At 49.5% G+C, this 121,694-nt stretch overlaps 27 protein-coding genes across 27 annotated transcripts; 10 read left to right on the top strand and 17 right to left on the bottom strand.

Annotated features, from left to right (window-relative positions):
• Positions 1 to 2,938: 2,938 nt before the first annotated feature.
• On the top strand, positions 2,939 to 3,472 carry STEHIDRAFT_116463 (uncharacterized protein; the record flags this gene model as incomplete). Its single annotated transcript, XM_007311295.1, has 2 exons — positions 2,939 to 3,149; positions 3,273 to 3,472. The coding sequence occupies 2 exons, from the start codon at positions 2,939 to 2,941 to the stop codon at positions 3,470 to 3,472; spliced, it is 411 nt and encodes a 136-aa protein (XP_007311357.1).
• A 238-nt stretch (positions 3,473 to 3,710) lies between these two features.
• Positions 3,711 to 4,470, bottom strand: STEHIDRAFT_116462 (uncharacterized protein; the record flags this gene model as incomplete). Its single annotated transcript, XM_007311294.1, has 4 exons — positions 3,711 to 3,776; positions 3,868 to 3,980; positions 4,002 to 4,267; positions 4,373 to 4,470. 4 exons carry the CDS (start codon positions 4,468 to 4,470, stop codon positions 3,711 to 3,713), a joined length of 543 nt encoding a protein of 180 aa, XP_007311356.1.
• A 2,165-nt stretch (positions 4,471 to 6,635) lies between these two features.
• On the top strand, positions 6,636 to 8,846 carry STEHIDRAFT_163594 (uncharacterized protein; the record flags this gene model as incomplete). Its single annotated transcript, XM_007311293.1, has 6 exons — positions 6,636 to 6,667; positions 7,365 to 7,527; positions 7,592 to 8,276; positions 8,359 to 8,436; positions 8,559 to 8,658; positions 8,714 to 8,846. The coding sequence occupies 6 exons, from the start codon at positions 6,636 to 6,638 to the stop codon at positions 8,844 to 8,846; spliced, it is 1,191 nt and encodes a 396-aa protein (XP_007311355.1).
• A 3,089-nt stretch (positions 8,847 to 11,935) lies between these two features.
• On the bottom strand, positions 11,936 to 13,972 carry STEHIDRAFT_126438 (uncharacterized protein). The gene is made up of 5 exons (XM_007311292.1): positions 13,623 to 13,972; positions 13,244 to 13,539; positions 13,126 to 13,178; positions 12,377 to 12,920; positions 11,936 to 12,213 (listed from the first exon to the last, which is right to left on the bottom strand). The coding sequence occupies exon 1, from the start codon at positions 13,900 to 13,902 to the stop codon at positions 13,654 to 13,656; it is 249 nt and encodes an 82-aa protein (XP_007311354.1). The 5' UTR covers positions 13,903 to 13,972; the 3' UTR covers positions 11,936 to 12,213; positions 12,377 to 12,920; positions 13,126 to 13,178; positions 13,244 to 13,539; positions 13,623 to 13,653.
• Positions 13,973 to 14,868: 896 nt separating this feature from the next.
• STEHIDRAFT_69353 (HET-E) lies at positions 14,869 to 16,572 on the bottom strand (the record flags this gene model as incomplete). Its single annotated transcript, XM_007311253.1, has 3 exons — positions 14,869 to 15,776; positions 15,921 to 16,226; positions 16,371 to 16,572. 3 exons carry the CDS (start codon positions 16,570 to 16,572, stop codon positions 14,869 to 14,871), a joined length of 1,416 nt encoding a protein of 471 aa, XP_007311315.1.
• Positions 16,573 to 16,928: 356 nt separating this feature from the next.
• STEHIDRAFT_69301 (uncharacterized protein) lies at positions 16,929 to 19,341 on the bottom strand (the record flags this gene model as incomplete). The annotated part of the gene is made up of 10 exons (XM_007311248.1): positions 16,929 to 17,349; positions 17,414 to 17,602; positions 17,693 to 17,950; positions 18,009 to 18,101; positions 18,637 to 18,654; positions 18,713 to 18,753; positions 18,808 to 18,860; positions 18,917 to 18,996; positions 19,054 to 19,211; positions 19,264 to 19,341. 10 exons carry the CDS (start codon positions 19,339 to 19,341, stop codon positions 16,929 to 16,931), a joined length of 1,389 nt encoding a protein of 462 aa, XP_007311310.1.
• Positions 19,342 to 25,177: 5,836 nt separating this feature from the next.
• On the top strand, positions 25,178 to 26,686 carry STEHIDRAFT_163592 (uncharacterized protein; the record flags this gene model as incomplete). The annotated part of the gene is made up of 8 exons (XM_007311291.1): positions 25,178 to 25,390; positions 25,464 to 25,624; positions 25,697 to 25,781; positions 25,831 to 25,854; positions 25,926 to 26,141; positions 26,216 to 26,376; positions 26,449 to 26,527; positions 26,618 to 26,686. 8 exons carry the CDS (start codon positions 25,178 to 25,180, stop codon positions 26,684 to 26,686), a joined length of 1,008 nt encoding a protein of 335 aa, XP_007311353.1.
• Positions 26,687 to 27,186: 500 nt separating this feature from the next.
• On the bottom strand, positions 27,187 to 30,254 carry STEHIDRAFT_116459 (uncharacterized protein; the record flags this gene model as incomplete). Its single annotated transcript, XM_007311290.1, has 6 exons — positions 27,187 to 28,326; positions 28,407 to 28,938; positions 29,004 to 29,480; positions 29,563 to 29,702; positions 29,771 to 29,874; positions 30,158 to 30,254. 6 exons carry the CDS (start codon positions 30,252 to 30,254, stop codon positions 27,187 to 27,189), a joined length of 2,490 nt encoding a protein of 829 aa, XP_007311352.1.
• A 1,081-nt stretch (positions 30,255 to 31,335) lies between these two features.
• STEHIDRAFT_116458 (uncharacterized protein) lies at positions 31,336 to 34,045 on the top strand (the record flags this gene model as incomplete). Its single annotated transcript, XM_007311289.1, has 7 exons — positions 31,336 to 31,505; positions 31,938 to 32,109; positions 32,329 to 32,352; positions 32,482 to 32,615; positions 32,878 to 32,988; positions 33,124 to 33,704; positions 33,930 to 34,045. 7 exons carry the CDS (start codon positions 31,336 to 31,338, stop codon positions 34,043 to 34,045), a joined length of 1,308 nt encoding a protein of 435 aa, XP_007311351.1.
• A 1,186-nt stretch (positions 34,046 to 35,231) lies between these two features.
• STEHIDRAFT_116457 (uncharacterized protein) lies at positions 35,232 to 36,674 on the bottom strand (the record flags this gene model as incomplete). Its single annotated transcript, XM_007311288.1, has 3 exons — positions 35,232 to 35,698; positions 35,764 to 36,560; positions 36,622 to 36,674. 3 exons carry the CDS (start codon positions 36,672 to 36,674, stop codon positions 35,232 to 35,234), a joined length of 1,317 nt encoding a protein of 438 aa, XP_007311350.1.
• A 2,571-nt stretch (positions 36,675 to 39,245) lies between these two features.
• STEHIDRAFT_126434 (uncharacterized protein) lies at positions 39,246 to 40,379 on the bottom strand (the record flags this gene model as incomplete). Its single annotated transcript, XM_007311287.1, has 4 exons — positions 39,718 to 40,379; positions 39,545 to 39,631; positions 39,397 to 39,501; positions 39,246 to 39,309 (listed from the first exon to the last, which is right to left on the bottom strand). Coding segments are annotated over exons 1-3 (225 nt in total), but the record flags the coding sequence as incomplete, so codon positions are not given.
• Positions 40,380 to 40,653: 274 nt separating this feature from the next.
• Positions 40,654 to 43,835, top strand: STEHIDRAFT_106162 (cytochrome P450). The gene is made up of 12 exons (XM_007311286.1): positions 40,654 to 41,311; positions 41,382 to 41,511; positions 41,585 to 41,776; positions 41,853 to 42,001; positions 42,089 to 42,204; positions 42,270 to 42,384; positions 42,443 to 42,456; positions 42,532 to 42,721; positions 42,778 to 42,859; positions 42,937 to 43,068; positions 43,134 to 43,265; positions 43,339 to 43,835. Exons 1-12 carry the CDS (start codon positions 41,119 to 41,121, stop codon positions 43,412 to 43,414), a joined length of 1,521 nt encoding a protein of 506 aa, XP_007311348.1. The 5' UTR covers positions 40,654 to 41,118; the 3' UTR covers positions 43,415 to 43,835.
• On the top strand, positions 43,832 to 45,148 carry STEHIDRAFT_126426 (uncharacterized protein). Its single transcript, XM_007311285.1, has 5 exons — positions 43,832 to 44,099; positions 44,196 to 44,318; positions 44,378 to 44,495; positions 44,601 to 44,700; positions 44,871 to 45,148. Exons 1-5 carry the CDS (start codon positions 43,880 to 43,882, stop codon positions 44,961 to 44,963), a joined length of 654 nt encoding a protein of 217 aa, XP_007311347.1. The 5' UTR covers positions 43,832 to 43,879; the 3' UTR covers positions 44,964 to 45,148.
• A 145-nt stretch (positions 45,149 to 45,293) lies between these two features.
• Positions 45,294 to 48,159, bottom strand: STEHIDRAFT_173064 (MFS general substrate transporter; the record flags this gene model as incomplete). The annotated part of the gene is made up of 11 exons (XM_007311284.1): positions 48,116 to 48,159; positions 47,825 to 48,029; positions 47,199 to 47,740; positions 47,033 to 47,134; positions 46,682 to 46,981; positions 46,499 to 46,625; positions 46,254 to 46,440; positions 45,858 to 46,192; positions 45,672 to 45,788; positions 45,476 to 45,598; positions 45,294 to 45,407 (listed from the first exon to the last, which is right to left on the bottom strand). Exons 3-11 carry the CDS (start codon positions 47,729 to 47,731, stop codon positions 45,294 to 45,296), a joined length of 1,938 nt encoding a protein of 645 aa, XP_007311346.1. The 5' UTR covers positions 47,732 to 47,740; positions 47,825 to 48,029; positions 48,116 to 48,159.
• A 1,266-nt stretch (positions 48,160 to 49,425) lies between these two features.
• On the top strand, positions 49,426 to 51,873 carry STEHIDRAFT_135698 (MFS general substrate transporter; the record flags this gene model as incomplete). Its single annotated transcript, XM_007311283.1, has 13 exons — positions 49,426 to 49,731; positions 49,789 to 49,967; positions 50,020 to 50,083; positions 50,137 to 50,207; positions 50,259 to 50,338; positions 50,407 to 50,644; positions 50,704 to 50,727; positions 50,794 to 50,921; positions 50,995 to 51,386; positions 51,446 to 51,479; positions 51,547 to 51,582; positions 51,643 to 51,734; positions 51,802 to 51,873. The coding sequence occupies 13 exons, from the start codon at positions 49,426 to 49,428 to the stop codon at positions 51,871 to 51,873; spliced, it is 1,716 nt and encodes a 571-aa protein (XP_007311345.1).
• A 10,371-nt stretch (positions 51,874 to 62,244) lies between these two features.
• STEHIDRAFT_116452 (uncharacterized protein) lies at positions 62,245 to 65,327 on the top strand (the record flags this gene model as incomplete). The annotated part of the gene is given in 17 exon segments (XM_007311282.1): positions 62,245 to 62,279; positions 62,332 to 62,363; positions 62,423 to 62,621; positions 62,712 to 62,773; positions 62,916 to 62,926; positions 63,065 to 63,074; positions 63,094 to 63,185; positions 63,381 to 63,396; positions 63,553 to 63,564; positions 63,597 to 63,696; positions 63,731 to 63,798; positions 63,865 to 63,934; positions 64,009 to 64,039; positions 64,103 to 64,252; positions 64,744 to 64,856; positions 64,921 to 64,988; positions 65,263 to 65,327. The coding sequence occupies 17 exon segments, from the start codon at positions 62,245 to 62,247 to the stop codon at positions 65,325 to 65,327; spliced, it is 1,134 nt and encodes a 377-aa protein (XP_007311344.1).
• Positions 65,328 to 66,735: 1,408 nt separating this feature from the next.
• Positions 66,736 to 68,398, bottom strand: STEHIDRAFT_69348 (DUF567-domain-containing protein; the record flags this gene model as incomplete). The annotated part of the gene is made up of 5 exons (XM_007311252.1): positions 66,736 to 66,828; positions 67,479 to 67,575; positions 67,772 to 67,880; positions 67,996 to 68,121; positions 68,179 to 68,398. The coding sequence occupies 5 exons, from the start codon at positions 68,396 to 68,398 to the stop codon at positions 66,736 to 66,738; spliced, it is 645 nt and encodes a 214-aa protein (XP_007311314.1).
• Positions 68,399 to 71,646: 3,248 nt separating this feature from the next.
• On the bottom strand, positions 71,647 to 73,351 carry STEHIDRAFT_116451 (uncharacterized protein; the record flags this gene model as incomplete). Its single annotated transcript, XM_007311281.1, has 5 exons — positions 71,647 to 71,951; positions 72,027 to 72,070; positions 72,159 to 72,609; positions 72,672 to 73,130; positions 73,186 to 73,351. The coding sequence occupies 5 exons, from the start codon at positions 73,349 to 73,351 to the stop codon at positions 71,647 to 71,649; spliced, it is 1,425 nt and encodes a 474-aa protein (XP_007311343.1).
• Positions 73,352 to 76,306: 2,955 nt separating this feature from the next.
• STEHIDRAFT_116450 (uncharacterized protein) lies at positions 76,307 to 78,174 on the bottom strand (the record flags this gene model as incomplete). The annotated part of the gene is made up of 7 exons (XM_007311280.1): positions 76,307 to 76,430; positions 76,496 to 76,647; positions 77,066 to 77,281; positions 77,350 to 77,385; positions 77,454 to 77,565; positions 77,892 to 77,971; positions 77,995 to 78,174. The coding sequence occupies 7 exons, from the start codon at positions 78,172 to 78,174 to the stop codon at positions 76,307 to 76,309; spliced, it is 900 nt and encodes a 299-aa protein (XP_007311342.1).
• Positions 78,175 to 80,378: 2,204 nt separating this feature from the next.
• STEHIDRAFT_163583 (uncharacterized protein) lies at positions 80,379 to 82,785 on the bottom strand (the record flags this gene model as incomplete). The annotated part of the gene is made up of 9 exons (XM_007311279.1): positions 80,379 to 80,389; positions 80,451 to 80,747; positions 80,834 to 81,561; positions 81,632 to 81,733; positions 81,811 to 81,989; positions 82,058 to 82,105; positions 82,177 to 82,570; positions 82,628 to 82,645; positions 82,697 to 82,785. 9 exons carry the CDS (start codon positions 82,783 to 82,785, stop codon positions 80,379 to 80,381), a joined length of 1,866 nt encoding a protein of 621 aa, XP_007311341.1.
• Positions 82,786 to 91,413: 8,628 nt separating this feature from the next.
• STEHIDRAFT_163582 (uncharacterized protein) lies at positions 91,414 to 93,857 on the bottom strand (the record flags this gene model as incomplete). Its single annotated transcript, XM_007311278.1, has 8 exons — positions 91,414 to 91,866; positions 91,918 to 92,035; positions 92,097 to 92,203; positions 92,291 to 92,755; positions 92,809 to 93,208; positions 93,280 to 93,508; positions 93,569 to 93,610; positions 93,680 to 93,857. The coding sequence occupies 8 exons, from the start codon at positions 93,855 to 93,857 to the stop codon at positions 91,414 to 91,416; spliced, it is 1,992 nt and encodes a 663-aa protein (XP_007311340.1).
• Positions 93,858 to 98,292: 4,435 nt separating this feature from the next.
• On the top strand, positions 98,293 to 99,208 carry STEHIDRAFT_135697 (uncharacterized protein; the record flags this gene model as incomplete). Its single annotated transcript, XM_007311277.1, has 5 exons — positions 98,293 to 98,458; positions 98,526 to 98,605; positions 98,671 to 98,704; positions 98,807 to 98,903; positions 99,076 to 99,208. The coding sequence occupies 5 exons, from the start codon at positions 98,293 to 98,295 to the stop codon at positions 99,206 to 99,208; spliced, it is 510 nt and encodes a 169-aa protein (XP_007311339.1).
• A 2,092-nt stretch (positions 99,209 to 101,300) lies between these two features.
• Positions 101,301 to 102,344, bottom strand: STEHIDRAFT_116446 (uncharacterized protein; the record flags this gene model as incomplete). Its single annotated transcript, XM_007311276.1, has 6 exons — positions 101,301 to 101,423; positions 101,489 to 101,533; positions 101,589 to 101,847; positions 101,879 to 102,056; positions 102,138 to 102,188; positions 102,260 to 102,344. The coding sequence occupies 6 exons, from the start codon at positions 102,342 to 102,344 to the stop codon at positions 101,301 to 101,303; spliced, it is 741 nt and encodes a 246-aa protein (XP_007311338.1).
• A 2,872-nt stretch (positions 102,345 to 105,216) lies between these two features.
• Positions 105,217 to 106,876, bottom strand: STEHIDRAFT_69289 (glycoside hydrolase; the record flags this gene model as incomplete). The annotated part of the gene is made up of 5 exons (XM_007311246.1): positions 105,217 to 105,605; positions 105,688 to 106,030; positions 106,100 to 106,154; positions 106,217 to 106,470; positions 106,535 to 106,876. 5 exons carry the CDS (start codon positions 106,874 to 106,876, stop codon positions 105,217 to 105,219), a joined length of 1,383 nt encoding a protein of 460 aa, XP_007311308.1.
• A 578-nt stretch (positions 106,877 to 107,454) lies between these two features.
• Positions 107,455 to 108,779, bottom strand: STEHIDRAFT_163578 (alpha/beta-hydrolase; the record flags this gene model as incomplete). Its single annotated transcript, XM_007311275.1, has 3 exons — positions 107,455 to 108,207; positions 108,270 to 108,283; positions 108,350 to 108,779. 3 exons carry the CDS (start codon positions 108,777 to 108,779, stop codon positions 107,455 to 107,457), a joined length of 1,197 nt encoding a protein of 398 aa, XP_007311337.1.
• A 1,899-nt stretch (positions 108,780 to 110,678) lies between these two features.
• STEHIDRAFT_150922 (S-adenosyl-L-methionine-dependent methyltransferase) lies at positions 110,679 to 112,572 on the bottom strand. Its single transcript, XM_007311274.1, has 6 exons — positions 112,099 to 112,572; positions 111,904 to 112,033; positions 111,660 to 111,802; positions 111,532 to 111,588; positions 111,249 to 111,456; positions 110,679 to 111,179 (listed from the first exon to the last, which is right to left on the bottom strand). Exons 1-6 carry the CDS (start codon positions 112,499 to 112,501, stop codon positions 110,744 to 110,746), a joined length of 1,377 nt encoding a protein of 458 aa, XP_007311336.1. The 5' UTR covers positions 112,502 to 112,572; the 3' UTR covers positions 110,679 to 110,743.
• Positions 112,573 to 113,893: 1,321 nt separating this feature from the next.
• STEHIDRAFT_116443 (uncharacterized protein) lies at positions 113,894 to 121,249 on the top strand (the record flags this gene model as incomplete). Its single annotated transcript, XM_007311273.1, has 18 exons — positions 113,894 to 114,020; positions 114,225 to 114,277; positions 114,359 to 114,532; positions 114,611 to 114,623; positions 114,817 to 114,850; positions 115,037 to 115,469; positions 115,543 to 115,593; positions 115,657 to 115,852; positions 117,218 to 117,349; positions 117,520 to 117,609; positions 117,669 to 117,842; positions 117,890 to 117,914; positions 117,973 to 118,569; positions 118,627 to 119,356; positions 120,524 to 120,550; positions 120,598 to 120,666; positions 120,757 to 120,879; positions 120,965 to 121,249. 18 exons carry the CDS (start codon positions 113,894 to 113,896, stop codon positions 121,247 to 121,249), a joined length of 3,333 nt encoding a protein of 1,110 aa, XP_007311335.1.
• Between the last annotated feature and the right edge of the window lie 445 nt (positions 121,250 to 121,694).

The raw sequence follows: 121,694 nt of genomic DNA, 5'->3' as shown, positions 1-121,694 counted from the left end.
TAGCGAAATGCCTGCATAAGGAAGAAAGGAGGACGAGTATGGTGGTAAGGTATGAGTAGCCGAGGCAGTAGCCGAGGCAGTAGCCGTGGAAAAGGAATGGTGAGAATCGGTACATACGGCTGGTCTATTCAAAAGAGGTCGACGGAGAAAGATGACGCAAAGAGTACGTGGTAAAGGTATTATCAAAACGTAACGCCAACGATGTGGGCAAGAGAGGATCGGGATGTCGTTCATTTGAATGCGGAATACGATGATGTGAGGGAAAAGGAATAGTGTATGCGATGAGCGCATGAAGCTGATGTTTCACAAATGAAAACCGAATGAAGAAAGAGAAAAAACGCACCGGTATCATTACACTGCGCATCGATGAGATCGCGTGGGAGGATGAAACGCTCGCGGAGGCGTGGTTGTGGAAGGGGCCAATTATGCGTGAGCATCCAGATACTGTGTTTGAGGAGAGAGTCAGCTGGCGATTGAAGCAAAAGAATGTGAGACGTGATGATGAAAGGTAGACGCAGAGGGATATGATAATGGAAAGACAAACTACAGGGAAGGCTGCGGAGGACAAGAGGACGTGGAGGGATGAGAAGAGTGCGTCTTCGGATACGAAACGATAGGGCAAGGATGCAGAGAGATGAAAGGATAAGAAGAGCATACCAGGGCATTTATTCGTCGTCGTGCAGAGATCGGCGGCGTCTATCCAGACCAAAGTCAGAACAGCATTGATTAAGGTGGGGATGGGCGCCATTTGCACAATCGTCGTTCAAACAAAGGTCTTGACTGACAAACGACAGCATAGATTCATGGGGCAGGAGTAGAATCCCAGGAACAGTGATGGGATAGAGGAGACAACGAGAGCCGTGAAACAAAGAGAAACGTACTGTTCCAACTATACGCTTATCCACCGCAGCTCGCCACATTCTGCTCCCCGGGTCAATCGCTAACGCAATTCTCCATCTTCACCTTCATGTTGAGGATGGGAGGTCGAAGGGTTCGAGGCAGACGGATTGACCGGTATGGTGGTGTCAGAAGACCCATAGTCGTTTGCGTAGGGAAAACGAGAGGCCGGGAGGTGCGGTGATGCTGTATTACATGCGAGAAGAGGGTCCATGTCATTTTTTACATCGCTGCTGAGAGCTGACGTCGAGCGAGAGGAGAACGGTGAGGTTGTGGAGGGGTCATACTACTCTTTTGCAAGTACGAACGGGGCTCGACACACCGTTCGTTGTGATATGCAGCGCGTCATGTATGCATTACGCTCGCCGTCTTAGACTCGATCGGCAGGTTGTGTGGCTACCATTGGTGAGGGGAGACTGAGCAATGGAAAGGGAGACGATGCGGTGTGGCGGAATGCTTGTGGCGATAAAGAAATTCATCTCGCGGAAGGGTCCGGAAGAGGCCCAACTCGGGACCGAGACCTGCCGACGGTAGCATTTTTTTCACCCGCTTCTCCTCTTCGTTGACCCTCACCACCACCCGTAGCTCTTTCACTGCTGACTCTCGACGGTTCTGTGAACGAACCACTTATCGTTGCTTTCGCTCGGGTGCTCAGTGCTCTTCTCCTTTGTGACTGATTCGCCCTCAAAGAGCTCTCAAACTCGCTGCTAGATTCGGGATCGTTGGCTCTGGGTTGCACTGTTGGTTTTGTGTCTGGGCATGGCTCTGGAATCTCGTCTGCCTGTCTCTCTGCATGGTTGACATCCTCGACATGTTTGGTATCACACTATCTCTCACTAGTCAGTCTCAAGCTTTTAATATCCGTCGAGGCTGGCGGTTTGTTCTTAACTGCTTCCGAATTCCCCGTCTAGCTCGTCGCTTGATGCAGCGTGTCTGCTCCTTTCCGAACCGTCTTCTCTTCAGCATTGAGAAATGTGTTCATGTAGTTCTGAGTGTGACGCTGACCAGGAACACATAAACGAGACCTGGGTTTCCTCAAAGTTGCTTTCCAAGCTGCTTTTCGTTACATCTGGCAGATACGCTCCTCATTTCCATATCCTCGCTATATGCTGAAGCCGTACTGGGTCTCTGTGGACCAGCTATGGGAAGCACGGATGAAAATCCTCGTACTCGAGATAGTACGTTTGCTCTTTGTGTAGCTGTATCGCATCTTCATGGTCACGCTTGTGGCCCACGACCCGGTATATTTAGCTAACTCAACGGATTCGAGCAATTCTACACATATGGATGCATTGTGCTCGACTATGGCGGAGCGACTGAGCACCAATCCGCTCTGTATGACTCCGAGGCTCTCCACCTCGAATTACTGTGTCTTGTCCTTTGTGATCTGTGAACTATGTGCTAACTGGGCCCACCACAATTGTGACCGCGGTAGTTCATGGGCTTTATGCTCTCAGGACTTGAGCACCTCAGTCAATAGCTTTGTGTATGTTCGTCCCTCGTGTCAATGTGCTTGAGACTTGTCACCGAGCGACATTAATTTTAGCTCTGTTGCGTGGTCATTCAAGCCTTCGGTATGTTTGCTTGTCCTCGTTCCTCCGTTGTGGCGCGCACACTAACCTAAAAGCTACCGTCACACGCTAATTTGCGCTGGCTCGTCTATTGTGTGCTGTTCATCAATACTTAGCGTGTTGCGGAAACATGCCTTACTTCCTCCAATCGTGGTCAGTGCATGGAAGCCGCCACAATAATTTAGATATATTTATGCGACTTCAAATACATTCTCCGAAGCCCTGGACGCCCTCGCCTCTCCCTCGAGGGCCTTTGACTTGGGACACGTTGTTCTTTCGGCGAAACCGTCACTATCGATGATGACGTGAATGTATGGACTGACGCCACCGAAATACGGAACAGCTACTTATAATCGCATTGTGCGCTCATACTCCATATTCTCTGTCTCATCTCATCACTCAAGCCACTGTTTGCAGTCTCATACTACTTCATGCTTTCACTGAAAGCTCTCCTTTTCGAGCTACTAAATATGACTCAGAGGACTCATGAGCACACTCTTCTTTCGGACGAGCCCACATTTACGCGGTGCGAATGTTCTGGCAGCCACCGAGTGTCGAGACAGGTAGTTATCGGAGGAGCTGTTATAATCATAGGAGCTGTTGTTGGTGCAACAGTGGCCCCTGCTGTTGCTCGAGGCGTAGTGGGATTGATAGGCTTTGGTGCCAACGGTGTCGTTGAAGGTAGGTATTCTATACTGGCGTCCCAGTTTCGGAGAATCTGAGACGAACTGAACTATGAAGGAACGAGGGCGGCCGAAATCCAAAGTTGCATAGGAAATGTCGTTTCCGGATCGTCTTTTTCAGTCGCACAGAAAATCGGTGCAGGCGGCACCTTACCGGCTTGGGCCTTTCTAGTGGGCGCTGTGGACGGAATTGTCAGCGCAGTCATCATTGGTGCGGTCGGTTACGGAATATATCAGCTCATTAAGGGCCGGTCGAAGGACAGGAAGCGGGAGACGTACATGTTATGCGAAAAATGTCGAGGGCTCAAGAAATATCCTTAAATGAAGGTTGGCTCGAAGCTGGGGACTTGCTTTTCTTCTGTGGTTCCAGTTTCATATGCGCTCGACTACTCTACTTCTGGTACTGTACTCGAGATTCTCGGTCTCAGAGATTGTTTCGTTAGGTACATGAAATGCTATAATTATCTTTTCCTCTTTGATACGTTAGTGTCCGCAATCTCATGCAATTTTCCATTTATTCACAAAGACACATATGTATCATGATGCACACAGCAAACTGCTAGGATTCCCTCAAGCCCAGTGTAAAGAGCCGGGAGCGGCGAAACCCATGGACACTTAGCTGAAGCTGTTATTAGTACATGTCAAGTGGTGATCGTACTCGCGGAACCTAACTTGTGGGCCGACGAGCAAGCATGTCTCGTTCGCGGTCTGCTCACCGGGGACTGAATCCGTGAAGCGACCATTGTAGTGCGGGTCTCTACCTCGGCCAGCTGGTTTAGCGGCTCGACCTTGGTAACATTATTGGATTCCATTAACCTTTGGACGTCATCTGATTGGAGAAACATCTAACCAATTCGAAAGGCGACAACGATGATCCTAGCGTAGGCGTTGAACTGGGTATACGTTATCAGAGCAGCCCTGGGAGCTCCACACCATCGTGGTGTAGCGCGTCGCGAATCGCCCTTGCCATCTATGTGCACAGCGACGTTCTCATCCACGGAGATCACTATCCACATGGAAACGTTGCGAAAGCGGTTTCCTAGTTGGGCTGCAGCTAGCGGACGAACAGACTCGACAGAGTAGGAAATGATAACCGGAAAGACCATCAATTTCCATCTAAGCATGGACGAGGAATATATCCACAAGTCTCAACTCTCAGGATGTGACGGTGTTAGTCTCCGAACATTTTAATCCCCATCCTGACGTGCCAAACCGACTTACATCCTCAGCGCTATCGATATATGATTTCGTCGGATTCCGTCTCTAAAGAGAGTCTGAGCGGCCAGTAGTTCCAGGGCAATACAGGCAGAAAGGGACATTAATGGACTATGCCACAGGTCTAGCTCGAGATGATCTCGCTCCAGAAACAACGTGCATAGTGATGAAAACAGGAAAGCGACTGCTCAACGGGAACACGGAAAGTAGAAACTACCTCACTCAGACTCGTGTTTACGCTTGAAATCCGCTGGACATTTGTTTCGGTACTTGAACGGTCATAATGAATGGTCTGGTGAGAATATGAAGGGTAGATGGTTAGTCACAGTATTCAGAAGAGTGGTATGGAAGTGTCGGGGGACACGAGCGAGTCGGGGACGGTAAAGAAATAACGAGATCTATTGATGATACTTTGATGTAAGATAACGATGTGGAGTCGGGTACAATGAGAGGTGATGATGTGATTGGAAATAATGTCGTTAGGAAGAACAGATGGTTAAAAGCACGCACAATAGGGGACATGTGTGATTGACAAAAGCCATGGAAAGAGGGAGAGATGACGATGACAATTGTTTTAAGTGGAACACCAGCAACGCGACGAAGAAAGCAGACTAGAGGGTTTCGAGTACTTGAGTGCCGCATACATATAACCGCGAGATTGATTGAAGGGATTTGTATCCTCTGGGCGCAGGATACCTGGCACAAAAGATAAAAAAGAGGAAGAAGAAAAGGCGCACCCATAACATCAATTTTGCTTCGAACTTGATGATGCCGTATCAGGAGCTAAGGCCTTCTTGAAAGCAAGGTGTTCGTGTGCGGCAATGCAGCGGTGGAAGAGAAGAGAGAGTCAGCCAACGGCTACGGTAGTGAGTGTTAACGCAAAATGTGTAAATTTGAAATATAGATAGTAGAATATAAGACGAACGGGGTGTACGGTGGGTAGTAGGCAGGAGAACGCGCCAATGGGACTGAAATCACGGAGCTTAAAACAGGGATAACAAGGATGACACGGGGGACGCACTGTTGGACGGATAAACTCAACTTATCTCGTTGAGCACGACCGTATTGTTTCCGAGCGCGAAAAGGTTCTGGGGTGTAGCACACAAGGCGGTCAAGTCGTCAGTGATTCTTATCGGCAGAGGGGAGAAGGAGGTAGAGGCAAGGAGTTGAAGCGTTCGACTTCTAAGAAACGAGAGGGGTGTTGAAGAATAGAAGTGGAGGACGGATGGCAGTAGCTGAGAGTAGAGCACTGGAATAAGAGCGCACATTTGTTCCTAATAAACGATCGTGTTGTCCTACTTAGTAGGGAGTCCTCGTCAAGATGGATATGAGATTGGCAAAACTATGAAAGGATTGTTTGTGCGGTGAAAAAGTAAAGGGGGGCCATTGACACAGCAAATGTAGAGCTGCGAGCCTGCGGTGGGTGCGAGTTGGATCGCCATGGATTAGACACTAGAGGGACGGAGGCCGACAACATCGAGAGGTTGGCTGGTGTCCGCTCACTATGCGCCTTGGAACGTGTTATTCTATATAGTCCGCAGGGGTATATGACCTCGGTACCCATTTACCGGTGCAAATCCGTGTAATCGAGCAACGGGTTATTCTGGAGTGCGGGATTGAGCTGAGTGGCGTCCTGTGGCGGGGGCCTACGATCCGTCCACCCAATGCGACACTGTGGGACACTGGCTCATCAGGAGGACGGTAGACTCATGTAGGGTGGAAGCATGGTTGTTCCCCGCGCGATTCGGCACAAGACGAGTACTCGCCTGATATTTTTGCGATCCGTATCGAAGTGTAAAGGATGATTAAGTATGGGTATGAGGATGAGGATGAGTGCGGGCACGTCTCCAGGACAGCACCATCTAATAAACATTTCACGAGGAAAGCAAGCATAAACAGACGAACCACCGAACCATCACTGCCAGACTCCCAGGCAAACTCCCAGATTTTCCTTTCGATGCTGACAAGGTACCGAGTACCAAATATCGAACGCTCAAGCACAAAGACGTAAGGCAAGAAGAAGTACAGTATATGCATATACGCATGGCGGATACACAAAGTACGAAAGACACATGAGATATTCGTCAAGGCCGAGGGCGGGGAAATACACATTTGTTAGGGCGCAGCGAGAGGTGCTTGATTCGCAGCGGGCGACTAGACGAACAAATAACGAAGAAACGCAAAGTCGAGAGGTATCGTGCGGACACCTCAGTAACAGTAACAGTTAGATTGTCGTCACCGTGATCCCGGGCACCCACAGTAGACAACAATGGCAACGAAGGGACCACTTACGGAGGACAAGTAGGAGGGCAGTAGCAAGTACGAGTCACAGAAGAGCTAGAGCTGGAATCTGCTTGATATTCAATTGCGTACAGCATGAATGGACCATAGATGAAGGACGAGCGAGGAAACGGAGAACTTTAAAGCACTAGCGAGCGGATGACGAGTAGACCCAGGATCAAAAGACAAACAGTTCGCAGAAACGACGACCAACAGTCCTGGCAAACACCCAGCTATGAGGGTCCAAGAAGTGAAGTCACCAAAAGTTAGAGATTGCGCAGTGGTCTCGTACCTAGCGCGGGGGCTAATGTCAGTCTTCCGAGGCGTGGTAGTGAAGGAGTTTGCGGTGATTCGAAACCGGAGGGAGAAATAATCTAGGCCTAGACAATCCAGGAGGGAAGGACGACGACATTACACCACTCACGAGGGAGAAGGACGAGCTCGAGGAGGGAGACGAGTAAGAGTTACGGAAGAGCTGCACCTGAGATACAAAGCGCACATTTCTGGACCTCATGATCCCGTCAAGCACCCAGCCCACGCACACAGCACAAGTAGGCCATAGAAAGAGGTCGGGCGAAGGTCGAGGAGAGCTTCCATAGGCCAGTGCGGATGACGACTCGGACGAGCTGAGTCAATAGCGTACAGTGCGTAGAGAAACGCGACCAACAAACCCGGTACGAGTCAACGCCCTTCGTGCTGAATTTCCTGACCTTACCAGCCAATTCACGACACTCTTGACCAACGGCACTCTCACGCTCGAATATATCGCCAATCGTCTCGCTGCTGAACAACAATCCATGTCCTCCTCATTATCCACACCCACAGTCCTGGCCGCGACTAGCTCGACGAATCCTTTCCAGAGGAAACCCCGTGCCGTAGAGGTCTGCACAAATAAGACGAACTGTGGCGAGACGGGCCACGGGAAGCTGAGAGTAGATGTGCTAGCTGTATCCTGCTCAGCGCGAGCATCTTCGAGGCGGGATGTGTGGTGGTCGTGGAGAGGTTCGAGCGATGTTCGTCTTCGTCGAGGAAGAGAGAAAAATCGCCCTCTCGGGCCACGGCGGAACCGGATCGGAGCTCCGGAACCTCTCCGCCACCTCAATCCAAAGCGCTCATCGCCTCGCCACATCGCGTCGTCCCAACCTCCGACCATCTTTCTTCGCCTTCGCTCGCTGCTGCTCTCCTCCCCCAAATCAATCAACACCACCACCATGCACGCCAAAACAATGCGCACACCAAACGCTCAGAGTCAGTTTGCACGACGTCCGACCCTGTTTCGATTGGCACTCGAGGCGTAGGTCGAACGCTTTGTGCATCGCCCCCTTCCTCCTCTCTGGGACCTCGCCATCTATCCTCCCATACTTTCCTGCACGCCCACCCCCAACCGAACCGCAATGTTACGAAACAACGCTAGGTCTCTCCGGCCACTTAACCCCCCGGTCCGTCCACCTCGAGCCCTTCCATCCGCCCATCGGCCTCAATGCCGCCTTCTGCGCCCCCCACGTCGGGACGCTCATCATGAAGGAGAACATATGGAGCTTTAGTGGGGACGATTTTAGTATTCAGAAGTCGGTGGGGCAGGATGTGGTGAGGTGTCATGGTCAGGCTTTTAGTTGGCGGGATCGTAAGGGTGCGTGTTTTCTCCTCTTTTGTTGCGGGGCTAGTTGATGGATGTTGTGTTTGGTATGATAGGTTCACCGCTCGCAACAAAGTGGTCGCGTTCCATAATACACAGTTGATCGACGCTACGGACGGCACTGATCTTTGTACGGTCAAGAAGAAGTTCTCTAGTGCGTTGCCCTCTCCTCTCCTCTTTCTCCGTCTTCCTCGTCCCCATTCTCCGTCTCTTCACCCTCCTTCGCACCCCCATCGACGTTTGACTGGCTGACTGACTACCACTGCCCCGAAACAGTCGGCTCCTTTCGCATGATCGGCTTCTTCGATAACCCCGCCTCCGCGAACGCGTCCTCCTCCTCGCACGACCTCATCGGGCTCGAATGTGAAGGAGACTGGTTCGATCGGTGCACTCTTTCTCTTATTTCTTCATTTATTCATTTCTTCTGCCAGCACTGCCATATCCGCCGTTCCTGCACGACCCTTCGATTTTGTTTCCGAGATATATGCACCATTCTTTGTTATTACCCCTCGCTATCGTCTTTCATCCTTCGCACCTTCATCCTTCATCCTTCATCCTTCGTAGTCTTCGTCTTTCATCCCTCTACTGCCCATTTAGCAACTCCACTAACATATCACGCATTCCCCTTCCCATCCCATCCCTCGCCCCTCGCCCCTCGCCTCTCGTCCGCAGATCCGCAATAATCACCCTCCCTGGCATCGAACGCGTCGTCGGCCAGATACACGCAAGATCTTGAATCTGACAGAGGTCATTGGGGTGCAGCAGACTGCGCATTTTCTTTCTTTGCTTTCCTTTTTTTTCTTGGGGCATTTTCGGTGGTAGGAGTTTCTTAAAGGGTCGTTTTCAGAGGGGTTGAGGTGGTTACTCCTTGCGTTTCTTTTCCCTTGAGTGCTTGGTCGTTAGGCTGGTCGGGCCTTGGTTCTGCGAATAGAACCATTTTCCGTGAAGACTACCTCCCCCGAGGCCATCTCGATGCATCGTCATTGTCATCGTCCCGATACATCGCTTTTGGTGAACGGTTAGCTGTCTCGGGCGAACGGCTATCGTCTCCAGTGATCGCCTGGCTCGCAGGCTGGTTCGTTGGTTCGTTGGTTGGCTGGTTGGCTGGCTGGTTGGGCTATGTGGGCTTGCACTCGTGTTCGCGTTTAGGCGTTCATATTCGTCTTTGGGCGGTCGTATTCGCGTTCGGGCGTTCGTTCGAGGCCTGCAGTTCGAAGCTCGAACGAAGCTCGGAGGAAGCAAGAGCATTTGCTCTATACGTTCGAGATTTTGGTCCGTGTCATACTTCGCGCGTGTGTCGATGTATAGACATCGAGCGGTTGCGACATGTAATACTTCGGGTGTTTGCCCCCTATGAGACATGGAGGCTTTGCTATGTGTATGACATCGAGCCTTTGCTCTGTAAAGACATCGAAACGTTTGTTCCTTTTCGTATTTCGAGCCTTTCCGATGTATAGGCATGGAGAACTGACTCGGTATCAGAGTTCGAGCCTTGAGCACATCATGGTCGAGCTTTTCCTCCGTGTCGCGCTTCGAGAAGATTGGCTCTTCATCGCATACACGGATACATACATACATATATGCATACATGCGACTTTTTGTCCTTGTGATAGTAAGGCCTTCGATCAGCCATCAGTCACGCCCGTCAAGTTCTTCATTCAGTTATGTCACTCGAGCTGTTCGATGGCACCCTCCATACGCACACATCTACGCATACACCCATGCATAGACTGTTCATAGCTTCCTGATGGCGTGATGATGGAGTGCATGACAGCGACGCGTCGTGGGTCCTCGTGAAAAATGGTACTTGATTACTGACGTACTTCTTTCTTCTCCCTTGATTCTATTTTTTTCGGCATCTTGTTTTTTGACATTCTTTTTCTCGTCCCAGCTCTGACTTCGCCTTCGACTGGGAGATGTCCAGCGGTTGACTCTGTGGATTAAACCGTTGCTGACGACTCCCTCTGCCTCGTTCGTTCGAATCAGCTCCGCACTGAAACCTACGTTCCTATTCTGTGAGTGTCCGTAGACACGAGCTATCTTATCTTTGCCAGCTCGTCGCACCTCTCGCCACCGATATTCCCCCTCCGATGATCCCACCTTGGCTAGCCTACTGAAGCCGTCATATAACTCTGTGAGTTTCACGCTTCAGCGTCACCTTCGTGCTTCCTCGATGCTTTACGAGATCAATTTCGCAGGGTGTTGTGAGGTCTTTGGAAGTTACGCGGTGGTTGCCCATGAATTTAGTATTAGTCGGAGGGCTAGCGTGGTAACTTTGACGGATAGTATGGCACTCGCAATCTAATACTTGGTCAAACCATCTCCATCAAATATCAGGGTGAGGGCCGATGAGCATGATACATACACAGCTTATGCAGGCCAGCGCTGCTGAAAAAACACGATTCAGAGCATGACTATTGATTGGAAAAATGAATCCAGCTGGAGGCTCGTAGCTCGAGACCGAGCAGAGACATATACTTGAGATGCCTAGGAGCTCGAGGATGTACAGTCCCGACGGATAGGAATGAAATAGCAGCGAGCGTGACGATGGCCAGATGACACGAGATACAAGTATGGTGCTGGTATCGAAGTCGAGGATGGAAACGCGACGGAGTGTAAGGAGCGACAGACTGCATCGAAGACGACAATATATTTCTTAGAACACGCGGACTAGATGTCACCATTGAAGGCACTGCCTTACAAAATATAACAGACAGTATCGGCACTCAGAGCGTTGGAACGGTGCAAGTAATAGGGCTGCAAAGCAGATGGAAGAGAAAAGGTTTGTAGAGTCGTAAGGCATAAACCACGGTAATCCACGAACGGGTCGAAAAGCCATACTTCGACGAAAATATGCAGTATGAGATGTGTAGGCTCATCAAGTCGACGAGGGGAGTTCAGAAGTCCTATGGTTTACATATAAACTGGGAGTGACAGACAAGACGATAAGGGGTGTTCCGTCTTATACTAAGAAACCGAGAGATCAGAAGGCCAGGGACAAGGGACAAACTGAAGTTCCAAAGCTGCGTCCGGTGTGCTAGTATGGGCATGATCCCGAGTATGCTGCTGAGATATCGTGGTAGATTCGAGCAAGATATCGCCAAGATATCGAAAACAACTAACAGCAGATCGTCCATCAGAGGAATAACAAGGGAGCCGGGCAAAGATGCGGCTTAGATGGATAGCTTCTTCACGAGGACCCGAAATTGAACAGGGTCAGTTGCGTCCAGTACCAAGCTGATAGCTTGAGTCCTAGATAATGTAGTTACCTCAGTGACATTGATGAGAAGAGCTTGGGTGAAAGTCGATCTGACTGAGATGCGAGGCATCTCTAGCACTGAAGTTCACGAGCGAAGAACAAGTCACGAAGAGCAGAAAGAACGCAGGTTGTACGAGGGCCAGCCGTACAAGAAAGCTGACATCTCCCCAGCATCGGTATCCGCGTGGTGACTTAGAGGCGGAGGTCTGTCGTGGTGGTCAACCGTCACAGAGGCGAAGAGGGGAAGAGTAGAGAGAAGGAGAAAAAACGAACATGACGTCATCAATTGAAGAACTCACTGGCATCGCCACAATTGGCGCCACATCGTCTCGTCCTCCCTCCCTCCATCTTCTCCAATTCGTCAACCGCATCCTCTGCTACGATACTATATGAACCGAAGATAACCTCTGTTTACATCAACAGCTAGAAAACCATTGCATCCGGAGCCTTTGTCGCCACCAATCATGCCGTACCGCCCATTTTGTGCACATCTCAATCAATATCCACACCACGACAAAGCGGCGCAGTATTCAGACGGAAAGGCTAGGCTACGTGGTCGTTGTTGTTGACACTTAGGGCTGGAGCTGGTTGGATGCCGGACGTTTCACTGGAGTAGACGGATGGAGCAGTCGCCCAATCGTGCATGCGCTGCCGGCGTAGGTGAAGACGGAGGTTTGTAGGTACGCCCGCATTGTTTTTTCTACAACCTCCGTCTCGGATTCATCGAATACGCATACAGTCTCTCACCTCATCTGCATTCCGTGCTATCCGACCTCGTAGCTCCGTCACTCACCTCCCTTCTCAACCCCTATCCGCCCCTCGCCATCATGCGTAGGTTCTACTCGCCGCTCCGAGCTCCACTACTCTCGTCCTCGCTCGAACACTCGCAGGACCCGGCCTTCACCCGACTACTCCGTACTCGTACCTCCGCATCCACCTACGACACACATTGGTTGACGATCGACACTGATCAATCGCCACACAACCTCACGCTACGAAGGAAGGCCGTGATGATAGAGGTGGTATGAGGCGAAGATTCCTCAAGATGTCGGTCTGAAGGCTTGCCCGATTGTTTTCTTCCTCAATTGCTCCGCACAATACTAAACCTTCCTTGTATTCCTAGCATACATAATGCGCCCCTTCTAGCTGGACCTACTCTTGTTACTGCGCGCATCGCGAACGATGTCGATCTTCTACACGGTCCGACTATTTCTTCCTCAACACTTTCACATCAACTTCATCCTCGCCCAACCCCTGGAATATCAACACACAGGGAACTACCTGGACTGAGAGGCAGCCTTCGCAGGCGCTCTCTGGGTGATGTAACGGGGGAGGAGGCCATAGAGAAGTGGCTCGATGAAGGGTATGGCAGCAGCGTGGTACGTACGGAGGTTTCATTGCATCTAGCCAAGTAGTTTCCTTTCGGTAGATATCACAGTCCACCTTCATTGTCCAATCCTTCTGCGTTTCGTGCCGTGTGAACGGTACGAAGGTCCACATCCCTCTCATTCGGCCCCAACATTTTCGTTCTTCCTACCACCAGATCGTTGTGATCCCCAGTACTGACCAGTATTGTCGTCTCAGAGTAGCCACCACGAGATCCCTCAATCTCGAGCTCTCCATGAAATTATTAGCTCGTAAGAACACAATTTCGACGAACACCATGCCCCACACTCCACCCGGATTTATCCTTCATATCCAGAGTCGAGTCCGAAGTCGTCCTCCAGCTCGATATCTATCGCATCCACCTGTATGTCGATATCCGCGTCTGTCACATCACCCATCGTTCGCTCTCTCCAATGCCTACCGCGCGCTAAAGCTCTCCTTCACCCTCGCTATGCCACCCATGAACCATTGGCCCGAACATGTCATTCGGGTGAAGATGACCTTTACGAGCGAGGTTGGTAGTATAGCGGGACGAGAGATGCTAGAAGGTCGTTCGTTAACGCATATATTCATCGGGATGGACGACCTCAATTTTCGACCTCGGACTCAGATGTAAGTGCTTCATTGCCCTAGTCCAACCGTATGCTGGTGTCCATTACATGTTTTTGACTGTTGGCCCTCGTCTTTTCATGCAGGTCTTCGACTCTCGTGTACAGTCACGCACACTCACAGGCCACGATCGCCACCGCCACACATCTCACCTCCTTTCACCTGAGGGGAATGTTCACGTTGGACTCTATATGATCTTCGCAGTATGTTCAAATGAAACGATGGGATCATGAATTCGTGGGATGAATTTGACAGCCGTGAGGAAGATGGGTTCGTACACTGCAGGAGCTGCTGCTCGCGAGAAATTTCCGCGTCGGCGTCGAATCCCAGGTTTATTTTTATTCTGTTCACTTTGCAGCCTCCCATATTTTTGACCCGGTCAACGGAACACGGTGATTATCACGAACCGTATCCTCATTCTTCACCTCCCTCTCCCTCTCCCCTTTTTCGAATGATCTCTGCATACTTTTCCCATTTATTTTGTTCCCATACCATCGATTTCTACGTTATATTTGGACCCTTCGCTATGTTACTTGTAGGATGCCTCGGAAACAATGGGATCAAATTGTTTGATCAAATTCATACGGGTCGACTTTGATTTCGTCAGCCTTTGTTCCATTAATACTCCCTGCGGTACCACGATGTGTCAATTATTGTGCACTCCGCTTTTTGATCTTGCTTGATTTCCGACTCATTTTTCTCGTGTGCAAACTGGGGAGCCTGATGGTAAGTATGTACAGAGTGGAAGTGAGCATATATCCACCGTAAATTGTAGGAAGGCATAAGAGACGATGAGATGACTTTCCCCTCGTATCCAAACCATCAGCACGTCGTTCGTGTGGCAGACATTATACCGACAACGTATCATGTCGGAGGACCACTGAGAAATTTGTGCGGCAGAAATAGTGGATTTACGTGTGGGTACCGTAGCGTAACAACGGAGACATGCTAGGAAGAGCAGGCATAGAGTGAGGGTACACGGGATGACGGATATCTGGTTATGGATGTCCTATGGATGGTACGGAGAACAGATACTCGATCAAATGAAGACACGACCACGCAACGTACAAAGATCAGTCGATGGAGAATAGGACATGGCTATAAAGCGTGAATGCAACTAGAAAACGAGAGAAGAGGGAAAAGTCATCGGAATATTTACTCATGCAATGACATGGATGAATCTCATTCAGCGTACTGGATCACGAAGTGAATAACGCTCGAACATCCTGAAAATCAGAAAGCCAGCACGGTAAGGAAACGATGACGCTTCTAAACAATGAACCGTACCAGCACCCTTTTGTCGAAATAATACCCCCTCGCTCGAACACCACCCTAAAGCCTGATCGGATCCCCCGTATTCGCATTCCAAATCCGAATCGTGTTGTCATACGAAGCCGATGCAATGAGCTGACCATCTGGCGACCATGCGACAGACCACACGCCGCCGGTATGGCCTCCCAGAGGCTCGAAAACCTCCTTCCCCGTCTCCGCGTCCCAGACACGGACGGTCTTATCCCAAGAGCCAGAAACGATCCGCTTTCCATCAGGAGAGTATGCGACTGACTCGACCGAGTTGGTATGACCTCTCAAGGGCTCTCCCACCGCCTTCCCCGTCTTCGTATCCCAGATGCGGATGGTTTTATCGAAGGAGCCGGAGACGATGCGTGTGCCATCGGGTGAGAATGCGACGGAAGTGACAGGACTGGCATGACCACTGAATGGCTCCCCTACTGCCTTCCCCGTATTTGCATCCCAAAGACGTACTGTCCCATCATAGGAGCCAGAGACGATGTATCGCCCATCTGGCGAGTACTGTACGGACTGAACAAAATCTATATGCCCTTCGAGTGGCTTGTGAGCCTCGGACCTCGTTTCGACGTTCCATACACGGACAGTGCGATCATTAGAACCTGAAACGAGGTGTTTCCCATCCGGCGAGAATCCGACAGATCTGACCCCGCTGGTATGGCCTGGCAGTGGTTCGCCTTTCTGGTTTCCAGTCACCGCATCCCAAATCCGAACCATTCTGTCGAAAGAACCGGAGGCAATGAGCGAACCGTCCGGGGAGAATTGAACGGATTGAACGGGGTCTGTATGGCCTTCGAGTGGGCGAAGAGCCTCTGTTCCGGTCTGTACGTCCCAGACACGGATCGTGCTATCGCCAGAGCATGAGACGAGTTGTTTGCTATCGGGCGAGAATGCGACAGCGCCTACCCAAGACGTGTGGCCATAGAGGCACTCTTGATGGGTCTCGGAGATGTCAATTCTCGTGGATGTGACGATGCCGTCAATGGAGCAAGCGACAATGCTCGTACCATCCGGTGAGACGTTGACGGAGGAGACCCAATCGTCGAAAGGCTCGATTGGAAGATTAATAGGCCGACCTGTTTGAGAATCCCACAAGTGACACGTCGAATCAGTCGACCCAGAGATGATGTGCTCTCCGTCCGGGGAGAAAGCAAGCGATGTGATCCAGCCGGTGTGGCCATACAGGACTCGAACGTGGGTATCACTACTTTGCAGGTCCCATATTCGCACGGTGCAGTCGTAAGAACCAGAGACGAGCTTATGATTGTCGGTAGAGAATGCGAGGCAGATGATAGCTCCGGTATGGCCCTCCAAGCTATGAGGAGGCGTGGAAAGCTCGCGATGAGAGAGATCACAAATGCGAATGGCATTGTCGGAGGAGCCTGAAGCAAGAAGGGAACCATCTGAGGAAAACGAGAGTGCAGTGATGGATTTCGCGCGACCTGTGAAAACATGAGGCGAGTTATTATTGGGCTTCCATGACCATGGCCAGATACGCCAGATCATGACGATTCCGTCGACCGAACCAGAGGCCATGAACTTCCCATTCGGAGAGAAGGCGACTGAACCAACTGCTGCAGCATGATCTTGAAGAACTACGCTCTCTACATTGGTGCTATCACCAACATTCCAGACACGAACAGTATAATCGCAGGAGCCAGACACGACAATCTTCCCATCGGGGGAGAATGCGAGAGTGATGATCGCATCAGTGTGCCCGTTGAGCATCTGTATGGCCTTGAGCGGCCTTTGGTCCGGTGACACCTCGCAGAGATCAATCGTGTCACCCAGAGATCTGACGACTGCAGCATGCCTATGGTTGGGCATGTATGCGATGGAAGAAACCGTGTTGCGTTGATCTGATCACCAAGTGAATATATTTCTCAGTCATTGGACACAAAGAATAGCGAGCATGAGATAAACGCACATTTCGGATTTTGCTTTTGGACCCACTCCTCCGTGATGCACCATATATGATTGCGAGCATCAATGGGCAGTACACTGTCGTTCACATTCAGTGGAAAATATTTAAAGAAGTCGGTAGAGTCTCGCAGAGCTCGTGCACCATCAACTAATGTACCTAGTCAGTTTATACATAAGATTGGGTTGAGGAGAGCAGACGCACCGGATGACGCCAGGAATACAAACTGTCTAAGAAGAGAGGGGGTATCGAAAGGCCTAGCTGCTCGAATGCCATGGACCAGTTCAGAAGCAAGGTCATTCAGATCACGTTCTACGAGTGCGGGCAGGGTTGCAGACCCCGCAGCAGTGTAGAAATCACCCCACGTCCGGAGGTCATCCTGACCCAAGCGTTTCAGAGAGGCCTTGGGAACATAATTCTTGGTTGAAGAGTCGTTCTTCCGGAGGGCCAAAGTGACCCGTTTCCAAAACGACTGGGGTGATCGAGAACCATCGACAGCCTCCTCCCGTTTGTTCGAGTCATGCAAGAGAGAGCTATGGATCATTTGGCCCTCGTGTATATGGCGCGGCATCCCTTGGTGTGGACTAGTAAGAGTGATGCGGTCAATCGCTACTGATATCGTATGAGTAGCAACAGAATAAGACTAACCGCATCGTTGAATTCTTCGCACCATGATAAGTCAGTCTTACCCAAGGCACCATCTCAAACGGCCACCATGACCGTGTCAGAGATTCGTGGATCGTGATTGGCGCTGCGAAATCCCACTTCCCTGTGACAGGCTGCACCCGAAGCCCAGCGGCAGTAGCTTGATAGGACATCCACCTCAAGGATGGTGCGCTAAGATCCATGTTTACGTTTGGAACGTTGCCACCGCCACTGTAGAAAGCATTGGTTCAAGTCAGACGAAGCGGCACGTAGAAAACTCACATATCTGAATGAGTGCCTGCAAACCAGACCTCTTTTGTATGCGCCAAGATATTAGAGTGGTCTCTGCTTTTGAGCTCTCGTCTTCTTTCGTCTTCGTCGGTAGGTAGCGAGCAACCCTCATAGGCGTATTCAGGGAGGAACTTGACTCGTCGTTCATCTAACGCCAAAGCGTGACGGAAGAAATTGGCGTGCTTCATTCCTTCCGTCGTTCCGGGAAGAGTCTTGTCACGAATAACCCCCACAGATGATACGGTGTCCCTGACAGTATTGTCAGTCAGCGTGCATATGGAAAGATCTAGCCGAATGATATACATACCATGCTCCTACGAAATGTACTTTGACCTCTCGGGAAAAAGTCTCCTTGAATCGCTCCGCCATGTATGACGGATTTTCGAGAGTTCGTTCATTTCTTGGCTACAATAAACATGGTGTTAGCGTGACCCAAAAAGTGGAAAGGAATAGAGGAGTATGAAACAAACTGTTTTAGCATTGGTGGGACTGGGGCCGTCACTCTATGAAGCATCAAGTAGGATATATAAGCCCTTGTATAACAAACTGGCAGATGCAACAAACCGTAACAATATCCGCGTTGCTTTCTGGCATGGCTCCAGAATCATTATTCTCTTGAGGCTTAGAAAGAGCCGGCATCATGTTAACGCAACGTTCCAGAGTCAGAGTATATCTTAAATCCTGACCTTCTCAACATTAGTAACAGATCCATGCAAACTAGCGGACAGAAGATGAGCATAGTACATACATATGTGAGTAACCGTGAGATGAAGATTTGATAAAGGAAACTCACAACGACGGCCAATCGAACTTGAAGGCGTTACGAAAGCGTTTCTTGAGCCCTTTCCCATCTTGCGCCTTCGTGAGCGTATGAGTTCCGTAAGTATAGCGGAACTGGAGCAGCAATAATGAAACACGGCACCTTTCCCGTAGACGCATACAATTGGTATGCACTTCATAAAAGAAACGTCAGTGGGAGACCTACAAGTACAGTCCCAGATACTGGCTTACAATGCAATCTGCGCTTCGTTTCCGCGGTGTATCAAGCCAACCTTTGTAGAGATCGTCAGCTTTTGATTACATCGGGAATGAACAACCGTACATACCGTATGGATCATAGCAGACAGGCAGCGCACTTGATACGCGCCACGAGAGAACCCTTGGTGCGAGGAGACTCTGAGCTGTCATCAGGATACATGCAACTGTTACACGCACCAAATAAAAATATCTTGTCCCCGTCGCGATATTGTTCTGAAAGCCATTGATATGCGATCTGCACGATCCTCTCGAAGTTCCTGAGCATGCCGAGGTTAGCGTTGGACATGATGCTGAAGGGAACTGAGACAACGCACCACGCAATGGCAAGATCAAGCTTATGGTATAGCTGCTGCCTTCGATATGCCAACGACTTCCATGACGGTGTCGCATATGTTCCGATACCGCTATTGTAGAACGTGATTTGATTCTCGTCTTTGGCTAGAAGACGATAGAGTTCGATGACATTCGTATTCTTTGGAAATAATGATATGAGAATCGGTGTAGCGTGGAGCAATGTGACGCACCTTAAGGCCAAACTGGTTTGAGGTTCCATCAATACAGACTACGAGATTTCTTGGGTCGATTTTCTGAGGTTTACCCATAGCTTCATCAACAGCGACCTTGACTTTCTCCTCCATCCTGATCTTTGCTTCATCCTGGGCAGTAGTCAGCTCATCGATTTTGTTCTTTGCTTGCTCCAGAGAGGCAGTCATTTTCTCTACTGCGGCTTGCAGCTGAGCGATATCGTTCCTTTCCTCTCGCCCATCTCCTGCTGCTTCCGTGCTTGTCGTCGCTCGTTTGGTAGATACGACAGCTTCACCGTCGGCGCCTGTGTTCTGCGATTCCATTGCAGATGTGCTCTGCTCGCCGTTGGTGACCTGAGCTTGCTCCATGCGATAGGCTTTGGGGCGAGAAGGGATTAGAAGGGTTTGTGGAGGAGATCAACTGGTACCAAGGTACAGTCCGTGCAGTAAAGGAGTGGTCGATGCAGGTACGCAGCGAGGGAAGACGTCGCGTGGCTGTCGATTTTAGGGTCTGTGGGAACATTTCTAGCTTTTCCCCCCTCACAATCACCGACATACGCCCAAATGTGCTAAAATAAGTCAAATGGACCGGGCACTCGCTGCCTGAGCTATGTTTGCACCAGAAAAGAAGAGGTAAGGCCGCAGCAAGGTTGTGTGGTGTAGGGCACGACGGGAACGAGGCGATCCGGCTCTCTGGTGATCCTATTTCGACGAGGTAGTGTTCTCACAGAAAGAGTGGACAAAAGCCACCTGATTCGTCACCCAGATACCAGATGACCTGTTCTTCAACACCATCCATTATATCAAGGAGCTTAAACATGAGATACATAGATGCGGGTCGAGGAGTACCGCGTATTGTCAACATTTCACGAAGGCGACCAACAGCGACGACGTTGCGTGTTAGTCCAAGAGAGCCTCCGAGTAACACGCCATGAAAGACACCCGATAAGACCATGCATAGCCTTCAGTTCCGGGCACGATCATCAAAGGGTTCTGCTACTGGTCTTTTGTTGACATGTCGGGTGAAGTGTGCATCAACGTAAGTATTGAAGTTGACATCGCGGCTGGTCTGAACTTCGACCTTGAGTCGATCGAGTTGAGGTGAGGAGGCAGGGGATACATGAGGAGAAGTGCGGAAGAAGGGAAGTCATCAGCATCGAGTTCCCCACGACATACGAGATAGCGCGACAAAAATAAACGCCCACACTCAGTCATGACAGCTGATGCACGACGAAAGCACACCGTGAATACGACTATTCTGGCTTCTATGGAACGACACCATCTCCTGCAACCTCGGCCTCGGATAAGACACAATGCGTGTATGGACGACAGCGGGAAGAGAGATCTTCCACTCATCCTTTTGACCGTCATCTTTATCGTCGAATGATCAGGTCTCACATTGACTAAACCAAAAATCCAGGTCAAAGGTGCACCCGTGTATGCAAGCATGTCAACCATCAAGAAGTTCGCACGATAATAACAGACGAGCAGTCAAGCTTCGATGCAAGCGCGTAGCCATCACCGACGGCCCAAAAACCTGAACATACGCGTTCGACAATCTAGCCGCCCAGCATGCACTCGAAGTCCCCGTCCCTCTTCCACAACTTTGCCTCACGGCATCGAGCAGTCCCGAGCTGCGCTCAATCCTGCCTTCCGTCTAAGTGAACCACTGATGAGCAAAAGATAAAACCTTGTTCAGGCGCCAACTCGACCCGCAGACGGAGAAGAGGGAATGATGCACGAAAAGCCGGAAGAACCTCACAAAGCGCCTAAGTACCTCTAAGCATCTTATTCTACGCCATTCGGACGACCCGTTCGGTGCCCGTGGAGGTTCGGCGTACTGATCATTACACTATAACAACGAATGGTAGATGTCAGTACGGAGCAATAAAAAAATGAGACAAGATGAAATAGACGGAGTGGGTGAGAAGGCGAAGGCATAATACGAGGGTGGCGTATCGGAGGGCGATAATACATATGTCATAGTTATTACAATAAAAAGACATGACGAAAAGAAAAGGAGAGAGTGGAATACGATAGGCGTTGCAAGTAAAGGACGGGTGGCGAAGAAAGGGAAGGTGGACTCTAGGATGACGAATACGATTAGAGCGGGGGAATACGGCCGAAGACAAAGGATATATGTGTTATGAGGTAGTAGTAAAAAGGGTTATGTGAGGAGGAGGACGACGAGCCGAACAACGAAAAAGGTGGGATGAGGGTGAAAGGGGGAGAAGAGGATGAGGAAGATTCAATGTATCGATAGACAAAAGATGCAATGGTGCATGCACGCACGGCGAGATCATGCGGTAAAACATGCAAAGAAGACGGGAAGAATGGGAGGGTCGGAGAGAATGCGTGGGACGGTTGACATTGGACTGGAGTTGTACATGATGACAAGATCGTGATATGAATGTAGAAGATGAACGAAAAGCAAAAGGGAAAATGACGCAGTAAAACGATGGTAAAATTGAGCACGCACCCATCGACCTAACGACCCTCCACATACCGTTCTAAAATGTCTTGCGGCGAAGGCGAAGCGTTTACGGAAGACAGGGTTTCGAAGGAGTCATCGCTCATGGGCTTCGAGCTAGCTGTTGAAGTAGGATGTCAGACAACGGGCGAAGAGGGGAAGTAAGATGGCCGAAGGTGAAAGGCACCAAGAATATCATGGGAACACCAAGTGACGGTGTGAGAGGAAAATGAAGGGGAGGGAGAGGACAGATGCGTAAATCGGGTTAATTGTAAGGCATGAACGTACTGAGAAAGAACAACGTAGGGAAAAAGCCCTGATAACTGCATGTCATAGAGGCCGAACCGTCCGCTCGGTGAACCGTGAGTTGTACATAGAAGGGGCGGTAATTACTGTGAGCGGTGACGAGGGTTATTATCCTTGCGTCTGTGAGGGCTGTAGTCAACAAGCAAGCGAGGTGAGTAGGATGTACTCGCTGGAGAGGAACAAGGGAGGAAACGGAACGAGGGTAATGGTTGCGCAAGTGGCCAAGGTTCAAACAGGGCGAATGATCCACAAGCAACGGAAGAGAGGTCGTGGAGGAGATGTAGACGACGAAGGATATTACAGTAGCTGAAAAGACGCGACAATACCAGCCGGTTGCGAGAGAGAAACGCACCCAACTTATCACGCAACAAAGCACCTGCTGATGACACTTTGCCGCATACCAGCCTTCTGCATTCTGGGTACGAAATCCATTAGAGATCCACCTCCTCTCCTTCACAGCCAGCTTCTCGACGAGCGAGCGGTGGAATGCAGTGCGAAGACCAAGTCCGGGATAGAATTCTAGAAAGAGTGTTCGAGAGGCGAATGGGACGAAGAAACCTTCGCGTGTAGAGGTGAGGGCGTTGGGTGACTGGGCGAACCATGCGGTAATGGTGTGTCCGTGGAGGGAAAGGGTCGAGCTCGGTGTTGTAGATGAAACATTTTCGTGGTTTTGCCATGCGTTGGGAGGCGAGCGAGAGGAAGAGATGAAGTTGGACAACGTCGTCGACTGTGGCGTGCAGGGAATTGATGTGGCGGAGTCGGTGGACTTCGGACCTCGCACCGGGATAGTCCGGCGGTTTGTTTTCTCGAGCTCTCTCTCCCCTCCTTCCTTGTCAACGACGACTGTAACGGTCGCATCCTCTCCACGACCACGACTGACATCATCTCCACTCTTTCATATAGAGGAAGATGTTGTGTGCATACGCGACCTCGCTTTCAACTCAACTACTGTCCTGTGGACTGCCGTGCTTGCTTCGCATCTGATTGAACATTATTTGCTCGTTGTTGCTGCTTGATTATGACCATCTCTGGTACTGGACGATTGCAGTCAGGGTGTGTCGTAAAAATCGCTTAAATCCATCTTTTCGTGCACTATATCAATGTTTCTCGCGGTATTCAAAGTGTCTGGCGCCGTTCGGTATCACGATCTTCATTTTCCACGGTCATCAGGACACCCCCTGTCCTCGTATTACTGTCGCCAGTACTGTCTCTTCATACCTCATTCCTCTCGAAGACAAATTAGTCTTCCCCCAATTCTAAGCGAGTCTTTTGCGGCCCACTGGAAGACCACCCTACGCCCCCTTCTATTCAACAGAGATCTTAAACCACTGACTAATCCCTGGTGATTTTTCCTCGCGAGTAATGCTTGCCCTCGCTGTATCTCTCCGAGTAGAAAATATGTTTCACAATCCCTGTCTCGGCGTGGATATAACGTTCGGTCCTGTTGACTCCGGTACTAGCTCGACCTTGCTTATCTTGGCACCATAGCCAAAGTACCATCAATATACTCTGTGTTTGCTCTCGTCTCCGCTGGCTTCAACGATTACATCTCCTGAGCCCCATTTCCACCTTATTTCCATGCTCTCCACAGAAAAGTTTCGTCTATACTGACCAGCCCGATTCTCTAGGTTTCGATGAGAAATCTTACGACGTTGACTGCCATAACCCGGTAGTTCAACCCTTCATGCACTTCCGACCCTCACACTCTGCTGATCACGCCGAAATGAATTTTGGTTTGTACTTTCAGCTCTTCTCCATCTTGAAGGTTGATAATGCGGATGGTAGCGTCGTTGTCGACTCCTTGTAAGCTATACGCCACATATCTCGAACGTCCGTTGCATTTTTTCCACGACAGACACCATGCTCTGACAATTGCACCTTGACGGTGCCGAGAATTCGACCCAGCCACGCAATCACTTTCAAACAGGCCAGTGTCATATGACGGGACGGCGAGTCTGTCTCCGGCTCTGCATTCTTTGGGTCGTTGTCCGAGGCGGCTTACAATTATGGTTTTTATTAGGAACTGTCGCGGATTGCGTGTCTGCTAATGGCATATTTTCGATAACTTGTGTACCAAATATTACTAGTACTCGCCAGGATCGATATCTGTGTCGTGCTTGCCGTCGATGCACTCTCTCGTTCGGTCTCGTTGACCTCTTCGAATACTTAGCACTCAGGCGAGGAGTCTAGTGTCTTCGGCTGTCGGTCGTTATCTAGCTCCCAGTATCAACGCTATTGAGCAGCCGCTGCTCAGCGCTTTATCTTAGCCTCCTGTGCTCTGTTATTCTCGCGTTACTTTTCCAACGCGAGTTCGAGGCTCACTGGGCGATGATGGTTATTCTTCCCATGTATGGAAGAACGCGTTAATCGAGTTCACGACGTGGATTTGTGCATCATGCGACAGCTCCACAGCTGTGCACGTAATGTCTGCAGGCTCATGGCTGGTTGATCGGATGGTACTGAAGGAACCCTGCCTAGGCTAGGGAAACCCAACGTGGTACTGAAGTCAGACATCCCGTTCTCATTACTCGCCACAGTTTCTAATCTCTGAGGAACATATTCTGTCCAAGGCTGTAGCATCACCACCGCGCGGAGTAGGGTAGGCAATGTCTGGATTCTCGATCTTGCAAAAATAAACGGCACATCCGTCTGATCCCTGCCATCGTGCACGAAGGAAAATATGCTAAATTTCTTAACGTTGATGACGATGTTTGGGTTGATCCTGAGAGAATATATCCAGAAGCACTTTCCAAATGGGCGCGTCGAGGCTTGTGCGAATGACCGAGAAGGGCCAAGGGCATCGCTGTCATCCATCGTTCTCCATCGATTGCAACACGCTGACCAGGCAGTTGATGGACGCCTCTTGCTTCTCTGGCTATGGAAAGGTCTGGCAAGGAGTCATGACCGAGCAGCATTGTAAGAGAAGCTACCACAATTTCTGAATCGATGCCTCGATGATCCAGCATGCTTGCCAAAGAAATTATTTTAATGTGTTCTATTCATAGTGAATTCCTCCTTCCTCACTCCCGCTGCACGAATCTCCACGAGTTTGACTCTTGCCAGTGACCTTCACCCTGCATCGTATCGACGAGTTATTCTCCGCAAACTCCAGACTTAGGACGGACGCACTTTCGCATCATGTCAAACAACTACGGCAGAGGTGATGCATTCGTGAAACCGACTCCGGTTACTGCACAACCTCCTATCCCAAACGGGATATACTTCATACGCACCAGCCGTCGTTCCACCAACTACGTCTATCTCTGTTGTAAGCTTACAGAAGACGACAACGACGACGAAGTCGGCATCGTGACTACTGCCAAAGAGGACTTCACGGATCCGGCTCACATGGTACGTTCCTACGTGCTTTAACTTGAACGATTTATATGAAGGGTTCTGAAGGAGTACATCCGTTTCCTTACAGTGGAATTTTACGTTTGAATGGAAGGACCGCGACTATTCCATCATTAATGTCAAGCACAAGTTTCACCTGAACATCATGCAGGAACCTGGTGGACCGGCGACGCTCATTGCTGGTCTGAAGAGGATGGACTGGTCGATCGTTCCGTCGGGAGATTCTTTCCTGTACGTCCAAAATTCCTTTTCTGGCCACTCCTGTACTTAAATCTCCGCATACTCGATGACGTACCAATGCAGCATCAGTACCGGGGACCATAAGGTTAAGGGAGCCGAAAATATTCTTCGCTTTGCCACCTGCCACGATTCCGATAAATGCGCTTCTGTATGTTTAACTCCTCACGGCTTGCTAGTTCTCTAACGGCGTCTTCTAGATCTCTCTTTACGTTCACGATCCAGTACGTCATCTCGAGTGGTTCAATACTTTGGGTCTCATCCTTGCCTACACCTATGACATCCAAAACCACAGGTGAAATACGATCATCAACACTGGATCCTCGAGCGATCTGATCACACTGGAAACGAATCGCATGATCTTTCATCGGAGCATGATCAGCTCTCGCAGTTGACGCCTGGAGCTTTTTACAGGATCGTCAATATCGAAACCGGCGAGTATATATATCGAAGAGATGCCGCGCTTAAGATGTGGGACCTAAAAGGATATGAAAGCGATAATAGCTATGCAGTGAGTGTCTCACGTATGCTACTTAGACACACGCGACGCACATATCTCACTGCATTTATGTTCAACCTACTTAGTTTCAACTCGCATTCACTCGTCACGGCGGGGTGATCCTAATGAACTTCCGTGATGTTCCAACTATGGGCGACCCCTTCTATGTCGACGAAAATGGCACCGCCACCAAACTGTACTCGGCCGTCGATCTCGCCCCGACTCGTGGACGTGACCATACATTCCAGTGAGTCGGTTAGCAAATCTTGATGCATGAACTTGCCCAATCTGACGAAAATTTCTCTAATACACCTCAAAGTATCCTCTTCCACAACAGCGGTGGCTCCGGTACCAAAGCACTCACCGATCGCGGTCCTGAGGGAGCTAGTGGAAGACTGGTATGAACACCTGTTGGCCGTCACTTTTTGCGCATTTCTTTGCATGCTGAACGCAATACTTTTGTTTGTCGATGGAAATCTTCTACGTAGACTTCGGTGGAGGCCTTTGAAAAGAGCACCCAAAATCAGATGTGGAAATTCGAGGCTATCCGTTACTAATATTGTCTTTGTATGTGTATCGTTGAGCAGTTGCTCCACCATTGGCCATGTACGAGTATCAGTTTTACTCTCACCTGTGTTATTGTTTCTTAAATGACATCAGTTTTTATCCATACGTCAATGTATTAGGCACATCGCAGAGATTCGCGATACTTATGCCGTGGAAGATTAGGGTAGGCCAACTGCCTCCAATTTAGCCATTGTAGGTCATACCAAAATGTATGGTTGAGATTGGGTTATCGCGAATAGATAATCACATCGTATTCACTACCTACTTCCCCACGCCATAACCCGACTACCCCGACTACAAAGCGATCAATGTTCTCTCTACCAACCCCGACCAATGGCAATCAATTCTTGATTCTATACCTGTTCTTGAAACGAAAACATGATCTTAAACATTATGAACTATTCCTTAGGAAGGCGCTCGGTCAAGGAAAGACAGATTAGTAGTGCAAGTAAACCAAGAACGTACCACATCAACTTATCGTAAGTTTCAGCTACATTCCCAACGGCGACAGAAGGACTATCGAGCTCATCGCCTCCGCATAATATATCCACCCGTTGCATGTCCTAGGAGCGGGCGGCGGTGTCGTTTCTGGCATGGTGCCTCCAGCGGGCGGCACGGAATTGGCGTGTGCAATAATAACACTGGTATGTCCCCCTAAGCTCTGTCTCATCGCGGCACGTATATTCTCTCTACCAACACGTACCCCCACAGGGACGATAACGTGGAAAATCGGGCTCTCCAACCACTGGCCGATGACATTCACCACACGCTGACCCGGCGCAGTCCCATATGGCCTCTGAACGTCGATGCGGATCCATCCGGAGACTTCGGACTGTCTGCGAAGAGCAGTAGGGATTGGAATGCCGAACTCTCGTTCGACTTCGCTCCTATTCGTAGCCACTCTGGCTGCAGTGCGTGCTGTGATGTGAATGGTATCCTCTTCCCATTGATTGATGACTCGATGGAAGATGGTGCGAATGATAGGAGCGAAGATAGTCAAACGTCGAGGAGATTGAGGAATATGACCATGCTTCTCTTTCCCTTTCTTCTCTCTCCCTGGGGCTCTCTTTTTCAGGAGAGACTCCTGCGCGTCAGAAACATGCGTGGCTTCCATATACTTCAAGGTCAAACGAAGAACATCATCGTCCACGATGATGCTGTCGAATCCTTCGTATCGAGCAGAGATGAGCTCCCAGCATTGTGATCTGTGTGCGTCTGTAACAGGGTAGGGTATTGGACTGGACACGCCCGCGTTCGGAGCCCCGGTGAACTGCTCTTCGAGGTGACATCCCGTGTGTTGATTGACGATATGGAAATACATCTCCCCGCAGTGACACGGAACAAGTCGCCAACGATGGTGATCCATTTTTGTATCGTCACTGCCGGCTGCAAGGCGGTACCCACCGTAATGATCGAGGACATTTCCAGACAGTTTGCTGATGATGGCGAAGACGGGTAGTTTCGAATCGTTGGCACTGACGATCTCGAAAAGCCACTGGTTGGAAAAATCATCGAGTTTGTGTTCGGCAGTGATGATGTTTCCTTCCGGCTGACTTGTCTTGGCGTATGTCAGAGATCGCCCTGTGCGTGAATTGACTAGCGCGAACGAGGGAAGACGGCCGGAAAGAACCTATGCAGGTCATGTTATCAGTAACAGTCATACCGTAAAATTGAGGACAAAATGAGTAGAAGCGAGATATGTAGACGCACTTGCACAATGACCCATTGATGGTGCAGATCTTTCGTTCCGTTGTTGGGATGTGCCTGGATCGTGGCACCCCCATCCCATTGATCCAGCGCACCATTCGTGACCGTGTTCACGATGCCAAACCCCCTCGCACCTCGATCCCTTTCCATTGCCCAGAGATTTCCATCTTCCCTTCCACCACTCTCCAAGAGTGTGACGTGTGGGGTTCCAATTCCACCTATGACGATCAAGCCAGAGGCGCGATTAACAATCGAGAAATGGTGTGGTGCGTCAGAACCAGGTAAGAAGCGCCACTGTATGGTTTTGTCCAACGTATAACGTGAGCCCCTAGACGCAGCAACCAGAGCACCATTCTGTCTGATAAACATTCCGGTATACGTGTTCTGGATGGTGGCCCAGAAAAGAGGGGGGAAAGGATAGGGTACGATTCTCCATTGCTGCGAAGCCGCCGGGTCTTGCTCTCCGAAAACTTGGATAGAACCTCCTGCCCCGATTTGGGCCATCGTGTCCGTCCGAGCATTGACAAGATTGTATCTGTTGTTGAAAACGTTGTAACCGTCAGCCATGACGAATATCGATGTGAAATCAGAAGAGCATACACGGTACTTTCGGCGTCGTAAGGAGCAGATAAGTCGTCCGTCAATCCAACCCTCTCAATATTCCAGCTCTGGCTTCGTCCACCGTTATAGGCACAGACAAGAACTAAGGTTCCGTCTGCGAGGTCACCGTCCAAAACGTCCAAGGCTTTGGTGTCATCCTCGAGGCTGCGAATGACGAAGCTCCTATCAACACCTTGAGGCTCCAGAAACCATAACTGGGCTCGCGAAGTGTTGGTCGAGGGAATCTTGTCACGGGCGACGGCGCCGTGGTTCGCATTGCTCGCGTCATATTGCAAGTACCAACCAGTTCGTACGTGCTCGAGCCAGACCACTGTCGGCAAAAAAGCAGGCTCCAGAAACCAACGTTGGTTGGGACGGCCGTGATATGGGTATGATTTGATTGGCTGCCCACGTGCGAGGATTCCTTGGTCGAGAACTGTACCGTTATGCGCATTGACAATACGATAGGTCACGTTCCTAACATGCGAGGTATTGAGCGCCTATCAAAGCATCACACAAGAGCGGCATCAGGTATTCAAAAACAAACAATAAAGCGCACCTCTCATAGTCATCGATCCATTCGATCCTCCACTGTTGGCCTCTATCGTCTTCTATCGCTTCCGCAAGGACGATTGAAGAACCGGAATCGACGTCCGGTGCCTTGAGACCCATGACGCCACCTGAACTCGCATTCCGAATCTGAAAGTGTACGCCATCGGAGAGAATCTCGAATAGCCACATCTGGCTGCGGTCGGAGAGTCTCTGACGAGGGAGTGGGGTTCTTGTTTTTCAGCGATTTTCTCAAGGTTCGAAGTGCCAAGACCAATAAACGTTCGTAACTGCTGATTGCGGATCCAGTACGTCCCCTCAGCTATTAGGAAAATATCGCGAGTCAGTGAATGCCGAAAACGATGAAGAATTCAACATAACACAGACGCCTTCTGGGGTATACGGAACGATTCGTCTGAAAACTTACGGATGGAAGGAGTACAGGACATTGACACAATGATCACGACGATGGGAAGGGCTGACAGTGTATTTTCTTTGGTGGTGGTGGAAGGGAAGTAAGCGTCCTGTAGCAGTTACGGTACGAGCTCATTAAAGAACTAACCTGATGATTGCTTTCCTTGCCATGAATGGCTGTGAGTACTCACGGAAGTGCGTCATAACTCCAGAGATTTCGAAGTTGTCTTCAAGAATCCTCTCGCATACGGCGCAAATGGACGTTCGAAGAAGGGCGACTTGAATCATGATAGCACGATGGATCACATGTAACACTGTATCCACCAATCGTGAGTTTATGAGATGAGCGAGCTAGGTCCATCCGAATTCAGATCCAGAAATCGATTGATTTTGAACGATGACGTGAAGGACGAGATAACGTGCCCGTAGATGCAGCGTAAGATTGCACAGCCTACGCAGTCTTGAAAGACTCAACCCAACCCAAAAGACGCAATGGTGAGATCGTGACCGCGACAAGTACCGGTAATTTCGAGCACGAAGGCATGGAGCGAGTAGAAAAGATAAAACAAATTACAACAAGAACTCTCACTCCGATTCAGACAAACCACGTATTCAACAGGGAACCAGAGAGAAAATCGCAGCAGCGAGGTTGTGATCAATCACAACATCCGAGCTAAAGCTAGGCCACACTGATCAATAGGAGCATCTTCAGCCGTATGATTCTCGTAGTTTTCATGCGATGGACGACGTAGAGAGAAGAGAGAAAATAAAACGGCCGAAAAATGTCTCGAACTCGCCACATGAATGTCACCCCCGCCACAATCGCCTCGTCTCCCTTTCCGCTGCGTTGCTCGCTCGCCTATCCCTTATACTCCAAACCTACCTGACTGGCATATGCACTGAGGACAAAGCTAGGACAGCAATGCCTCCGTGGGGTAATCATCACTAGAGCGCATGGTCCTGAGATAGATATAGGGCTGTAGTTTGAACGGACAATGGCCTCTCGGTTGACATTAGTATCCGTTATCGTTATGAAGCTCGTTATCAACACGTGTTACCGCCTCTCGAACCAATCAATGACACACCACCATAGTGGAACCGTCCACTAACACAACCGACACCCTCACCTCCAGACAAAAAGCGACTAAGAGTCCTTTGGACTACTCCACCCCGCAAACCGCCGTCCTCCGTCTCCGGAACGTCTTATCCGCCTCAATGAAGTCTTCTATATATAATACTCAGCGACAAGGGCACGAGGAATACAAAACAGAATCACCTACAGTGGTTGCAAACCGTGACAGACACTGAAAAAAATACATCGACGACGATGTAGAGTACGTCACGGTGATGCGTCGGCATTGGATTGAAGATGATCAATCCTCCGCCAGTAGCAGTACATACTAAGGAAATTATAGCAGGCTCAAGCGAGAATACTTCCTCTTTACAGAGTGGTGATGAAGCTCGGCAGGAATCGCGAATAACAAAGTTACCGAGCATGACTCGAGAAAAGAAGACATACACGGCCAAGCGAGAACTGTGGTAGAGCACCAAGAAAAAAGACGACTAGCAATTGTTTCAGGACGTCCTTTCCGAGAGCTACCTCAGACTGAAGCTTTGAGGAACTTGGAAAGCAGGTATCGATAATTATTAAGCGAAGGGAGCAAGGTGGAAAAGAAGAAGGTATCGCTGTCCGAACGAAGGGTACCGGAGAAGGTGACGAAGGAGAGCAGATATTGAAATCCCGCCCTTAGCAGAGCGATAAGGCCAAGGACATAGACGGTATGCAGCGAGCAGAAGGACGGATGCAAGTAATCAGAGGAGTATGTCCGGATTCCTTATTTGATCCAGGACCAAGCGCTCGCCAAAATCAGAGCGAGCTCGAGGAGGAACAACGAGGAAGTAGACTGGAGTACCCTGTCTAAAGCGAAGCAGAGTTGAGTATAACAGCACCTTTGCTTTATGGCCTTGAAGTGGGTGTGGTCGTGGTCGTGGAGAGCATACGATCGTCATCGTCGTCGAAGGAGTGAAAGGAGAGAAAAAAATGCCGACAGACGATCCCGGCGCAGGCCCAGAACACTCCCGCCACACTTGCCTTGCCACAATTTCTCTTCTTCGCGTTCACCGGCCTTCCTCTGTTTCTCTCGTAAGTCTGTCTCTTCTCGAAAGCCTGCATAGGCGACCTGCGTTTCGAAGCCAAAGCTAGGATTTTCATCCACGCTTCCTGCAGCTGGTACACCCACTTTCAGTACAGGTTCAGCATGCAGCTAGAACTTGGAGATGAGGGGCCTACCCGAAAGATGTAACGAAAGGCAGCTTCAGGAAGAACTGTGGCGGAACCCAGATATCGTCTATATCTCTGCAGTGGGTAACAAACTCTGAGCTAGACGTATGTTTTTGTTGCAGACGAGAAAGCGCTTCGAAAGCAAAAGCTAGCAAAGCATTTATGTAACCTTCGCCGTGGCTGTTTGAAGCACCGCTCGTAAGCGAAGTAGGCACTGCACGACTTGTGTACCAGCATTGGACCGTGTCTGCGAACGAATTTTTGACCGTGCTGAAGCCCAATGGGGCCCTGCGATGGGGCCGATCACCGGTATTGAGTCGCTTGGAAGGGTTGCAGATACGGTCTATTTACGAAGAGCAGATAACGATGTACGTCCATAGGATTATAGCACTAGGCCAGGGTTTGACGGATGATTGTTCAAGATTGAGACTTGCGTCATCGTCTCAATGAGTGAGCCGAGTGTACCATCGCTAGAGTGTGGTATATCCTTGGATAGACACTCAGAGTTTAGGATCATGCATGAGGTCGAAGGTGAAAGCTACGAATGTTGAACGATCAGCAATAGAGCAGATAAAAGATGAGACGGGGAAGTACTAGAGAACGGGCCATCAATGTCGACGGATATGACAGACCACTGACGGAGGCCGTGTATACCAAGCATGTCGAGGTCGTGCACAGTGTACCGGAAGAGAGACGGACACACGAGATTCCAGAGTTATGTGCGGACACAAATCGAACACTGTAAGTCTGTAACCCAGAACCGAGCTAGCCAGAATCCATCAGCGAGTTTGAGAGCTATTCGAGGGCGAACCAGTCACAAAGGAGAAGAGTAGTAAGCACCGAGATAAAGCAATGATAAGGTGGTCATTCAAAGAGCCATCGAGAGGCAGCAGTGAAGGAGCTATGGCTAGTGGTGAGGGTCAACGAAGAGGAGAAGAGGTTGAAAAAAATGGCACCGTCAGCTGATCCCGGTTCCGAGTGGGGCCGTTTCCGGACTCCCCCGCAATGTGAATTTCTTTATCGCCACAATCATGTCGCCACATTGTCGCCACACCGCATCGTCTCACAGGACCTCGTCCCACCTTCCTTTGCTCCGCCTCTCCTCCTCCAATGTAACCACACAACCTGCATACCGAAAGTAAAGCAGCACGCTCAATACATACACGAAACGCTATACATCACAGTCCACGGTGCCAAAGCTCGTTCGCACTTGCAAGAGAGTCGTAGATCAATAGGACTGTCGCGCATCGCGCCCTCTACGCCCTCTCCGTTGTCCCCTCGATGGACATCAGCCCTCATCAGCGCTGCAGAGTTTGGCATAGACCCTCTAGTTGCCTCTAACACACCATCTCCCGTCCTCTCATCTTATCTCAACGCGCAAAACGACTATGGGGCCTCTGCCATCACTCTACCCGGGCCGGTCATGATCGATGTGGCACTGATTGTGGCGATGGCAAGTCAGTCCATGAAATGATGACGTCATGTTCGTTTTTTCTACTTTTCGCTACTCTTCCTCTCATCCTCTCTGTGACGGTCGACCCCCACGACAGGCCTCCGCCTCGAAGTCTCCACAACGATACCGATGCTGTAAAGACAATGTCAACTTCTCTGTACGGCTGGCTCATTCACATCCTGCTCTCTTTCTGGTGCTTTGTGACTTATTCTGCGCTCGTGGACTTCAGTGCTAGAGATGCCTCGTATCTCAGTCGGGTCGACTTTCACGAAAGCTCTTCTCAACACTATCACTGAGGGAACTACATCTTCTGGCTTAAAGCTACCAGCTTGTTATCGGAAATGAGCGATACTAGTTAAGTTCGGGTCCTCGTGAAAAGCTATCCATCTGAGGCGCGTCCTTGCCCGGCTTTCTTCTTATCTGTCTTATGAACGATTTATTGTTGTGGGTTGTTCGTGTCTACCACGGTATCTCAGCAGAATATATCTCGGAATTGTGCCCATAACAGTGCACCGGATACAGCTTGGACGCAGCTTTGGAACTTCAGTTTGCCCCTCGTTCCTAGCCTTCCGATCTCTCGTCTTATCATCTCACTCATGAGACGGAATACCGCACATTGTCATGTCCGTCACTCTCAGCCTATACTACTTTGAATTTCCCTTGTCGCTGACTTGATGAGCCTTTACACCTCATCCTGCATGTTTTCACGGAATTATGGCGTCTCGATCCGTTCAAGGAGATTACCACAATTTCCGCCTCACGGCCCTAAACACTTTCTCCCTTCTGTTTCCTTTGCTGCTCTATTCATCGTGTCCTACAAAATGGTCTGAACCTCGGGACTGAGTTTTATATGGGGAGTCAAAGCCTTCAACGGCGGTGCCTGATCCTCGCCAGCTAAGAACCTATTGTCATTCGCGAGGCAGCCTGACGTGTTGTGTACACTCCGTCGTACATCCATCCTCGAGTTCGGTACCAGGCTATCATCCCCGCTCACTTCTACTGACTGTGTGTTTCCATCAGTCCATTGAACTCACAACATCCCCCTCGAGCTCCTAGCTTCGCTTTTATTTATGCCATGGTAGGGGGCGAGCGGTGATTGCTCGAAATTGGGACTTCCGTCCTCGCTCGCTCGCTGTTTGACGACATACAGGACTGCTTCAGACCGGTTTCTCATATGAAGTTCTAGTACAAACATGAGTCATCTCATGTTCTTCTGCTCTTAACAGTTGCTGTGGTTCTCATCATCCATAGCAGTGAATCACAACTCACACTATGTCGCCTACAACTCAAGGCAAACATTTCTTTTCACTTGACAGTCCTGATATGAAGTATCTGCGAGAGTGAGACTAGGTCGTGAAATATATCATACATCCTGTATCGGTGTCAATAGACAATAAAATCAACTTAACCTGTAAGTTCTCGATTCTTCAAACGTAATATGGAAAACAACTGGATGGTTCAAGTACACGGCGTACAGCAGGAGTCGCTACGAAATTGACAGACAACACAATGATATTTCAGCACCGACTCATCACTTCGGCCCATATTCTACCACGAGCTCGCAGCCTTGGGGAAGCTCACCCACTCGGTCATCCACAAATCTCGTAAACGTGCTCCTCGCTAACACCAAGTCACCCTCCAACTTATTATCATCATCAGCACGATCTTTAGCATCATCTATATCCATCTCAATCATGTTACGAATTACGAGCCTTCTGACGTTCTGAGCTCGAGCGAGTATTCCGAGATTCACGAAGCTGCTCTCCACAGCCCACGCTGTCCACTCGTTGATGCCGTCTTTTTCGACTTTAATATCCGTGAGGAGCGTAATTTCGTCCATCCGAGCAAGTTCATCCTGAGCTCCCGAAGGCGGCCTGCTTATTATATTCATGGCGGTGTCGGAAAGAGCTGAATAGTATAAACGGCTACTATCGGCTTCGATTAGTTTGGCATTAACGATGATTGTTTTGAGCGAGGGTACCCAGAGAGGAGCTGGAGCTACACGTAACGAATGCGGAATTTGTTAGCATATGAACGTGCTTAGAAAAAGGGGCTATAAATACGGTGAGACTCTTCCTCTGAATATTCTCCGACATCGAACTCGATGTTCTCAAGGGTGTTGCTGAATAAACACAAGAGGTTCCACAAACTTATCCCGTCTGCAGACATTGTCTCCCACGGTGGTCGTTTGATGGGGGAGATAGAGATCCGAGTTATGCCGGACAATATATGGGAAAGGGAACGTAGAGCTATAGGCGCAGAATCGTCACAGGCCAGCATCGCGACCTCGCACTGGGTGGGAACCCTAGCAGGATTATCGTGCAAAGCGGTGCAACGGTGTCCTCTAGCAGGAATGTCGTTGCAGTGGTAAATCTCTATGCTAGAGAGGTCCGTCCGTCTACGCAAAATCTCTGGGAGCGCGTCCGGTGAAAGAGAGCACCGAAGAATTGTTAGAGCAGTCAAGGACGGAAAGCCTGCCTGGAAGATAGAGATAGTACGACCCAGTTCCACCTCGGATAGGCATACAGACGTGACTTGATTCATCCGACAAATAATATCACTTGCTCCTTGGAATGTGCCCTTGAGGAACGTTCTGCCCATGGACGCCTCCTTGACATATCGGAGCGGATCATTGACGCCGATGCTCATGTCTTGCAGGTCTTGAAGGCGCTGAGAGTGATGTATATTGACTTTCTTGAAGAGTCGTGCCTGTGCGCGATCCCTCCATCGTTTTCCGACACGTGAGGCAGCTGAAAGAGTTTTGCGATCCTTTTCGTCCAGGTCGTCGATTACTTCGTCGATGATCTCTTGTGGTATGTGTGCCATTGGACTCTCTCCGGGGGTTAGCACTGTATAGGGCCTGGAATCGCATACATCAATCCAGTTATTGGAGTCAAACGCATCAGCAAGGAGGGACGTACATTGGCGAGGCAGGTCCTTCTCCGTCACCGAGCTCGCCTACTAAGTTGGCCATACTTTGACTTCGATAGTCGACAGTAGATTTCGGAGGCGTCAAACGAGGCGGGTTGAATGAACAATAAAACAGATAGGAAATTGTGGTGAATGCAAGAGAATGCTGAGCTTATGGAAAGCCGTCGAAGGTGGAGAGAAGAAAGTGGTAAGGTTTCAGTTTCGTTGCGAGCATTCGGACTCAGACACGGATGTCACGTGTGTCATGTGTCTACGCCACGCTACTGTGGCCACACAGTGGACGAGAATTTTTGGTTCACATGCTCTACGATACCAACCTGAAGATATATTTCCGTTGTTACAGATCGGGTCGCGCCACTCTTGTTACAAAAGTAACCATCGTCGAGGGCTGGGGTCCAGGGTATCCGACCCCAATACGGGCGCCACAACTTGACATAAAATTAAAATCCCGCACGAGCTGAACCTCCGTACAGCCCCTCAATCGCTGAGTCGCTCGACTCAAGCCGAGAACTTGAAGAAGAAAAATGAAGAAGAACAATCAAACAGGACCACACTTTGTTTCAAGTTATGATCTTCACCCTTGGAGACTCCCCACTCGTTCTGCATGTACTAATCGGGCTCACTGCCGTCAAAATGTAACAACTCACTATGCCCATTCTCGGAGTTGTTCGTATGTCTTCCAATACGAGTAAACGGCCACTTGTACTTCTCCGGAGGATCGCCGTATATGAGGCCCATAGGCTGACGCCGCTTCTAACAGAGCTCGGCGCAGTGAGACGTATCATCACTGCCCCGTTCCGCATTGCATTCCTTCTACTCCGTAGCGTGAAAGATTGAGAATGTATCAGTTCTGAAGTGAAACCCTTGGCGAATCAGCTGGTGCTCATGGTAAGGTGGAGCTCGGAGAATATTACTTATCGTATCGTATCCAACTCTTGCTCCTGAGTGACCATGTCTTTCCAATTAAATGTGGATGCGACGGCGATCTTGATCGACCTACTATAGTATACTTCGCCGAAGACATCCTTCGATTAAGAGCGGGTGTATGCTGGGACCAGAATCGTTTCGAGGATAATCGATGTACCAGGTGGCACGGTCTTTGTTGCTAACCGCGGTGTTGCCTTTGCTGTGCCGTAGATCTATGGCGCAAATGAGATCCGTGCTCTGGCATTGATGGTGGTTGAATATCTAGAACTTGCTGTCGCAAATTTGACGACGATGGAGTGAACTAGGAACACAAATGTTGGGATACTCATACCTTAGATAGACATGTCACATCAGATCTAGAGCGCAGCGCGTGTATATTGGGATGGTAAGTCGTATAAAAAGCAGCCACTTCCACACAGCTGAGCCTCGTCCTCTACCTTTAAAGTTACTCTCTGGACGCAAGTTCGAAGAAAGAGCATTGAGCTCTCCCTGTGAAACATCAAGTATCACGAAGCATCCCAAGTCGCGACCACAGCATACCCGTAACGGTGCTCAGAGTCTGCAGAGCTTTGGAGTTATAATCCAGGTGAGGTACGATAAAGGTGTAATGAGATGCTTTTGAAATATGCACATGTACCAAACGCTCCGTGAGTTCATATGCCACACGAGCTAGGGAAGGCACACAAAGGCAGACTTGCACGAAAGATATCCTTGGACGGTGAATGTATGCTGGGACACTTGTCCGTCGAGCAGCAGGGAGGCCTATGGAATATTTTTGATGCCTTCACAGTTTACACCCGCTCGACTTAATCCCAGAGACGAAGTGGCCAAAAACGCAGCAAGCCTGAACGCCAAAAGTTCAAATTCGGCCAGAAAGCAGCCAAGAACTTGAAGCGGAAGCCAATTTTCGAAACATAGGCGTGAGAGCAAAGATCAACATTGTGGAACGATTAAGTCAGTGACGATCCTGGTCGACGGTCTTAGATGTGAGAGGAAAAGGATCCAGTCGTTGTCGTTCAGGGAGAAGAGGCGAAGCGGCAGGATGTGAGTACCGGCATTCCCACCAAGCGCCATGTCCATTGCAAATTGGCGGACTTTGAAAGTTGCCGGGCAAGCCGCATGCCATTTCGACGCGGGCCACAGTGAGATTCACCGATTTGGCTGGGTGGCACCTATGTACGAGACCATTGCACTTCTAGGGCAAGGTACACCCCACCTGTAAATCTAATAAAATCTAGGATATTATTGTACATACATAAATTTTATTTGGTCGCGACAGAATGTTTTCACTCTCTTCGAGTGATTTGATATGAGCGTGTGGTCCGTCGTGCAGTTCGTTCACGCAGAAATTAGAAAATTCTGTCGCAACCAAATGAAAGGGAAGCATTTTAGATGATTTTATGCGTAGTTTTATGGAGTATCACTATGCTCGTTGTTGCCTTTAAATCTGCGTTCGTAGGTGACAGCCTGCAGCCACTCGGCTACGGAAGTAAGCGAGACGCGGCACAGCGGACTTTGAACCAGCCCGCAATAGGTGAGTGCCGGTACTCACAGGATGAAATCAAATCGGACCACCCGGCTCCGGGTTCGACCGAACGCGCCACATCATTTTTCACTCTCGCCACACCGCCTCGTCTTCCACGTCGATGTCTGCCTCTAACCTTGACTTGCTCGCCTCGGTGCCCCCAATGTTTCTACTCTGCCTCGAAATGCACCACAAGTGGGCGTGGGTCTAGAGAATGATTCCCAATGTACGATTTACCTCTTCTTCGCCATTCCACTGGCAGCTCTACGTACATCACAAAGCAAGACAGGTCTCCTCTGATATCCCATCTCACTTTGTTAAAGCCCTCGCATCCGCTGCTAGCCATCAATGCGGCTTCTATCGCTCTGCCTCTCGAGATACTGGCCATGACGGAGAATATGAGGAGTTGGATAGTGTACTCAGCATGCATACGGTCGAGTGAGATGGTTTTTCCTGGGGACACATTTAGTTGGGAGATATACGTGCACTTCCACCTTTCTTTCAGCAATCTTTCCCTCTTCTACTACGCATCTTTCACTCTTTCTCCCCTGAGGTGAGCACTCTGCTGCACCGCCGATCATCTGTGCGACGATCTCCTATCTCTCTCCTCGAACTGACCTTGTTCTCTGCCCACTACAGAGCTCGCAAACACCAGACGCAGCTTCATATGCTCCGAAACACAGTAATCGCTTTTCACCACAGGCAGCTTATCGAGGATATGGACGGGATTTGTCTGTAAGTCCTCCGTTTGTCTTGCACCCCTTATTCCTGTACTTTGAGCACTTTGTTCAAGCCCACTGGACTAGCGTTGTCGATTGAGGCAAGAGAGGACGCGGTTATTTGAAGGTTCGCACACGCCCGCATCCTAGACGATATTTCTGACAGCCCTCTTCAATACACACAACAGCAGTTTTATCAATCGTTTTATATCGCTGCTACTGTCCACCCTTTGGCATTTATCGCTCCTCATCCAACGTCTGTTCGGACCGGGTCAACGTCCTTCTCATCTCCCAAACGGCGGTCGGCGACCTCACCAGAGTCCTTGCTTGGGTTCCTCTGGACACATACTTAGGCCTCAGCTGCGTTGGCTGCTAATACAGACGCTCTATGGCCACTCAACATCACATTAGACGATGGACCGCCGTGGATCTGAGATGGGGTGCAAGGCTGGATATGGACCAGTTTCTGGAGACGAGATTCGCCACCTTGTGGTCGGGACCTCACCGGGCTTTGCCGTTTGTCTCAAGCATTTTCGTCCGCACCGCACGGTCAAGCCCTGCCCCCTGGAAGGCGAATTTTCTGATAATATCCGTCATCATTCGCGATACACTTCTCACGTTTTCCTGTTTCCCACACGAACCAACCTCGGATGGCTTTATCGAAGGACGCACAATCGCGCCCAAACTCTGACTTCTCATAGATGATGTCGTATGTTTTTCACATTTCGGCTCTTTCGGATTGCAAACTCCAACGTGCATGGAAGGGTATCATGCCGGTGGTGAGTTAGGCCTGCCTGCGCTTGGATCGCTGAATCCTGATGGTCTGGGGAACCTTGCGTGACCAATGATAGGAAGTCAGGAACAGACCTCGGCGTGTTCTCGACGTTCGATTGATGATGGTCTTTCTGATTGTCTTTTTTAATCTTCTATCTCAACCGTACATGAGGAATTATGGGGAGATTTTTCCCTTTTTTGTTACAGCAGAGCGCGCGATTGTTACGCTAGTGCAAGTACCGCATGACGAATGGTTCGTTTGAAGGACTCTTCTGTGCGCGGTATCAGGTCTTGATGTGTGGTACCCTCCATGGCGTTACAGCTCTCCGCGACCACTTGAGCACAGTAACATGACCAGGCTATACCCCGGTATCTTTAGTACTTGTTCTAGTGATTCGCTTGTTTGCCGTCGGAACGACTACTCTTCCTGGCTGTGAAAATCAAGGCGATAGACGCTGGCCTATAAGTGCGAAGGATGAAGTGCCTTTCCCACAACCCGTCTTCCCTTTCATCCACTTCCTGCAATCATCGGGATTGTCGTGATGTGGTTTGAGCTCACACCGTCGTTTGCTCTTCTGCTTTGTATAATCCTCTTTGTTCTTTACTCCCTTCTACAGTTTCCTTCCCGCCATGCGCTTCCACCTGGACCAAAGCCATGGCCTCTCATTGGCAACATCCTGGATATGCCTCGCAAAGATGAATCGGCGACGTTTTCTCAATGGGGGCGGACATATGGTGTGTCCTCTCATTTATCGTCAAGTAAATAGAGGATCATGCTCAACGATCGCCACTCGTGCATGGACAGGCGACATTGTCTACGTTAGACTCCTTCGTCGCCCACTTATCATTTTGAATTCTTTCGAGGCTGCGACGGAGCTCATGGAACGGCGGTACACGATCTACTCCGATAGACCTGAGTTCCCGATGATGAATCTGTGCGTATTCTCCACCAATCACTCAATATTCACCTGTAGCTAATATATCTGTCATTCCTACGGAACTCGTCAGTATAGGACATCAATGGAACCTCGGCTTCAAGCCCTTCGGAGATGAGTGGGCGACTCTGAGGAAGTTATTTACTAGCAAGTTCAGTAACGGCTCTGCCTTACGAGCTTATCAAGCATCACAAACTGCGTCAAATGCAGAACTACTGCAAAGCCTTCTGAAAGACCCGAATGGGTTCGTCGAACACATAGCGTTGTGAGTGAAATAGAAATGCTTGTTCCCTCCTTTAGATACTAACCTAACGGTTTCTTGTCGTGGTTTCCTCGGACAGACGTGCAACACAGGTCGTTATAGATGTTACATATGGCATTTCGGTCACATCGCCGAATGATCACCTCATCGTTGTTGCCGAAAGAGTCATGAACGCGGTTTCCATCGCGTTAAGCCCTCCATTATGGATCATCAACCCGGTCTCGCTCGGTTAGCTGTTCACTTCCTCGCTATCTGCTATCCACCGTTTTCATTGCTTGTGCTAACTCTCGTTGCCCCTTTTCGCTCATCGACCAGTTCGTTCTTTTATGTCATTATTCGGAGGCCTGAATTCAATCTCTATCATCCGAAAATGGAGGAGCGATCTCGAGGAGTTGCGCAATGGACCCTTCGAGGAAGCGAAACTTCAGCTTGTACGTAGATCAACTCTACGCTCTCTTTTTCCCAACTCTGATTGTATGGCCCGTTATTTCCGAAGACTAAGGGCCATCCTCGCCCATCTGTCGTCGGGAACCTTTTGCAAGATCTCGGGGAGAACGGCACCCAAGAAGCAGAGGAATTGATTCGTGATTGCGCCGCTGTGGCCTACGGAGGTATGCATGTTTAGGTACCACTCCTCGGACACTTCCAAACATGACATGAATAATATAGGTGCCGCAGAAACAGTACGTCTTATGCATTACTCAGACGTGCAATCTTTCTTACTCCTCTCCTCATCATTGACTATGTAACGGATATAGTCGACGTCGAGTAGCCTTAGCTTCATCCTCGCTATGGTCCTGAACCCATCTGCAATGAGAAAAGCACAAGACGAGCTCGACAGAGTCGTGGGAAATGATAGACTGCCTTGTTTCGAGGATCGACCAAATCTCCCGTACGTGACCGGTATGATGAAAGAGGTGCTACGGTTCCACCCACCGGGAGTCGTGGGTACGTCTCTACTTCGTTTGAGTTCCTCCTTACATGCCAATAGATAGCGATGCCAGGCGTACCACGTCAGCTCAAACAAGACGATGAGTACAAGGGCTATCATATCCCTGCGGGATCGATGGTCATGGTCAATATAGAGTGAGTTTACTGAGTCACTCTTTGCATGCTGACCGTCTAGTTGACTGACATGCTCAAATCATTACCTGGTGCTATAGTGGACTTATGAGCGACCCATCCCTCTATCCCGAGCCAGAAATGTTCATGCCTGAACGGTACATCGTGAACGGTAAGTTCGACTGCAGCCGATCGACTGACCCGTCACGCATCGCATTTGGATTTGGGCGGCGGTACGTCCATCCTCAATCACCGTTCCTACTTCGCCGTGATTGTGCTGATATGCGTCTTTCTCTAGAGTTTGTCCCGGAAAACTGTTCGCCGAAGACTCCCTCTGGATAGTCATCGCTCAAATGCTGGCCGTCTTCACGATCTCTCCCGTCGATGAGAAACACCCCCCTCCGCTGTCTTTCGAGGCCGGTGCTATCTCGTATGTCCCCACTTCACGCTATTTTCTGCCTCCTGCGGTTAGTATCAGCTGACGACGCTGTATTGGTGCACAGACGTCCATCGCCATTCCCGTGTATCATACGCCCTCGATCCGAAGCAGCCAAGCATTTAGTTGAGTCTGCGCTATGACACCTGTGAGTTCAGTTATAGCCACTCGTATAGTTCCGATTCCAAGCGTTATGTGCTCTTCGAATTCAACCAATCCTACCAGTTCAGTACCCATGTAAAATGAGAGCCTTTGAGACCGAACTTCTTCCTGCCGAATGGTACGAAATAAGCGTGAGCGTTCGTTTTCGCGTCTTCATAGACGAAGTCTCAGCGGAGGTTCGGAGAACTTCGGATCACAGGTAGCACAGCGTCCGAGTCATTTTGGTCTTGTCCGTCACTGCAGTACACCCTTCTAACTTGAGATCATCAGCACAGCGACATTCATCGCCGCATCCGATGAATGTGGCACTGTAACAGCTGCTGCCCTTCGAGGCAGCCTCGAGATCACATAAATATAGCCTGCCGCATCACGTCTCATCCGATCAATCCCCCTCTCACCATCCACCCAACCTACGCCTTGAACTTCGCTAATCGATAAGACACACAATGGGTATATTTGGAAAATCAGCGCCTTACCAAGTCATTTTGGAGCCTTTTGATCCCCTTATTGGTTTCAATGCCTCCTTCTGCAGCCCGAACATCGAGACGCTGCACATGAAGGAGAAATTTTCGAGTTTCAAAGACGTGGATATCGCGATAAAGAACGAGGCTGGACAGCAGGTGCTGACCTGCCATTGCAAGGGTGGTAGTTTCACCAATAAGAAAGGTGCGATATTGCACCCTTTCTCCCCGAGCCCGTGAGAGAAGGGATCGAGGTGATGTATGTATGTGTTTATGGAACGCTAACCTCTATGTCATTCAGAGTTTAGAGACGCGCAGGGGACGCCATTGTTCACCGTTCGGGCCATGCCAGCGAGTCAGGTGAAGCAGGGCTTTGAGGCAATGGATGGTACCCATCTTTGTACGGCCCTGAAGAAGTTCTCGAGTGCGTATATTTCAATTGTCTAGAACGTGGGGGCTGAAATATTCTCTGAATTTTTGCAGTGTCCGCTTTCCGCATGACAATCTCCCTCCAAAACCTCGTTGCTGCTGCCTCCAACGCCCAGTCTTCCGAACATTCGGGCGAGTTGGAGCTTGAATGCAAGGGAAATTGGTCTGGAACGTGAGTTTCTTATTTCTTCTTCTATATTAGTCTTGCGACTTCCGTCTTGAAGCAACTTCTTTCGTTGATTTTGGGCTTCATTGATATCGTTGTATATGCATTTAGTTCGGCAACAATCGCAGTCGCGGGGACTGACAAAGTGTTGGGACATATTACGGAATCGATGCGAGATCCGGATGGAGGAAAATATGATGGGAAAAGGACGGTGAGCTGCCTCTTTGTCTCTCGTTTATTTCCTCCTTGGTTCTGTCTTCTCTACCAAGTGGATGTCTTTATCATTTCCACGTTCTCGCACCGCCCATCTGCCCCTTTGTTCAGTGCGGCGTTCCCTATGCAATATTAATACTGACCTCTCAATCTTGTGTTGATAAATAGTACACGGTGGCAATTGCACCGGGTGTCGACTACGCCTTCATGGCTGCGCTATGCATTTGTTTTGACGAGGCGTACCATGAGAGCACAAAGTGATCACTCCAGTCCTCATTTCTGCATAGGAGTACTTAGGTGCTTTCCACCATCGGATCCCACAATCTCACGGGTACAGGCTATGTTCTCGAAGGAAAGTCGATGTCTTTGACTGAGATCTGTAGCGGTAAATGGGATATGTACACATGCACTCGCATGCTATTGAATGAAACATCCGTGAAACTTGCGATCGACCTCAGTATGCCCAACATGTCCAGAGCGTAGTGCTCTTCAAAGTTGCTGAAAGCAGCGCCATACTCGCACAAAGACGTAGCACGGACTCTCAAAACACACGTCGTCTTGCACTTGGGCGAATGATCTCGTTGTGTCGTCTCAAACTTCCACACCTCGTTCAACGACGTCCGCACCACCCTTCACCTTAACGCCCTGCTCCTTCTCCCTCGCCACAGCTTCTTCCTCCTCGATCTCTTTCTTGATTTGAAGGTCCTTCGTTTCGATCACGCATAACATCAGCACCAATCGACACTCCCAAAAAGGAAAGGAACAAATCGTACCGTACAAGGCGCAAATCGACTCCCCTGCCTGATCCTCGCTCCGTACTTGAAGAACAGAAACGGAATGGGGGCGAGTAGGAGGGCGATACCGGCGATGAGGGTGGATGACCAGTTGATGCCGAGCTACGAAACAGACGGTTCGGTTAAGAACTGAGGAGGAAGAACAGGAAGGAGAGGGGAGGGAGGTGTCACGCACTTTGTGATACATTTGGACAGTGAAGAGCGGGAATGCGGCGCCGACAGCGGAACGAATGATGGTATTTGCAGCGAATGCGGAGGCGGCATACATCATATACGTGTCGATGAGGTAGCTCTGATGAAAAGAAGAGGTTAAAACTGATTTGCGGGTTTCCCAACTGGGATAAGGGGCAAAAGAACGCACCAAAAACGAAATGAAAATCAAAATAATCCCCGCCCCGATCAACACCCCACTCAACGCCGGCACATACCACGGTACACTCTCATACTGCCCCGACCACCCCAGCCACAAACTGCCCACAACCAAACTCGGACCCGCAATCATCGCTCCATAGAGGCGTTTCTCGGGCGGCGGGTAACCGCGGTAGTGCGTCATGTAGTAGGGGTAGTGGTTGAGGAGAAGTTGGTTGGTGAGGGCGCCGAGGGTGGCGCCGATTGCGAGGCTGAGGAAAATGAGGCCGTTTTGGGAGATGGAGAGGTTGTGGCGTTCGATGAAGATGATGGGGAAGGCTTCGAAGACTGTGCGCAACGAAGTGAGTACGACGACGATTGATTGGGACGCCGGGTGAGGGGTACGTACGTCCGTAAAGCACGCCGTAGATTGCACTCAAATAGATCGTCACCAATAGCAGAATAGGTTCGCTGGCGAGCATGACGAATGGCCTGTAGAGCGTCCTGTGTAGCAGTGGCTTGAGAGTCCAATCTTGCCTTTCGGATTCAGCGTAGAGGGACTTGTTGGAGGGTGATGCTTTACGAAGACGTTTGGCCTGGAGAAATCATGAGCGACGGGGAAGACTGTGGTTGGACGGACGGAAAATAACGTACCTTGGCATGGAGGATTGCTGGCGCGTACGTTTCGGGCATGCACAACGCCGCGAGTATGGTGACGGCTCCCGCGAAAATCATCATCACCCAAAAGACCCACCGCCAACCTAGAGAGCTCTCCACGATACTATCCAACCACCAACGTCAATCCTCAACCATGCATTCTGAAAGAGAGACACTCACAATCCCGCCACTAGAGGCCCCAAACTCGGACCTAGGAATAAAACCGCCGTAAACGCCCCTGTCGCAGGTCCTCTCCCCACCGGATCCCACATATCGGCCAGTAATCCTCCACCGTTCGTTAACGGACTGCAGGCAAAGAACCCCCCGAGAAAGCGGGTGACGAGGAGTGTGGCCATGTTGTGAGCCAGAGCCTGCCCGAGGAAGAGGAGGGTGTAACAGGTGAGAGGGACGATGTAGATGGGTTTGCGACCGAAGAGTTCGGAGCCTGGGCCCCAGAAGATGGGACCGAAGCAGTAGCCACTATGGTAGGTAGGTTAAGGAAGAAAAACGGGGGTAACAGGAGGGACATACAGTAGGAAAACAGATGTGACGAGATACGAGACTTCGGCGGAGGAATTGAACTCTTCCGCGATAAAACTCGCAGCCGTGGACGGTGCAGACGATGCAAATGTACTTTTAGATAACGCACATTGGTATCAGTGCTACGAATCCGTTGACTATGGAGACAGGGACGTACACGTTGAAGGTGATAATCGCGCATATACCCGTGACGAAGCACTTATACGTCTTACTCCAGTTCTGCGGATTCTCAGGATCGTCTGGACCATCCCATCCCACCAGATTCGGATCCTTTTCCTTCTCCTCCTCCCACCCGGCTCCACATTCGGTCTGCTCCTCCTCGACACAAACTCTCTCTTCCGTCGCGCGATCACTACCCTTCCGGTTTTTAGACACGTTCCATTCCTCCTCTTCAGGGTCCCTTGGATCGTCCCCTCCATATCGTTCCATCTCCCTCTCCGGAGCTTCTTCAACTTCTCCAGATCGACGAGCAGTCTCTTCGATTAGGGTTGCTGAATCCCGATCGTTGTCGTTGTCTCTGTGGAAACGCGTGCGCGATGAAGACGAGGATGGTCTCGGCTCCGGAGTGGAGGTCGTTTGAAGCGTGTTAGGCGAAGACTCTGGTGGGAAAGTGGCATCGGATGAAGTGAGAAAGGCGGGGCTGTGATGGGACGGGTCGGTCGCACTGGGACTGCGATGAATAACCATCATAAAGGGATGCTACGAATGGTGAATATGAGCAAAGAGGGGTAACGCAGACGAATGCAGTAGAGAGAGGGCAAAAGAATATACGGAAGTTGTTACCTTTTATCTCGAGCTTGAGCCTGATGGTTTAAGACATGACCTCAGAAGAGACCGGAGGCATATCACAGACCCACATCGCCGACTACTTCAGGCTGTAAATCCGGGATCGACGCGGAGATCCAGTAGACGGTGACACAGCCGATGGGAGGGATCGAACAAGGAACTCTCGTCAGCATATTGAGCGATGACGATGAGACACGGGGATCTAATGATTGTCGTCCGCAAATCGTCCGAGACAAGATGAGTATGTGGGTCGAGCACATCGGATACATTGCCAGAAGCTTTACGCACAGTGTGGCATGTTCACAAACCAGCGGATGAGTAGTGTTGTGCAAAAGACGTTGTGACGCTGCAATCAGAAATGAAGAGTTTGGCCTGAAAGATGAGGATAAGTAGTGGCGTTGCTGGCTAAAAAGTACTGATGACGGATGAACACCATCGCGTTCAGAACTAATGCAAAGGGACATCTATGTTGAAAGTCTCTTGGAGAGGGAAAAGAGGGGAACAGTACGGAGAGAGAGGCATCGCAAACGGCACAAAGACGGACGGTTCGAAATGAACCCCATGTTCGGGTTAAGGTTTGAGTTCTTCCACAGTCCGGTGATGGGCGCCTAGTCGACTTCCTTTCGCTCCTACGCTCATTATGAGTGCGTAGTCCACGCTTTGACCTAGAGGCTTGAGCTTGAATGGTAGCTAGACGGACTGACACCCAATAATACGGCCATCCTTCACCGCCTATCTATAAGCTAAGGTAGTGAGTAGTACCATTCCGACTTCTTGCCCCTCGGTATTCGAGTCACAAGATTTACACTCTCTGGTGCCGCATCGCTCTGTAGTGTCAACGAGCCAAAAACAATACAGTCGTTCACACTTCTATCTCCAGGGTTCAAAAGAATACAGATAATGGCACAGAGCCGCCGGTCCTGTGGTCGGGGTTATAGGTGTATATGAGATCGGTATGTTTGAGATTTTTGCGCGAGCTCGGTTATCTTTGACGTCCGGAATGAACAGAATAGGGCAGTTCGGGGAGCTCGTATGCTACTGTATTGAAGAAAGGACATGTTGCAGTATGAGTGCGACGTCATATGTCTCGAAGAACAACTATCAGAAGTATGCTTCCATTCACTTGATTGGGCGCGATGGAGACCAACATTTACGCTGCGGTATGCAATATTCCTCTCTGACCGACCTGCCCACTTTGCGTATCTCTGGATAACATGGTATAACACATGCTCACCGGACTATGACGAGGACGTGCCGCGGGACTAGTAAGGACCAGATGTGCTACGATGGGGCCAGAAATTCCTCACTCCAATGGCGAGTTCACAGGATATATATTTATATCGCGCTTCAGGACAAGCAGCCTGAATGATACCATCGAGCACCCGCGTTTGCACCAAAACGTATTGCACGTGAACTTATGTACAGTGGTGGGCCCGATGTCAACGGTGGCGTCTCTCATTGCGCAATTGTGCTCTAGGGAGTGCACCTTTTCTTTCCGCTCTCATTCGATGTTATTATCGTTCTTACCATGATAAAGATGCTATCCCAAGGTCCACTTCGTGCACGGCCCCTGCACGTCTGATTCTTCTCGCCCAGTCATGACCACGGCTTTACCGACCCTTCCGCGCGCGTCTCTAACCACGAACAGCTTCGAGGAGAAAGAGAATGGCGACCTACCTATCCAATCCCCATCTAATGACTATATACCTCCTCTCGGACAGCCATTGGACGATGGTACCGATCGGGTATTCCAGGGCGTTACGAACCGGTGGCTCGACGAAATCGCTACTCAGCCTTCGGTGTTCGACGACCCTTTGACCCTTGAGGTTTACCGCCCTCCGCCGCAGTACGAGAATGCGCATCGTTTCGACCCTCTCGCTCGATGGACTTGGCGGGAGGAAAAGGTGCGTTCGTTCGTCGTCGCGTTTTCATCTCTCTTCGATACCAATCTATTACTTCAGGCCATCGTTCGGAAGATCGACTGGAGAGTCATGGCTTGGGCGTTTGTGATGTTTGCCTCTCTGGATCTGGATCGGTCGAACATATCGCAAGCGAACAGCGACAACCTTCTCGGGGACTTAGGCATGACGACCAACGACTATAATATCGGGTTCATGCTCTTCCGATTAGCATTCTTCTGGTGCGTCTGACCACTAGTGAAACTCGTATAATATCTTGATGCCTTAACACAGCGCTGAACTCCCGTCGCAATTGATTTCGAAGAGGGTTGGTCCGGACGTTTGGATCCCTACGCAGGTCTGTTGACTTGTCTGTCTTACATTGCACCCCTAATCTAACGTACCTTTAAGATGGTACTATGGAGCATCGTATCCTGTAGTCAGTTCTGGATCACAGGAAAGAGCACCTTCCTAGCGACACGGTAAGCATGCAGTCTCCTTACGGTCATATTACACGCTTATAGTACTGCTAGGGCTCTACTCGGCCTACTTCAAGGCGGCTTCATCCCAGACGTCGTTCTCTACCTCTCGTACTTCTACACCAAAAGGGAGCGTAAGTGCATCCGCTCCCGTCCCATGTTCAATGACGTGCGAACGAGCCTTATTGCGCTATTTATGTAGTCCCGATGCGTCTCGCTTTCTTCTGGGTGTCGAACTATCTTGCGGAGATAGTGGGCGCGTTTATGGCGACCGGGATCCTCCAATTGCGCGGGTTGCATGGGAAGTCCGGATGGAGATATCTATTCTTGATTGAGGGCCTCATTACGCTTATTATCGGCGTCGCATCGTTCTTCATGATGCCTCCTGGTCCCACTCAGACTAGGACATGGTACAGGCCTAACGGTTGGTTTACTGAGAGGTACGTTCGACTCTTTTTGTCGAGTTGATTTCTACTTATTCCATCCCTACGAGCAACAGAGAGGAGATAATCGTGGTCAATAGGTCGGTACTACTCCACTTTTCTGTCGAATCGGATCTCCTTAGCGCTATACTCACAAAGCTACGCAGGGTCCTACGAGACGATCCAACGAAATCGGATATGCATAACCGCCAAGGACTCTCGATGAAGATGATATTCTGGTCATTGTGCGATTGGCAATTGTGGCCCCTATATATCTTAGGCCTCACTTTCGGGAGTACGTGACCCTCAGCCCATGGATGTCGTCGATTACTGACCGAAAGAAATATTTCGACCCTCACCATCGCTAGTCCCCACCAGTCCTCCTCAGCAATATATGACCCTCACGCTGAAGAATCTCGGTTTCACGACCATCCAAACCAATCTCCTCACGATCCCCGCGAGCGTCCTCGGCGTCATCGGGATGCTCACCGTCACTTTCGTCAGCGAGCGAATGAACAGTCGCGTCATCCCCACAGTCTTCCAGCAGATATGGGTCCTACCACTCGTCATCTCCCTGGAATCCTTCACGTCACAGACGTCGCAGTGGGTCTACTACGCCGTCGTTTTCCTCGTGGTCGGATATCCGTATGCGCATCCGGTGCAGGTCGCGTGGGCGTCGAGGAACTCGTATAGTGTGAGGACGAGGACAGTTTCTGCGTCGGCGTATAATATGTTCGTGCAGCTTAGCTCTGTTATCTCTGTAAGCTGTGTTCCTTCCTTCCACGATGATGAGCAACGCTGACGGATGTCGACACACAGTCCAATATATACCGCGCCGATGACAAACCTCTCTGTATGTCTATCTTTTTTTTCTTCTGATATACGCCGTGACCTCTTCTGATTCAACGTCCGTCATGCAGACAAGCGTGGAAATCTCGTGTTGATCGTTGTCTGTGGTCAGTTTCTTGCTCTTATTTGCTTTTCTTCCCCGCGACATTGAACATATATGTCTATAGTCTTCAACATCTGCTTCTACGCCTTCACATTCTTCTTCTATCGCACCATAAATCGGCGAAGAGATGCCATCTGGGCTTCAATGACACCAGAGGTTCGTCTCCATGCTTTATTTGGGTTCTCTACCTACCGCTAATTGAACGCCACAACGCGTAATCTAGGAGCAAGCGGATTACGTCGAGAACACGAAGGACGAGGGTAATAAGCGCCTAGACTTTCGCTTCGCTTACTAGATACAAACTGCAGTGTTGCTTGAGGAAGACACAGTATATGTACGGGATGTATGGGTCGGTTTGTGTGTTGTGCTGGCGTATAAAGGACACAGAAACAGACAAGAGAAATAATATCATATTCGGAGGTCTGATAATGGCTGACCGGACGAAGGAGTGAGGACACCAACGAATCTCTAAGATACTCATCTCGATATCGTCGGCCCAAAACAAGTTTCATCGACGAATGGATGGTCACTATCGTTCTATCGAGATCAAGTCGACCCCGTCGATCCACTCGTCGAACACCTCGTCGAGGCCTACACAAAGTACATCCGTGATAAATATGTTGGCGTCTAGTGCGATACTCACCGCGTGCTAATGGGCCGACGTGTCGTAGTTGGCGACATGGCCGGAGGGGATACAGACGTGGGCATTGAAGCTGGTATTGGCCTCTTCAGAGGCGTTTGCACGGGGGGGTTAGGCAAGAAAGGAGAAGGTAGTCGAAGTGATGGGAAGGCCGCGGCGGAGGATTAATGCAGGCGAAGGCGGACAGCGGTGTAGGAGTTGGTTCCGACGACGAACGAGGCTGAAGAACAGCGCTAAGAAAGAAGGAAAGTAAATTAGTGTCAGGGTAACATCACATTCACAAAATGCTCGAGAATTTGACATAAAAGGATGCAACACATCGCGCCATGCCAGCCCACACGGCACTATGCCCGTCACGGCCAACTTCACACTTGTCTGGTAGTAATCAACACCACCAAAGTGGTGCACGCCGCTTGGCTAGTACTACGAACACGCTGCCTAGCTCATAATTTCCTGAGCAGAGCCGCACGGAAGCCTAGCTAGTATCAGACGCAGCCCTGACCCATCCCTGCCAAAACATGCATGTATGCATGGCATCCATCGAGGACAACGCACTTCGAGCCTGTTCCGTGACGATGCGGTGTGAATCCACAGCACACACGAACAAGAAGAAGGAAACGTGAACGAGGAACGACACAAAGCACAAAACTAGCCTCAAAGCCAACCACTTCAACCTCCAAGGAAACAACGAAGCCAGAGAAAAGGAAAAACCCCGAAAAGCGGTTTTTTGAAGGACGCACATTCTACTATTCCTAATCATCTCCGAGATTCACTACCTTCCTCTAGATCTGGCTCACGATGCGTTCTGTGCCTCTATCGCTGATCAGTGTAGCCTAGCGATTGAGGGTGGGTAGAGGGAGGGATGTAAGTTCGAGGATGAGAGAGTGTGATCTAGAGTGCAAGAGGGAGGGAAGGATAAGTAGTATTGAAAAGAAAGGGGGCACATGATAAAGAACGCACCGTTCGAGGAAATACCCTGAGCTGTATGAAGAGGAGAAAACGTCAGCGGAGAGGGTTTGTGGAAGGAGGCGATCATACGTGAGGCGCCGGCTGTGTGGGAGGCGTATAGGAAGGCCGAGAGGGCGAGGAATAAGATGGGAGAGCATATTTAGGGATGGATGAAAAGCGAAGAGAAAGAGTAAAGGCGAAGGAAGGAAGATCAACGCACTCGAGAATTGATTCTTCACCGCACACATATCCGCCCCATCCATGGATCCATCACTTCGATGAGCAGCGTCTTGTGGAGCGCGAGGGTGTTGATGCGAATGGTGAAGAGCGAGTGATCGTTTCTCTCGAACTCTGCATTCAGTAAATATTCAGTTCCGGCCACAGCCAGCTTTGGCCGAGGTGCAACGTCTTGAGGCCTGAGGGTCCATAACGTTTTGCTACGATATGTATACCGTTTCGGCACATAGATGTGGGTGAAAGGGGGGAATCAAAGAAGAAAGATGAGGACGAGGCAATGTGGCAAAGCGACTGTGGCGACAAAGAAATTGTTGTGGCGTCCGTTCGGGAGCATTCGGAGAATCCGATCCGGACCCGTAATAATCCGACGCAGGAGTTTGTTTGCGGTCAGTACAGTATCTTCACCACGACGACAACCACAACGATCTCGCAACCACACGTCAGAAATATCTCACTTTTAAAGATGGACTAGATCATGCTTTACTTATTTGCTTGTCTCTTCCAATGGTGCTCAAGCTTGCTCGGGTCTGGCTAGCTCGTTTCCGGGTCTGGGTTGAATAAGTGATTGGAATCTTCGTAACGCCTCCAAATCTCTCGAATCCCTCCATCTGCACATTATGCACCCCCAAAAAAATCGGAGATTTTCTGGCTTCCCCATTTCGAGACTCGGAAAACCCTACGAAACCCTGCCATAACCTCGCTTTGGCATTCGGGCGACATCATTAGGGCACATCACTTCGGGCTGGGATCAGTCACCCTCTGCGGACAGAATCGACTTCCGACTTTCACACATACCGTTTGATTGATACTGTGAGATGCTTTTTACGTCACAAAGTGATCATCGAATGTTATTTCTCTAGGACTCCATATACGGTATCGCTTGGTCGCAGATTGAGCTCATTCATGATCCTCTCGATCGCTGTCTTCCGTGTATTTTTTGGTCTCAGTGTCAACCGTACCATCATCATGTCGTGGGCGCCAATGGTCTCTAATCATTGTGTCCGCTCTTTGCTGAAGAAGGAGGTATGCTGACTTCCAAGCACTTCAGACTTTTGATCCTTGGATCTTCTCTTCGCGTCAATCGGTGCTTCATTTAGTCGTATGTCGGGCTGACTCTGGCTATCACCTGGACATAGCAAGCATTATTATTTTGGTTGTTGTTGACGCGGTATCGGCGTGCGTTTACTCGCCTTAGGACCACTGTCAATACACGTCGAACTCAATATAATTTCTGATATGACTCTGACGGGTTCTCGCACAAAGTACACAAACGACGGTATGGCCATTCAGTGTCTACCGTACGCACACAAAGGAGCCTTCACATAACCGTTCAGTCCTCTCTTCATCGTACTGAAGAATTGGAGTCGAGGTCGACAACGTCCCAGCACTCCCTAGACGGGGTACATCACACAATTTCGAGCCAAATCTGCATGTCTATCTGCACTCGGAGTCTGATATGCAGTTTTTCGCCGATCTGATGATCGAACTTGGCACACTTTCGAATGCTGAGTTCAGCGGCAACGCGTCTGATCTAGTACACAGTTTTATGTGATTGCATTGTGGTCGAAAATACAAAGTGCAAACAACTACACGGATTGGTCTTCTCCACATACATCTTGAGCAGTGGTGTAGACCATATGGCACTAAGTGTATTAGAGTGCTATGTTCCCGGGTGATATATGGACGAGAATCCATCCTCTAAACACCTATCTGGAGTACATCGCACCTATTAACTCGTATATGCACAATCTATGTCGTGTATAGGTTTCGTAGGACAATACCAGCAAGACACACTGCTCCCTTTTACCGTGCGCATGCACAGGGATCGAAACTGGCAGAGCTATCTCTGTCTGAGTTCTACTATGGAATGCGTTGATTTCCGTGCACATCGGACTTGTATGTTTTCCCAGCCTCCCCCTACGGTAGGCGGGACGACCGCGGTTCGATTTGAGTTGACGCGTCGAGTTTTCGCGGTGGTGCCACCCTGCATCCGGCTTGGTCCGGGCTCACTTCCCTGGGTTGCCACACCGTATGCGTATCTCTGACTGGTAGAGGCTTCATGGGCTCCATGGTGAGTCAGGGTGTACATAATGAGTGTGATATACACAAAAAGGAGTCCCTGATATATTTAAGCCATTTCTTACTATTTTCTGGAGAGGTAGACAGCGTGGGAAGCTCAGCTAGGCAAGGCCGAGGGTGGCTTGCCCGTGTAAGTACTTACTGTGGTGGCACTCTGAGTCACCCACCACTAGCTTTTCAGCATATTTGTTGGGATTATGGTAATTATCCTGGCCTCTTTTCAAAGAATTCAGCTGAACCTGCAGATTAAGTACAGTGTGAGAAGGCTGTAGAGTGTAACCTTCTTCTGAGTACCTGTAACACTCTATAAAGGTCATGTATTGATTTCTTACCTTTATTTCTTGATTTCTTGTCGAGGGCCACACGAACGGCGCTTGTAAGTGTTCACGTGGCGCCTCGGGCCACTCTACATCCTCAGGCCGCTGTCTCGGGTCAACTCTGGTATATAGTTGTAGATATTAAGTTTGAACCTTGTTCATACATGTATATATTCACGAGGCTTCCGCATGGGAGCCTCATTATCGACACAATCAGCAATTACTATCATCTTACTTTTTCCTTGCTTTTTCCTTGATTTTTCTGCTTCGTGAGTTCGCGCTCGAGACTGCTCGCGCGACCTCACTTGGCAACTCGCGTTCAACGCTCACGGTCGGGTCGGATATTGAAGATATCCGGACCCACAACTTCCCACGTGTTCGGACGCGCCAGCGTCTTACTGTAGTTTTTCGACCATAGGTTTGTCACGCATCACGCAGGGTACGCCGGCGAACATTTTTGACCCGATGGTCACGCATATACGTGGGCCGGTGAACAGTAAATCGTGACCGATTTGCACAGAAATCGCCCAAAAATCGATTTTTGGGTCGTACCGCGAACAATTTCCTTGGTTCGTCACGCGTGGCCTGAAACGGCCTTCGGGCTAAACCTAACTCTTTATTTCTCGGCGTTTCTAAGGAGTGTACGCGCCTTGCAGGCATTGTGGCCCCAGGTGCCACTTCGACGATGGAGATGTGGGATGGATAGAGGGATAGGCACGTGACCAGTCATGTGACAGGCACGTGATGGCATGTGACCTTGTGGTCGTGATGTAGGGACATGTGATCAGGTCTGGAACGTTCTAGAACAGTCTTGTGCATGTTGACTCAGCGGTTTGTACCCATTGTGCCCATTGCTGGACCCACTGGATATCCATGAAGGATTCCTGTAGTGTTCACTCGTAGTGTACAAGTGAGGGTGTGCCCTAAAGGGTTAGCTCAGGATGTATATAAGAACCACCTGTATCATAGAATAGTTCCCTAACTCGATCTCCTTTGCTTCTCGCCATACTCAGTGTGACCTTGTGTCCTGGTGTATCCAGCCCCAAGCCCACGGTCTCAGTTCACCCACATTCTCTCTGGGCTAGTGCCCCTAGGACAAGCGCTCCTAGTATTCACATTTGTACGCCGACACCCTCAGCTACAGGGTTAGGCTTGGTTTGGGTTTGGTTAGGGTTTGGCTATAGGTGACGCCTTAGGTTTAGGACCAGGCTACCTTAGCATGGCCCACCCAAGCGAACCGTGGTCTGGCGAAGGTCACGTCTGACATAATCTTTCCACGAACCTACGGTCGAAAAACTACAGTACACGTCGTCTCACGTCTTCGTCTCTCTCCCGTACGCTCACCTCCTCAGAGGCACCCTCGAGGGGTGAGTGTCCGCTCGCTCGAGCTTACTCTCGTCGTATCTTTTCTTTGATTCCTCTCGCGATCCGCTACCGGTTTGAGATCCCTCGAACGGGTGTCTCAGTACCTTTACTCTTGTAAACGGGTACATGATCCTTAACCATACCAAGTCCGCATGCAAAGCCACTCTTCCCGTCTCAATTCTGGCATGGCCAAAGTTGAGCATTGGTGAACACTAGTGGAGATCACCTTTGACAAAAGAAGTGATCTGTTGAACTCGGGCCTTGTGCTCAGACGTTCACATATGATGCATGGGTGTTCTCACCCATGAGAACGTCAGTCTCACGCAATGAGTGCATATGACTGCACTATATGACATGATACAACTCGATGCATAGTAAGTCTGTGCAACAAACTAATTTAGTATAATATTCTCACCTATGTCGCTACATGTATATAAGGACCTTGTATGTAGCGTAGAAATATAATGAACTATCCAGTTCACTCGCATTGCCTCAACAGCAGCTCACTAAAGCACAGGTAAGATGTGCATAGTGCAAATCTAGCCCCATGCATACTCAACATGATCGTTGCTGAACTGCACAATGGGAAGAGGGTGAAAAGTTCAAGAGTGTTGACAGGCACTGTTCCCTTTGGCAGGTACACTATTCTTGGTGTTACACTCCTTGGGTGAGGGCATTATGAAAGTTCTGTTTTGTATGCTTTGTCACCTTCATCACCTCTTCTCTACAACCCATTACTTTACTCAAGGACTTTTTATCTAAAAACCCGCTTGCTTTCACATTTGACTCTGCTAACTTACACACCCCAAACATTCCAGGACCCCCTGATTAGACAGACCACCGTATTTCTTGCATACATGACTCGTATTTAAAACTGATGTGCCCCACACATCAGCAATCCTCAAAACTTGTGGCTGGGTCTGACATACGTGGCTGGCATATCACGACTGACACCATACTGTGCTATACTAGTCACGACTTTACGTGGCATCATATGCTCGAGTCTTCACCACACTCGGACCTTGACTGTAATCAGATATATTCATTCAATCAATTCTTATGTACGTGCAGAGCGTTCCTTGAGACATCATACATATGTGGTCAACTGGAGGGATTGAATGTGGTTGTTGAGCTCATGGGCACTATTGCCATAGACATGATGGATGTGAGCACAGTGATGGTTGATGGAAGATTTACCGGTAAGGAGTGTGCAACGGTATGAGAGGGTGTATGAGATGCAGCTTTAGGTATACCAAGAAAGGGTATAGGCCTGATGACCCCAGAAAACAAGACAAGAGCGCATAGCCATAAGACTACATGCTCACTTGCCACTTCGAGTCCCAGAGCACCCTTGTCATTGGCAACATCATTTGTTGATGACCGGCATGCTCGTAGGTTGATGATAAGTCCCCAAAGATATTGGGGCAGCGTAGAAGCTCGGGTGAGCAGGCCAATGGTGCATGTGGCGGTTGTGACAACCAGAGTTGTTGTCCGTTGAGATTGTGCTGAGGTAAAGAGGGCACAATAATAAAAAGAAAAAGTCTTGATCAAGAGCATGGTAAAATGTGATGATGACAGCCATAATAATACTAATGGTAGTACAAGCTGCATGGACACTCAGCAAGAACATTGAATTTGAGATTGTTCATGCAGCTTCAGGGCGATGGAGGGGTCATCAGCGAAGCTGACAGCCCCTTGAGCCCCTTGGAGAGCCTTGCAAGTGCTAGCAAGCTCCTCCAAGCTTCAGCTAGCTCTCCAAGAGACTATCAGCTTCACTGATGATGGCACGAACCACCCAAGTAAACAAAGTGGAAAGCTGCTCACCAGGGAGGGCATACTGACCCTAACCAGAACATCCATCTCATACTCTCCAGTATCACTGATCAGTGCTCATGTACGCACGTCGTACTTCAAAGTGGACTGAGTCACTGAGATGTCGCTGCTGAGGCTCTTTAGGAACAAACAGCTTCAGGCCAGGAGGCATCCTGTCCTCGTGCGTGTGGTGAGCTGTACAGAATGAAAGAGGACCGCGAAGGTAAGTTACAATTTGAATGTATAATCTATCACTTCAGGATACGACAAGCATCAAAATGAGAAGACCTAAGTGTTGAATGGTTGAACGAGACGTGCCACTGACCCAACCCGCCATGCATCACCTGCTGTTGATTTCCCACATCTAAACCGTTTGTAACACCACATTTCTGGACTGTATATTCAGGATAAGGAAGGAATGCCTAGTCTTTACTTACATGGTTCATACTTACCATTTACGTATGTCTGAGTTCGATCTGAGCTTGAAACCCATGTATATAGTCTTCCGAACCTTATCTTGAATCATCATCAGCATTAACACCAATAATCTCTCCTCTTTTTCTTTTCATTGTGGTGTTTGGTCACTGTGTTTCTTCCGTGCGCGAGACTACTTGCACGAGGGCTTCGTTCTGTCTTGTACTCTCCCTTGTCGGACACCTCCGGTCGGCCAGTAGACATGTGTACCACCAGTGGAGAGTACTAGGCAGACTACCTTGACGGCATAGCCATGCAAGGCCTATTTATATGATTTACTGATGTTTTCGAGACCATTCACAGGTTTTTCCGGTATTTTTGAGACCACCCTCGAATTAGGTGTCTCACCATTACTTACATGCATCTCCACTGTCAACGTGACTTGTCTTCCTATCACCACCTTCTACCTCTCGCCCTTCTTTGTACTGACTCACTGCCCTCCCTCCTCTTTACGCTCAGCTATCCTTCTATTACTGTACCATTTTGATCGGTTCGCCACCCCCATGTTACCGTTACAGAAAGTTTCACCTTTTCGTTATGCCAGACTACCTTATCAGGTAAGTGACCTGCCATATTGGGCACACCAGCGCCCAAATATTGAAATATGCTTTTATAAGCTCCAAAATGGGAATGTTACCATTACACGGTGCCCAGATCGCCACGCCGGAGGGCTCGCGTTACACGTTACCTGCGAAGTGTTCTAAATGGTACAGTACACATTCATCTGACGCCTCAACATACCATCAGGCAAGACCCTGACTGAGTATAGAAGGTAGGGTAATGCAAGTGCCCTCTATGTTTAGCCTTGTGCCGCAGAGGAGGTAATAGTGCATTGCATTGTCGTGCGTGTTCTTCCCTCATATGTACCTTCACCCGTATCCTTCAAACTGTTCTGTTATGATAAGCAGTCAACGACACTCGGAGGGTGTTTCGTATCGCACACACCACTTTCTCTCCCTGCAGAGGTGCACTTCTCACCTACTTTTGACTGTCATTTCTCTCCTTGCGGTGCAACCCCCCTAATTACGAACTCTCGCTGAGCTACTCCCGGCATAAACCTGACAACACTTGCTCTTATACAGACTCTTATGGTTAGTCCGCCGTGGTAAGGTCGTACTCAATGTGTTATCTAGTCTCTCACTGATTTTACTTCCGTTCCTTCATTACCGGTTCTGCTTTGGTATTGAAGACTCGAGCTTTTCAAGCCAGTGGCACCGCTTCCGCTCACGATCACAGTGGTCATAATGGGTTGGCTGTTCTCTCCGTACGTGACACATCCATTTGACTGAACCATTTATGGGTCCCATCTCGCTCACACACGGTTTCCTACAGTTTCTGAACCGTGACCCAGGCGAAACTGATGGGTGACGTACATTTTTGATCATGATGGACCTTTGGTTGAAAAAGTACAGTACACAGAGAGAAATACTGTGCTATCTTGCTCAAAATCAAGCTGAGCAGCTGATGGAATTACTAATACTTACATGGCATGTGTGATGCTGCCCATCGAGGCTGTCAACAATTTGTAGCTCAAGATGCACCAACTGTGGCTGGGCAAGCCACCCTTGGCCTTGCCCGGCTGAGCTTCCCACGTTGCCTGCCACTTCCAGAAAATCATATTAAATGCTTAAGATGCTCCAGGGGCTCCCTTTTTATTTAAATTACACTCAGTATCTACAGCCCGATCTGTCATGGAGCTCATGAAGCCGCTACCTGTCAGAGATACGCTGTAACAGCCCAGTGAAGTGAGCCCGGACCAAGCCGGATGCAGGGTTAGGGTGGCGCCACCGCGAAAGCTCGACGCGTCAACTCAAATCGAACTGCGGTCGTCCCGCCTACCGTACTCCCCCACATCTTTCTGTCATTGTCGAATGTGTCTCATCTCCCCAGTATATCGCCAGATTCACACGCATTCCGCCTTACATTCGATCGTGTTTTTCATTGCGTCAAGGCGAAGCGCCGACTGCAATGCATCAACTCAAAGCCCCATTTGTGTCATGTGCTAAAATTGTACCCGCTCCCACGATCGCAGCATAGCGCCCACCTTTCCCACTTACAACTTTCATTACGAAGCCTTTATGGTATCTCCCAGCCCCAGTAACAATAAGAAATGAGAATGACTCCGTTGTATGGTATGGTGTAGATATAACTGGATTTTTCCTCGCATGCGGCGAGCTATACGTGTTTGGTTGGCGCCTTACATAGCTTGTTGATACCCGAAACTTTCAATTGCATCGCCTCAGCATCCCGCATAGCCTCTTCCATGATTTCTACTGACAATTCTATACGCATGCGGACACCATCTTCTCTCCAGCGCACGTTGATAGACGTTGATTTGCACTTGATAAATGGCGCATCGATATCGTGAGATTTTCAGAAGCGTCATCGTATGTCCGCGACATTTATGGTCGAACACTTCACAGGGGCGTGGCAGCAATCTCTCTCACGATGTATAGGACAGACCAACGAGCGCCAGCTCCAGATTTCCAGGATCCATTCATATATCTTGGCTCTGGTACCCTATCCTTACTATGCCTCAAATGAGAGCATGCGGAAGCCTTCTATCACAGTTTCTTTTGCTGCAACGGTGATCCATTAAGCGGGATGTATATATTTATATTCCAACCATGCTCATATACTGCAGTGCGATCCACTAGTAATAGCTATGGGCTGTGTACCACGTGTTGTTGTCTTCATCAGTGCACTGCCAGAAGAGAACATTCTTTGGAACAGGCAGTATGGTATAAATACCCACCCTACTGTACTTCGGAATCCCCATTTTCATATTGCAAAGATGTCGTTTCTGACAAACCAAGATGCATCCACGGTGTAAGAGCTTGATACGTTATTGAATGAATTTGCTTCTGAACATCATTCCTAGTGCCTCGAATCTCTGCATAGTCGCATCGTTTGGTACGTTCAGTCGCTCACACTTGCCAACCTGAATAATTCTTGATGATCCGGGGTTATAGCGCTACTTCTCTGGGACACAATCTTGTGTTTCTTTGAGGAGACAGAGCTATTTATTCTATCCGGTCACATCACTCTTCCGAAATGTCTATTCTACATGGCGCGTTACGGAAGTCTGATTGAAGCTTTTGTGACCGTATTTCTTTCTACTTATGACGTGAACACCAAGGCATGTCTTCATACTATGAAGAAGCAATCAACGTGACTAACAAAGCATGCATAAAGGGGTTCGTTCGATATCCTGCTCTGTTTTGGTGTTTAATACTTACGTACCAGCATATTAACCATTAGCTGTATTGTGGCCACTCGATTTCTCATTGCGCCCCTCATCATTCGCACTATTGGTATCAGTGGTGAGTGGCCAAATGTTCTCCGGCAGTCCACTCTCAGATGATCTTTTCAAAGGTGGCATGTGCCTTCGCCTGTATGCTATAACGAATTGGCACATATGGATTGCCCCACCAATATTCATTTTGTCAATTATCACTACCATAGGGGTTGGATCGGTGAGTTTCGCATAGTTCAGATCCGATGAGATGTTTCTTACTTGTATTTCTGAGTGCAACAGTATAGTTATGCTCACCAGCTAGTTTCAGTTTATCAGTATCTTGGCTGCAATGATACTGTACCCTTTACAACAACAGTTTACTTCAAGTAAGTCAATTTGACGCAGGGTTTGCCAGTGAAACACTATTTAGCGATAAATCAACAGATGTATGCTGGTTCCTACGTATGACACATAATATAACTAAGCTTACCGTTATAGTGCGTCTAATGGATATTATCACCACACTGGCTCTAGAAAGTACCATGTTTCTCTGCATATACTTCCGCACCTGGCGCCATGTACGAGAGATGCGAAATTTCGGACCACTGTCCATTGCTGAGTTTTTACTGTATGACGGTAGGGCGAACACTTAATACGTGGAGTTAACACTCTGACTATCTTTTGCTCAATAGCACTCAAAGGTTACCTGTAAGCACATTTGCAACTGAAACATACATTAGTCCAACTAAACGTTCATATAGTGCATTGGTTTGCCTCACCGTGCTGGATTTAATCACTGTCGTGGTACGATCACTGTTGGTCAGATACCATCAGCATAGTCACTTATAACTGCCATCATCGTAGATTGCCCACCACGTAAGCTATTTCTCGCCCGATTTGACTTTCAGGTGTAGCCTTTCATGTTGTTGAAGGTCAATACAAACTCCTGGATCGGCAATGGAAGAGCCATGATAACTCCCTGGACAAGGGTGTAGGTCATTTGCCAAAGTAATGAATCACCAGTATTTGATGTCAATCTCAGGTTGAACACAATACTATTCTGCCAAGCAGTAAAAGAATTGCGCACATTTGGCAGAGACTCAAGTGTTGGTAAGTGTATTTGGTCTCCGGTCATACTCGGTGGCAATATTTTCATGTGCGAATCCTCGCTCACAGAAGACGAACCTACAAGCGCGTTTGAAACTCCTGTTGATTCAAAATTGGGGAGTGGAACCGTCGAATCTATGTAAGTATTTAGAAAGCTCTAACATAAACGTCTTCATGGAATAACAGCGTCGAATTCTTCTGCGATATGTACAGGGGAGATACAAGCATAAAATGGACACCAGCCGTACGATCAATATGAGCTACTATTCTTCAATCTTCACTATCAACCCTTACCTTTATTTCACAGAACATCGGGGTCGGTGACTATTTCGGTGGTTCAATTCCTTCAGTACCTCCTGCCCATCACGAAAGTCGCGACAGACTCTGCTTCACGGACAATTTCGATCCTCAGAAATGGTGCTATGAGGAGACTGGTCAGACCGTCATGATACCTGTGGTACGTGACTTGTTCATATCAGCTACGGTATGGTACGGTAGCTAATATTTGAACGTTCGGATCCTAGGTTTACGGTGATGGCGACTTGGCACCGATCCAAATGGTCCCACTCAGTCATTGTAGATAAAGTAGAGTGTCAGTACGGGATGTTTGTGGGCAAGATTTGGAGAGTGTACACATCGAAGTGGTGTATGCAGTACTCAGCCACCACATTCTTTGCCGCGCAGTGACCGTGGCTAGTTTAATTGAATTCACTTTCGGACCGCGTAGTGTCGTATGCCTGATGCCTCACTAGCAACTTCAATAATCTTCCATCTCTGAGCCATCCAAAATGCAGACGACAAACCCCCATGGGATACTCTCCATTCCTGAAAACTTTAACAGATCAAAGAAGTAATCGATATGCAGCGTAGGCAGCCCACCGTCGAGCATCCTATTGAATAACGAATCCACGTGAATATGAAGAGGGAAGATCAATAACATTCGTGCAGTGCAATGTGCTGGGAGCAGCAACGGAGGGGGCGGGGAGAACGGGGGCGAAAGAGGTGGATGTCTACGGAGATGCGAGATATCGCAGCAAAGATGAAGTGCGATTACAGATCTGGTACGCAGCAAGCGAACCAGTCGTGTCTCCATCCAACTTGATAGTCTGATACGACCAGGACCAGGACGGAGCGTTCATGGGACGGCAGTAGAATGACACGATCAGACGGCCGTTCTGTGTCGAGCAAAATAAGTCAGTTTTTGTGCTTTTTTCTATAAAGACAAAGAGAAAGGCCGGCACGACGAGGTTGAATAGTGAAGGTAGGGAGGGACGTACGTATGCGGATAGTTTGTATAGCGCAAACGCAATACGGGGCAATAGGATAAAGAGAGGAGTGCACTAGAAATATTGGTCGAAGCGCAGAGGTTGAGCTTGTCCGAGCCCATAACGTCCGTCACATGCATCTCGTTCTGGTAGAGTGCAAATCATTTCCTGTATAACGACTACAAATCATGTCTCTCCTTAGCATACGCGGTACCCAGGAGGAAGGAATCGACTCAGTCCGACGTTATCGCTCGAGCGCGCCAATAGGGTCGAATACATGTCGCCGCGAAGAAACGCGAATAGTTAAAGGATAGAGTACACTAAGCCGTAAAATACGTGTTACGAAAAACCCAACATACCTTCGTAGCATAGCAGCGCACCATTCCTTCTTCCCTTCCTGCTACCTTCAATAAATCACCGGTCGACTTTTCCATACTTGTCACTAGCCCCGGGCCGGCACTTCTATCATATGCAGGATTTTTTGTGTGATTTTTCGTGAGATTTGGTCAACGACTCGGTCTATTCCGGGGGAGCCTATGGTTATGGCCTCCGAGTTCAATGGGGAAGCTGTGGATATCGAGGTACCTATCAGTACTGGTTCCGTGCGATGAGATCGAGAAAGAGAAAGAGACGGGGAGTGTGGGGAGGACGAAGGTGAAGGAGGTGAAGATTTGTGACGATACAAATTATGGCGGCGAAAACGATACGAAATTAACGATATAGAACGCACCGATCGAACCCTCATTTTCACATTCCAATCTAGTCGAGGAGGAAGGATCACTGATGCGACGGTATGCGAAAACACTATCAGACGACCATTCCGCGCTGAAAAAAAAACAGACATGTAAGTTTGGCTTGGAGGGACTTGTTTGTCAGGAAATGGAGAAATACAGGTGAGAGGAAAAGATGAAGAAGAAGATCGTAGACAGGAAAAGAGAGAAGCGGGGGAGGAAGATGGACATGCCGATGACGTCGATGATTAGATATTGGATGGTAAGGAAGCACGGAGTGGGACGGAGGGTATAGCGCAAGGAAATCATAATGTACCAGAGGAAAAAATGGACGAATGTACCACATATCCCAGTCATCGTAGAGGTCGGTCTCGTCTGACTTCGTAGTGCGACGATCTACAACTCATCTAGCTGGTCGTAGGAGAAGGGTCAGAACGAAGTACGACGTATAATCTCTGGACTCTGTGGGTACAAGACAGGACGTTAGTTGGATCGAAATGCTCGGATGGTGATATGACACCTGTCATCGTGAGTGCACACAACAAAACCAAGAATACAGTATGCTGTGGAAGACGGTTTGCAAGGAAACCAACGAAGCACAGGCCGACAACTGATAACCCCCTCCTAGTACCATACTCATCACCAGACTCAAACTCGACAGAATAGGAATCGAACAAATCTCCTAAGATTTCCTCAATCAAATCAAAACACGACAACGACAACGACAACAACACACACAACAACATCAGCGCAAAAATGGCGGGGTATCAATAAGATAAAGACTGGAACAGGATATGGGGAGAGAAACACGCATCCTCCGGCTCCTCTTCCTGATCCACTCTCCCTCCCCGCATCCAAAAGAAAGATCAACCAGCTCAGGTATCGCCGACCTCCCACCAATCCCACCCCAACCCACCCACCAATAAAAATTCCGACCCGAGCCCCTAATTCTGCGACTCATTAAATGCCTCGTCGAAACATACACAAAGCGCCGCCATGAGCGCGACGTCGACGCCTGGTGCGATTGTTACTGCGTACTATCGGTCGTGTCGTGTCGCGTCGTGTTGTGTCATTGTATTATGTTGCATGTCGAGGTGTTAGAGTGTTAGAGCGTAGGGTGATGCCGACGTGTTCGAGTATATGGTGGGCGTGAGGTGGGGCAGGTTCGGAGTCGATGTTGAATGGAGTAGTCAAGCCGGGGGGAAGTGGATACGGATGCGGATGCGGATGCGGAGCAAAGGTGCATGTGGATAGAATATTGAGAGAAGCGCAAAGAGCACAGGACGAAAAGGAAAAGGAAAATGTCAGCGTCGAGGTTTCGTGAGGACAGACCAGACTACGCCACAATAATAGACGCTCAAACGTGAGCCACACAATGGGCGAATGTAGGACTGTGAACGTGATCAAGACCATAGTCATGGTCGGGGGTCCGGGGAAGACCTATAGACGAGATCCATAGTGAAAGTGTACGCTGATGGTGGAGACAGTGGATGTATGCGTGTATCTCTCTCCACACGGTGGTATACCATACGTCGAGAACAAAGGAAAGTCCGAAGTCCACTCTCCGTCGAAGCGGGTTTCGTGACAATGTGGGCCAACAGCACACACGCGCGCAGACACCAAAAACGAAGAACGAAACCAAAGATCCCATCGAAAAATAATGCGAAAAATAAACAAAGTAACGCACAGTCTGCTGCCCACCAATGACCTCTCTCATATTCAAGATCTTGCGCGATATCTGGCCGACGACGCGTTCGGTGCCGAGAAGGGTTATTATTGCGGATCTACGGATGAGGGAGGAGGGAGGGGAGGGGGAGAGGAATGTTAGCGGTGGACGTCACGTGGACGTGGATGAGATGGGAAGATGATGTGGCGTAGAAAGAACACCGCGTAGAGAAAGAGGTAAAACGAGATGTGTTCCAGGTTGAAACTTTGGATAGGATGGCAAAAGAAAGACGAGAATGGAAAAAGGGAACGCACCGATCGAACCAATCGCCTTTACACTCCAGTTCGATGAGGTCGTGAGAGGAGGAGGAAGCGTTCGCGGAGGCGAGGTTGTGGAAGGAGGCGATCATGCGTGAGGAGCCGACTGTTTCGTTGGCGGTAATAGTAAGTCAGTCAGTCCATTGTCGGTGGGGGTGCAAAGGATGATGAAGAGAAGGGGCATGGAAACGATGAATGAAGAGATGGGAGGAGCAACGCACTAGAGAATTTCTTCTTGACCGTACAAAGATCAGTGCCGTCCATAGCCTCGATCAACTGCGTCTTGTGGAACGCGAGTACTTTATTACGGACGGTGAACAGTGGCATTTGTCGCGCGTCTTTAAATTCTGTGGAATCACAGTCAACAAACGGGCCCAACGTTCCACGACCGTAGAAAAACGCACCCTTGCGATCCCGCCAACTAAACGCCTGTCCATGACACCGCACCACATCCTGCCCCGCCGAATTCTGAATACTGAAATCGTCGCCACTGAAACTCCACATCTTCTCCTTCATGACGAGCGTCTCGACGTGGGGCATGCAAAAGGCGGCATTGAGGCCGATGGGCGGGTGGAAGGGCTCGAGGAGGACGGATTGGGAGGTGGAATGGCCGAACAGTCCCATCGTGGTTTCGTGTGCGGTTGCAGGGAGATGCGATGCGTATGTGAGGGAAGATGGCGAGGTTTACATATAGGTAGGGGGATGGGGCGATGCGCAAAGCGTTCGACCTACGCCTCGAGTGCCAGTCGAAACAGGGTCGAGCGACGTGGACACTCACATCGAGCGTTTAGTGTGCGCATTGTTTTGGCGTGCCTGGTGATCGTGTTCAATGATTTGGGGGAGGAGAGCAGAAGCGAGCGAAGGGAAGGCGAAGAAAGGTGGTCGGAGGTTGGGAGGAGGCGATGTGGCGTGGCAGTGGTGGGGGATATTGAGTGGCGGGAGGTCCGGTGTTCCGAGCCGGTGCCGGCATGGCCCGAGAGCGCTTTTTTTTCTCGTCCACGACGACGAAGGTCATTCGACTCTCTCTCTGACCACCACCTATCGTGCCCTGCAGATGCTAACCCTGGGCAGGACACAACCAGCATCCTTACACTCAACCCCTTGTAACTTGGTCCCACTACGCTCGTACCGGGACTGCTCGTCGTTTCTCTACGCACTGTACGCTTTTGACGGCTCCTCGCCCTGACCTCTGGAAGCTCTCTCCTACCTACACTCATCCTCCACCTACGGCCCACGCGTGACGTATGTGATTCGATGCTAATGGGCTGATGCGACGATACGCAACTTCCTCCTTGTTTGTCTATCTCCAGATGATCACTCCCTCCAAAACTACTTCACTACCATGCCTCAAACACTGTTACTAACCCTCGCACTGCGTAAGACACTTCTACTCTCACTTCCAATGCGCTCGGATCTGGATGTATATGGCTCCGGCACTCCTTTCTTCTGCGAACTGCACCTGTACGCCTTTTGATCTCAGACGTACTCGTCATCTACACGCTTGCATTTGGGGCCTCTTCTATCCTTCGTCTGATCTCATTCCTTCGCCATCTTTGCACCACGGGCGGTGTATGCGATCAAAGGCCAGGCTGTGCTTGACACGACGACAAGGATCATAATCGTGGGTTTTTCCACTTGAGCTATAGCTCTAATGCTTCGAATTCGTGACTGTTCTCGCCGTCGTTTTCTGAATGTCGTCTTTGCTTAGATATGCGCTTCGTGCCAGAACAGGATAGACCATTGGGTTTCGTGCAAACAAAGATAGCGTATGGATAGCTTTGACGCATGCAGAAACGAGGTAATCAGGTGATCCGATTTTGCCTGTTCACTCCTTTCACTCTGAGCTTGAATAGTGTGGACCAGCACGGCATAGCTCAAAGTCCTCCTCTGTCGCACAATACAGCGAGACATCATCGTGCGTGTTCACGACCACAGGGACGATGCTTAATTTATTTTAGATCAAGAGTGGTGTGACATCGTCCAAAATTTATCGCACAAGGCTTTACAACTTTTCCACTGCACTTCTGCATTTGGCTTCTCGTTCTCTCTGCGTCTTCATGCGTATGGCTCTTTTTCGCTACATTAGATCGCCCTCTATTGCGGACCCCACGCCCATGTTGAGGCCACCATTTTTGCTCCGCCTCAGTGCTGCGAGACTGCACGTTCATGTTCATGTTCCGACTTTGGCACGACAATACGTTGTGACGATTTCACCGGGATTAAACTCCGCACCCAGTGTTGTGTTCTTCCTATATTTTCATGAGGATTATAATAACGAGTCAGAGAATTGATGGACTTCTTCACATTTAGCCAGTCAATTCTGTATAGAGGCGAATAAATGCAATGTGTCTCCAAATGCATCGTACATCGACCCTTCGACGATATCATGCACTTCCTCTGACGCTGTTGTGCTACGAGCGCGCCTACATTCGTAATGATACGCTCAGTGTCAAGACCGTCGCCTGTGATCGTCCATCCAAATAGCGCGTTCCCACGTATTGTCGGCTTCTCATTCCTCCCCACTCACACCCGATATGCTAGTACATATATACCACCGTTTGTTTCATCGTCTTTCTGGCTCACGTCCGTCACTGTTCTTATTCATCGTGATGCTTCCCACCGCGGCTTTCCGTGATCATCATCGTAGATTACGACAGCAAGCTGCGGCTCGGAAGGATCGGAGGAAACGAACTGTGAATTGACGACGTTGTCGCAGATTCGCGGGCTGAAATTGGAAGCGCTGCTTGAAAGCACTGACTCTGTATCTTTCCCGCTGATCTCGGAATATCAGAAGTCCTGCATTCACCAACGCTTTCTTTCATTACTTATGCCGCGGTTAGTATCTCTGATATAAGCATCTCAGTAAGGCAGCACTATGCTACACGGTGGGATAAAGATGCTTCTCCCGCTTGCATTATATTTATCTTGATTTCTTTTTGGAATCTTCTGACCGTTCGACCCGTGCACTTTGCGTTTGATTGTAGGCATATGGCGGCTCCGGAAACAATGACCGCGGATGCAGTCATAACTGGATTCTATACAGCACTGACGGCATCAGTTGCTGTCACCCAATCGTCTTGCTCGTCAATTTGACGTTTAGGACTATGGCGTATGAGACCTCCATCCGGTTGTATTTACGTTCTTGACTGATTTGGGAGGAACCGCACTCGCAAAATCGGACATGTATGATGGGGTACTACATGTAGTTTTACAGCACGCGGCGAATTGAGCATGAATACAGGAATACAGTATCATCAGCGTCGCAGACGATCAAGGCCGTCGCGCCAAAAACACAACTGAACACTGAACACGGCGACGTAGCTCACATCAATCCCACATCCCGCCCCGGTCAAGTTTGACCCTCGTATCCAGTTTGGCCTTGCTGCGCTGCGGTTTCCCGAATAGGTCTGCTCTATTTCGAGAAAATGCACATTTTATGATTCGTTTGCAGCCGAGGCGGTGTGCGTGTTATCTCCTCTCGTCAATGCTTCTCCCGTTCCTCTCGTCGATGCTTCTCCCGTCCGCAATGCTTGCATTACTTCGATTACTCAACGTTGATGTTTAGTACTTGTTCGTTTCCCCTATGTTCAACACTCAAGGAAAGAAATCACTAATGATCAAGGAGATGGCATAAAACACTTTGCAAAGAATTACATGGATCTCATTTCAGTTCTCAATGCTAGCGACGTGAGTAAGGAGATTTCAAAGAATCTGAGTGATTATGCATAAATAATCACCATGTGAAAAATAAATACAGGTATCTAAGCCGACCCCTCAGGTACCACTCGTCCATTTCATCAGATAAAGCATCATTACCCGCCGAATTACGAACAAATTGACCAATCTCCCGTGCCAATCAAGCGAGAAATCGACTAATCATCCGTGTAAATTGGCGGTAGGGCTGACTCAGTCACACCCGAGTCTGGTAAAGCACGGATGCCACTGTCAATTTCTCTTCTATGGTGACCATTGGCGTCGCCCCCCTCGCTTCCCCCGGTACCATTTCCTCTGCTCACGTGTTTTGATGAACGCGTTGCGGGCTCAGATGTATCCAGCTCTTGCATTTCCTCGATGTTGACAGGATGTAAATCCTTCAGGGTCCGCCTTGGTTGAGTGGCCTGCGATGATCTGTTCACGAGAGGAAATGCGGTGATTCCTTCCATCATTGAAGGATGTACTACGGAGGTATGGTCAGTCATTTTGGGTGAATATGCCAGTGAAACGAGGCTGTAAGCATGACAATGGGACATACAATCATCAAGATCTATATCCGTTTGCGACGCAATGTGTCCAGAACTGGACATGTTATTGTGAGCAGAGGTCAACAAAAACCCCATACAATTTGAAGGGTTTTTAGCACACTGATTCGAGACGAGATACTCACATCTTGTTATCACGACGGAGAAACAGGACCACTGCTATCAATACACCGAGGAGAAGTACACCACCGACCGACCCTCCAGCTATCGCGCCAATATGCGAGCTATGCCTCCCGTTGTCAAGAGCCGGAGATGAGGATGTCGGTGTAGAATACGACGACGTGACGCCGGATCCTGGTGATATTAATACTGGTGGCGGTATATATGCCTTCGATGCGGTGATTAGGATATAGTCGAGGTATAGAGTAGTTGAACTCTGTAGGAGCGAAGTGATGGTGATGTTATGTATGCCTTCTTCGAGATTGATTTTGGAGGGAATGAAGTTCCAATTGTATACGGGGTACGTTGCATTGTCCAGAGGCATGGAGACGTTCTGAGAGACACCACCGTCGATTGCGTACGCAGCGACGGCAGGCCCACTGTTCAAGACAACTCCATAGATTTCCAACGCTGACCCTACGGCAAACCATATGAATGTTAGAGCGGCAACTGAAGTTCCACGCATATGAGGTACATACCAAAGAACGTCAGCGATACGTTAGCTCCCAATGTGGTTGCCTGAGCGATACTCGCATTCAACGTCACAGCTTCTTCGGAGGTGACACTACCAAAGGAAGGTCCGTGCCCGAGTGCCCATCCAGCCTGCGAATACAGAAGGTACGGACTTGTATCATCGATGAATATTGTGGATGTCGTGGGATTGGTGATAGACGAATTCTCAGATGCGTCGTATATGAGATAGTCGAGGTAGAAGACGGAATCATTTCCGGGGAAGGAAACAGAGGTATTAAGAAGGTGGTTATCGATGGAGAGAGATGTAGAATTATAGACACCGCGATGCTGATCATTTTCTTGGTCTGCAGAAATGTCGATCAATTGCTGTCCTGCACCATCGAGCGAGAATCCGAGGGTAGTATCGGAGCCCGATGAGCCATATTTGATATTAAGAATGCTTCCAAATACAGATATTGATGTTCCTATAAAGAACATATGTGATAAATATTTATTGGAGGAGTCAAGGAGCATTTATACCGTTGAAGCTGTATTCAATGGTGGTGACCGATACTGCCGTTCCTGAGACTGTTTTGGCGAAACTAGTAGTGAATGCTATGTCAGTGACTTGTGTATATGCACCTGGTACTCCAGTCGGATTGACTGAAAGACCAGCATCGGTATCGTCGACTATCACAAATGGCATGGTGGGTATGTCTTGAGGGAAGACGTGTATGAGGAATCTTGGGGAAGTGTACAGAACCAAATTTGAATGATGCGTGTAATACGTGAATTTATGGGACCATCGAGGACCAATTGACTGCTACAATCCATCAACTGCGATCTGGGCACACAGCGGCAAGATCGCAAACGATTTGAATGATCCTCGAGCACTGAAAGGAACAATGGGAGAAGCCACAGTGAAAGATACCTTAACCATTATAAGTTAAGACACGCCGAACATCCTAAGCACTGAGGATATTCTCAGGCCACGGGATGTTATCAAGTGTAACACCCGTCTCATCTATGATTATGGAGTTATGGGTCGAGTGTAATATGCAACAGTCTCGCCTTACTTTCCTAGTTCACACTGCGCGGGATCTATAATCAGGCCAGCTGACAAAACGCGGCAGCTTGTCGAGATCCTGATGGTGGCCTCATCTCCCTGCGGAACCAGGAAATGAAATGTAATGACAATGACGAAGTCGGTTGGTACCTGAAATGAATAAAGAAGTCAATTTACTTCAAATTCAGCAGCAGTTCCATGTATTTCTAAATGCAAGTTTTGGACTCATGACGCCAAAGACAGTGTAAGAGCAGCGAGGTATCATCCGTTGGGATGGGCGAATAGGTATGAGAGGTGGGAAGACGGCGGAATAGGAGACTGTGTGAGGGGATGGGTTACGCGATGCGAGGGAGGAGAGCAGATCTGTGGCCAGTATCGGTTAGGGTAAAGCACATTCGAGTTGCAGTTGGAGGCAGCAAGCGAATTGGTCTTTGCGACAGGCATCGAGTAAGAATTGTGCCAATGGCGAACATGGATCGACAGACGGAAAGGATAAATATATGAACGTACCGGGTGGTGTCTATGCTGTTCAAACCACTTTTTCCATTCGATCCAAAACTGAAGATCCGCCACCAACGGAACGCCTCTCACTATCATCGGCTCACCCTCCGTTCCAGCCATTCCCGTGTAATCCATCGAAACCTCCCTTACTATGAATCCCCGGCCACTCTATTACAATTCCCCCATACATTGCTTCAACTCATCGCCTCTGAGCATCCTCGAGAGTAATAAATTGTGCAGATCGTCGAAAGAGATGTGGGACGAGTGGATGGAATGGGTAGATGATTCGAAGAGTTGGAATTATGAGCGGACATTCGGTAGAGTGCACGATCCCGTCGTATGAAGTACTTTCTTCACACTTAGAACTGAGGGCAAAGACGAGACAGAAAAGGCGAGTCTAAGAGTCAGACGACAAGGGGTTGACTGCGAGTTTGTCCTCAGCCTTTTGAGTAGTATATGCAGATAAGCGCAAGTATCTGGCCAGGAGAATTATAAGACATATTTTTTCACAGAACCATCGTAACTAGCTCATCGCTGTGGATGAGAACAAAGACGAGAGCAATTGCGGGCACTTGGAGAACATTTCTCACGCAAGGTCGCGTGGCGATCTTTTATCTTATATTATAGCGCTCCTGATTCGCGGGTTGGATGTAGGATTCCGCACCGGTGTGGCCGCGGGGTTTCATCCACGGTATTGGAGGCAATAATCGAATTTTAAATCCTAAAACATTTAAACCAATGCGAGGTTTTAAAAATGAGAGTAAACAAGATAGAACGTAAGTATGCAATGGTCACCGCTTGAATCAGTATATGATCTAGATGAACAAGAAGTAACCGGCGGTTGAGTGACCGGAAAGGGGGAATAAAGCACATCTCTCGGTAAACTGAGGAAGGAGATGCAAAAGTTACTCGTATACGCAAAATGCCGTGCATCACACCAAAATCAAAAATGCACAATAAGTAGTGACAAATGAAGAAAGAAAGGACGTACCGATCGAACCAATTCCCTTTACATTCGAGTTCAATGAGGTCGTGCGAGGAGGAGGCAGTGTTTTTGGGGTCGTGTGGCAAGACACAGTCATGCGTGAGGAGCTGACTTTATTGCGTGCATATGGGAGGAAAAGAATTAGCGATGAGAACGGCGGAAAAAGAGATGACGAATTAAGAGAACAACACAAGTAACAATGAGAGGGGTAACACACCGGAGAACTTCTTCTTGACCGTACGGAGATCATTCTCATCCATGGCCTAGATAAGCTGTGTTTTGTGGAACACGAGGACTGTTACGGACGATGAAGAGTGACATTTGGCGCGCGTCTCTGAACTCTGTGGGACGGTCAACCCGACAAATAATCAACCAAGACAAAAGAGAAGACGCACCCTTGCGATCCTGCGAACTGCCCATGATACCGCACCACATCCTGCCCCGCCAAATTCTGAATACCAAAATCGTCGCCACTAAAACTCCACATCTTCCCTCATGATGAGTGTCTCGACGTGGGGCATGCAGAAGGCGGCGTTGAGGCCGATGGGCGGGTGGAAGGGCTCGAGGAGGACGGATTGGGAGGTGGAGTGACCGAAGAGTCCCATTGTTCGTGGTTGTGGGTGGGCGTTTGGGAAGGTGTGATGCGTATGGGAGTTGTCCGATGCATGAGAGGGTTGGTAGCGAGATATATAGCGCTTCCGAGGCGAACGAGAAGGCGATGCGCAAAGCGTTCGACCTATGCCTCGAGTGCCAGTCGAAACAGGGTCGGGCACCGTGCACACTGACTTCGCGCGTTTAGTGTGCGCATTGTTTTGGCGTGCCTGGTGGTCGTGTTGGCTGATTTGGGGGAGGAGAGCAGAAGCGAGAGAAGGAGAAGAACAAACGAAGAAAGATGGTCGGAGGCAAGGACGAGGCGATGTGGCGTGGCGGTGGTGGGCGATATTGAGTGGCGGAGGGGTCCGGCGCTCCAATCTGGTCCCGGCGTGGCCCGAGTGGGCGCTTTCTTGGCTTTTCTCGCTCAACAGCGCTCGACACTCTCTATTACCACCACATATCGCACCCTGAAGATGCTCGCGCTCGATAGGACACAACCAGCACCCTCCGCGAGCTCAGTAGTATGCTCGCAGCCGGGCTCCGAGCTGCTGAGCCGTTTCTCGTCCTTTCTCTACGCCGTCTACGCTCAGCTCCTCGTCATCCACACCCTGGCCTCCCCACCCTCTGCTCGTCCTCCATCTATAGTTCACGCGTGCTGTATGGGACTGGAGATCGAAGAGATCATAGGCAACTTGTCGTTGTACCTATCTCCTTCCTCGCATCTCTCCTTCGGGCCTGGAGTCTCCTCGTCAGCGTTCTCTTCTATCCTGAGGCCTGTGGCATGAGCTGAGTCCTCCCGCTCTCGAATCACTACGTCTCCTTCACTACTACTCCTCGTGCGGCTGTCACTGCCACTCTACCCGCATTTCCAATACGCTAGCATCCAAATTTGTATGCCTACCCTCAGCTTCACTCCGCGCTTAACTCCTGATATTCTCGCAGCCGGCTGCGTACCGAGACTGCTGGTCGGCGTTTCTCTACGCACCGCACACTTTGACCCCAACTCCTCGTCATCCACACACTGGCCTATGCCGACTCTCTTCTACTCAACCTCATTGTCCATACATGGTCCCCCCGCAATGGATGCGATTAGAGACCAATGGGCAGATGCGACGATGCGCTACTCGTACTCGCCCCCGCCCTTGTACGTGTCCATCGCGAGAGGTCTCTTTGTCGTCGTCTTTGTTCCCTCATGAATCATTCATCCCCAGCGAATGATCCCTCCATTCTCGAGCTACTACGCTTCAATCATCACTCTTCCCTCGTCACCACACCTCGGAAGTAATACCGCTGGTTCTCGCACCGGGTATTCCTGCTCGGTACCCGCAGCTCCTGGCGATTTCACTTCCGATGAATGTATGGGCTCGCAGCTGCTTTTCCTCTGGATCTCTGCGCACTGGGTCTGTACGTCTTTTGATCTCGAATGTATACGTCCACACGCTTGCCGGTGCCCCCTTGTTACCCTTCGTCTGCGCCTGTTCTTCACTCATCTTTGGACTCCGGGCGATGTATACGATCGAAGGATAGAGCTCGTGATCGTGCCATTTGCCTTTCGTACCTGGATGTCTCTGATTTTGGCTCTGAATCCTCTCAACTGTTGGCAACTTCACTCAACTGAATGTATATGGGATGAAACTCCTCGTTCTCTGTTGTTCTACGGACTACAACTGTAGGTATCTTCTCCTCGCGCCGGATCCTCAGTCGCACATTTGTCTGTGGGGGCTCCCGGATACCCTTATGTTCGGACCACGGGCGAAGGCTGATGGACTGGGTCCTGGACACGATGATAGGGTTCGCAATTGTGAGCTTTTCAACTTCGGCTGTAGCTTCGACGTCTCGTGCCTGACATTGTCTTTACTGTTCCATCTTGAATGGCCTCTGAGCATAAATCTGCATCTCTCCGAGTGTTTGAAACGGATACATGGCGCACTAATGCGTTTCGTCCTTCTACATACGTGCCTCGGCTTGCATCCGTAAATCCTTGTCTCAATCTAGGGGTTCATGTCGGAAAGGTGCCATGGTACGCTTACTCCTACGCTCCTTTTCCTTGTATATTTCTGACGATAAACCTCTTTAAATCCGACCCTCTTCACACCTCACCACCTATGTACGTTCTCGTCCCCAGCCTCTTCACCAGAATGACCCTCTTCAATTGACTTCATACGAACCAAGTGATCAGCCTTGAACGAACGAGCGAACACACGACTAGCGAGAATGAGAAGGTTTTGGGAGGTGGCGATGTGGCGACGCGATGAGCGCTTTGGGTCGAGGTGGCCGGGCCGATCCGATCCGGGACGGGCGTGGGCTGACTGGGCGCTTTTTCTTCAACGACCACGACCGTCGCTCGAACCTCCCTACGACCACCAGCCATCGCACTCGCCATAGAGACTAAGAGAGGACATAACTAGCACTCGTAGTCTCAGCTTCTCGCAGCTTGGCCCCAACATACTCGTACCGGGACTGCTGGTTGTCGTTTCTCTACGCACTATGCTTCACCCCGGCTCTTCGTCATCCACGCGCTGGCTTCTGCACGCTCTCCCCGTCCTCCTCTCGTCCTCCATCTATGGTTGACGCGTGCCATATGCTACATTCCTTCCTTCCTTCCTTCCGTTCGTACTCATCTCTGCTAACTGAATCATACGTTTCCTTCGCAATTTATGCCCATATCAGTACTCTTTATATTTTCCAGTAATCACAACTCTAGATCGTCACTCGACCCTTTGCACCAACTTTGTACGAGCATCGCCCATCGCACCTCGAAGATGCTCTCACCTGTACTCTTAGCTTCTGTGGCGACTTGGCTCCCGATATACTCACGGCTGGGTGCGTACTGAGACTCCTCGTTTCTGCACACCGTAGTTTTTTGACTTCGGCTCCTCGTCATGCACTCGCTGGCCTCTGGAAGCTCTTCTGCCCCCATTCATCTTCGTCCATGGTCCATGCGTGATGTATGCGATTGGTGAGTAATGGGCTGATGCGATGATACGCAACTCGTACCCGTCTCCGCCATCGTACGTCTCCTTCGTGATTGGTCTTGGCGGCGTCGTCTCTGTTCCCCCCTGAATCGTCCATACCTAGCGAATGATCTCTCCATTTTCGAGCCACCACGCCCCCAGAACCACCACTTTATCCTTTTCACCACGCCTCGAAAGTAATGTCGCTGGTCCTCGCACTAGGTATTCTCTCCCAATACTCGCAACTCTTGGCGACTTTCTTTCCCATGTGCTCGCATCTGAGTTCAAAACCACTTTCCCTTCATTCTTCTGCGAACTGTATGTCCCATGATCATAGCTCTACTCTTTGTATGCTCGCTAGGACTTAGTTCACTCGTGCTGTATGAAATCGGATATCAAACGGGTTCCGACTCCAGCTCTTCTGTGACTCGTGCTTCCTCCTGCCTGTCCTCCGTGAGTTGCCCCCCCCCCTGTCATCGTTGTACCGGCCTGAATAACCTATCCCCAGATGATTGCTTTCTCTGTTTTAGAACCCTTATTGCTCCTTTAATACCACGCGTCTGAAGTACTAACGGCGGCTATCCCTGATCTTTGCACTAGGACTCATCCTCCATCTATGCAACACGCGCGCTGCTTTCGATCGTATGTCAGTTTCTCAGCTCTAGTTCTTCCGACTCTTCCGTAACTCCTACTCGTCTCCGTTCCCGAACGTCCCTTTCGCGAGTGGTCTCGTCGTCGTTGCCGTTCCCTCCTGCATTGTCCGGGCTCCTATATGTGGTCCCTCCGTCTTCGAATCAGCCTTCACTACCCTCGTTCTCGCGCTGTGTTTCCCACTCGCAACTTCTGTCCACCACACTTCCGGTGCGCTCGCTACGGGCCTGGAGCTGCTTGTTCTTTGTTTTTCTGTGGGTTGTTGCTATGCGTCTTTCGACGTCGGAGTTACTCGTCAAAGACACGCTTGCTTTTGGGCCTCTGCTACCATTCGTCTAAGCTCGGTCGTTATTTATCTGTGCAACACTTGCCCTACATGCGACGGAATGTCGGGCTTGCAGCTCTAGCACTTCCCTAAACCCTACTCGTCTCCGCTCTCGAGCCCGTACTTCTCTATGAGTGGAGTCTCTCGTTGTCGTTCCTTCCTGGTTCGTCTACGCCCAGATCAGTGCTGAGCTTTCTTTTCTGTTTCAAATCACCTCGACACCTTCACTACTAGTCGTCACCCTACTCGCAACTTTTGCCGGCTTCACTTGCGATGTGAGTATGAGCTCTGAACTGCACATGCCTGTCGTCTGTTGTTCTGCGAACTGGCATTGTACGTCATTTGATCTCGGGTCTACTCGTTAGTGAGACACTTTGCACTTGAGATCCATCTATCGTACGTTGTCTTTTAGAACGGTCCATCGTAAGGAACTCTCAGACACAGAATTCAGACTGAATTCAACCACAATTCCGTAGTAATACATTCCTTGACGGCTTCGGTACTCCCACTTCCCCCTTCAGTGACAACCAAGAGTATGAACCTCGCAATCCATCGTAATCGTACAATATTCCGTAACTTCTTCCCTCTTATTGTCTTCCCCATGTGACTGACCATTGTGCACCTCCAACTTCCGGGTACTGCTCTTTCGTATTTCGCTCAGTTAGGGGCTACAAATGAAGCACGATTATGACTACGAAGTAAGACGATGTGAAGAGTTATTCAGCGTACCTTTGCCTTGCTCGACCTGCACCTCGATCGAGCCCCACGGCGAATTGACGGGTTTGTAAATGTAAGGGAATCGCTCGCAGCCATCAAAGGGTGAACTCTGCTTGATGACCGAGAAGTCGACCCATTGCGTCGAGAAGAAAAGTTTCAAGACCCCCCTGTCGACTTGATCACCTCCTCGTTCCTCGAATCCAAACGCGTTAGAGCCTCCGCGTCCGTAACCAATACTGAGTTTATCTCCGGCCGCGACGGAGTAGTCAACGCGGCCATCCTTCGCTGACCCCGGCTCGTAGAACGAAACTGTTATGTAACACAAGGTAGTGAGTCGTTCAATGCGATAGTGCATACTGAAAAGATCTGAACAAAACGATAGTATCTGGACTCACCGATGCTAAGATCACCCAAGTCAAAGTAAAAGAGAGCCACATATAGAGCCATATTGCTCTTGTTCTCGACTTCAAATCCTAGAGGTTTGTTCCTGTACTTGTTCAGATCCAATACATACTCCTTCGGGTCCAATTTGTTCACTGGCTTTATAAGATTGGGGGACTTCTCTTTCGGAACCCAAGAACCGCTGGTTGATTCCTTCAGCTCGTAGCAGCGTAGCAGAGCTTGTTCCGATAGAGGGTTTTTGTTATTTCTGCGGGTCAGATGAAAGTCGAAGTCGGCGGCACCCGATATCACCGTGCGTATGTTCTGTGATCGACACAGACGTGTCTTTCTTATGCCGTAGTGATACTCGAAGTCGAGTCGGCCACTCATTGATGTGATCGAAAAGGCCGCCTTGTCGTTTTCGGCCTTGAAAGCGACGGGGATATTCTTGTGCTTTCCAAGTAGAGGTTCTTTGACAGTGTCTCGATGCTCTTTGGGGATAGAGATTTCGAAAAGGCGATCGATGTGGGTACATAGCCCGTATGCTATGCGTGGAGGCTTGTTGGCAACGGGGTTTTCTGTCACGAGATCGCAAGCGAAGTTTGTGATTGACTTTGCTTTGAATGTTCCGACCTTTTCAGATCCCACGCTTGGACCAATATAGATATCAAATGAGCACCCCTTGGTAAGTCCGTACGCTTTACCGCCAGGAAAGCGATAGGTATAATCTGAGGAAGATTCCCTGTGTACATTGATGAAAAAAAGTTGATCAGCAAACTCCATGTCAATGTAATTCAGATGGATTGACCGACATAGGCTGCCTAGACACTTGGTAGAACTCCTTGTCAAGACGACGCAAGGTGCATGTGAATAGTAGTCTTTCCTGGTGAACGCCAATACACTGAGGGCTTTGTCTGTTCCGAAGATTACAAAGTATGCATATCAGTTCGTCAGTCTTTGGGTCATTTGGCTGAATGTAAAAAATACTCACGCGGCAATAGTAGGAAGACTCTCGATGAGTGATTTATACGAGTGCTGACGTGAATCTCGTGCCCGGAGAGCATTCAGCAGCGCGTTCGTGAACGCGCCACCCTCACTTCGTTCCATGGCGGTCTCATTTCTACCAGAGCCAGCGAGTAGGATATGAGAGGAAGGCATGTCGTCTGAAGACTGCTCAATGTTATAGTTAGAAATATTCGATGCGGGTCTGTAACATCGTATAATTGAAATAAATTTACCGAGCCATCACCTCCAGAACCAGCGTAGCAACAATCCAGTATGAGTGTCTGTCGAATAATAAAACGAGGCAACGATGAGTATTCAAGACTACGAGCGCAAAAAACAGAGGATCACGGACGATATTAGTCTTTTCCTTTCCCTTGCAGCTAGCAATCTTGTGCAGCTCCTCAGTGATGTTGACACTGGCGTCCTTATCCGCGCGATATGCACAAATGACCCGACCCCTCGACGTAGGTTCCGTAGCTCTTCTGCCATGCCCAGAGAAGTAGATGAGAATGGGCTCATCCTTCTTCGCGAGGTTAGCAACATCCCGTAAAGCGCTGCATATCTTGGAATCTGTCGCGGACTCGTTACGCAAGACTTTGATGCGGTTAGTGGAGACATTCATGTCGCGGAGGAAGGTGTACATGGCTTTCACGTCGGCACATGCACCGGGAAGAGACCTTAATTTCTGATCGTTCTGCCTATATTCATGAATCCCAATAATGAGGGCAGACAGGTTCGTGAAGGGGCTAAGGCTAGTTCAATGAAATTAATGTAAGAAGTTTGATAGGAAAAATAGCGCATACAGATCACGGTTGTCACTACTATTGACACGGGGTCAGTAAACAACACATGCGGAGATCGTAGCAACTCACGTAGTCTTAGGGGGGATAATTTCGTTGTCCTTCCCGCAACCGCATTTCAAAGGTTGGCCCTCTATGAATTTGGTCTCGGGGGTAGACATGGGAGCAATGGGAGGATACGATGAGGATATACGTAGAACGTCCCAATGAGTAAGTGGACTATGTCTGAGTGAATGATAGTGCTGTAGAAGCGGGAGTGAAGAGGCCGATCCTGTATATATACTATTCTTCAATATAACCGCTTTCCCCCAAAGCGATATCTCTTAGCTGTGTATCCAACAGACGAAATTCAGCGGCGCAATATGGCTGATACCCCCAAAAGCACATATATCGAAGGTGAAGCACCTAGCTCTCGGAGATATCACGCCGCATGGTGAATACAGACAAAGGTAGTTGGGCCTTGCTTTCTGTCAGAACACGCACAATGCTTAATGCAGATAAGAGAAGGCGCAGGCTTGTCACAGCTGATTATGAACCGCCCCATTATTTGACGGAAAGACGGAACCATATAATGCAATAGGTGGCTGAGACAACATATGAAGTTGGACCACCTGCCGCAGATCGTTTCATTCAATTGAGCATACGCTGTGCATTGTGATGTACCTAAGGATGGATGGTATCCTCTCCCAGATGGTTCTGCAGACGGATAACGACTCAAATGGCCTCAAAAGAGCATCAAGCTGCAGCTTTGTCAAAGCTCTGAATTATTAAGTCTACACCGTTCTCAGCAGCACACAGATAGCATAGCATATCTCCATTCATATCTCACGGTGTGAACGGCGTGCTGTGGACCTCGGCCTGCTATGGCATTTGAGCACCACAAACAATTTCAAAGAGATATGAATGGTATATTCACTGATGTAAATTGTTTGTACTAAGGTAGGAACCTTGCTCTCTCTGTGTGGAAGACCCGACCAGAGCGGACTCGTGAGCTACAGAAGTAGATCAGAGTATTGTAGACTCCGCGCGCACCTGCTCCTTTGTCCCTCTTACATTGCAATCTCACAAAATGCCATTCGTGGCATCCTCTTCAGCATTAATTGACCTTTACTCGAATCGTGCAAGAAAAAGGCACATAATATTACACTGAGAGTGCTCCGATCGACTGCGAGACAGAACTATGAGCTCCAGGCCAGTCGTCAGGATTAATATCGACATGCGCTCTGGAAGCAAGTAGGGATGATCATCGGACTATGATGACAACCTTTCCTTCGTCTTGTGGAACTAGGATCATTCGGATGAATGTGACACGTGCCCTCTGCGTCACTGAACGATAATCTTGGGCTCTGGACATGGGATGTGATTGCCCAAAACAGTTCAGCACCTTGCGCGCGGATACATCACTCCGTTTACGCCATCCGCTTTCCGTGGGCCAATTAAGCGGATTCTTACATCGCAGTATGCAATCAGCCCCAAATGTCAAACAACAAACAATACACCTGAATGGCTGCGAGAAGTTCCTGATCGTCTTTACCTGAGAGCCGTCCGGTGATTTTCGTGCCGTGCAGGCGGCTAAGATATCAGAGCCTAAACGACTGGTGGTACGCATGCATCCTCGGCGGAGATGGCACCACCAAAGCAGTTCTCATGAAGATCCGGCTCAATCTCACAATGACTTCGCCGATGACAGCGTACATCACGACAGTACTTATTCATGCACCTTCTACGCCGCAAATCCGGAAGAACGGACTGATCTACCAAATACGAGTAACAAATCCTGACGGCGGTACGAGGAAGATGTTGGACAGCGGGAACGAGGCCAACGAACGTGAGCTCCATTGTCAATGGAGCAGCAGCTGGCTCTGAACTCTGTTCGGGACTACAGCACGGTCGCCCCATATGATAGTTAAAGAATGGGGTGGAGTGAGACACCCACACGCCTCTCCCCTCCACACCCGCACATTGAGATTTCGGAGCTTTCATTTATATGCCCTACATAATGCTAGATCCATAGAGTAACGGTTTACACCGTACTTACATTGATCACTAAACCGAGCAAGTAAGAAATGAACTGAAGTGTCAGTCCAGGAGCCACAAGACAGCTTCAAAATCAAGGGGCTATCGGCCAGTAAGAGAAATCGTTTGCGTGATGGAAAGACCGTAGTATCGGTCACTGTAGCCTAGTCTGAGAGATCATGGGAATTGCCACTATCAAACAGCGATAGCTCTGTACTGTACGCACCTGAACGACGCACGTTCTTGGGTACCTAAAACAATATTTATCCGTGTACCGGGAGTCCTTGGTCTCCGCTGGGAGCGCAGGATTATACTGCTCCGTTGGTCTGTTGCAATTGCTGTAGAGTATGCCGAGCTTAGACAAAAGGTCTATAAGTCTGTGTATCAAGCGCTGAAAATAATGAAATGATAAGACAGGTTCCTCGGTGACAAGTAGTCGAATGGAAGAGCGGTCCATACGGGATATGGAAATGCAGACGGATGAAGCATGAAGAGGTTGTACTAACTCAGTTACTTTGGTTATTCATCGTCTTGAGTTTGGAGTCAAGATGTTGGCTACTTCCTTTCGACCATAACGCAGTTGCTCATGGATGTCGGCGGCTGTCCTGAAGCACTACTGGAGTTAGTATTGCTTAAGCTCGTACTGCAATATCATATTTTGAAATTCGAGGGACTACGTGCCCCCAGTGCCACACTGACATCCCATCTTTCACCCTACATCAAAAATTGTCCAATATGTCAGCGGTTCACAAGATCAGCGTCTGAAAACAGCTCACCAACTCGCTGGGACGATGGAGGCGAACACCAAAATCATCGAGCGCATCCTGGAGAATGATGCTCGTCATATACAGCTCGTGTCATCATACAAGGAGATGTGTACACGATGCCATGTTCATGACATGGAACCTACCCTTCATGGGTTAACCGAGGCACCAGTCGCGGTGGTATCACTGATACAGAACCTGACTAGCATGAATATCTCCTAAGTTTACTCCAAAATGTCTAGAGACGTACTTCGACAACGACAGATAGCTTGCAGATCCTACCCTGATTTCCATTACCAGACATATCGTAAAGTTGGACATTGACATACCATGTATTTTCTCGCCCAGGCCTGGTTGGGCGTGAGAGGAAACTGTTAATGCACTGCTCGGAGAGGTAGTCAGTTTGGGCGGGCGTTATCGACTTGGGTTCACCGGAGCTTCAAATTTGAAGAAATGGACATACCAACTGTCACCGAAAAAAGACGGCATGGATCGACCTAAACTGTAAGGGAGACGTGAGCAACTTCTCGTTCGAGATAGCTTCCAGCTCAATCTCAACAACTACCGTGTCAATGAAAATTAGATACCTCCTTCAGTGTGTCATCTTATTTCACGCGCTGTATGCGACGGAGCCAATGGCACTGCAGGCTGGTGTAAAGGGAATTGGAATATGATGTGGATCCCCCGGAGAACTTGCGGAATACGGTTGCGTGGAAGAGGGTATCCCGGTTCTGTAAGGGTTCATCAAAGTTGGAAGGGCGAGGAATGTATTTTTGTTTGACAATCATAGATCCGTTATGGAGTACGGTAGGCGTACACACAAAACTTTAGAAGGGCGAGGAGACAGAATGCTATGAAAGACGCACCGAAAATGAGGACAAATCGTAACCAAACTCGATAGTGCAAAAACCACGAGGCCTCGGGAACCGGAAAAAAGGGCGAATGGAACGAATGATTTTCAATATCAGAACACGTTTAGCGCGTCGTGTGGGTGTAGTAGTCTGGGGAATTGCCGTCCTGTGGAGCACGAGTGCATCTTCAAAAAAACAAGGCATACTAAGTTATGTCGAAGTGGATTTCTCCACGCTTGCTTGAGAGCGTGGTAAGCAGGGCTCATGAGGTTATGTCGTGATTGTGGCGACTACCCAGATAGTATTGAGCCGCAATATCTGGACGATGACATTTCTTCTCAGCGATAAAGCATACGACCACCGCTCGTAAAACCACAAGATGACGAAGACGGCGGTGAGATAAATATGGGAAGGAGCTTTACTGTATGTGGGACAGGCCGGAAACCAGAGGGAAAACCACGGTATCTGTTACGTGGATTACCGGATATATGAAAGACGTACACCGTACAGGGGAGCGAAAATGACAGTTCTCGTTGATCTGCCGACGAGAAAGCAAAGCGTTCGACCTGAGTGCTATTCGAAACAGGGTCGGACGATGTGCACACTGGATTTGAGCATTTAGTGTGCGCATTGTTTGTGCGTGCCTGGTGGTCGTGTTGGTTGATTTGGGGGAGGACAGCAGAAGCGAGCGAAGGCGAAGAAAGATGGTCGCAGGCAAGGACGAGGCGATGTGGTGCCGCGATGGCTGAGGTGGCGGGAGGGGTCCGGACTTCCGATCCGGTTCCGGCGTGGGCCGAGTGGGCGCTTTTTTTTCTCTCTCAACGACGACGACGATCGTCACCCGAGCCAACCACACATCCCGCCTCGAAGATGCTCGCCCTCCGCAGGATACAACTAGCACTCGTACTCTTGGGTTCTCGCAATTGGCCTCGTTATGCTCGTACCGGGACTGCTCCTCGTCGTTTCTCTACTACGCTTTCGATTCCAGTTCCTCCCCTTTCCGCATTCATCGACTCATCCTCCAGCCATCGCGCTTGCATCGAGCCCTGAAAAGGCCCGCCATGCGTAGGATATAAGCAGCTTCCGTGCTCTCATCTTTTCGCAACTTAGCTGGGGCCACATCGTTTCTCTGCGCACTTCACGCTTTCAACCCCGGCTCCTCGTAATGCACACCCTGACCTCTGGAAGCTCTCCTCTATCCTGGCACATCCTCCGTCTATGGTCCATGCATGCTGTATGCGGTTGGCGCCTATTGTGTTGGATGCTCCACGTCATGAATGGGCCCGTAAATGTGAGCTTCTCGCATTATCTCAATTCTAGCACTTCTGCCACTCGTACTTGGCTTCACCCTCGTACTTCTACTTCGTCAATGGTCTCACCATCGTCGTCCGTTCCCTCTTCAGCCATATTTATGCAGAGAATTCGCTCTCCCTCTCCGAAACACTTCAACTCCCTCACTGCCACCACTCGACACTGAGCTTCATACTCGTGACTTTGGGCGACTTCACTTCCAGGATCCTCGCACCTGGGTATTTACCGAGACTGTTAACCGTCGTTTCGGCGAGCGGTATGCACACCTTTTGACCTCGAATCTACTCGTCATCCACATGCTTGCTTCTGAGGTCCTCTGTTACACTTCGTTCACGCTCAATCGTCTCTCATATGTGGGCCATGGGCGATATATGTGGTTCAAGGATAGACATCCGGATCGTGTCCTTTTGTCTTTCGGTCCTCTTCCTTCTGCTTTGTGGGCAATATCTTGTCGTCGTGTCTCCCCCTGTCCCCATATGATTGCTCTCTCTGTTTTCGGACCCCCACAACAGCTTCACTACCACGCCGAAGGGCGACCGTCACAGGATAAAACAGCACCCGTATTCCTACTCGTAACCTTCGCTATGGGGTTGGGACCGCTTCTTCTCTGTTTTTCCGCGGACTGTATACTTTCGATGTCACAGTTTCTCGTCATCCGTGCGCTTCTCTTCGGGATCCTCTGTTACACTTCGTCTAATCTCACTTGTTGTCCAGGTTTGGACTACAGGTGATGTATGTGTTTTGAAGACTGATGGACTGGGTACTCAACACGATAGCTTATGATTATCATAGCCGTGGGGTTCTCGACTAGCTCTCACTCAGAATATATTTGTAGCTGACCGCGTAGTAGGACTGCTGCTCGTTATTCTCGCCAACTGTACGCTTTTGACAGGACTCCTCGTCATTTATACCCCGACGTTTAGTCTGAAATCGTCTAGGCTTAGACACGTCTACTCTTTGGTCCGAAGCATCATCACTCCTTCAATACCACGCCTCCGAAATATTAAAGAAGACTGTCACCTATTCTCGCGCTCGGCATGAGATCTCACTCGCAACTTTGGGCCTCTTCAGATCCGATATGCTTGCTACGGGTCCAGAACTGCAACTGCTTCTTCGCGATTTTCTGTGAACTGTATTCTTTTTGACTTCGGATCTATTCATCCGAATGCTGGCTTTTGGGTCTTTGCTACACCCATCATGGATCATTCGCTTTGTGGGGGTCAGGACCTGGCGCTTTTGTCTTTTGTCTTCTGTACCTCGGCTATTTCACTCGTACCTCATACTTCTGCTTGGCTCGATGAGTCGTAGTTTCGCATGAATGACGATTAAAGCTCGGACTGACGGACAGACGCCGTTTCTGTTCTTGTGTTCGAATCGACTGGTGTTCTATCGGTACCTCGCCCTGCTTGTTTTTCTTCCTTATTGGTGTATTCAAATTTCTTGCGGCTCGGACTATGGTAGGATTGTGCCCCGTTCAGTCACTCCTTTCTCCTCGTACATCGGACGATAATCTCTCTCAAATCTAACACTCCACATACCGACCCACAACTCTCCTTTCCTCTCCGGACGTCGACGAACGCACGGCCCGTTCAGGTCTCGATGACAATGGAACAGGCTCTGACGCCGATACGGGTGCTAATACTGAGGCCGGACTCCGTACGACACAACCTTGCTTGTCTTTGCTCTTCGTCCACTCGCTCAGCCGCCCACAGACCCGCGATCGATAGCACGGATTCCTACCCTCTCGCTGTATCCTGTCAATGGCATACGCGTTGTCGGCTGACCTCAGCGTCAACCTTAGCATGGGTTATGTGTGTGTGTGTGTGTGTGTGTGTTCTTCGAACTGCTTGAATCAGCCACGCAGATGCTATACTTCTTCGTGTTCTAGGCGTCCGGTATTGTGACTTCGGACTTTGTGCTTGAATGGCATCTAGAGCATTTCGGCCGGCTTCGATGGATTCATCCAGTTCGAAGGAAGATGGGGAAGCCATCGCTATGTCCTGGGATTCTGGTGCCACATTCACCAAACATCTGAATCGCGCCTGTCCGAATCGCTGGAGATGCCTAACTCTGGGTAGGACACGACTAGCTCGCGCTCCCAGCTTCTCGTGACTTGGCGCCTGATATGCTTGCAGCTGGGCTCGGGACTACCTGTCGTCGTTTCTTTTCGCACTGGGCGAGCTCCACATACGCATGCTGGACTCTGAAAGCCCTACTCTACTCCCACTCATTTTCCATCTATGATACATGTGTTCTGTATGAGAGTGGAGGTTGACGCGATGATACGTAAGTTGCACTTGTCTCCGCCCTCGTATCTCTCCTTCGTGCGTGGAGTCTCGTCGTGGGGGCCCACCTGAACCACCCGACTCCCCCTCCGTTTTCGAACCACGTTTTACTACCTTGGGAGTATTAAGGACGACATTCACTGGGTAAAACCCCGCTTGTATCTCACTCGAAACCTCTGTCTCACTTCCGATATACTCGCTCTAGGTTCGAAATTACCTGTCCGCTGCTCCTTTGGGAATTGTGCATACTTTGGACTTCGGAAGTGTTCGTCGGAGATATGCTCGCGTTTGGGCTCTACTACCCTTCATTCTTGGACGACGGGTGATGTGTGCGATTAGACCGTATCTGCGAGTGAATTTTTGACCTCGCTAAAGCTCGCTAAGGCCCAACGGGACGCCCGATCACAGTTTTAAACCTGTTTTAAACGGTTGCAGATACGGTCTATTGAAGGCTAAATTGTCCTCGACGAGATGATAAATATTATAACCCGCGAGCGTCCTCAGCTCGCTCGCTCGCTTGCTTTCGATATAACATAACTCTTGCGGCTCCGAATCTGGTCGGTACTCTGCGTTCTTCCTTTTTTCTCCGCCGTACATATCTGACGATCATTTTCATTCAGCACTAACTCTCTACATACCGCCTTCTCACCCGACAATCACCTCTCCTCACGACCTCGGTGGTTTCACCCTCCCTCCATTCTCAGCCCCAGCCTCTCCCGCATCCGCCAGTATGACCTCATCAACTAACCAGTCAGCCAACCGCCCAACGAACTTCGATGAACGAACGAATGCACGCACGACCGGATGGCTCAGATCACAACGCTAATGGAACAGCTAATGTGCTGCGTACCTTGTGCGTACCTTCATTGTTTAGTGAAAGCGAAGACGGCGATCGACATGTCGTTGTAGGCTCTCCGGGAGACGTGCCATTATGTATGCTCATTCACACATCAATGCATCCTCCCATCACGAGAGACGCAAAGCAAAAGCTCGGGCGAGTACTCTTCGTGCTCCGAAACTGACTTTGCAATGGTCATGTTCTCCATCTAGCTACCTTCATCTTTACTCTATGTGCCCTATAATCTCCTGACTGGATTACCTTGGTCGGAGACTCTTAGATTATCGCTGAACGTAAATGACATGTTCTCTGGCACTATCTGCTGAGAAATGTACGAAAACGTTATCAGCCGCTGCTTCCTTTTTCTTTACGGTGTCTCTGGCTTGCCCTTCGCCCATCCGTAATATCGTTCAACTACGCCGGTCGTCCCGCCTCACGATGTCTACAGTCCATCCAGATCCTCGTCCTTGACCTCATCTGTTTCGCACAACGCGGCACAACTATGCTTTTGGTCCAAGCCCCATCGCACTCCCTCTCAGAAGTCCCCGTCTGCATTCACATTCACGAACTTAAACCGGGCTTGAGAAATTCTCTGCTACGTCTTCGTTTTATACCCATCTATCATGCATTATTCGGGCCTGGACTACTGTACGCGTGATGTATTAGATCAAAAAGTACAATGTTCGAATTTGACTACCAAGACAAAAAAGCGGGTAACAAGGATTTACTCTTTGTCACACTCTGCTTTGCGCGTCTCTACCTCTAGGAGTCTACCCCTCAGTCTCTCCGCCTCTGTCAACCGGCCCTGGTGCAAGTATGTCGACGCGAGGTCTGACATACTTGTCAGCGTATTAGGATGCTCCTCACTGAGTACTCGCTTCCTCGTCTCCAACACCGACACCTGTAATCTCTCCGCCTCTGTCCACCGGTACTGCTTCGAATATGTCAACGCGAGGTTCGACATGCTCGTCAGCGTGTTTGGGTGCTCCTCGCCGAGAGTGCGCTTAGTGATATCCATCTCCTTCGCCTGCATACTCTCCTCCATCATCCACCGACCCAGATTGAAGTCCGCTGCAGACTCTCCGCCTCTGTACACCGGCCTTGTCTCGAGTATGTCAACGCAAGGTTCGAAATTGTCGTCAGTGTCGAGGGGTGCTCCTCGCCGAGAACGCGCTTCCTAGGTTCCATCACCGTCGCCCGCAGCCTCTCCGCATCTGTCCACCGGTACCAACCCAGGTTCCGGTATGTCGCCGTAAGGTTCAACATGCTCGTCAGCGTCGAGGGGTGTTCCTCCCCCAGCATCCGCTTCCTTATCTCCAGCACCGTCCTGTCTGGCTGCTCTGTCTCTATCCAACGTCCCGCGTCGTCGTACACTCCACGGATACGTGAGGCTACTTCACTTCCTACTTTATGGTACCGCCCTTCGACAGTGTTATCAATATGCGGCAATAGTATCGATTATGGGTGAGTCCAACAGTAGAGTCATCGTTGGAGACTGCCAATGATAGTACGAACTGCACACACAGTCGAGTAGTATAAGTATATGGATTACCAAGAGTGACACGTAACCACTCATGGACTAGTGGATGTATCGAGTATACTTTATTGGCTTTATCAAAATCAAGGAGCGAGTAAGACATAACCTGCAGAATGACTCCGTGGAAGGCAACTTTATCCCAGACTCCGTTGCGTTCAAATTCAGTTAGGAATGTACGGGCTGAGTCAAACGCGGCAGATTCGTCGTCGCTCATGGGTATGACAGGCTCAAAGTCCAGTATCTCGTCAGATGCATGGCTGAAGAATGTCTCCGAGATCCCTTCGTGGTGCACAAACGCGCAAACTCGCAGAAGCTGCTGGGCCTCGGTGGGGAGTCGCTCAAAGCTGACCCTCCATGTTGTGTAGACAGTAGCTCCATAATCGTCTGTCTTCTGCACGAGCGTGCGGTACTCCTTGAGGAGCTCACCACGTCGCTGCCGGTAGAGATCGGCATATTCGGCAATCGTGGACTGTATGGTGGAAATATATGCACCGGCCTGGACGACAGCGAGGGCGAGGAATCCAAGGTCCTGCGTCCTTTCTCAGAATGCATGATATATTGTGTGTATAGTTTGTGACGAACCTTAACAAGCAATTGGGAGGCTTGAGCCTCATCCGCTGGGATCGACGACTCGTCGTCCATTCCGCGAGTCGATATCAAGACAAGAAGCCGGCTAGACTCCTCTGGGAGCATTCCCGAGACTTTGTAAAATGGTCTGCGACCTCGAGCGTGCGCCACTACCTCGGGATTACGAGTGGTAACAATGATGTCACCGTGAGTGCATTGCGGAAGGTAGTCACGAATATTCAAGGCAGGATCGTCGGCGTTGTCAAAGATAATGAGCCATCTGGTCCGATGTCGGCAGAACCAAGCAAGTACAGCCGTGTTGGTCGGATCACAGCCATTGTTCAACGCGATATTCTTGAAATCTGCTGTGATCGTCTCGCGGGAACCGGCATCGATGAAGAAAACCTCAGAGAACCTTATTTAATGGAAATGTTTTAGCGGATGGTACAGATATGACGAGCAGAGTTACTGATTGACGAGACATACCTTTCGTCCTCACCATTTCGCTCATCGCACCTCTCCACGAATTTGTAGACAATCTGACTCTTACCAGCACCGCCGAGACCATGAATAACGAAGAGGTGTCGCTTATTCGTTCCATCAAAGAAACAGTTGTCCATCTGTAGCACCACGTCTTCTCTACCGGTAAAGGTAGGTGTCGGGAGTGGGCATCGTTTGATCTCATTGGGCTCCATGACGATTGGGACTGGCAACGCTTCAAGATCAATCATCAGGTTTCAGGAGCTATGACAGTCTTGAAGAAAGAGGAACACACCTTGCACTGTTACCTTGATTGACGCAACATCCTCCGCTAGCCCTACCGAAAACCCAGGAACCTTCAGTACATGTATCGGTGGTGAATTTACGCAGATTTCCAAACGCGTACTTTTCATTTCGAGAGCCAAACCTCTCAACAGCGATGCGACCTCTGATATTTCTGTCCTATCCTCTGGCTTCACATCTATAGCGAGGACTGTGAACTTGTCGACAAGTTCTGCTATTTCCGAGGAGCATTCGGCTTTGACGTCTGTAGTGGTCTCACATTGGTGATGGAATATACTCATCATTTGAATATAAGATCTCATACCTTGTAGGGCTGATTTCAACTCGTCCACGAGCGTTTTTAGTGCCTGTGCCTGTTTGTCTTGGGAGTTAAGGACTAAGCAGTGGATAAAAGCGGGAAATATCGCAAAAACAATTTACCATAGATACTCGGTGCAGCCAAGCGTATCAGTATCCTGCGACTTGATCCTGACGGTGTTATCCAGAGTCGTCGCGCCCATCGTCTTGTCATCCCACATCAAGAGTCGGTTCCACCTATCCCGCACATCGGCCACATCGCTACCCTTCCCGACGAGATTTCTGAGAAAGCGGGCTAGGTCGCAACAGTCAGCAAGAGAGGTATTGTTGCACTGAGGTTGGAATTAGTTACTCGCTCTACCCCTCACAATCTCCTTCTTCGCCATCGCAAGAATTGACAGTACTTCCACCAATGTGTCCACAATAAGTCGTTTCTGTTGTTCGGTGACAGTGCTGCTGATTTGAAGAATAACGTGATCGAGGTAGCGACGGCAGTCCTCGAGGAGTTTGAGTATCATATCGTAGTTTGCGCTAGAGTCTTTCGCAGCCTTGGATATCAACGATGTCAGAAAGCGCCTGGTTCCGCTCGATCTTAGAAGCAACCATACCTGTACCAAGGCACTGAATAGTTGGAATACCGGCTTCGCAGCTGAAGAGTAACTCTAAGAGACAAAGACAAAAATCAGTGAATCACAGAACATGCGAAAATTGGAGAGGTCGCTCACAAGCCCCGGGTCCACCGACAGTGCTGAGCTGATTGTATCTGATAACGACTTCACGATGTGAAGGACGGGTCCAAGTATCTCTCTGATCTTCTTCTTTCTCTCCTTGAACGCTTTGAAACCATTCATGCGGGCTTCGACGATGTCTAGGACCTGATCTGGGTCGAGGGGAATATCGCTCGCGGACGATAGAGTACCATCGGGAGTATCGGCGGCATACTTTACTAAAGCTTCTCGCCATAGTTGGCCCAGCCTTAAACCTGAAGTATGGAGTTGGTCGGTCATAGAGGACGTGTTCTGAGGAGTAACCAGCAAGAGTCGTAGGTGGGGGTCAAGACAGAGACAGGTGAGGAGACGCAGAGGCACAGGCTTTTGGCGTTTAAACGGGCAGTCTCACGGCAGATGCATCGGATTAGCACAGCTTGTTCTAAGATTGTTTTGTGTCCGTATTTGGGCCATTGAACGTTTGTACGGCGAAAGCCATAGCGCGAAACTGACCTTTCTGCTATCTACTCAAGCTCTTACATTATCGGAAGCCACTCACAAGGACAGAATAAGGAATGTCGTGCAGTTTACACGCACGGCATGATTTCTCAACTTTTAATTCATTCCCCTATACAAATGACGCGGCTATGAGTATGATACTCTTGTCCTGGCTTCTGCAGGAGGTTCAATGCAGGGTAATTAAGGACCAAAAATTTGTTATCGAAGAGCACAGTCATGCTGCATGATACAGAGAGTTCATTATGTACAGGTGCATAGAGGAGGAATGCTTGGCAAATAGTAGTAACAGGACGAGGCAAGGCCAGCCGTATAACAGAAGGGAAAAACGACGCACCGGTCCAATCCTTCCGGCTGAATGCCTGCCCATCGCATCCGACCACAGCCTGTCCTGCCAAATAGGATCATCGCGACTTAACACCACTGCATCTTCTCTTTCATGACGAGCGTCTCGACGTGGGGGACGCAGAAGGCGGCGTTCAGACATATAACGGTTCGGCGCTGTCCAAGCTGACTTGAAGCGTTTGTTGTGCAAATTATTTTCGCGTGTGTGGTATCCTGTTGGTTGATTGGTTATTGGGAAGAGCAAAGCGAGATGCGTATGGTGGGAGGTGAGGCACTGTGAGGCATCGAGGATGAGGCGATGTGGCGAGTTGATGGCGGTGATTCTGTGGCGATATGCGGAAACTTCCGGAGTTTTGATCCGGTACCGGTGCCGGAGTGGCCCGAGATCTTCTTCTTCAACGACGACGACCAGCGACGACCGTTACTCGACACCAGCCATCGCGCCTCAAAGATGTTTGCCCTTGCAGGATATCTACGCACTCTCAGTTTCTCCCAGTATGCTCGCAGCTGGGCTCTGAACCGCTCATCGTCGTTTCTGCTCTAAACCTTTCACCTCAGCTCCACGTCATCCAGACCTTGACCTGATACCATTGGTCTATACTCACTCATTTTACCTGAAGCGGCTCCTACTTGTCTGCGCCCTTGTACTGCTCCTTCGTGAGTGAGGTCTTTCAGTCGTCGTCGTTCCCTCCTGACTTGGCTATCCCAGATGACTACTCCGTCCATTTTCTAATCGCCACAATGCCTTCACTACCACTTGCGGACGTACCAAGGAGACTGTGCTTAATCCTTGCGCTGGGTAACCTTTGGCGGCGTAACTTGAACGGAGTGGCTCGCAGCCGGGTGCATACGGCTTCCGAACTGTGTATCGTGCGTTCATTCTACACTGTATGCTTTCGACTCCATGTCCACTCGCCATCCACGCGCGGCTCTCGAACCTCTATTCTATCCTCGCACATCCTTCAGTTTTGGAATACGCATGTTGTATGCTATGGAAGGGTAGACTGCGCATGTGTATTGAAGCATCTGTGATCTGGATGAGGACCGTGGGTTATTGTCTTTTGTACCTCGGCTCTGTGAATTGTACGTCTTTTCCACCTGATCAGCATCATAACGGTCTCGTCGTTGTATGGCATCTAAGGCACGAGCTTTAGACGTATGTTTGTCCGTTTGTCTTGTTGTCGTTGAAATCGGCTCGCCACGCTTGCTTTCCTGTGTTATCGGTATATTTAATGCAACAATCTAGTGTTGATGCATATCGGCCGTCTGCGCTATCTCATCATCCTCCTCGTACATCTCTGGCGGCATTCCCCTTCGGAAATAACTCTCTGCATACCATCTCCTCTTCACCGACACATCTCCCTCCTTCCTCGTCCCCTCCCGCGGAGAGGACCCTCGTCGCTTCACTTCATGTCACCCAAACAACCAACCACCCTCGACGAACAAACTGAACTGGTTCGCTCGGACACGCTGATATCATAACTAGTACTGGTACTCAGGTATCTCCACGACCCGACTCGGTCTTCCATTCTTTCGTCCTCTGGTTTTCGTGCGTTTGTTTACTCGCTTTCTCACTTACTTAGATCAAGGCATAGAGACACCGACACATACACATACTCGCTCCATCGATAGTATCTTGCTTCCTTTCTTTATATCCGGACAAGGACGGACGCGTGTTTCGTCAGACTTCACCCTCGATCTACCGTGCTCTTGGCATTACCTCCGATCAAGTCATGTACATATGCTCATATGCATATGCCGTTCTTCTGCGTTGGACGCCCCTTCATCCACAATTGTTCAGCACTGGTGCTCGATGCTCAACATTCCGTACTGGCTTGGCGCCTGGAGCATCCCACTCGACTCTACCTTGGCATCTGAACCACTGATCCAGAACGTATGAACAGCCGGACGTCCGCTCTATGATATTCCAGGAATCTTGGATATCGGGAGTGGGCATGCGTGGTTCGTCCGTTTATGGTGAACCGATTAAATGATTGCATCGTCATGTCTAATAAACTGCAGCGGTTCGCTTCTATAGGAGAATCGCGAAGGACCATCTTTGCGTCCCTCCATACGTCCTTTAGAAGACATGCTCGGGCTTATACTCATCGCCATACATACCTGTGCATCCTTCCGCCGCTCGCCACCATACGATACATATCAGACGTGTAGACGAATTGCTCGTTCTGCGCTGTATCGGGCTCGGAACGGTTATGCCACTCATCTCGCTGACACTTCGAGGGTCGCGTCCACATATCTGAATAAGATATCACGTAGTCGGTGACGCTTACCATTGCAAACCATGCATGACTGTGGCCGGAGATATTGAAACGTTTTCAATGGCTGTTTGTCCGAATGGGTCCTGTGGGTCCATAAGTGAGAGTAATCGACGTAAGGAACTTCAGGAGAAGAAGCCCATGCTTGCATGGGACCGAGTGTATATCTCTGTGGCCGCGATTGGCTCATGGAGAGCGATGGTGAATGTATGACGGACGACAGTATGACTAGCAGCTTGGATCTTCTTCCTACCGTGCATAGTTATATAATTCAAGGTGAAGATCGTCATGATACCAGGCATTCGTTTTTATGCGAGCCTTTATCATCCGGAAGTTCCGAGATCCCTTCGTTGTTCTCATAGGAATGCATATTATAACCTTTCTCTTACGAGTTCTGCTTCTTTATCATAAATAGCTTTCAAAGCAGTATCGGAAAGCACGGGATCCTCGGACGAAGTCGCACATAAGCTCTGAACCCTTTGGCGTAAGTGCTCATCATGGGATTCTCTCTTCGCATTTAAAATATCGTTTCGGCCCACAATTGATTTGTCTCGATCCCAGTATAGCCTCTCACCATGCCCTATGAATCTCTCTTGAAGGGTTATGAGAACTCTGAGCCGCTTCCTAACACCCACAATTCTGACGGACGGTCGTTGTTTAATCCTCCGGGTCCTCTCTCCGCTGCGTATGAGCAGTTCCCTGCTCCAATACATAATTCGAGCAATGGCTTCGACTTCCACAGTTCGTATATTCATATCTTCTTATCGTCGAGACCGAGCCTGACAGAATTATCGGTTCAAATTGACAGTATACTACATGCAATGTGTCCCAGCGCAGCTCGAGTATGCCAGGTTATTACACGAACGAGTTCGAAGAGAATTTCCTGAGGTGAACCCGACTATACAACACTCGTACCATCCTATACCACTCGTTGTCTGACACTGAATATTCAGCTACATGTCTTCAAGTTCTTTGAAGAACCCATCGGTGAGTATGGCACTACACCTGTCTTCATCCTCCATGGGATTGACGGATTATTTTGACGGAAATCATCCATCACTTACATGGCACCTGGACTCGATGGCGAAGGTCCTCACCCGACGGCCATGTTTGAAGTCAATACATTTAGCCCGCACCAGACCGGTGCTTTCTTCTCGTGGTTGACAGTCCATCGTGGCCCATGCTCGTACGTGTCCTGTTGCATTTCAGTCGCACAGCTGCTTACGCGTCTTCCTATTCCTCAATAACACCTTTGATAAATCTCATACCACTTTACCCATCTGTCTTCCAAATTCATGCGAATTCTACAAATTTTCGAACACCGACCTACCCAACGGAATATATATCAATTTTTGAAGCGTGCTGATACATCCGAATACGGGCGATGTGTATAGGGATCACACAGAGCTCGTAACATGGATGGGAAACCCTTGGCCGCTATGGACCGAGCACCCCGGTCTCGTAAGGAAGGACTTATCAGAGGCCCTGTAGGGCTCACGGCTTGCGAACGGCTGTCTGGATGAAGTGACATACGTAGCCGCTATTTTTTCTTTTTGCTCATCGCCGATGTACTCCAACCTTATCGAAACTAATTTATCGACATCTCCAATATATTGTGTCGAATCACTCCCGAAAATCCCTGTCACAGTTACATCACCAACAGTCTGCGGTATAATCGTACAACCTACCACCTCTTCCTATCCTGCCCGATTCGAAGAAGTAATGTTTACTCCAGGTTTGATGATGATCACTCAACTTCAATGAGGTCCGATGTCAAAACCAATATTTGGCGATAGGTAGGGCCACTGCTAGTATATGCTTACCGTCGGTAATGTCACGACCGTTTCCAGGCGCACCTAGTTTTATCACATTCATAAGTCTCCAATTATGGGGATCAGGCATAGGACGCTTACCGCCAGAGTTGGCTCGGCCTTTTCCAGGGGCGCCTGCGCACAAAAATGCTTGAGCACTTAATTACTGTTTCATGCAACATTCACGACAATACTTACCGCCTGAGTTGGCACGACCTTTGCCCGGGGTACCTGGACGTACGGCTCGTCAGGACTGTAGTTTCAAAGACTCGAATCGTCTGCTGATACTAACCTCCGGAGTTGGCCCGACCGTTTCCGGGCGCACCTGCGACCGTTGGTTCTATCAACTCTTGAAATGAGTCTCTGGAAGGATATACCAGAACTTACCACCAGAGTTAGCACGTCCTTTCCCCGGAGCACCTAGATTTTGTGAGGTTAAGTGACGTTTCATACAAGAGAAAACATTATTTAATATTACCTCCAGAGTTAGCACGATTGACTATGCCTGCTACATTGAACGTGAGCCCTTATATGATGGTGCGGGGAAGCCTATGCGTACCTCCCAAGTTGGTATTGAGAGCACGACTATCCGGCGGTCCTGGGATAAAATGAGTGGTCAGTGTCGTCTGTATCTTTGAGCAGTGATTGTATGGATGACCGACCTCCGGAGCCTGCAGCCAGGGTGGGTGAGATAACCATCACGAGAGTGGATAGAGAGATAAGGGTGTTGAAGCGCATAGTGTTCTTGAAAAATGGGTACACAGGTCGTAGTTCGTAAAGGGGGCTCATGGTCTTACCCCCTCTTATATCTTTTGTGTGTTGAAATTCGCCATTCATGGCTTACTCGGATGTTGCCACACAGTCATTGCTGCCCGTGAGACGTGATCATGATAGCACCACCATCAATTTATCACTGGTCGTAGCCAACTGTGTCTAACACTATATAGCTACATGTCCTTGCGGACCGATGATACATTGCACTCACCCGACATATCCTGCGCCACATCCGTCATGCTCGTACGCGAAGATTGAAACAGGCCAACGTACACGATAATAACGGTGTTCTCGTCCTTCATGGTCGTTCTCCTTATCATTCCTTCAGTGTCCCTGTGTTTGAGCTGTATATAACCGCAAGATCGATCGCCGAATCCTATGATGCAGACATGATGATTCTTGTACGCTGGTGGTCTGACCTATCGAGCCTCCGGGAGTCTTGTATCGGCGTATATGGGGGTTTGCGATTACAGCAAGATGATCTTACTAAATATGCAGATCGTATTGATCAGGGATGACCAAACAGCTGAAGTTACGTCGACCCTATATTTTGCATTATTGCAAAGTTTCAACCATGTCGATCGCATTGCATGAGTCAACCAGTATACGGTTCACCCAGCTATATCCTCACATGCAACGTTTTGTATTCCTCTAGTAAATCTATCGATATGCACCGCCAATGAGGTACGGTAGGCGTTTACATGTCTCGTTTGCATGTATTTAGTATTATTCGAGACTGGTATTGCCTGCCTGGGGCCACCGGCTTGGCATGACACGACTTGTGGTCTTATCGGTTACTGAAACTGTGGACTGATATCATTTCATCAGAGGTTCAGTCTGTCCGTATTTATGGACACACCAGGAGCATATCTGGAAGATGAATACGGTCAACAGTATCATCTCCGCTCATGATTCCCCACATGAATAATGCGTAGCTTCCTGTCGTCACTTTCACTTGGCAGCATTGAGGCCTTGTTTGGAGGCCTTGAACTCTGTAATTATGTGGATCCATTTGTGTCCGAATGGGACCAAAGGAAGGCGTAGGTTTTGAAACGTCCATTTGGAGCTTCCATATCGAGATCTCCTCGCTCCTCGAACTTCATGGCTTCGTAGAACTCGCACTATAGTAAAATAATCCGTTTATATTAGTCTAGTACAATATGGCTCCATAAATTACTATACTCACGGTTTCATCATCTGTCGCCTCCACAAGGACGCAGCGGCGGCCAGCCTACATACAAGTATGCGTTAGCCATGTTCCTATTCCTTCGAGCTGGTTCACTGACCTTGTCACGAACCATGTCAAGAAGCTCCGTCCCGATGCCCTCTCCTTGGCGGTCCGGAATGATACCAATGCGCTGTAAGTACCATTGCGATCGGGTATTTCCTTTTCCAAACACTTGCTCCTGGAATGCTTTCATTCTCGGCATTGATTGTATGGTCCATTGTCGTACATCATGTGGTAGTTGTGCAAGGAATGGATTAAGGGCGATGCTTCTTTGGTCCTCACTAGCATGAAATACGAGTATAAGCCTTCTTTGTTCTCTGGAAATTGTGGGAGAACAATCTCTGGTACCTGTCATATATGTCTCTCCCAGGACCGAACCAAAGAGCTACTCCTATCATGCGACCTGCGTCATCTTCAGCGACATAGATTTCCCCAGCCAAGGAGCACGCTAATAGCTGTGCTCTGTTGTTGGCTGTGAGGAGCTGTGCAAATGATTTACGCCCTACTATGGCTTTGAAGGCGTGTTCTGATGGATGTGGAGAAAGAGTGGATGGTGAGCGAAATTATGGTAAGGGCTGTGAAATGCTGTGAAGGTTATGTGGCTTACCATCTGCAAAGGCTTCGTTGAGAACCTTTTCTGCGCGGTTGAGGTCGTATCCTGTAGACACTCAAGAATTAACAACTACCGCGTCATTGTACAAGCACATGAATAAACAGGGACAGACTTACCGGAAGGGCTCACCATCTGTCGTATAGTGTAGGATATCATGGCAGTGGGGGTCCAAGGATGAGGGTCCTTGGGATTGAGACACATGCAGCTACGCTTTTGGGCTGTTTTTTTTTTGTGTTGAAGTTTATCTAACTTCATTCGCTGTCAACGCTCCTCGGGCACGTTTCTATGCATTCTTCCCTCATCCCGCTCTTAATCTATTTGATCAGTAAGATTGCATGCCAATGATGCCGATAGGAGGTATTTTGAACCACATATACGGGCAGGGTTGGCTCATGTGAGATAGAATCCTCTTATACTATCCCCTAGGCCAGTGGCACGAGATTCATAATCGCATAATCGCATAATCATGAGTCCTCATGGCGTTCAATCGGACTGCCCATCGGGCTCGTGTTTCGTCTGCAATGGAAGGCGCATAACTGGAGTCTAGGATACGGATGAGCATAAATGCTATATTATGTCGAACCGAAGAGAAAGGGTGACGGGATACCGTCCATAGAGTTTCTGCATTGCCTTTCTCACGGGCATAGGTATGTACCAACTCGTGGTAATAGTCGGGGTGGCCCTGCAATTTATGAATCGTACAATTACAGGCAGCTCATTCTTCAGCCCTCGCTTCGGTTCATGAATTTGTGACGACAGTATGTCGTTATCTAGGGGGTGGTCGGTGGAAGTATTGACAGATATGGTTAATATTGGTCACCATGAAGCATCGGTCATACTTGCATCAAGGCGGTGCGTAAACGGGAAGCCAACCACAGCCTCTGCTCTCCACCTCAACATTCGTATCTGCGCCGCAGAAACGACACTGTGTAATGAAATCACGCGATCAAGTATGAACTGTCCGGAGAGTTTCATCCTCTTGCTTCATTAGAGAGTTTTCGCCACCCAGAATCTGGGAAAATCTTTCTGGACTGGCGGATCCAGATTCCTCCGCTCGTCAGTATTTCGTGCATTGAAAATCGTGAAGATATTTGAGAGCCTTTTAAATGTGATGCTCATCACATTCTCCTAGACTTGCCAGAGGCAAGGACGCCATCGTCACCTTGTGGACGCATCCCGCGTTCTGGAGAATCTGAGCGTTTTCGGCAGATTCCGGGTGGCGAAAACTCTCTATTGTATCGAGTAAGGAAACGTGCAACAGAATATTATGAACAGCACCTGTTCCGCAGGACTTTTATCCTGGAAAAACGGGACGAGTCGTACCAGCGCAAACATAAGATTTTGGAGTTACGCTAGCCGCAACAGCATGAGGTACCATACGCAGTGAAAACGATCTTTCTCACCGAAGTGTGAAGTATCTTCACGATGGCTCAGAGTCTACGTATCCTCGGATCATTGTTAAATCCTGAGCTTACCAAAACATAGCCATGATCTCTTTCGGCCTTACGCTGAAGCACTGAGCCCCACAGCATCGGATGACGGGCCCGAAAATTGACTTGAAGACTGACATCGGCTTTTGCATCCCGGCTTTTGATGTACAAACAAGTGCAAACGAATTTTCGATAGAGGCTCTACTGAGCGGAGTCATTACAGGTGAATGCACACTTTTCAATGTCAAATATAGGACGGAGCGCGGAACTTCAACACACAAAAAAAAGTCTGAGCAACTTCGTGTCTGACGCTGGAATAACCGGAAATAAAAACACCCCGCTCGCCAACAGTGACGGTACCTCATTAATGCACAAGTTATGGGACGACTTCCAGACGTCAATTATATTCCGGTAATAAGGGAAACACTGTCACGCATATCGTCGAGTTTCCCGTATGCGCCAGCGGACAGCCATCCCGTAACGCAAGCATCAGTCTAGCGCCTAGGGTAGGTAACGGGACCATAATCTACCGAAGAGCATCTCCACAGCTGTCATATGCGTAGTTGTGGAATAGAAACATGGGACAATATGACCGATAGGTATGAAGAATCATCCCTCGTATCTTAGTCACCGCGTTCTATGACACCAAGCTCGCGCCGTCGAACTTGTGTCCTTCACCGTCACATGACTGCATATAAAAATGCCTGGAGACATCCAGAGTAGCCCTACGAGCACTGGATGATGAAGTAGCAGCCGGAGCGATGCCCGCATCTCCTCCCGGAACATGACAGTCATAGAGTGGTCCAAAGAGAAGGGACGGTTCGAGGTGAATGACCAAGACGAGCACGAAAGGAGACCAGATAGTTCGGGTTAAGAAATCAGAGTCGGGAGTATAAGATCGCGGATGAAGGGTAAGCAGAGACATAGCTAGATCGCGGATGAGCTCAGAGGACGGTTGAACAAGTGAAAATCGAACGCTGACTGCGATGCCACAACGTCGACTTCTGTCGACTTCGCTCTTACGATGAACGAGTCTTATCTTGTACCTCCTCTCATGTTCTGCCATCTATTTCGATTTACTACTCTGACTTCATTTTCCAGCTTCTTCGTCCGTTTATATTGACATGGACCTCGAACTCGCTCTTGACCCCTTCTCATGCGGCGAATCATCGTATATGGATCCATCCTCACCGTTGACCCATCCGAACGCGACGCTAGCTATTCACACCCTTACGAGCATGAAGGGGAACTTATGATCCATAGTGGTAGCGAATACGGTACTGGGAGATCAAATTGGGTGGTAGCGGTGAAGCTGTCGACGGAGATGACAGTAAGCTGCGGCTCTGTACGAGGTATGTCTTTTCCCCCGACGCTTGTTACACCTACTTGGTTACCTATCGTGCTTTCGTATACATATACACGATACATTTCATATTTATTGGTGCTACATGTCTATCTGTCATACCCATATCTCATTTCTTGGAGCATATGCAACAACGTTGCCTCGGATTCTCGCCCGGAACCTCACTTCTCATACTTTCTCTTCGGACTTGGTAAAAGCTTACTCTTAGTAGCCACAGAACATGTCAATAGTATTGCTAAAATCAAATAAACACAGGTTTTCGGGACACTCGCCGAGAGAACTAAATCTCAAGGACAAACGTGACCATAGAATGTCCCGGAATAATCCCAGTCACCTCTCCAGCACTCACTTCAACACCTAGTCTCCCGAACTCCGTCCCCTGCTCCGAAACGTATCCAGTCCCATTCCGCACAGTGAATCCCTGAGGCGCTAGCGTGACATCCTGCACAGACGCTGCGGAATTGATCACTTGGGTAGAGACCGTACCGTCGATGTTCCTAAACGCTGCGACTTTGAGATCCGTGCTGGAGTCTGAGTTGGCGTCGATGCGTACGGCACCAGGACGAATGAAGCGCGAGTAATGAGCTAAGGCCCAGAGACGTTTGGACGCTTGTGGAGTTGTGCCCGATATATCGACGAGGGCCGAATTAGTCGCCCCGACCTCGGCACCTGCAACGAACCAGTATGAGCATTTCAAACGCGGATCCTAAGAAAATGCGAAGCGTAGAATTAAAGAAGTGAAGAGGTTTACCTTCCCAGTAAAGATACGCCGAAACGTTCCCGCTAACAATCGCCTCCAGAATATTACTCGCCCACGTCAACCCTTCCCCCGCCGCTCCACTACTATACCAATCATTCGGCACGAATTCCCCATCTAGATCAGCATTCTCCGTCTCCCAGACTTTCAGGCTTGTGTTCATCGGTGTGGTCGGGTCAGACGAGTACGAGTGCGAAGTTATGATGCCGAGATCATTCTCGACACCGGAGGTGATGAGGCCTGCGGTGAGGTTGGTTTGGGCGGTCCAGCCTGTGGCGTCGCAGCAGGTGAGTTTGATATCGGTGAGGTTGGCATTGCGAACGGTTGCCGAGAGAACCTGTTGGTTCAATTGAAATGGCGCTAGTATCAGCATCCAATAAACCACCCGATCGAGAGTAAGACAGACCTTTATGAAATCAGCTGCTTGCTCGCCATTGGACTGCATCGACGAGTAGCTCGTGCTACATGTTAAATAATCAGGCCCCTTCTGACGAACGTACCAGACAAGCATGAAGGAGCTTACACATAGTCCGGCTCGTTCAAGAATCCCAAGTGTGTGACATCGATGCCAACAGAGGCGTAGTCCTGAACGTACTTCACCAGAAAATCCGCATACGCCTGCCTCCAGTCGCCACTCGAGCACGATTCTCCCGAAACGCCACATAAATAACCACCTTCGTTCTGGTTGTTGTTGGTCTTCATGAAGCCGGGAGCGCTCCACGCGTCTGCATAGAAGGTAGAGACGCCATACGATCTGGCTTGTTGGCTGAACCAGACCTGAGAGAACGTCCAGATGAGAAGAATATTAGACCGGATATGCAGGGAAAGTAGGAAGACGTACCTGCCCGGAATCGTCTCCATCCCAGACATACGTCGGAGTCGCATTCGACGATCCAGGACTATTCGGCTCGATACTATCGCCCAGCCCACCCGAACCGATACGATTGCGCAGGATTGTCATACCTGCACCATTGGTGATATTGAACAGCAAATCAAGTGTCTGTCTTTGTTGGGCGGCGGGAAGGTTCTTGACGTCGTTGGCGCGACCGAAGGCCTGGGAGAACCCAAACCCGTCCATCTCCTGGTATGTTGTTCCGATGTCGACGGTGACGGTGACAGCGGATACGGGGAACACATGTAGGAGGAGAGAAAATAATGCGTGGAATGCGAACCGTAAATTCATGATGGTCGAACTGAAGCAGGCGAGATCGAATGGATAACACGAATGGGATATACACATATAGTCACTGTAAATGGATGGTCGTGAGTATATCGGATATATGCCGCCATTGACTATCCGTAGGTGACGCGATTTCAGAGCGTGCTCCATATAACGATATAGAAGGTTGTGAGGCATGTCCAACCTGACGTACTCATGTGTTCGGGGCAGAAAAAGATAATACACATACCGCTCAATTCCTGCTACCCCGGCGTCAAATAGTGCAGGAGTTTGAACTGTCTGATTCTCCTCGCACTCGCTGACGGACAGAGCCTCTCTCTCGCAGGTAAGGGCTACTCACTACGGCCTTCATTTCGTCCTTGACCAAGGTGCATACACAATACCAGAGGAAAATGAGGCCGGACTAAATATATGGAATATTACAGAGAGGAGGAGAGCCGGATTGAAATCGGACATAGGCAAGAACGTCTGCACATACGGAAATTAGCTGACGTTCGTTCGTGAGAGCAGAACACGCACAGAAAAAAACTATATACACTCACAACACCATCGTGCGCGCCTCGCTGTGTGCATACATACGATCACAACCCCTCCACCCACCGCCCAATCTCCTTCAACGTCTCCGTCCTCTCCGGCTCATGCCACCCCTGTATCAAAAAATCGTGCGTACTCTCGGGCACCTCCATATACCGTACCGCATTCCCACCCATATCCGCTACCATCCTATCCCTCAACGTACGCATCGGGTCCAAAGTCATCTCAAGTGCCCCGGAAACGATCAACGTCCTCGGGAATCCTTCGAAAATCCCGCGCGTGTCTGAATCCTTGAGTTTGAGCGAAGCAGGGGAGATCCATGAGTTTGTGGCGATTTCGGAGGAGGGGAGATTGCCCCGTAGGGCGTTGTATGTGTATCGACTTGTGAAAATGGAATGCACGAAGTCTGTACGAGTGTTGCGCTGCATGGACGACTCGGGCCCTGTATGCGTGTCCGTCCAGTCTACAGTCGGTGATAGCAGAAGGACCGCGCCTGGACGTGGAAGCTCATGCCCGTATTCCTTCGCCGACATGTATCGCGCAAGCGCATAAGCCAGGTTGCCACCAGCCGAATCCCCGCTGATGATGATATTACTCGGGTCGAAGCCGACGTCGTGCACGAGATAGCGGTAGCCTGCGATGGCCTCGATCAGAGCAGCGGGGAATGGGTTGCGTGAAGGGAAGGGGGGAGCAGAGGATAAGCGGTATTCGAGTGCGAAGAGGCGGGCGATCTTGCTATGTTCTAGGAGACCGTTCCATAGAGTTTTGTTCGCTGAGTTGGAGGGATGTGCGGCGCCCATCTGGAAAGCAGCGATTGTGTGTCGATTAGCTGGGCTTTCGTCACCACAGTGAAGACACTTACGACGTATGCGCCACCTAAAATTGAGGAATGGGCTCGTGAGCAAACGGTCAGACGCAGAGCGAGCGAGAGCGAAGACGGACCGTGCAGATGGTAGAACACCAGCTCATCACTTTTCGCCCTCTGACCAACCATCCCATCAGGCCCACGCTCACCGAACCAAAACCCCGCCGTCCTTACAGCTTCAACGCCATTCTGCTTCGCCTTTTCCAAAATGTCGCCCGCGATTAGAGAAGGTGTTGCTTCGACCCATACGAAACCGGAGTCGGTGCCTTCTTCGGCAAGCTTTTCTAGCGGGGGTGATTGCAGGAGGGCAGTCGAATACATTAGATCGATAAGGGTGTGCAGAGACGAGACGATCAAGGAGCGTCCTAGCGACCACCTGCGACTGGGACGCCCGGAAGGCAAGATGTAGCGGATCGTCCAGATCGGGATTCGTACGAAGATGAGGAGACATATAGCGCCTGTCATGTAGAAGGCCTTGAGAGGTTGATTGCGGAAGGTGAACGGCATCGTCGAGAACGTGGATGAGTGAGAGGAGGGGACGTGGAAGATTGAGTACGCTCGTGAACCAGGGGGGTATTGGTGGCGAGAGGAGAGGTCCGTGAAGCCCGAGTGGAGAGCCGAGAGTGTAGCCACTGTGAGGGAGGTTCACCGAGCACCATGAAGTCCCCTTGATCCACTCGGTCCGTGCGTAGGTGCTCTCTCGCTCGCTGCATGCGGAAGGTTCGTCGGAAAGGTTCAGAAATCAAACGTTCAAGTTGGTTTGGACGACAAGTGAAGCTAGTGAAGCCGGGGCCCAGGAGACCGATTTAGAGTTCGAGCGGAGATTAAATCTTCATTTTCCCCCGCGCGAGTCGCCACACCGTGACTCTCGCTGGCAGACGGAACCTCTCTCTCTCTCTCTATCTCTCTCTCAGAGGTCAGCGCTCAGCGTTGCTGCCTTGGATTACTTAGTACAGCATTCTCCTGCATTATGGACGAAGGCGCGAATGCATCTCTTTCTGAGCTCTCTGACGGTGCCGCCCACGATAGCATCCATACGCAGGGATCGTGCTCGCCAACGTCTGTGACCTCGTCTTCTTCGTCTTCCTATCCATCCATCATCTTCTGAACTACTTTCAGCTCTGAAAGAAAACACTGCATTACGGTTTGAACTGTCGGTACCTTCTCCTTGCTCTTTCACTCACCAACTGGCGGATGCATGGACTCGTATCGTTGGCGGTCATTCCGATGGTTATCGCATTCGGTCTCGCCACAATAACCACAACGCTCCCGATCCTCGAACTCAGACCTCGAAGCTCTTCTCAATCTCATCGTAACTGAGTTACCTACTTTGGTGTATGTCACTCCGTCGAATGTGTTTTGCTTTGACTCGATGATGCCTGCTGCTGACGAGAGGATTTGAAGCAAAGCCTACTATCTCACGCTGGGTTCTCATCGTTCATTCTCTTCATAATTCGTGCATTCTTGCATTCGTGCGTTCGCGCATTCGTGCGTTCGCGCATTCGTGCGTTAGATGAGTCCCTGTTTATAAACAACGGAGGCTCGCTTGGGTCAGTTCGATTCAAACTAAGACATTACGGACGGTCCGATAGTGTCGTCCGTCTGGGTACTAGGATCCTGGACTTGCATCTGACATATGTTCGGTCTCCGACGGACGACCCACTGGCCATACTGTACTGAGTACTCGCAATGAACTCACGCTCTCGGTGGATTAGTGGTTCGTTGTGGCTCTATGGCCTCTACGCCCTCGACACGTTGCACACCATCCCCATCACCGTGTGAGTAGCTTGAGATTTCTTACTGGTCGGATGTGGCAGGCTGGAGTCGCTGGAGCATACGGAGTAGGGGCTCGCAATCATACATTTGTTGATCGGTATCAGTATGTCTCTTTCTCTCTTCACCCAATTATCGAGTCCTCTTCCTCCTCCGCCCTTTCGTTCGTACATACAAAGAAGAGCTGCGAGACGTCCGAAGCTGACTGTTTTCTTTTTTTTCGGATTTATCGTTGTATTCATCCAGCGGCGACATGTGTCCAGATCTTCTACGCCTAGAGGATATACACCCTCAGAAAGTTGGAAAAGAGCATCATATGGAACTTTGTCGCCCCGTACGTCTCTCTTTCTACTCCCCATCTTAAGACCTGAGGCCTGATCGACTGCACGGATTGATCTGGTTCCTTCCCATCGGTACCCTCCACCCAATCGGCCGACCCGCTCAAAAAACTCGCATCCTAGTCGACACGACCACAGAAACACCGTCAAAGCTGCCCTTACTACCATCGGCGGTGAGATTGCTCGACCATTTTATCGCCAGGCTGCTTCACAGGCATAAGGTGGAGGTGACGTAGCGCCTCTGTACTCCGTATGTACGTTCGATCTTCACTTTCCATTCAGGTTTAGGCAGCGGCTATTGTGTATCACATATTCGGCCAAGATATACATGCTCAACGCCGCCGTTATGTGAATCCCATATCATTCCTCTGATCCCTCTTCCACTTCCGTATCGCTCTCAACATCTCTCTGTGCCTCCTCCAAATCCTCCTCGAGCTCCTCATCCACCTCCTCCCCCAATCTCAACTCCGTAATCCAAACCAACCCCCTACAAACCCAAACCTTCTCAACCCTCAACCCCGCCTTCTTCGCTAGTACACTCAACTCATCCACCGTCCTCTCTTTCCCGGTAAATGTTCCCATTATGCTCAAGTCCCACATATGCGCGAACCTTGACGCATCACCGTAGTTCGCAGGGAGAGGCGCAGGGGCGTTCAAAGCGGGGAATGTCGTAGAGCCAAAGGTCGTGTGCAAGATTTGGTCACAGATGAGGATGCGGGAGGTTTCGGGTTGGATGAGCAGGGCGGGACGGAGTGCGCGGAGGATTTTGAGGCAGTTTTTGTCGTTCTGGTCGTGTCTTGATAGGATACATCGGCATTGATCAGTCGAGGATGCATGTATGTACAATAAGAAGGGGATGACGTACAGAATGTATCGTAGAATGTAGACTTCGGCACCTGGGAACGGTTGTTCCGTGAAGAAATCGTGTACCATGAGCTGCACGCGGCCTGCGTTGAGTGCTTCGGAGTACTCCTTTTGCCATACTAATCGAGCTTCTGTCACGACGTCCGGCTGGTCTTGGATGAGAAACCTGAGTCGGGGGTACATGCGTGCGAGATCGAGGCTCATGCCCCCTGATGAAATTTTACCGGGAAGGAGTAGGTCAATACGAGCAGTCGTTGATGGGACGAAGGGAAAGTTGGATATACCTACGCCACCTCCGACGTCGACGATCGTTGCATCTCCGAGTTCGGCCCAAGGGTAATCTGCCCGCCATGACGCAAGATGAGACGTTTGATTGTGTTATGTAGGCTGAGCACAGGATGAAAAAATTGACCTGCATACAACGGCGGCCATATCGACAGTGGAGTATCGAAGGCGAGCTGGAACGCAGTTTCGAGAGGAGCCTGGGAATGAGTCCGGGTGGGGTCTAGGACGACTTCGGGCAGTTTTCGAGAGGTTTCATAGGATAGTACACCCCTGTTGAGACGGCGTCAGGTACAGGGTCTAGTGAAGTATTGGAAAGGGAGCCGGGGGAACAGCGAGAGAACGTTGAGAGAACGTAGGACAGAGGTGCGTACATAGTGTGGCTTATCCATGCCTGGAGAGGTTCATTATTGACTAGACACTTGCTCGTCGGGGTGTTCGCGAAGGTATCGGGAGAGACTTCAGAGAATACGTGAGCCGTACAAAGGCAGCGAAGAACGCTTCCTAATAGCGACCGGAGTCTTGTATCAGGGTAATATGACGAGACAATTCAACGAAGGTATGCGGACCTAGTTTTTGCGCGTTTATACCTGTCCTACCCGCCAGTGCTAGTGCTTCCAACGAAACACCCTTCTCACCACCGTCCTCCTCATTGTCCTCGGCCAAGATATCTGGAATTCCAGCCTGAACGGCGATGTGCAACGCACGAGCCTCGTAGAACTGGGCAGCGAGCTCCATGAGGCGAGCCTGAGGATCTTGAACGATATCAATTATCATCCCAGCTGCGCCTAGCAACGTACGCCGAGCTTCGAAGAGACGATGAGATGGAATGGAACCAGATTTTGTGTCGTCCTCAAAAGAATTGGATAGCGCATCGTCGATGAGCCATGATTGGATGACTTCCTCAGATGCGTCTGAAAGCAAGCGGACGAGAGAGCGTAGTTGTTGCACTTTATCCTGGATAGAGAGCATCGTAGAGGAGTCTGATTTGTGAAGTAAAAAGCCTTTGGCAAAGAACACGCGATATCCGAGCTGCGAGCATGGTGGTCGCAGCCGAGAAGAAGAGTGGTGGTTGGGAACAAGCTGCCGATGCTCTGCGATATGGGAGATAAGATAAGATAAGATGTCGCCACGCGATACAGATCTCCCCCGCTCAAGCCTCAGTTCAAAACGTTCATGCCACAGAACTCAGAGCTTCATGTAAACACAATCAACGACGACGCTCGTCACAATATTGAAAAAATACGGACAAGGTTGTCGTCGGAGCTGGCCCTAGGATCGCTCTCGCCGCTCGGTGCGTCACATCCACCCTTTCTCGCTCTCGCGCACGTCTTCGTTGTTGAATCTCTTACGAACGAGCCTTTACACCCAGCTTCTCTGAAGATCCGGATGTTACGGTTGGTGTCATTCACACTGAGAATATGAGACCAACATGGTGTTTATCATGGTCCCCAGTGCGTTCTCTCTCCCTCCCTCTCCTCTCCACGTTCTCTTCTCCAGAATTTCTACGCCACACTGGCCCTCCGTTCTGAATCGCGTCCGGTTATGTGATGTAGACATGGCACGTATGACATATAACAATCCTCGCGTCGACTGGAACTTTTCTAACGCTCCTCAAGCCGGAACTGACGCTCATAAGATTTTAGAGCCGAGGTGCGTTTTGTCCTGGTCATCGACCTTTAGGGGCGTGTTCATTGAGGGGGTTTGCTTATAAGGGTAAGCTCGTCGGAGGATTTTCCCCTGAGAGCTTCGTTTCGTCGTGTTGTGACCAAGTGATGGGATGGTAATTTGATCATCTGGCATGGGGAACGTGAGTACGATCCGTTCTTTCTTCTTCTTCGTACACCGCAGTTGGTATTCTGACGATGTATGCGCGCCTCCAAATGGCCCTTCAAGCAAGGAATCCGACGGTACGTCCGCCCTGTCCATCGATCTTCCTTCCTCCTCGTGCTCACGCATTCCCTTCACGCCATGCGTTTATCATACTACAGTTATTGAATCTTGGGGAGATTCAGAGACGGAAATGACTCCCTGCCTTTACATAAAAAGGTGCGCCTACCTTCTCTTTTCTCCCCATTTTCATCGAAAGCTGACTCGTTTCGTTGTTCGACCAGTTCGTGCAGAGAATGATCCGTGGATGAAAAGAGGTTGTCGGTGCAGAGTCCGTCGTGGTACGTTTACCTTCTATATTCCTTGCTCTCACTTTTTTCTACCTAACCTATCTTCTAACCTGATATCCCTGCGTACCCTCTTTATACTACCCCGACCAAACATCCTTCGCACCACATAAACCATACCTCTTGCGTTCGTCACAACCAAGAATAACCACGCAGCTTGCTCTCCTCTTTTCCACTTTCTTTCGACATGGTCTGCGAGACGCTGGAGCAGTTGTCGAGCGGGTGGAGCAGTATGCTGCAGCTAGAGAGAGATAGGAGAAGGAAGCCCGTTTTGCGAGAGACAGGAGAAGGACGAGGTGCTGAAGAATATTCGGGTCAGGGACGTCGCTGGAGAAGCAGATGAAGTGGTTAGCAGATTCTCAGCATACGCATATCGAGTACGTGACCTCGTATCGCATTCTCTACTTCTTCCAATCATCCAAAATCGTACGGATCTCCCTCGCTCCCCAGACCCCTACAAACCTTGGCGTCTTAAACTTCTCTATATCGCCGCCTCTAATCCCTAATCTCCAACCCAGCCTCATACTACTACACCCCACCGGACATCCTACACACCCTCTCCCGCAGTCCCGTACATACCTCCTCCTCCTCATCGACCGACGAACCCGCCTACCTCTCCGACCTGCTCATCGCCGGAATCTGATTCTGCGAGCGCCTGATCGAGGTGGCGCTGTATGACGACGCGGGAGGCGTGACATATAGATGGTCCGAAGGGCGGATGAGTGAGGGCGCGGTGGAAGAGGTGGAAGAGTTCGTTAGGGCGAAGGTGGAGCGATCTATCATCCGATCGGCGTTACGGGGATGGGGCCGAGGAATGGGGGGAAAGGTCAGTGCTCGTTTGCTTCGAGCTCGACCTCTGTACAAACGACGTTGACTTCGATATTGTCCATATTACCTGTCGTAGCCATGGACGTTATGTGGGTCTGAGAGGCAGTGAAACAGATTGTCCTCGTGCCACCTCAATATGCGCCCATCAGTGGTCTGTTCTCGGTGCAAGATATTTTTTCTGCGAATAAGATCATATTTCCTGATGTACTCATCAAGCTCATTCTTGAAGCTTCCTCTTCAATCTCGACTCAAAAATGACTGTGTTTTCTCCTTTCTCTGAAGCTACTCTCGTTGCTCGTTTCCTACTATCGGCTTGGTACGGTGACATAATTCGTTTCGTGGACCACTGGAACTATGAAGTTCTCTCCCATTACAGTTGTGGGTGTATGCAGTATTAAATATATTCACATGTACCCGGCCTTACTCGGCTTTCAGAAGAGAAACATTGAATATGCGAGGGTCATTTTTCATCCTTGGCCTCCTCGGAGGTTCACAACTGCAGGTACACCGCCATCCCTATTGACCCAATGCGTACATCGGCATACACAGCATCGCCCCCAAATGCACCACACAGACTTCTTCAATCCCACGGCCTGCCTCTCAATCACACCACCATCATCTACTGCGTTCTGCACGACCTTCTACCATCCTTGACCTACCTCGCAATGATGTCTGGCGATTTCGATCAGGACCAGTTCCCGGCGATATTCAGAGACGCCATTAAACAATATGAGCAGCACTCAAAGCATGAGCTTGGGGATCTCGTCGTTATACCCTGTGATATCGACAGTCTCAAGTACGACATCGATCTTCGCCAAGACGTGTTCTTGACTTTCCAGAAGAAAAGGGAGACAATATACAAGGCCTTAACGCCCGTTGTTGAGCTCGTCAAGACCATTTCGGATTCCGTTGGGGATGCTGCGTCTATGATACCGGTAAGCTCCTGAGTAACTGATTTTATCTTCGCTTGCACTGAGAAGCTTCATCGATATCTTTCACCATATGTAGCCCATTGCATTTGCAAAGCCTGTCCTTACCGCCGTCAGCGGGCTCATCGCTGTATGCCCTCGTCTAGAATCATCATAATATGGAACATGCTCTGATGCAGATTGTTTTCATCAGGCAGCGAAAGGTGTCGGGAAGAGCTACGACTCTATCATTGAGCTCTTCGAGAGTCTTACGCATATGCTCAGTCGTTACAAGATACACTTTGACCACGAGATTACGCCATCGATCAAGGAAAACATGGTCAAAACCCTCGCACACATGCTCGTAATCATGGGTCTAGCTACGAAGATCATGAGGGAAGGTCGAACCGGTGAGCACGCTAGATAGACGTGAAAGTCACATATATTCCCGCTACTTTAGTAGTGGGTCTTACAGGAAGTATCGTTTGGTTTTTGGCGGAGAATCGTGCAATTCCCTTACATGGAAATTGCTGAGTCAGAATCGGATCGGATCTTCCGCGCTCCTTCCGCGCTCATCATCGCACGTGCAGGCTCGGGTGCATTTGTCTACTGTACAGTTGTGGCTGCCTCTCGCGCGTCGCCGTCTTCGTTCTGCTTTGCTTTCTGCAACGTCGTCCATCTTCGCCCATTCGCGCTACATCCAATATCATCGCTTTCTGTCTTGCTATCACTCCTCCCTCGCTCTCTGTATTCAGCCGTTTCGAGGCCTTGATGTGCTCATTCTCGTAGAAGTTACTCCGAGATCTCTTCGCGCTTTTCGCTACTGCACAAAACACAGCAAACTCTCAATGTTGCTCTCAGAACCTTCCCGCTACTCTGTTGCACTCTGAGATCTTGTAATTCTTCCCACTGATTGTGGCTCTTACCATTCACATAAGTTTTTTCTCGGTCATATCGGGAACTTCTGGTGTGGACTGGATACCTGTTCGCCCTCCACATGGGATGGGTCTTCTATACGGCCTGATGCTTCGTGTACGTCCCTTTTCCTTCTCATACATTGTCTGTCTTATGTGCTTTCGCCTCGTAGTGTTTCTCGTTACAAGTGATTGTCGCCCTCCATCTCTCCCACTGCTCGACCACCTCGGTCTTGAGCAACCACCTGCCGCCCAAGTGGGCTCTTCTGCTTCCCATGTGGGACGATTTACTGCTGCCCATGTGGGTTCTTTGTCTTCTGCTCCTTCGTCTGTCCGTTGCTGCACCTACCCATTCGTCGATGTCTGTTGATTGTAGTAATACCTGTGTATAATATTTTTGTCTCAGTTGATGGCTATTGTCAATTGGATATAGTCTCTGCTGCCCCTTCCGATACTTTGTGCATGGTTGCTCCTATATTTTGATCAACAAGCATTTGTTCCCGGTCCCTGATGATAGTTCGCTGTGCATGCATGCATCCCAATCACCAGTCGAAGAATACTGAAAGCTCGCATCACAGCACTTAGGAAGGAATATTCATGTAGTCGGCTGAGCCTTAAAATGAATGTGCTGCAAAGCTTTCGTCAAAACACGAAGGTTGGCCGCAGCTTACTCTCCCATTATTTGAGCAAATATCAATTATTATGTTCCGTGAAGTTGCATTGTCTGATGCACTGGTTGGGTAGTACGAAGCATTAAAAGTCAGTTCGTGGTCATCCTTCCAAGTAGCGGGACCTGCCGTTCACCGGCCTTACACCTGCGTTATTGACATGCGAAAGTACGATACTTCAAGGCGCTGATAGGCAAGAATGGCGACGTTCAAGAAGCGCTTGAGAAGCTTTCGCGTTTGACTCTGCAGGAGGATCGACTGGTATCTGCGACAACACTCTCCGTAACGAACGATATCTTGAGCACGCTATCGGACCATCTGACGGGTATGAGACACACCATTCATTTTCCGAGAGTTGCTCATTCGTTACCTCCTGTTTTAGAGGAATCAAAGGAAACACAGAGGAATATGCTTATAACGATTTGCAACGCAGTTGAAAGATTGAATGGTTGGTCTCATATTAAATTTCCCAACGTAAACTAATCCATTCGTTAGATAAATCTACTGAGGCCCAATCAACATTGGAAGCAATAAGACGTTCGGTTTGCCAAGCTGTAGAATGCAGTCGGTTTGAATCTTTCGTCGGTACGTGCCCTGCTAGTATGGGGTGATGTGTTGACTTACGCACTGAATGTGACTACCAGAGGATCAGGAGCGCGTCAAATTCATATCCTGGTTATCAGCTCCAGACGTCTCAACTAACCAGCGACAGGCTCGTGAGAGGCACGCAGAAGGGACCGGAAGCTGGTTTCTAAATTCCCCCACTTTCACAGGATGGAAGAACGACGAGAAAACTGTTATGTGGTTGTCGGGCGGTCGTAAGTCCTCGTCCATTCGCTGGTTGCCCGCACTGACTAGTACTCAGCTGGCTGTGGAAAGAGTATCTTGAGGTAAGTTAAATACTCTTACTCACCTTTGGACGGCTGAACGACATATACGCCCTACCAGTTCGACCATCATCGACGAACTCGAATATGTTGCCGCTACTGATCAAACGAGCGTCTCCGTCGTCGCATATCATTACTTCGACTTCCGTGATCCCACGAAGCAGTCATGTGAGAGTCTTATCCTCTCCATCATAAGACAACTCTTGGATCACTCGATCGAGATTCCACATGTGCTGCGGATGCTGCACCAGCGCTGTCTCGGCCAAAGGAGCTTTTCCCTTGGTTCTCTGCAATCCACTCTGCGTGAGATGCTCGACCTATTTGACCACGTGTATATCGTCATCGATGCACTAGACGAATGTGCAGAGGAACAGTGGGGCAGTATTTCTAGCTTTGTTCGCTCACTTTCTGGATGGTCTGTCAGTGCAAATACGCATCTGCTGCTGACTGGCAGACCCGAGACGAACATCCGAAAATGTCTGGAACAACTGGTTCCTTCTGCATATGTAGTGAAACTTGGGTCGGAACTTGGAATGCGTGACGATATCATACGTTACGTCCGTTCTACAATTCGAGGCGACAATTCCGACTTCAAAAGGTGGAAGGCCGATATATTGATGGAGATTGAAAACACATTGGTATCAGGTGCGAACGGAATGTGAGTTATTCTCTGATGCTCGTAGTCTTCGAAAAACTTCTCATTGAGTACTATCAGGTTTCGTTGGGTCCATTGCCAGCTCGAGGACCTCAGAAAATGCCTGGGTCCAGCTGCTCTTCGTCAAACACTGCGTACTCTGCCCAGAACACTCGACGAAACCTACGAGCGCATCCTGGGTAGGATCCTCAATTCACCCAATCAGGAGTACGCAAAGCGTATTTTATTGTGGTTGTCATTCTCCCTGCAGCCCTTATCTCTCAAAGAGGTTGCTGAGGCTTTGGCATTTACGTTCGACGACCAACCGCATTTTGTCATCGAGGATCGTTTGCCTAACCCACCCGACGTGCTGAGCATTTGCTCTACGTTGGTAACCACTACCCAGAACTTCCTGCAGTTAGCGCATTTCTCAGTCAAAGAATACCTTGTGGATACCCGTGTCAGAAGCGCTCACATCTCTTGCTTTTTCTTGAACGAAAATTTGGCCCATGCAGTCATTACCTATGCATGCTTAACGTATCTCATGCAAACCTCAGAGCTTGTCGGACAGAAGAAGACGCCCAGAACTTCTGATTTTCCTCTACTGGAATATGCTGGTGTCTGGTGGATAAAACATGCTTCGCATGTATCCCAGCCCTCTGAAGGTCTTCAATCCATTATGGGTGAATTTGTTGGGTTTAGCGGGAAACACGGACATTGCGTCGAGTTGTGGTGTCGACGCTGGTATAATTCTTACTGGAAGCTACCGACTGTGCTGTATTGTGCTGCGTTCCAAGGATCTGCGACCGCAGTCCGAGCTTTGCTTGAAAAGGAGAGCGATGTCGAAACACATGGCAGTTCACTTCATGTTGCTGCATTACACGGACATGAAGCGGTCGTGCGAATATTACTCGAGAAGGGGATCGACGTGGACGTATGGGACAGTAAATACAACACTGCACTTGAGGCAGCAGTGTACGGTGGTCAGAAGAACACGGCGAAGCTGCTTTTGGAAAAGGGGGCAGATGTCAACGCCCCGGGTGGCTTATACGGAAGTCCACTTCAGGTAGCGTCGTATCGAGGTCACACGTCTATTGCGCGGCTTCTACTCCAGTATGGAGCCAAAGTGAATGGTACCGGTGGTGCATATGGCTCTGCGCTACAGGCTGCAGCATACCGTGGACAAGAGAATATTGTGCAGCTACTCATCGATCATGGCGCCAACGTGAATCTGATTGGCGGTAAACGGGATAGCGCTCTACATGCAGCACTGACAAATCGTCAACAAACCATCGCTATATTGCTAATTAATAACGGTGCTGATGTTTGCACGCAACAAGAAGTATATGGAACCCCTCTCCATTTTGCAGCCTATCGTGGCGCGCACGAGACTGTACAATTGCTGCTTCAGAGAGGGGCAGACGTGAACGCGCTAGGTGGTGAATACGGCACGGCGCTGCAGCCAGCTTGTCAAAGTGGAAATGAGTCTATGGTGCAACTGCTTTTGGAAAAGGGTGCCGATGTAAATGCACAGGGTGGTAAGCTTGGAAACGCGCTTCAGGCGGCATCGAGGCGAGGCGACCATGCGATTATGCGACTCTTGATTGAAGGCGGAGCGGATGTTAACATGCGAGGAGGGATATACGAAAGCGCACTTAGAGCAGCATTGACCGGACCGAATGACAACGCAGACGCAGTGAAGCTCTTGATAGAGTCTGGAGCACGGAGAGAAGGCCTTTCTTTCCGTCATGTACGATCAGCAGCGGATGTTGAACCATGCGATCAACCTGGAGGCCATTCATCGCAATTTTCTAGTTTCGTGTATCTTTCTCAACCGTCTATAAATTGGTAATCAGATCGATGCCACCTACTTACCTACCCATGGGTTCAGTAATCAATATTCAGTTTAAAGTCCTCAATATCTCATAGGCACTTTGAGCAGTCGTACTTGGATGCCCGCTGCGTACGTATTTCATAGGATGGTGCACGTCAAATTGTGGATATGGTAATTATGACCCATGAAGAAACAGTGCAAACATATTGTCCATACAGGTTTCCAAGAGACAAGATTTATCTGGATTTAATCGATGCATCTATCTTCTGTGGCTATGGTTTATCAAGGTTGGCGTCTAGACATCGGATCAGAAGACACGACGATAATTCAACAATGAACTTTCACAGGGATTTATTGAAACTATGTCAGCTCACTAGATATTGAGGCGACGGACCTCGCTAAGTATTAGCTATCGAGACTTCAGAACTACGGTGGAGATGAGTCCTGTGTTCGAGCTCCTGGTAAATCAGGACGGAGGAGAAGAGTCATCAAAGGATGAGGTATGTAGAGGTGAGGTTAAGGGAGTGTCAGAGTGGATGGATGGTGTGGCGTGACGTAACGTGACGTGGTGAAGGCCAGTCGTAGGGAGGGCGAGGGCGAATTGAGTTCGGCAAGTTTCTATTAGAGCATACGGGCGTGTCAGTACCAGCATGGATTACTGATGTGGATACAAATCATGAACTGGTCGATGAGATCAAATCATGGATGGAAGAGAAGGACAGTGTCCCAACCTTCTACCGCCATATCCCCAATTTGACTCTCGCCAAGGCTCTTCCCATAACATCTATCCCTTCGACTCGAGGCCCTGTCTCACCGTTCTCGCTCCGTCTTCCGCTCGTTTCATTTAATTCACGGGACTCAACCGTTTGATACCTCCTGCATCCAAAAGCTCTTCAATAAAGCTTCAGCTCGCTATCTCCCCGAATGGTGAAGAACGAAGGGCATCTAGGTCTCCAAACGAGGGAAGTTGGAAAGGCAGCTGGAACGGCCAAATGGGACGGGTAACGGGACCTAAGGCTCGTTTGTGAGTCGATATGTGGAGCTGGGTTCAGCAATTGGCTTTTATCATTAGATGCCTTCAGAGGGATGTGAGAAAAGGATGCTGGCTAGTAGACATGACGTCGAGTACGATTCCTTCGGTCCAAGAGGGGTCGGAGGATGCAAGGAGATGACGAACTGTAGGATTTTTGATATTGTAATAAGGTACATATGCTCGTGTCGGATGGAGAGCGTGTTAGAAAGAGCATCCTGCTTTGGCCTTGATGAAAGCCAGTTGAACGGATCTGGCGAGGTCTGGCGCGAGGATCCTTGCTCG

The sequence above is a fragment of the Stereum hirsutum genome (assembly GCF_000264905.1).
Source record: "Stereum hirsutum FP-91666 SS1 unplaced genomic scaffold STEHIscaffold_25, whole genome shotgun sequence".
NCBI lineage: Eukaryota > Fungi > Basidiomycota > Agaricomycetes > Russulales > Stereaceae > Stereum > Stereum hirsutum.
Note: the sequence above shows the minus strand (reverse complement) of the source record. Positions and strands in the feature narration are given on the sequence as shown.

What these genes read in the sequence shown, in the direction of transcription:
- STEHIDRAFT_126438 (XM_007311292.1), bottom strand. Translation starts at nt 13,902, where the DNA reads ATGGGAGGCTGCAAAGTGAACAGAATAAAAATAAACCTGGGATTCGAC.
- STEHIDRAFT_106162 (XM_007311286.1), top strand. Translation starts at nt 41,119, where the DNA reads ATGTGGTTTGAGCTCACACCGTCGTTTGCTCTTCTGCTTTGTATAATC. An exon ending in TCAATGGGGGCGGACATATG is followed by an intron (nt 41,312 to 41,381) that starts GTGTGTCCTCTC and finishes GTGCATGGACAG; the next exon opens with GCGACATTGTCTACGTTAGA. An exon ending in TTCGAGGCCGGTGCTATCTC is followed by an intron (nt 43,266 to 43,338) that starts GTATGTCCCCAC and finishes ATTGGTGCACAG; the next exon opens with ACGTCCATCGCCATTCCCGT.
- STEHIDRAFT_126426 (XM_007311285.1), top strand. Translation starts at nt 43,880, where the DNA reads ATGGGTATATTTGGAAAATCAGCGCCTTACCAAGTCATTTTGGAGCCT. An exon ending in GGCCCTGAAGAAGTTCTCGA is followed by an intron (nt 44,319 to 44,377) that starts GTGCGTATATTT and finishes GAATTTTTGCAG; the next exon opens with TGTCCGCTTTCCGCATGACA. An exon ending in AAGGGAAATTGGTCTGGAAC is followed by an intron (nt 44,496 to 44,600) that starts GTGAGTTTCTTA and finishes ATATGCATTTAG; the next exon opens with TTCGGCAACAATCGCAGTCG.
- STEHIDRAFT_150922 (XM_007311274.1), bottom strand. Translation starts at nt 112,501, where the DNA reads ATGCTCTCTATCCAGGATAAAGTGCAACAACTACGCTCTCTCGTCCGC. An exon ending in TATAAACGCGCAAAAACTAG is followed by an intron (nt 112,034 to 112,098) that starts GTCCGCATACCT and finishes GGTCGCTATTAG; the next exon opens with GAAGCGTTCTTCGCTGCCTT. An exon ending in ATGGCCGCCGTTGTATGCAG is followed by an intron (nt 111,589 to 111,659) that starts GTCAATTTTTTC and finishes CATGGCGGGCAG; the next exon opens with ATTACCCTTGGGCCGAACTC.